Source organism: Trachurus trachurus (assembly GCF_905171665.1).
Source record: "Trachurus trachurus genome assembly, chromosome: 2".
Classification (NCBI taxonomy): Eukaryota; Metazoa; Chordata; class Actinopteri; order Carangiformes; family Carangidae; genus Trachurus; species Trachurus trachurus.
Window position 1 is genome coordinate 3,007,408 of NC_139914.1, and position 134,826 is coordinate 3,142,233.

Sequence of the window (134,826 nt, forward strand, 5' to 3'; positions counted from 1 at the left end):
TTTAGCACCATTAAAGGGATACTCCTCCAGATTTCCCTCCCTCCACAATTGCATTCACATCCACTGATGTCAATTCACTTCTCATTAACTTCATAGCAGGAGATATCACTTTCCAATGCATAACCGAAGCACCTTTTTATTATTATTTTTTGATGTGGATAATGACATTGCTGATTAAACAGCTGATGGGATTCCCAAAAGCTTCTCTGTTCTCTCATTTCAGAATTTATTTCAGGGAGGCATGAATGGCAACCTCATGAATGATTGTCCTTTTTAATGTGCTCGACTGGGTTTCTCAGTCAGGGAGAGAGAGAAAGAGAGAGAAATAGAGAAATGGGGTGGGGGCATATTCTCCTGAGATGTGGCCAGCAAAGCTAAGTGACGGAGAGAGGAGGAGACAGAAGACAGGTGGAGAAGGAGTGAGAAGCACACAGAGAGAAAACTGATTAAGTATTAGACATTAGAGAGGAATCGTAGATCAAATCAGTGGGTGAATTTCATATCTGTTCAAGCTGAGGCCGTGAGAGGTTCTGTGATTTCTCTGCCAACTTCAATCTGACTCACACACACAAAAAAAACACCTTTCAACAAAACAAGAAATGCAGAAATTCTGGCTTCCTCTGCTGTGCGGCCTGTGCCTCTGCCTGGCTTTGCTCTGCAGCGCCGAGGAAGGTCTGGAGTTCCCCAACTTCGACGGGAAGGACAGGGTGCTGGACATGAACGAACGCAACTACAGGAAGGCTCTGAAGAGGTACGACCTGCTGTGTCTCTTCTACCACGAGCCTCTGCCGGCCAACAAAGGTCTGCAGAAGAGGTTCCAGATGACGGAGCTGGTCCTGGAGGTAAGGCAGAGATGGAGAGATGGGACAAGGAGCAAGGATGACATAAAAACTCAACATGTGAAGATCTGTCATGCTTTATTTAAAGGGATAGTTCACCCAAAATTCAAATTTCTCATTATCTACTCACCCTCATGTCAACTAAGGGCTGGGAGAAGTTTCAGAGTCCTCCGTGGCTTCTCTGAGTTACAGGGGGGTCCGCGCAGCAGTATAATGGTTGTGAATGGATACCACTTTTCTTCGTCCAAAAAGACACACCAAAAAACATCCAAATACCTCCATACTGCTCGTCTGTTATGTCCCTCTTGTATTGAAGCCCCGACATGAGAAACTTTTCAGAAAAAAATGAAATAAGTCTATATTTTAAGCTTGTTTGTAGTGGAAGCTCCCAGTGTCTCGGTTCACTGCTCTTCCTGTGTCAGTGCAAATCTTGTGTGATTTGCACTGACCGGCGGAACAATTTCTCATGTCGGGGCTTCAATACAAGAGGGACATTACAGACGAGCAGTATGGAGGTATTTGGATGTTTTTTGGTGTGTCTGTTTGGACGAAGAAAAGTGGTATCCATTCACAACCATTATATGGACAAATACTGCTGCGCGGAGGACTCTGACACTTCTCCCAGCCCTTAGTCGACATGAAGGTGAGTAGATAATGAGTGAAATTTGAATTTTGGGTGAACTATCCCTTTAAAATGACATAAGCAATTAGCCAACAAGAAGTCAAGACAGACGTATAGGGGAGGTGAGAGATGTATCTATTATAACCTACAGTGGGATATCTAATGTCAGCGATAACATGAACATGTCTCAATAAGCTGCAGCTCCAGTCCCCGAGGGTTAGCCTTCACACCTTCACTATAATCCAACCTGTCATAACAAGTCATTCATTTTAGTTCCTCGCATCATAATGTTGAAGGAAAGCAGGTTTCCCAGCTGTCACACTTACTGTCATACGATGATAACCAGTGTTTTCACCTGTGTGCGTCTCTAAAACTGGCAGGTATAGCCTTTAGTGGATTTAATCCCATTATTCACACACTCCTCTGTGGTTCACATGTATCCAGGGATCGTTTTCTAGGTCATTCTGTTAATTATAGCATGCACTCCCAAACCTCTACTATCTGGCTGTGAACCAGAAATAAGTAGATGCTCTGGGTTGGGATGAAATGGGAAAAAATAGAAATGCAAACTGTTATTTTATTTGATTTATTCACTTGTTATCGATTTTGCTTTCCAGAGTTTCAGCCTCTTCAGTGTTTTCCTTCTGCAAGAAAGTCAAGCAGCTTTCTTTCTGACACATTTCAACAGGGGGCACACACAAACACATCTAAGTAATGTATTATCAAAAACCAAAGTCTGATTTGAAGTGATGTTTTCCAGCTCACAGCTCAAGTCCTGGAGAACAAAGACATCGGTTTTGGGATGGTGGACTCCCACAGGGACGTCAAAGTGGCCAAAAAACTGGGTATGTCTCTTTGACCCATTGATCCTGTTGCTGCCACACTGCCAGGCAGCTGCTGCTGAATGAACTTCTTAAAGGGATAGTTCAACATTTTGGCAAATTGGCTCATTGCCATAATCCATATAGTCATAGCAGTAGGTTCGTTACCTTTAATTGTCGGAGCAAGCTATTTTTAGAACGGCGGAGCAGAGCCGTGAGCTGCTCAGAGCTACACTACAGAGGATTTCTTGGTTTCCCTCATCAAACTCATCAAATACACAATCCAACAACTCCACAACGCTCTGGTGGACAAGTTGTGACCTGCACATTCACCACGCTATGAGATAATAACACAACGTTACCACACAGAGTTGTTTTAGAGGGAAATACAGAGACTGCTTGATGAAAAACTGCCCCCGACAGGAACGTGCATCAGTGGTTTTGCATGAATTTCCCTCTAAAACAACTCTGTGTGGTAACGCTGTGTTATTATCTCATAGCGTGGTGAATGTGCAGGCCACAACAACGTTGTGGAGTTGTTGGATTGTGTATTTGACGAGTTTGATGAGGGAAACCAAGAAATCCCATTCACAATCCCATTGCAACTCACGTCTCTGCTCCGCCGTTCTAAAAACAGCTTGCACCGACAATTAAAGGTAACGAACCTACTGCTATGGGATTACGGCAATGACCCAATTTGCCAAACTGTTGAACTATCCCTTTAAAAGTCACAGGAAATGCTTGTATGTGTCTGATCAGGTCTGGAGGAGGTGGGCAGCTTGTACGTTTTCAAGGACGACCGTGTCATCGAGTTTGACGGGGAGCTCTCGGCGGACACGCTGGTGGAGTTCCTGCTGGATGTGAGTGGAGAGAGGACCGATCCCGCTGCTCTTTTCTACAGATGTGTAACCATAATTGTCAGCCAGAAATGAAATCCTCAAGCAATTAGCAGCTGCAGCCTAATTAAAGTGCTTGTAAATGATGTAATTCACAGTAACACAAGTTTCAGCAGGAAAAACGCTCATGTCATTTAACACCAACGGTATTTTGGATATGCTTTTTCACTTTCTTATGTCTCAGTTGTTTTTTTTTAATTTTTATTCCCAAGTATTGTGAATAAGCACATTTTCCAAAATATTAAACCACTGCTTCAAGCTTTGGCTGCTTTGTAGAGTTTCTCAGCTGTTGTGTCTCCTCCAGGTGCTGGAGGACCCAGTGGAGATGATCAACAGCGCCATGGAGCTGCGAGCCTTCGAGAGGATGGAGGAGGACATCCGCCTCATCGGATACTTCAAGGGAGAAGATTCACGTTAGTTCATCGCTGTTTTGTGTCTACAAAGACGAGGCAGGCGGTGTGTAATAATAATGAGACAGTGAACACATGCACATCTGCATTAGCGGCCCTGCCATCATGCCGTTCCCCCGACGACGCTGCTGGGATCTGGAGGCTAATGGAGCCACTTCACCACACAGCCTCGCTGGCTGCTGAAGGGAAACCTGATTCCAGACTGTGGCACTTTCACTCAGTCCCACGAGAGCCTTTAAATAACTTCTAGTTCCCTGTCTAATAGGTCAAACTGCAATTATAGTCCTTCCTAAAAAAAGACAAGAAAAAAGGCAGGAAAAGAGAGATTGTGAAGATGCTGTCTGCTGCGATATGACAGTGGCATGAAGTTTCATTATAGAGCCCATTTCTGTGCAGAGATAGTTTGGTCCTTGGTGGTGACCTTGTAGGGAGCAAAGCCCGGAGCGCGTTACAAGCGTATAAAACTGTATTAAGAGGAGACTTTGTTACAAGGGTGAGGACAGCCGGAGCAGGATGGGAAATTGAATGAAGAGAGTGAGTTTCACCGCTTGCCTCGCCTTCCTGATCACATATTGTTGATCCGACCGGGGAATGCGACCAGAATGTGAAATTTCTGCACTTCAATCTGTTTTGCTTTTCTTTTCTTTTCTTTTTTCTTCCTCAGCTTTTGGTTTCTGTCTGCCCTGGTTGAGTCTCTCATCATTTTCCTGTTTCTGTATCTGTGTCTCCCTTTCAGATTTTAAAGCTTTACAGGAGGCATCAGAGCGTTTTCAACCTTACATCAAATTCTTTGCTACATTTGATAAATCTGTAAGTTTTCAAGTATATTATAAATAAACATTATAAAAAGTAAGTGAAAAAAAAACATATTGAATTACTTTATGTGATTATTTTAACATACAGTCGACTCTTTCATGTTTTAGGTGGCCAAACATCTCTCCCTCAAGATGAACGAGGTGAATTTCTATGAGCCGTTCATGGAGGAGCCGGCCATCCTGCCCGGCAGACCTCTGTCAGAGATGGACATAGTTGAGTTTGTCAACCAACACAGAAGGTTGGTGTGATTTATATCTCTTTAAACGCCAGTATTTAAGCCTGTGGGTGTGTTATATGTATGATGAAAATGTTTTTTTTCTTTGTACAGGGCGACACTGAGGAAGCTCAGGGCAGAGAATATGTTTGAGACATGGGTGAGTAGAGCTGGCTTGCATAGTACTATATATTTTTTATTTTTTTTTTGATTGATTCAGACCTGTTCGGGCTGTTGTATCAGGATGATCCAGCTCTGTACAATTTCCTCTATTTCTAGGAGGACGACATGGATGGAATACATATCGTTGCATTTGCTGAGGAAGAAGATCCAGGTTTGTACAGTAAATCTGAATCAGAGCTTTTTTGCCCTTTGGCTATTATTGCTATTGGTTATTATTTCTCTTTTTATTTCCGTCTGCTCTATAACCTTCCCCAGATGGCTATGAGTTCCTAGAGATCCTGAAAGACGTGGCCAGAGACAACACCAACAACCCAGAGCTCAGCATCGTCTGGATCGATCCGGATGACTTTCCTCTGGTTCTGCTTCACCATTACAACAATATCTTTATCTCACACAGCCAGTCAGTCATACCCTACACTGTCTCTGATGATCCTCTTATAGTGAATGTGGTTTCTCTTGTCTCTCCAGCTGACCACTTACTGGGAAAAAACCTTCAAGTTGGACCTGTTCAGACCTCAAATTGGTGTTGTCAACGTCACAGATGTAAGTGCAAAGACAAACCTGAGTTCAAAGTGAAGCGTTAACTTCTTACCCTCTGCTCTCTGATGCTCTTGGTTCTCCGTCCCAGGCCGACAGCGTGTGGCTGGACATGTCCAACGACGAGGACCTCCCCACCGCGGAGGAGCTGGAGGACTGGATAGAGGACGTCCTGTCAGGAAGGGTGAACACAGAGGACGATGATGAGTCGGCCGACGAGCAGGAAAACACCGACAGCTACATGACAGAGGACGACGAGGGGGGCCGTGACCCGGACGACGAGGACAACGAGGACAGGGATGACTAAGACTGAACTCGACTAGACCACGTCCAGGGCCGGTTACGTTAGAAACAAGATTTTGACTCATTCAGATGTTCTCATTTCAAAGAAAACAAGATGTAGAGATGTAGACTGTGGTTTAAGTAATTAGGCTGATTAAAGGTCACCATGGGAACAATTGTGGCCCAGTTTATATGAAAGTTTGCCTGGAGCAATAAAGTTTCTGTGCTAATTTACAGCTGCAGTTTTGATATTGCACTTTTATTATATTTTGATTTATTGAGCAGCCTGAGCAGCTTGTCTGTTACCGTACGTTAGAGCCTTTTCACTGCAAACTGCTGCTGTGACAGAAAACATTAAAGTTGTCGGCCCTAAAAACAAAACAACGAGCTGAAAGATGCATAAAAAAGCCGAGAGGAACTACAGAGTCTGATGTGATCTTTAATAATATACATAATAATCTGTTCTTAATATGAAAATAGCAGCTTTAGGATTGATATAAATAGTTATAAGGACTTCTATTGGTGTGTGTCTAGCGCTTGAACTGAATCAAAAGAGTCAATCTGTATTAAATAATAATAATCTAACACAAACCTGCATTCAAATAAAGTACATACTTTTTAATGAATGGAGCCTTGGTGCAAATTTTCACTATGTTAAAGCATAAAGTAATAAAAACATATCTACAATGTGCACGTCTTTTACTTTGACTAGTACATCTATTATCTGTTTGTTTTAGAATTAAGGAGGACATCAGTGATGCTCAACACAACAGATTGGTGTTTTTTTTTCTCTCCTCTGGTCAATTAGCGTCTTCACCTTGAATTATTCAAACAGCAGTGAATAATTCAACATTGTTATGCCCTGTAAAGGGAGCAGGGATCTGGACGGTGAGGCTGGGGGGTGAAGGGGCTGCCCACCGGGGGCACGAGGAGCGGACACACTCGTGCTGAACCTGAACCACTGGACATGAATTAATAATACGGAGGCCGTGCAAGAATCATGACTCCCCTGGAGGTGGATGTGCTGCGGTGTGTAAACAGGATGTTTTGTGCGACCGTGTGGGATTTACACATAATCCACGGAGCAGACACAAAGATGAGAACCTTAAACGGCGGCACATCATGCATGCATGTGTTCATCTAACTCTGACCTCGGGCAGCGAGACGACAAGTGTCACAGCTCCTATAGGTTGTATAATCCCATGAATGTCAAGTGTGATGGTGTTTTACATGAACGCAGACTTCAGGCTGGTTTCTCTCCCAGGAGAGGAAACATGACAGCAGCACAGTGTGACGATCTAACAGGTGCAATATTACACAGCAAAGAACAAAGACAAGACATGAGTAAGATGCATTAAAGGTGGAGATTTCTGTTCAAATCTGAAGCCACCAGAAGCTCCAGGCTCCGGCTTTGATCTGCACATAACCAACCCATTACCGGAGAAATAGAGAAGGAAGAATGAAGGCAAGAAAAACTTTCCATTTAGATGCAAATGCTCCTCATTTTCCACTCTATCCATCTCTCCCCTCCTCGTCCTGGTCCTGCATGGATCAGGCCTGGAGTGGGAGGGATGGAAGAGGGGAGGGGGGGGTGGGATTAAACCACGGACAGATGAGTTCCGACAGGCGGCCTCGCGCCACGGGCTCGCAGAAAAAAAAGGATGAGGTTGTTCGTTTTTCAGCAATGGGACGCTGACATTGACATTCATTTACCCACAAGGCCCGGCTGCGCGGCTCCTGACAGGCTGACGGCGAAGGCAATTACCACACAGCTCCATGACAACAAGAAGCCACCAAAACAACCCCCCCCCCATCCACCCCATCCTAAAAAAAAAGGGTGAGATTTGTCTCCGGTGTCAGACGGCAGGAGAAGACGTCTAATGGGCAGAGACAGAGGTGAGAGGTGACGGTCTGCAGTCGGGGCAACACACCGCTGCATGTGGAGAAGCAGGAAGGCACTAAGGTAATAAAAGATAGAGTGCACCTGCAGCCGAGTCATTAAAAATAAAAATCCATTTAAATACACTTCCATTCATAAACAGTTTGGCTGCAGGAGGAATGGAACAAACAAACAAAGAAACAGTGAAAGTGAGAACTTCATTATCCTGAGAGAGTAGGTTCCTTATCTCTAAATAGAAACAAAGCTCCAAACCAACTGACAACTTATTATTATTATTATATACTGTACAATACAGCAGATATACAAATGTTAATAAAAATGTTTATTTTTTATTTTTTTGTACAAATGCTAATGCTGTGAATCTGAAACATCTTTTACATTTCAATGCCATGTGATCGTCATGAAGCTGTCCAATGAGATAAAACCAAACCATGACATAGTGTGTAGTGTTGATGAAGAGGAGGAGGAGGAGGAGGAGGGGGGGCTGGTCATGTGAACTGGAATGGCATACACACATACACACACATACGCACATGCTTGTTTACATAAATAGATACAGTGTAAAAACAGGAGGCACAGTCACATTGGGATCATACAAAGTTCATCTGTCAGTAGGTACAAAACATGAGCAGTGGCAGGTGCTTTAAAAAAAAAGAAAAAAAAAAAGAGAGAGATCTGCTGCTGGAAACAGCCAAAGTGTTGTTGTTTTAAAGTTCTTTCCAGGCAGATAATCAGTTTATTACAAGTTTACAGTGACAGAATGGTTTTATGAACAATATGTTTCCTATGAAAACACGTCGTCTCCCCTCAGGCAGAGAGACGACGTGACAATAATACATCTACCAGCCAGGGGGCAGCAGGCCACAACGCTGCTCACAGCCACACACACAGGACACACACCGACTTCACCACCGGTTGTGTGTTTATTCAGTGTGACTCTCTGTGTGAATACACTGGAGACATGAGGACAGGGACAGCGAGCGCGGTCAAATGTGACAGGATCTTAAAGTGTCGTTTTAGTGCCATTAGCTTCATTTCACTGTGAATTTTTTTTCTCTTTTACAACAAAACAGCCTTTATTCATCCGCCGGAGGAAGAAGTTCCAGTGAAGCGGCTGTCCTCCAGGGATTCAGACAAAAGAGGCATGGGGAAAACCAGCCGGTCCAGTTGGGAAGGAGGTTTACACCCTGCTGCTGCAGCTCGCAACTGTTGACACTAGTGTTTCTAGTAGTGATACATGCACATGGACTCACACTTTAACTGCTGCTCATTCTCTAACAGTGTTGGAGCCAACGTCAGGTCTGGATACATTTTAGTATAATGACCATTTCCCACCAGCAATGTGCAGAAACTCTTCACTCTCGCAGATGTTTTCACATTAAAGGGATAGTTCACCCAAAATTTAAATTTCACTCATTATCTACTCACCCTCAACGGTTGCAAATGGATACCAACTGTCTTCGTAACAAAAAGACACACCAAAAAACATTCAAATACCTCCATGCTGCTCGTATGTAATGTCTGTCTTGTATTGAAGCCCTGAAATGCGAAATTGTCCCGAAAAAAAATTAAATAAGTCTATATTTAAAGCTTGTTTTGTAGCGGAAGCTTCTCGAAGCTCCTCTTCCTGGTTCGTCAAATTTGGACGAACTGGGATTTGGATGTTTTTTGGTGTGTCTTTTTGTTACGAAGACAGTTGGTATCCATTTGCAACCGTTATATGGACATGCACTGCTACGCCGAGACCCCCTGTGACTCAGAGAAGCCACGGAGGACTCTGAAACTTCTCCCAGCCCTTAGTCGACATAAGGGTGAGTAGAAATTAGAAAAAGTGAAATTTCAATTTTGGGTGAACTATCCCTTTAAGAGGAGATCTGCCTGGGGCGAGCCGGTTCCCTAATGGTTTTGATGACACACCAGTGATGTTTGTTGCGTGTTATTGTCTCTCTCTGTTTCTTTCTTTCTACACTGTCGAATAAAAGGCGAAAGATATCTTGCAGCGGGGCTTTTAATTTGAAAAACACCATCACATGATTCTGCTGTTGTGGAAATACAGTCTTACACTAAGTTTACCGTTTACAATGCAGAGAATGTGCAGTATTTATAGTGTAACCCACAGAGGGGGAGTCTGGTCAGTCATCAGTAGTACTTTTTTCTCTTTTCCGACATCGTGGCTCCGTGTCTCCTCCTCGCCGCCTTCCCTTCCCATCACGTCAGGCCGATGCGGCGGAGATGAAAGCCCTGAGAAGGTCACTGAACCGGTGAGGCAGGGCAAATGTTTTTGGGCATGTTTCCATCTCTGTGCATCTCTCATGGTCTGCTTCATCCCTGCGTTTTTTTGGCCTCCCCGGTGTTTTGACACTGCGTGCATGTTGTTGATCCCAGTATTTTAGATTGAGCTCCGTTGCACCTGGAGAGGAATCGTGCGCCAAAACACCCCAAAGCGTCTCGACTTTGGCTGCGAAAATTAGCACTCGAGGGTGCTACCGTGACGGCTCAGGCCGGATATGTTGGGAGTGTGACATCTTAAATGTCCCTGCAGACGTCCTGAAGTAGCGATGAGCGAAAGGAAAAACAGTCCGAGATGCTTTCTGAGCAGGAGGAGATTGTGTATTCCAACCGTTTGAGGCATTTAATGCAAAATCTGTTTGCTTTTTCTTTGTAAAAATCTTTTAAATTTGGTTTTCAGGAGAAAATAAATCCATTTCGTTCTCCACCTGTTGACGTCTGAAAGCGACCGCTGTCAAAGGTCGTAGAAGAGACAGCGGATGAGGTTTGTCATGCGTCTCCACCAGGTTTCAAACGTCAAAATCCGAGTCACGCCATCAGCCGTCCTTAGTGGTTTGTCCGTCCGTCCCGTGGAAATAAAGGAGTGACCGATGTCAGAAACCTTGTGTTGTGTGGAACAAGTGATTGTGACACATGCACACACACACACACACACTCACACATCCTGTATGTGCACGCAAGTCCATGTCTGAGGCGTCCGAGCTCCTGTGAGCATAATCCTGCCATGATTCTTCTTTTCATCCAAATCAAACTAAAAAAAAACCACTATATTCAAACATGTGTGTGATATACAGATTCATATATGACATATAAAAACTCAAAAAAAAAGTAAAAATAAAAAACTGCAAACCCAAAATAAAAACATTTGAGAGCGAAGAAAAAGGGAGTGAGGAGTAAAAAATAAAATAAAAAAGTGCTACACGGAGGTTTCGGACTGTAGCCGCAGGACAAACTTGTGTGACTTGGGGTCGATGTATTCCTCCGACATCTGGATGTAGGGGATCTTCTTCGTCGTCGCCACCAGGCTGAAGTCCGCACACTTGAGCACGAAGACGGTGCCGTCCTTCAGGCCGCTGGTGACCGACGCCTCGCTGACCAGCGTCCACTGGCGGGCCAGCCAGTGGTCCCGGCTGTACTGCAGCGTCGGCCCCGGGCTCAGGTAGCTCTCCAGGAACGCCTGCATAGAAACACAATGTCAAAGTCGTTTTATTGGTCTCCCGTGGGAGGACAAAGGATAGTGGTGCTACACAACAAAGTGCAATATGCCTCAGAGAGTAGAGAGTAGGGCTGGGACAACGCTTTTCTCCCTTCTACGATTTTTTTGGATGCCGATTGGATTTAAATTGCGATATTGGAGATTTTCTCGATTTTTAGTCTGCATTTTTAACACCAGTGAAACAGTTGAATTATTATGATTGTCTACAGACAATCAAACCTACAAACAAGCTTAAAACATATACTTCGACATGAGGGTGAGTAGATAATGAGTGAAATTTGAATCTTGGGTGAACTATCCCTAAGTATTTGAGATTTGGCTTTGACTGTGAGATTACCAAACCAGGATGTAACGCCGTATCTAAGGATGGACTCGATGGCAGCGCAATAGAAGACGTTCATGATGTTAGAGCTAACGCCGAACAAGCGGAGCCGGCTGAGAAAATGGAGGCGCCGACAACCGTCACAACAGAGAACAAACCCGACCGTCGGTGCGATCATCAGAGTGGGAGGAGACTTCACCTTGGGCGTCATGCTGTTGGTGATGCAGAAGGCCAGGTGCTGCTGGATGCTCTCCATGCTGTGGCAGTGCTGCTGCTTGGTGGTGCGCAGGTACTTCTGCAGGGCGCGGGCCATGGAGGGGAAGATGGCCTGCGCCGCCTCCCGGGGGTCCATCACGTCCCCCGGAGACTTCTTCTGCTCCTCCTCCTGCATGCGCTTGATGTGTGTGAACGCCTCCTCTACCGCCACCACCAGGCTGGAGGAGACACGGCAGACCACGCGCAGATTAGCATTTCTGTCACTTTTCCAATACGTTTATCCAGACTGTCTGTCTATCTACAGCATCTATCTATCTATCTATCTATCTATCTATCTATCTATCTATCTATCTATCTATCTATCTATCTATCTATCTATCTATCTATCTATCTATCTATCTTATCTATCTTATCTATCTATCTATCTTATCTATCTATCTATGGTATCTATCTATCTATCTATCTATCTATCTATCTATCTATCTATCTATCTATCTATCTATCTATCTATCTATCTATCTATCTATCTATGGTATCTATCTATGGTATCTATCTATCTATCTATCTATCTATCTATCTATCTATCTATCTATCTATCTATCTATCTATCTATCTATCTATCTATCTATCTATCTATCTATCTATGGCATCAATCTATGGCATCAATCTATCTATGATATCTATGGTATCTATGATATCTATCTATCTATCTATCTATCTATCTATCTATCTATCTATCTATCTATCTATCTATCTATCTATCTATCTATCTATCTATCTATCTATCTATCTATCTATCTATCTATCTATCTATCTATCAAAACAGAAATATTTGGTTGGTGAGAATATGAACCTACAAAAACAGAATATGAGGATAAATGATGCTTTATATGATATATACACTGCTCAAAAAAATAAAGGGAACACTTAAACAACACATCTTAGACCTCAATTAATGAAATATTGCAGTTTAAAATCGTTATTCAATATATAGTAGAGTGTGTTGAGAACAAAATAACATAAAAATGATCAATGTAAATCAAAATTATCATCCCAGGTTGATTTCACACGGGTGTGATGTACTTGGAGTTACAATGTGTTGTTGAAGTGTTCCCTTTATTTTTTTGAGCAGTGTATGTTAGAAAAGACTTTTAATTTCTTTATAATATCAAATATCAGCCCAATAACAAGTCCATAACCTCAGCCAGAACGGCTCCTCACCGTGCTTTGCGTTTGCGGACGCGCCGGTCGTGCTCCGCCTCCTCGTAGTACAGCTCGTTGTGGCTCGAGTCCCGGCGGCGGGCGGCGGCTGCGATCATGGCTCTGGACTGAGAGTGTGCGAGTCCTGCTGCTGCGTTGTTCCCTGGACCTGCAACGACGACAAACACATAAAACAAGACTGGTTACCATCTGTGTGTGTGTGTGTGTCTCACAGGTAAAAACTCAAAGGCACAAAGGAACAAAGAACTCTGTGGTGATGACATAAAGTGCAATGTGAGGGAACAAGCTGCTTTCAGAGTGGAGGGGCGGATCATCGATGCACATAAACCTCAGTCCATTTCCTTTTATCACCGGGATTATTAAAACCCCGGGAACTGACAGGGAAAGCCGCACAAAGTCGTAATTATAAATTGTTACGAGGAGTGCGATAACTCAAACACCCAGCCAGCCCGCGCTCGGCTATTGATATTCAAACATTCCCGTTACTGTGCCATCGGGCGCCTTCAGGAGGAACGAGGTGTCCAATTAAATGAGCTTTTAGGGCGAACTTCAAAAGTTTATAATATTTGGAAGGAGGACAGGAGGCAGCTGATGAACTCTGATGCTAATGCAGGTTAAAAGAAGGCAGAGAGGCTGAATTATTAATGCCGGGGCAGAGATGGTGCATGAAGGGAATAATTCATGGTGGAGAGCGGGGAGCTCGCAGCACTTCCTGCTCCTGGTGTTAGTGAAGGAGAAGAGCGCTGTTAGTGGTGAACGCCAGAGTTCAGCCAACTTGTAGTTTTATACAAATTCAGTTATTTTAACTGCTTGTGTTTGGACAGTGGGAATAAAAATAACCACTGTGGCCCATCCCATATGAGATTACAAGACACATTTAATAACAAATACAAAACAAAGACTAGACAGTCCTTCCTGTTGGTGTTACCTGCCACACAGGTGTGACATAAATAAACTATTTAAGATTAGTACTTTCAGTCCTCAACTATACATCGCTCTTCGTCTCATTGCCCAAGCCTTTTCAAGAAATAAAGAAAATGCAAAAATATTCAAATGAAAAAGAAGTTTTAGCTTCTCAGCATCGTCTAACCACACAAATTCCTTATTTGGATCTACCTTACTAAACAGTTTTTGTCTTATAGAGTCATAGGAAGGACAGTAGAACACAAAATGAATCTCTTGGATGTCACATAAGTTACAAATTCTATCGTCTTCTGCTGTGCCGACATCTCTGCCTGTCTCGATATGAAGACCAAGAATACCAGCTCTCATAGAGCACACAGGGATCTTTTCTTTTTAGACAAATTATACAAAACATAGTTTTCTGGGCCAAATACCTGTTTTATTTCACAGTAGGTACACAGTTTTGGTTTACCCCAAGTATCTAATGCCCATCTATCTTTACTTTGTTGAAAAATAATTTCTTTTAATACATTAATCTCCACTTTCTCTTTGTTATAATAATGGTCTTCATATCCAGCTCTCAGCAAGATGTCATATATTTCCCTATTTCCCCTAATAATAATAATATTCCCTGTCTGTATCTCTCAAATGTGAACATGATGCATGAATCAGAATTAAATGTTTCACTTATTTAAGATAAATAAGGATCTGCCTTTTTTTGGGGGGGGATTTTCATTTCATATTTGGAGACTTGCTATGCAAAAACACATTTTACCTGCTGGGAATCGTTTCCAATCCCCGGCGCCTGCAGCGGAGAAAACAATATAAAAACCAAATGGCTTGTCGAGCATACGTAATGAAATATCAAGTGAGCGCATGTGGATGGAGTGTAGCCGAGCCGCTCAGGGCTCCACCACTCTTTAATTAAGGAACAGATGATTGTCTGTCCCTGAGTTCGACTTATTTTGTTACTTATGAGGACGGCGCGGCTGCAGAGAGGAAGGAGTGGGAGGTAAAAGCTGGAGACAGGAGAGTGTGAGAGAAAGAGAAAGAGAGATGGAGATGGAGATGGAGAGGCCCCTGACCAGCTGCTGCAGGATGAAAACGAAGGAGGATGAGACACGAGAGAGAAATGACAAGACCGGCGGCGTGATAGCTATTGATTTATCAGCCACCGTCTCCCACTAACATCTGAGAGGAGGGAGGAGAAAGAAAGGGAGGGAAGGAAGGAGAGAAATGGCTGCAGAGGGGAAAAAAGGAAAAAGAAAAAAGGAAGAGGGAGTCAAGTTAGTGCAATTAAGTGAAGCTTGAGTACACTTAAGGGAGAGCGATAATTTAATAGAGGGTTTGTGTTACATTCTGCCAGCTGCCGTGAGGACGACTTTCAACTTTTTCATCAACCTGTGGCATGCAGAGGAGAGCTGAGGTGTGTGTGTGTGTGTGTGTGTGTGAAGCAGGCAGAGGCAGAGTGTGTTTGTGTTGAAGTTCAAGGACACGTAACCAGGACAGATTCAGATCCACACTCTGCGTACTCACTGTCCAACAGGTAGGCTGTCAGTTTAGCTCTAAAGGCGTCTTTAAAGGGACGAGCGTGAAGAGACACACAGGGAGAGAGTCAACGTCGTGTACGTATGTATCAGGTCGCCACAACTTGCATTTTTGCACGTTGTAGCCCATTAACTACAAATCACCTGTGTTTCCAGTTACAGTTGACAATTTTCCAATTACGCTGCAGCAGATCCGTTTTCTTCCTTCCAGGCAGCCGTTTGTTTCAGCACATTCCACTACGCTAAGGAAATCTAATCAACTTGCCGACACATGAACTCCAGAGCTTATACGCTCGATCTGTCACAGGGAGCAACTCAGGAATTACTGTTGTGTGATGATGATGGGATTATAAAGCAGTTTAAACAACTGTTTTCTTAATATCAATTAATTAATATTATTTCTTTCCTTTCTTAAACCTCACCTTAAATGACAAAATAGAGTAAAATCAACCAGTTCAATAAACACCACACAGTTTAAAGTCGAAACAGTGAATACAGAAACGCCTGTAGAGGAAAAGTAAGAACAAAAACACACAAAAAAACAACAATGTGAGGTTATATATATAGAAAACAATCCCACTCACCCTCAGCTGGGGCTGCTGGGAACTCACCATCCACGTTGTAGACCTTGAGGCCGGCCAGGTGCTTGGCAGCGCGGGACTTGGAGGCGGAGAGCAGCGCCGGGTTGTGGACTGGGAAGTCGCAGTAGTAGTGCTCTAGGATGGAGAGAGCCGCCCGCTGAATACTACGGAGGAGAAGAAGGATCACAAGGATCAAAACGTCAGTTAATAATAATAATAATGTGAGAGGTTGAGCTTTGTAAATGAAAAATGCTTTTCATTTCTAATAAAAAACACATAGGGAGAGCCCTGCAGCTCCACGACAGAAGAGAGGGAAGCGCAGAAAGAGAAAAGTAACGGCCAGAGGAGCTTTGTCTGAATAATAAACAACCGGATCTGGACACTGAAGAAAACCTGACACACCAACATGAAATAAAAGAGACGATGAGAAACCAGAAGGCAACACCTGAGAAGTAAAAGATCTAAGAGTGGCACTTCAATTCATGCTGCAGTGGGGAGTTCCCGCCATAAATGATACAAAACACTCAAATACACGTGAGGACGCAGCGAGAAGATCAAATATAGTGACGTTCAAAGACGATCAAGTGTGAAGTCCTTTATAAATGTAATTTTAATGCACTTGCACATATGTTACATTAGCCTCCACTTTTAGACAGTGTTTATTATTCTGTATATTTATAGAGGACGTACAGCAAACTAAACCCATTACCTATTGTTTTTTCTTTGTCAACCTGTCTGTTAATTTATCTTATTCTTTATTTTGACTGGTCGCATTATTTCATGTACCTGTTCTGTATGACCTGTAATCAATGTGTTTGTATTATAAAAGACATGGGATATACAGTAAACTAGGTAAACTAGCCTTGTTGGCTAACTCTGGCCCACTTACAGTTGTTCTTTTAACTCTGTTGGTTAGTGGTGCACTGTCCCTATGAAATAAACTAATAATAAGGCAGGAGCAAGGTGAAAGAGAGTGAGAGGCATGAAAAAAAAGGTGTTTTGCGTTGCTGTGGAGCTGCAGCCACAGCTCACTGGGATCCTGGTGGTTGAGGGAGCGTGCCAGGTCTTGTCCTCCACAACACGCCGCTATTAAAACCAATTGTACATAATTGTAGCGGGCGTTCTCGCCCATTGTGCCACATGACGCTTGGCCTCTTTTACAACAGGCGCTGGGACTGAGTGAGTTACAGTAGAGGTTAAATCCAGACCACATTCTTCCTAAAACTCACAAGTGAGTGATACACACTCCCTCCCTCCCTCCTTTGGAAACACTCCGGCGCTCTGCCGCCAGCCTGCTTGTGATGCTAATATGAGCTAATGTTAGCACACTGTAAATAGATACTGTTGTGTATTAATGGGCTGCTACTTTTACGCAATGTTTCAACGCTATCCTGTAACTGACACATGTGGCCACAGTTTAGCAAACAGCGATGAACGTCATTCATGTTCGACTGTCTCATAAAGACTGATTCAGATTGATACGTCACAGATCTGAGGAGCCGAAGCAGCCCAGACCTAATGCTGCCTTCATGTGCTAGGGTACAGATGGTATTTTCCACTTGTGAACTGGTATTTACCAGTGCGTTGTGTTCATGTGCTTTTGTTGTTGTACAGAGAAAATAAAGATGGTGGACACACAGATTCAGACTTGTTACTTGGGTAAAACCATAGATATATACACATGCAGCATCTACGTGTTTGTATCTATGGGGTAAAACAATCTTAAATTGCCTAGTTCATCTCTTACAGCAAGAAGATGAATTATCAAAATTCAAACGGTAAATATTAATATTCATGGAGATTTAGCATTGGCTATTTGGCTAGCTTTTTAAAAGCGTTTTTTTTTTTTTACTGTACATGATGCACGCATACATAAAGTGAATAGCTGCTAACTGTTTTCTAAAGCAGTGGTTCTACACTGGTGGGTCGGGACCCAAAAGTGGGTCGCGGACCCGTTCTGGATGGGTCTGGGACAGCTGGTCAAAAAAGTAAATAATATTTAATGCACATCTGATGATGGACATGTCTTTTATTTTGGAAAAATAACTTATTTTGAAAGGCACGTGTCACATGAACACATGCAGTTGGAATGGTCCTCCTCACTTTCTTATTATTTGCTCTGAATGCAGTGAATCTTGTTTTGTTTTGTGGGTCTTTATTTTGTGCAATTTGATATTTATTTACTTTTGTGAATATGCTCTGAATGCAGAGATGCATTAGAAGTCAAATATATCGTTTTGTTGGTCTCCATTTTGTGCAGTTTGATATTTTTTTATTCACTTCCGTACATGCAGTTGTCATGGTCCTTCTTAATTTCATTCATGTGCCCTGAAATGCACTTTGCTCAATAAAGAGCAAAATAAGTTTTTAAAGGCTTTAAAAAAAAATTCTTGGTTTGAATTCTATAAAAGTGGGTCGCGACTTAATGACCAAGGGAAAATGTGGAGCCCAGAGTGAGACTAGTTGAGAACCCCTGTTCTAAAGGCTTGCCTTGCTTACCATTAACGAATCTTGCGTTGCTCGCGGCCATGTTGAAAAGGTCAAAGGTTATTCCCTGGGCAGCTCGGGCATCAAAAAATTCTACGAGTTGCCCAGTGGAAAATACCACATGAGAGGGTGTTCATGTGCACTTTTCACGTCGTCTTTTGGTATTTACCATAATTACCATAGCACATGAAGGCACCATAAATACACCTGTAACCTTATCAGCACAAAGAGACATAGTAGCCACATACAGGATCTGCTCTCTGGGCTCAGTGGAGACCAAAACACAGCTAATTCAAGAATGTGGTTGAGAATATTGGATTTGTCCTCATCAGGTGAAAAACGAGACGCGACTGCGCGCGCTGGATTTATAAATAAGACACCGTCTACTCACTAATTTCATCAACTCAAATCAAAATAAATAATAAAACCAATCCATGCAGGTTTCAAGCTCACTAGATGTGATGCAGTAGTGTAAACCATGTCACATACAGGGGTTTATAGCAGCTAGACCTATGACTGGACAGCAGCAGGCGCAGCAGATGTTGACAGCTGCTAACAGACAGGCGACTTTACGGCTCAACACGGAATCCTTTTTTTATTCAGTGTGTGGATGTGTGGTTGTGTCCATAAACATGTGAGTCCTCACTGTGTCCGGTCATTCTTCAGGCCACGCGGAGCGCTAACTCAATATGCATGAACAACAGCACAAGCCGGCCCTGCAGCATGCGCTTCACATTATCCCACAGAGGGATCACAGTCGGCCAACGACCTCTGACCTGCCGATGAAAGAAAGCACCTTTAATTTCTATTCCTGCCTCAGAACAAACCATACATAAGTAATGCTCCATTTGCATTAGCGCAGACGGACACAAACAGGCATTAAAGATGTCATTCATTCTGGCTAACACGGCCATCTGGTGACAGTCACATGTGCAAGAGCAGACAGAGGCAAAACAGCCCCAAAACAGATGTTCGCTTTGATTTAGACAGAAGATGTATCATGATTAAAGCAGCAGAGAAACATGGTGCTTTATCTGCCGTTAAATAAATACTCCTGTTTCCTCAATCCTCCAAATCTGTCTCATCTACAGTCACTGTGCAGATTATTCCCCCGATTTTCAACCTAACTGAGATTATTTCAAAAGCAGCGTGTCACACATAAGAGATGACAACAAACAAGCCATTGGATATTAAAGGGATAGTCAACATTTTGGGGGAATTCACCTACTGTAGGTTCATAGGGGTAGCCGCCGCTCCTTAGAAAAATACTAGCGGAAACACTGTTAAGCATTCAAAGCTCCATTGTTGGGTGCTGAGTAAGAGTTCCTGCTGAAACACAACTTGGATCAATTATTAAGCTGTGCAAACATGACACAGAGACGTTCACAGCTTCTTTGGCTGTGTAAACTCTGTTAAAGAAATGAAATGAAGCTTTGTGAATGAGCAGGAAGACCACTGGCTGCTCCAATGCTGCTGCTCAGTCAGGACTGACCAGTCAGGGAATGTAAACTGGGAAGTTCCCAGCAGGGAGTGTGTGTGTGTTTAACCCCCCCCCGACACACACACATACACACTCTGCAACAACACTCCTGCAGGCCAGGAGGAATGCGTTCATATTCGACTTGTCCGGTCTGACGAGGGGGACAAGAAAAGGATTCCTGTGGCCCTCAGATTGGCATCAAAGGCCAGGCGGACAGAGAGCAGCTTTCAGGACCCGAGGGCCCGAGCAGGGTCCTCGTTAGGACGGGGCCGAGGCTGGATGTCTGCAAAACAGGAATGTGTGCAGCAGAGATACATGAGAGATAGCTGCTCTCCTCTCCTCTCACACATTCATTCATGTTCATGGCTTACATGCACCGTTTCGTTTGCATGTGTTCTGTGCAATTACCCATCATGCGCACGCGTGTCCGTGTCTGTGCGGTTGTTGTGAGTCGGGGCTGACCAGATGCTCGGCCGCGGTCTGCAGGGACGGCTAATTAGCCGTGTTTACAGTCACAGACGGACAACAGAGCGAGGCCGGGCCCGCTGCCGGCCGAGCAGGGATGAATGGCACAGCTTACAGAGGACAACACCCCCAAGGCAGCCAGCAAACACAACAACCACACCATTACACACACACACACACACACACACACACACACTCTCACTTGTCTGACCTGTTTCTATGAATGCCAAATCAATATGGAAATCAATGCATTGTACACATTACACATTTTAACCCATTAGCCTCAAGTCAGCAGCACAGCAGTGGGCTCCTGGCTTTATATCACTGAGCTGTGTGTTTCCTGCAGCTGCTCTTCTTATATGATGAAATATTTCTATATGACTTCCCACATACAGACATAAAACAACCTGCATCAGTCAGGAGATAATATAATATAATATCTACGTTCCAGTTCAAAGACCTCCCACTGTTTAGTCGGGGCAAGTCTGTTTCCTGTGCTGTGTAATTTCAGTCAGAGACGCTCACTTCAAGGAACGGCCTATTTATAGCAAGTGATTATACAGTTAAGATTTGCCAGAATAGATTCTGTCCTATGGGGAAAGCTCTCCAAGTGTCTGAGCAGCAACAACAATTCTGCTGGAGAGAAATAATCCTCTCAAAAATAAACACAGGCTCAGAGTCCGACTGTGTGGAGTGGACACACGCTGGACATTTGCTTCTTTTATTTTATGTTTAAAGGGATAGTAGCATTTTTTCAGTCAGTGCACAGCCCCCAGTTTCACATGTACGCTCGCTCGCAGGCATTTAATAAAACCTGATGGATTTATGAAGGATGAACATTTTTGAATGACAGCATGGGAGGAATATCATCCTTCATCTTCTCACACATTAAATCTTGATGCGCTGCAATCAAATTACCAACCAATACCAATACAAATCACAATATATCTGCCCATATAATCACAATAAAACGTTTTTTTTGGCGTATTGTGCAGTCCTAATTACTATTTCTTATTAAAAAAAAACTAAAGATACACCTTAAAGGGATAGTAGCATTTTTTAAAGTGGGGTTGTATGATCTACAAATAGCCCCTAAGTACTTTAATTGCAGTAGAAGACTCTCTGCACTCCTCCCGTTAGCAACGCCAGCCCATAGCCCTGCCCAGAGATTTACAACATACAGTGTTGTGAACAGACCCAAAGGAACGGCCTATTTTCGCGGCCTAAAAGAGGTTTTACCTGAAAAAAAATACACAGTTCCATTGTTCGCTATAATATAATTTTTTCCAGCCCTTCAAAGTGCAGAAAAAACACAGTTTTTATTTGGAGCTAACCAACTGCTGATCGGCGGGCGCTAACCCTGGGTGGAGGGATACGTGAGTTGGTTAGGTCCAAATAAAAACTGTGTTTTTCCTGCACTTTGAAGGGTTTGCTAACGAGAGGAGTGCAGAGAGTCTTCTACTGCAATTAAAGTACTTAGGGGCTATTTGTAGATCATACAACCCCACTTTAAAAAATGCTACTATCCCTTTAAGGTGTTTCTTTAGTTTTTTTTAGATAAAAAATAGTAATTAGGACTGCACAATACGCCAAAAAACGTTTTATTGTGATTATATGGGCAGATATATTGTGATTTGTATTGGTATTGGTTGGTAATTTGATTGCAGTGCAGATGAAGGATGATATTCCTCCCATGCTGTCATTCAAAAATGTTCATCCTTCATAAATCCATCAGGTTTTATTAGATGCCTGCGAGCGAGCGTACATGTGAAACTGGGGGCTGTGCACTGATACCAGGGAGTCTGGCTAAAAATGGGACCTTCCTGTTTTTTCCCCTCAGAGACTGGAAGGTCATAAAAAAAACCTTGTCGGTCGAGTCTGAGCTGTTTCTTTCCAACACACACACACACACACACACACACACACACACACACACACACACACACACACACACACATCCTTTTCTTTTCATTCCCACATACATTTTAGGATTCTTCAACACTACGCTCACATTAAGTATTAATCCCTCCTTCTCCATTCTCTCTCTCCCCCTCCCTCCTGTGGCGCTCTCTCCTTGCCTTGCCTCCGTCTCCTGGGTATTTCCTCTGTACTCCGCCCTCTGTCTGCAGCTCTTTTCTGAGGAGTTTCCTCTCTGAAGTCTTCCCCACCCTCCCCTTTCTTCTTCTGGCACGATTTCCTTCCCCCCTACCAGCCACTTTGTCTGCATGCGTCTCTCTGCGCCTTTTCTCCCATCTCAGGTTAAACATTCGACTTCTCTCTTTTCCTTCCAGCTCATCTATCCCTTGCTTCACTTTTCCTCCTGCATGAAATCCTTCCTCGCATCTCCGAGTACATAACCGCTTTCTTCTGTCTTCCTTTTCCCATGTCTGTCACTTACGGTGTCCCAGTTTCTAACTTTCCCTCTGCATTCATCTCACCCACACCTCCTCAGTTCTCCCCTATCCCCTGATCGCTCACATCAACCTACCGGTGCCTCCTTCCTTCCATCTCTACCTCTCCTGTCTTCGATCTCTCCATGCACGGAGGTTAAAAGCATCCCTTAAGATTTACTGAGGAAGTTTTGCATCTGCATACACACACCTGCATGTCTAACAGCCCTAAATCACCGAGTGCATCAGAGCCACAGCAGCAACCACCAACGTACCCAGCTCGTCCTGCTGATACAAATACATCCTACTAAGGTTTCACACTATTTGCTCACATAAATTCTGGTGTCAGCCGTAGTTTTGAAGCCGTAAATCTTCTCTGTAACAAGTCCCAACAGCAAGTTAACACTGCTGAGAGAAAGTTAGACTCCCACCAGACATCCGAGGATACATTTCATACTGTGCTATATTTGCTCCATCAACAAATCCTGCAAACACAACAAGTATCTGTGTATCTAAAGCCTGATATATATACATGATATATACATCGGAGCTGAAAATAGTCCCCAACAAATGGACTGTTTCTTCCTGTTTGAGTAATGTTTGATAAAAACGACAGAAACCAGCTGTTAGGAAATGATTTAAAGCAGAAGTAAGCGATATTTTTGTGTTAATATAAGTCTTAAATAGTTCTATCTTCTGACAGCAATCACTTACATAGAGTGTTTGGACCGAAACACGAGTCTGTCAGTCACTCTGCTCTGCTCTGAGCCGAGGAGAAAACTTTTCTTGTATCCTACAAGTTTTATCCAATGAGGAGAGAGAACGGCATGAAGGGCTGTGTGTGCAGCCAAGGGATGCGCCTGAATGTGGTGACGTAGGGACGAGGACCAATAGATCCATGACGAGGGCGGGGGCTGCTAACTCCATCGGCTGACAAGACGTTATGATGCGTTCAAGGCAGCCCGTAACTCGTGTTTTTCCGACCTGTGAAGTCGTACCAGTTCGATCTGGTACGAGTTCACGGGTCGGAAGTTACGAGTGGCCGTTATAGTGACTTTCACAGGCAACAGGTCGGAAAAACACGAGTTACGGGTTGCCTGGAACGCTACAAAGTCGTAAGTCGTGACTTGAAGCTGTAATTTACGGTTTCAAAAGCCTGCCTGGAACGCAGCATTAGCCAAAACGACCGGATCACTTACTTCTGCTTTAACCATTAAAACCAATTATTTGTGACACTTTATGTCTCTATAAGAAATAAACAGTCCAAAAGCACTTTGTCTATTTTGGTCTTTTGATGATGTGTTTGCATTAGTTACACTAAATATTATGCATGTGTATAATATTGCAAAACTTTGCTTTTTCAGTATATTTTTCTTACTTTTCTACTTGAGAATGAACAATAATGAGACAAAAAGAAGAAGAAGAAGAGGAAGAAGAAGAATATTTACTACTATATTTAATATCAACTATTTACAATACTTCCTATTGAAATAGTTGTTTTTGTTAAAGAGCAATAACCTTTTTGTCTAACCATAAACAGACTTTATATCAACAAGACAGTAACAAAGGAACTGCGAAAAGCCTGAATCTGGAAAGTCGAAGTGTCGGGCCAAGCAAATACTTGCATGCACATTCCTTCTAGATGGCCTACCCACATGAACACTGTGTTTCTATTGTTTTTCCTAGTAATTGCAATGGAAGACTTCAAATTATTGCCACTTGACAAAACTTTTCCAGAGTTGTAAAATCCTGTCTCTGAGGCGTTTGATCGGCCTCAAACCTCATCACATCAGCACCATGGCAACGCCCACACGCCGGCGCAGCCCCTTTTATTGTTGCCGGGTTGATTTATATCTGAAAACTTAAATGCTGCCTCTCAATGACAGGGTAAACCATTAAAATCAACCACTTATACATAAACAAAGAGGACGTTTAGACGAGTCCGTGCGTGTTTGTCTCACCTGAGCTGTCCCAGGTTGTAGTGCCTCGTCTCGCCGTCCGTGGAGCGCGTGACGCACAGGGAGAAGCACGGCTGCAGCTGCCGCAGCTCCAGCAGGACGATGGCCAGGTAGTGGATGAAGAGGAGGGCGTCCACCAGCGACACGGCGTACTGCACGATTCCCTGGTAGTTCTCGTCCTGCGGGGCACAAACAGTCAAACATACTGTATAATATAAACAGCGGCAGGAATAATATTCTTTGAGCCACATGCAAATATAGTAAATGTGCATTCCAAAAATAAAAAAGTCCTGCAGGGGTTAAAACATGTCAGACAAGATGTAGAGCATATGAATATTTAGATCGATTTCAAAGCACTGCAAGCTCTCTAAACCCCCCTATTTATGTGTGTGTGTGTGTGTGTGTGTGTGTGTGTGTGTGTGTGTGTGTGTGTGTGTGTGTGTGTGTGTGTGTGTGTGTGTGTGTGTGTGTGTGTGTGTGTGTGTGTGTGTGTGTGTGTGTGTGTGTGTGTTTTGCCAGGAGCATGAGGGACCAACTGGGATTTTAAATGATGACTCACAGTAAACATGCCACTGGAGAAGTGTTTGGGTTGTCTGTGGTTTTGTCAAGTTCCTACAGGCATTACAAATTAATGAGATGAAATGTTGAGACCTCTGCCACAGCTAATGGAAATATTTGGTTGTGTGTGAAAAAAAAAAAAAGCACGTTTGTAGACTCGCTCGAATGTCCGTATGAGCGTTTTATTTAACCCTCCTGTTGTTCTATCTGTTCCCTTCCTCCATCCTTCCTTCTTTCCTTCCTTCCTATTTCCCTTCCTTCTCTTCGTCCTTACTTCTTCTTCCTTCTTCTTTTGATCCAATTGACCCGATCTGTTCCCTACCCCTCCACCTTTCTTTCCTTCCCTTTTCCCTTCCTTCTTTCCCTTCTTCCTTCCTTGAACAAATCTGTTCCCTCTCTCCATCTTCCCCTTCCCTCTTTCCACAAACCTTTCCCCCTCCCTTCCTTCCTTCTTTCTTTCTTCCTTATTCTTCCTTCCTTGAATGAATCTGTTCCACAATCTTTCTTTCCTTCCTTTTTCCCTCCCTCCCTTCCTTCCTTCCCTTACTTCTTCCTTCCTTTTTGACCCAATTGACCGAATCTGTTCCTTCTCTCCATCTTTTCCTTCCCTCTTTCCACAAACCTTTCCCCCCTCCCTTCCTTACTTCTTTCTTCCTTATTCTTCCTTCCTTGAATGAATCTGTTCCCTCTCACAATCTTTCTTTCCTTCCTTTTTCCCTTCCTTCTTTCCACAATCCTTTTTCCCTCCCTTCCTCCCTTCCCTTCGTCCTTACTTCTTCCTTCCTTTTTGACCCAATCTGTTCCCTCTCTCCTTCTTTCCTTCCTTTTACCCTTCCTTCTCTCCTCCCATCTTTCCCTTTGTCCTTCCATCCTTCCTTCCTTCCTTTCTTCCTTGACCCAGGAGGACGACAGGAGGATTTTAAACCCTTTAGTTCTCGGCGCTCACCTGCGAGTCGAGTATCCTGACGCCGTAGAACAGCCAGTAGGAGATGACGAAGAGCAGCACCAGCACGGCGAGCAGCGCCCTGAAGACGAAGACGCGCGGCAGGCCGGCGCGCGGCGGCCGGAAGAAGAGCGCCCAGACGGCCAGCAGCAGGATCAGCAGCTTGAAGGCCACGGAGATGAAGAGGCCCTCGCAGGCCGTGCCGCAGCTCTGCAGCCGCTCGGGCCACAGCAGGTGGGGCAGCACCAGGAAGGCCAGCGGCGTCAGGAACACCAGCAGCCCCACGATCACGGCCAAGGTCAGCGTGAAGTAGCGGCGGCAGTCCAGCCCCACGCTGTCCTCCAAGTCCTTGGTGATGCGGACGATGTCCTCCTGGGACAGGCTGTGCTCCGACGTGCCGGTGACGGCCGTGGTCGTCTCGCCCCAGTTGTCATCCTGGAAGCGTGAGAGAGAGGGAGGAGGAGAACAAGAGAAGGATTTAAAGGGATCGGTCGACATTTTGTCAAATTCGCCTTTTTTGCCGTAATCCTTGTATAATAGTTATAGCAGGAGGTTCGTTACCTTTAATTATCTGTGCATGTTGTTTTGAGATCTCAAACTCATCAAATACACAATCCAACAACTCCACAACGCTCTGGGGGACAAGTTGTGACCTGCACAATCACCACGCATTTTCGCTTGCAAAATGAACCAGTTTGTTGTTTTGTTGATAGTTTAAAGGGATAGTTCAACATTTTGGCAAATTGGCCCATTGCCATAATCCCTATAGTCATAGCAGTAGGTTCGTTACCTTTGATTGTCGGTGCAAGATATTTTTAGAACGGTGGAGCAGAGCCGTGAGCTGCTCAGAGCTATGCTACGGAGGCTCATGGGATTTCTTGGTTTCCCTCATCAAACTCATCAAATACACAATCCAACAACTCCACAACGCTCTGGTGGACAAGTTGTGACCTGCACATTCACCACACTATGAGATAATAACACAACGTTACCAGACAGAGTTGTTTTAGAGGTAAATACAGAGACTGCTTGATGAAAAACTGTCCCTGAAGGCATCAGCATCAGGGGTTTTGCATGAATTTCCCTCTTCCCTCTTCCCTCTTTCATTCTACAAAAAATTTAAGTCTTTTCATCACAGATTTTTACTGCAAATGAATATCGGTTATCGGTTTCCTTGATTACTAATATTCGGTATCGGTCCATCTCTATTTTCGATGCTCCTACTTCTACCAGAGGAACATTTCTGATGGATCAATGCTGCAAATAAAAGCAGAGGAAAACAGTAAAATACAGAGATTGGTGCAAAGCGTTGTATGACTGAGCTTCCTCTACTCTACTGTAACGTTTCCCTGTAGTTGACGTCATCCAGCAGGGAGGCTGCGTTGCATTGCAACACACCCTTTACTTGCACCGGAGGCTATTTCCAAGCATGAGAGAGAGAGAAAGAAAGAGAAAGAAAGAAAGGAACAGAAGATGGGAAGTGGAAAAAGCAAACAGAGGGAGCTGCTGACGACTGGGCCTGACTGCATCCGCCGATAATGAAGGTCAGCCGCGTCGCAGCAGAGCCGTTACAACAACACAGATAAGGACTCTTTACACAGTAATCATAACAAGCTGCTGACATGGCCTCCACCACCACCACCACCACCACCACATACTGAACTGCAGCTACAACAGCACATATTACATTACCAAAAGGTACAGTAACTCTCACTGCAGATGAGCGCTGTTCTAAGATGTTAGAGAGGGGGATCAGAGGCGAGTCGCGGCGATGTATTATGACCACTTTAAACCGAGGGGGTGGGGAGGAGGATGGAGAACATCCCAGAGGCCTCAGGGGCGAAGCTGCAGAGATGAAGCAGAACAATGAGGAGGACCCAGGCAGTATGCTGCTGAGGTTGTCTTTGAAGCCAGAAACAAGCTCCTGTGTGCTGCGCTCAAATACTAATAATAGATTTTTTTCACTACTGCACAGATCATCAGTACTTCAGGCACATTGATGTAACAGAGAGGAAGGGAATCGGAAAGGGACAAGAAATAACTGGATATGTCTGTGATATTCAGTCATTTCAAACAAATGGCTAAAACAAATCATCAGTTTCTTTGAGCCTCTAATGCCTCATTTTCCAGCTGCAAATAGACCAGATGCATTAGTTCCTCCATGAAGAGAGGATGTATTTGAGAAGTATTTTCATGCCCCTGGAAACTATATATAGTATACCGTATTTATACTGTACAGTATGTATAAAGTAAATGAGCAGCGGCTGAACAAAACCTTGGTTTATTAGGAGTTTCACAGTCAAAACCTCACTTAAAGGAGAATTCCGGTCATTTTTGACCCCTAAATCGTTGTCCTGATGGTCACCCAGTACCATAGATATTTGATTGTTTTTTGAGTGTTTGTTGTGGTTGAAAGAATTGCCCCCATGAGTTAGCGTTGTTGCTATCCCTAGCGCCGTCTAGACATGGTGTTTTTTGCTCCCCACAACACTGGGTGACCATCAGGACAGCGATTTAGGGGTCAAAAATGACCAGAATTCTCCTTTAATCTGCTTCATCAGATCATGGGTCAGATCATGTTTAATCCAGTTGAGAGTGGTCACAAGTTTTGGAAGTGGAAGGACATAAAAGCCACGTAATTTTTATCCAATTGGCTCTAATTAAAAACATAATCGCAAAAAAACAACCCCAAAATGATGAGCTCTGTAAACTTTAGTTAGTTCACATTTATTCACAGCAGCAACATCATTCTCAGGAGTGGACATGTTAACTGGCGGTGACCTGCTGGTCTCGTCTCTCTGATGAGGTCCAGCAGCGCAGAAAGAAGACTGTCTCACTTTCATCTGACCTTTGACCTGACGAGACAGTCGTAAATACTCATCTTTCCATCTCCATGGGCCGAACGTCACGGCCGAGCCGTCTCATGAGCTGCTGCTGTAAAACCAGACGGTGGAATGCACCACTCGGGTTCAAGAGGTCGGAGAGCGAGTAGCTGCCACAACGGGCCTGTGGGGACGGACACTCCCTGACAACATGACGTCCATCTGACTGCAGAGGGACATTTCTACTCATTTATTCATAAAAGTAATCATGTATTCAGCGTTCCTACACATTTGAAATTTCCAAATTCCATACTTTTTCCAGACCCTAATTTCCAGACTTCAAATAATTTGGGATATTTGAGTAAACAGATGTGCGTAATATATAAAAAAAAGCATGCAATTAATCGTTTCTTTTCATTATTCTGAATGTGTATGCCATGAGATTGTAGCTAGGTACAATAGCACATATACAATAATGAATTAACCCAAATAACTTCAGATAAGACCAAACCCAGATAAGTATTAAGATAAATAGATTGTCCATACTTTCCAGACCTGTAAATGTATAAAATCAAATTCCATACTCGTGTAGGAAGGAACCCTGTGTATTCAACTTAAGAGAGAGCTTGAATCTGGAGAAATCTTGTACCAACAACATGATGCGATGTCCAAACAAATATCAATAATTCATTTTTCTGTCCACTCAATTGAAGTGGAAATTGCTCTTGGAACAGAGCAGGTGAAGCCACTTCATTAATAATGAGCGAAGCTTCCCCTCGGCTTCTCCACAGAGATCAACGCAACAGGGTTTACACTCACACAGAGCCATTATCCCCTGTAGAGTAAGCAAAACATCGTCTCCACAAAAGGAGAAGCCACAAAGCTCCGTGAGAGCCGTTGCCTTATAACACTGTATAACTATAGTTATAAACACATCATAATGCTTTATAACAATAATCATAACACACTATAAAGCATTTTATCTTGACTTATAAGGTCAGGTATTATAACACGTTATAATTGTTAGTAACTCAATGACAATATCCACATCGATAATGCATTATAAATATAGTTATAATGTGTTATAATTGGCTTATAAACGTGTATAATTATCATTATAAACACTCATGAATTATCATAAGGCTTTATAACAATAATCATAATACATTATAGAGCATTATAACTTTATTATAATACTTGAACGTATAAGCCATTATAAAATTAAAAAAATATATATTTATTTATTATTTATGATGTGTTATGCTTATTGTTATAAAGCCTTATGATAATTTATAAGTGTTCATAATGATAGTTATACACGTTTATAAGCCAATTATAACACATTATAACTATATTTATAATGCATTATCGATGTGGTCATTGTCAGTGAGTTACTAACAATTATAACGTATTATAATTCCTGACCTTATAAGTCAAGATAAAATGCTTTATAGTGTGTTATGATTATTGTTATAAAGCATTATGATCATTTATGAGTGTTTATAACTATAGTTATACAGTGCTATAACTGCATTATAACTCATTATAAGTATGGTTATAATGTGTTATAGAGATAGACGTCAAATATTTCAATGTCTCGGAGAGTAAATATAGCACAAGCGTTGAGCTCGGCGCTTCTTTCTTGCCTCACTGATGACAGATTCTCAAGTCTTAATCTTGTCTGACCACAGTCTAGCTGTTGGAGACAAAGATGCTCAGTGTGTGTGTGTGTGTGTGTGTGTGTGTGTGTGCACTGTTGTACCTATCTAAGAGGGGACATCGGCGTCGTTACACATTCACCAACAGGGGACCAAGCAGCCAACAGGGGACTTTTTTTAGGTCCCCTCTTGGACATGCTTTAAATCAACTAAAAATCATGTGAAAAACCTTCTGGTTAATTTTTTTAACTTTAGCCAAGAGGGGACCTGAGTGTGTGTGTGTGTAAAATACCATATTCAGCAGTGCCCCGGCAGGCTGGAGCAGGGTTTTTAACGACTCATTCACACACGTCGTTTCTTACACTCCTCCATAGTGTGAACGACTTGCAGCCCCGGCAGCCTTTCAGACTGTAGAGAGGCTATCAAACAGGCTCCTTAGTGAACAAACCAGTACCTTGAAACATAATTTGTTATTCTTTGTAACAAAATATAAAGGTTCTGTTTTCATGGATGTCTTAAGTTTAAACTCAACACTGTATTAGGTATAATAGACATTTTAAAATATTGAAAAAATGGATCACCGATAACAAAATTTTAAATAAAATGGTAATTTAGATCATTTCTGTTGAATTCTGATTAAACATTAAAAATAATTGACCTTGCTATTGTTGCTTGTCCAGTTTTTTTAAGCACAGGGTTTCAATTTTACAATATACATGTGTTCTCAATCTGTATAGGAATTATTAGTTGACTTACATTGCAGAAAAAGGTCCACACTTGGTTTATATGGAATGACAGGGGTCCACTGTTGGTTGGTGCATAATGACACATGACCCCACTTAGTTAGCACGGACTGACATACACACTCCATCATGTGAGTGTGAAGTGATAGTTTTTAAGAGAAAACTTTCATCAAAACTTAACACAAAAATTTATAATGAGTAGCACCAATAATGTTGTAATTATTTTTAAAATGTAGGATGTACTACTGCAACACACATTTCTACAGTCTATTCATTTTTTAAGAGAGGGTTTTAGGATTTAGGGTAATCTTAATGTACTTGCATCATAAATCTGTATTCATAAGGATGTATTTTATTTACTGTTTTATATTACAGAAAACTCAATGGCAACCTATGATGATATATTATGTAGAAGTAAACCATCAAAGAGTAACTGATATTAAAGTATTGGCATGGCAATTTGTTATCTTTGGGGAAAATACAGAGGGTTTGGGAGATCATCAGTTTGTCAGAGATACAAGGGATAATTCATTGAGAGGATTAATCTCACAAAGTCCCTATGTTAAACTATTGCCAGACACATTTCTACAGTCTATTAATTTTTCACTGTACTGGTGTTTTATACTACTTAACTGCATTATTGTCATGGGAAAACACAGTTTGACATGGCCTGATGGCTCAGAGCCACAAAAAGTTACTTTTTGGCCACGTACATCTCATATAGATAAAGCCCTGTTGGGGGCACCTATTGTCAGACTTTTACTTTTTAAACGCATGTGATTTCAATTAAATTTAATGTATTTGCGTCATAAATCTGTATAGGAATTATTTGTTGATTTACGTTTTAGAAAAAGGTCCACACTTGGTTTATATGGAATGACAGGGGTCCACTGTTGGTTGGTGCATAATGATACAAGTGCCCACTTAAGCCGTTTTCCCACTAAAATTAGCGGGTCGACGCGGGTTTTTTAAACGCGGGTCGACCCGCTAACAATCGGCATTTGGCCCCTTTCCCATTGACCAAAATGAGCCGAGTCTGACCCCCCGCTGGGGGATCAGACAGAGCATAAACCAGTCGCCCCGCTCTCATCCGCGGTGCAAGAGACACACACAGTCATGCCACAGCCGCCCGCCGCGAAGTGTCCGTCCGCCGAGGCAGACTCTCTGGCTGGCTGACCTGGAGCACCAGGACCGCGGAGGACAGAGAGTCTGCTGCGGCCGGATGACGGACGTCCGCGGCACAACACGTCAGTTAAACAGACTGTCGCTTCTTTTCTTTTCTTTTTTTCTATCGTTTTTGGTCAGTGTTCTCTGATGTTTTGATCCCAGTCTCGGATGAGAGCAGAGCGGAGCAGAGCTTTGTTTTGGTACGTGATATGAGACGCGACCGGCGCGATGACGTAGCGTCACGTAACGTTCAGTGTCATCACGTAAATTAGCGGGTTGACGCGGGTCTGGCGTTCCCACTGCAAGCCGTTCGGAGCCGAGCCGATTAAAGGCGGTTTTAACCCGCGTCGCTTGCCGAGTCGTTTGACCCGCGTCAACGCGGGTCGACGCGGCTCGGTGCGCCTTTCCCACTGCCACCAAAAGCCGATTGTTAGCGGGTTTAAACGGGTTTTTTGGCCAGTGGGAAAGGGGTATTAGTTAGCATGGAGTGAAATACACACTCCATCATGTATGAATAAGAAAGAAATAAGCAAAAGTGATCATCCGTAAGATAAATTTTTCATCAAAACTTAACACAAACATTTCTAATAAAGTAGCACCAATAATGTTGTAATTATTTTTAAATGTAGGGTGTACTACTGCAACACACATATCTACAGTCTATTATTTTTTCCCCTACAAGAGTTTTATACTCCTTGACTGCATTGTTGTTATAGGAAAAATATTTGAATTAAAACTCAGGGTTTTAGGTCACATTTAATGTACTTGCATCATGAATCTGTATTTATGAGGATGTATTTTATTTACTGTTTTACATTACAGAAAAAGGTCCACACTTGGTTTATATGGAATGAAAAACATGTATGGGAAAATAAAAGAGGAGCTGGGGGGTCATCAGTTTGTCTGAGATACAAGGGATAATTCTTCTAGAGGATGGATTAACCTCAAAAGCTCAAAACTTTCATCAAAACGTAATACAAACATTTATAATGAAGTAGCAACGGTAATGTCGTGTTTTTTTATGTGGGGTGTACTGTGAAAACTCAATGGCAACCTACGATGATATATTATGTACAAGTAAACCATCAAAGAGGTACTGATATACAACAATTTGATATGGGAAAATACAGAGGGAATGGGGGATTATCAGTTTGTCAGAGATACAAGGGATAATTCATTGAGAGGATCCCTATGTTAAACTATTGCCATACACATTCACACAGTCAAAATGTTTCAGTTCTAGATTGGACTATTGCAATGCACTTTATGTTGGCGTCTCCCAGTCTTCGCTCAGTCGCCTCCAACTTGTCCAAAACGCTGCTGCCCGTCTTTTAACTAACACTAATAGACGTGAGCACATTACTCCTGTTCTTAACTCCCTTCACTGGCTCCCTGTCCCTTACAGAATTGATTTTAAACTTTTAATGTTTGTTTTTAAAGCACTTAACGGCCTGGCCCCACTGTATTTATCTGAGCTACTTTATTAGAAATGTTTGTGTTAAGTTTTGATGAAAAATTTCTCTTAAGGATGATCACTTTTGCTTATTTCTTTCTTATTCATACATGATGGAGTGTGCATTTCACTCCACTTACTTACATTCAAAACAGACTGACTGAAACATGGGTACATGCAATATAGAGTCACAGAGCATTTTTATGAGCTACCATTCTCTGCCAGAAATGTTGTCTGGGAACAACATCTTACTTAACATGGCACAAGAAATTAGGATTCATCAGATTGCCAAAGATACAAGGGATAAGGCATTGTGTGGATGGAATAACCCCAAATAGCTCAATGTTGAACTGCTGCAACACAAATAAAAAAAGTTGACAGTGGTGTGGACCGTGTCTGAGGAATATAGTTCTTGCTGTGTCCTAATTGTCCTTTACAAGGCTTTGTAAGGCTTTGCATGTGTTTTTATATTTATGCGTTCCTTTATTTCCCTTGATTTTCTAAATACCTTTTAATGAGTAGTTTAACAGGGTTTTTTGGGGGGTTATTCCGTCCACACACTGACATATTCCCTGTATCCATGACAATCTGATGAATCCGAATTTCTTATTCCATGTTAATTGTTGTTCTCAGACAGCATTACTACTAGCAGACAATGGTGGCTCATATAAAGGCCCTGTCACAGAATATTATAACAGGTAATTACACACCTTCACAAAACTCATCAAAGAACTGACAATTCTTTAGACAAAATGGAATATTGCTGGTACACCCACTCTTTACAGTTGCCACAGAAGTTGAATCACCAAAGGCCATAGGTGCGTAGTAGCACATGGCCAACCTAAGACCTGGGAATACCTGTGTCTCAGTCGGTCTGATTTGGATATAAGATGTTGGCTGAAAGAAGGTAGAAACTCTGAAGCCCAACCTGAAAATACCTAACGACCATCGTCAGCTACGACAACCCATCCCCCACACTGCCCACACTCGAGGACTGACACAGGTCATCTGGCACTCACTCCACTCTCACTCCATTCACTCACTTCTCAGATCCCAGTTCAACAACTCTACCTTAAAGTTAGGACCTGTGAAATACATGAGTGCTGGTGACTTAACTACTTCAATGTAGAGGAATGTTTTGTGCCCACATCATAGACTGAAACCCCATTAAAAATGTTCAACTCTACTTAGAAAACTGTGTGTAAATGTAATGAAGTCACATTTCTTACTTCAACATGCACAAGGTTATACCTAGATAATAAGGAATATACACACTTGTGTTTAGCTGGGTACTGAAACGAAAGAAAATCATTAGGAAACAACCAAAATAGATAACAAATGAATTACTTAAAATATAAATAAATTAGATAATGTTTTACCATCTTCTGAACACAATTAATTGAATTTGTTTATAATCCACTTCAGATGCTATGAATAAGGTAATATGGGATTGTTGAATGTACAATCCACACATCCTGAAAGCAACCAGACCCATTTCTGCTGAGCACCAGTGTGAACTGAATACAGCTTTTATTGTGTACTTCCCACTTAATATAAACTCTCTGACCCTGTGCCAATCCTGTACCTTTTGACAACTTTAAATTAGGTTTCAATTCATATACCAATTTCATCTATAGATGTGTATGACTATGTGATACAGTGTGTAATATACAGAAGGAAAAAGAACACAAATTTAGTTTTAGTTTTAACTTTTGTTGTGGACCAAAAATATGCAGACAGGTATACATGAACTCCAGTAGAGCTAATAGTTTGGTAAATAAAAATGTGTTGCAGACAGAAAACCGAGGCACTCGTGAGGGTACGACCAATTAAAATGCCTTTATTGGTACATGGCTAATCTATTTAAAAGCGAGTTTAAAAGCGCTTTTAAATAGATTAGCCATGTACCAATAAAGGCATTTTAATTGGTCGTACCCTCACGAGTGCCTCGGTTTTCTGTCTGCAACCCTTTATGGATCTCCCCAACTGAAGAGCACCTGAGGGATACACTTTTCTGCAACACCCAAGAAGCACTCCATGCACTGCGTTCCTGTCTGAAAATAAAAATGTGTGTTGCAGTAGTTCAACAGTGGGTATTTTGGAGTTATTCCATCCACTATAGCTGATTTATCCCCTGTATCTCTGGAAATCTGATAAATCCTAATTTCAGAAACATTTCTACTGGCACACCATGGTTGACCATATAAAGGCTGACAAAATATTATACTGATCACAAGGCATCACACACCTTTACAAAACTCATCAAAGACTTGACAGGGTGGATTATTGCTGGGACACCCACTCTTTACAGTTGCCACAGAAGTCCATAGGTGTGTAGCACATGGCCAACCTAGGACTGGAGAATTCCACTGTCTGTTAGTCTGATTTGGATATAAGATCTTGGCTGAGGGATGCTAGTCTTTTCCAGGTTGCCCTTCAGAGTTGCTAACGACCATCGTCAGCTACAAGAAACCATCCCCCACACTCCCGACAGTCAAGGACTGACACAAGTCGTCTGGCACAGATTTAAAGCCCTCACTCACTTCTCAGCCAGTTCCACATTTAGAGTGGAGAGTGGAGGTAGAGTTAAGCCTACCACACACATAAAGATAATCGGGCTGATTTTGCCCCGATCTTCCCCCTTCCGACCAAAGACAAAAATCGGCCGATTATCCTAAGGTTTTAAGATTATTTTATGAGATTCTCTTGTAGTGTGTGGTGTGTTAAGAGTCAAAATTCTCACAACAATCGCCTCAGAAAACGTTCGGCGCTGAATTGATAATCGTAAATATTAAACATGTTCAATATTTACAAATCAAAAGTCATCTTGCATGTGGAAAGCTGGTGTTGTGCTGAGAAGTGCCAAGCTCTGCATGCTGCTCGCGGCAAGCCACTTCTCGACACAACACCGGTAATCCCACAGAGAGCCACGGTGCAGCCCTGGCATTAAATGAGGTTCACACAGACATTCACGCATACACGGGAGATTTCCTGATAGCCGATAGCAAAGACGGTAGCGATCATAGCCAGCAACAGCCAGCAATAGAGCAGCCATGTTTAAATGATCATGTGACCGCCGCTCACAGCCGCTTTACTGCTCGGCCTCCGAAGCCACAGACACACACAGATGGTATCGTTGTAAAGGCTGAAGTGTCCCGCTTTCATTTAAAAAAATTACATCACTCTCATTGTCCATTCCGGAAATAGACCGAAAGAGTAGCTACAACAATACTGATCTCTTTCTGAGTTTTCTGACCGGAGGGTCACGACTCTGAAAAATCTTAATGTGTGTGGTGTGTTGTGTTTGGAATATCACAGCACACCACACACAATACGATCAAAACTGTTCAATCACAGATTTTTTATCTTCACGTGTGGGGTCTTTCACAGATAAAAAATTGGTTGAAATTTAGAGAATCTTTATGTGTGTACCAGGATTTAGGATCTGTGAAATACATGAGTGTTGATGACTTCACTACTTAAATGTAGAGGAATGCTTTTGTGTCCACATCATAGACTGAAGTCTATGGGTGGGAATTGAGAACCGGTTCCTCTTCAGAACTGGTTCCCACGTGATAATTTCCTTGGGATTATGTGCGTGCATGCTTAATGATTCCGCTAATCTATTTAGCTTTTTTTCCTTTGCAAATGTGCATGTTTCTAACCCAAACAACACATGCCGTGTTCAGGTCAGAACGAAGGCAAACACGGCGTCGAGACAGAAGCGCTCTAAAGTGTCGGGGTAGATGTGATGTGACAAAAAATATTCAGATTTATAAAACACTGCATACACACACTTGCAAGTAAAGTGCCTACAAGGCACATACATAATGTAGATAGTAAGGAATATACACACTTGTTGTTGTGTTTAGCTGGGTACTAAAACATCAAAAATTCATTTGGAAGCAACCCAAATGTGTAACAAATTAATCACTGAATCAGATTGCCATTCTACTATTTGTTTTCAAAATAAATTTGATTAGAATTAGATTTATTGTGTACCTCCCACTTAACTCATTGAGTGCCATTGACGTATACTGTATACGTCAAACACAGTTTTCTGCGGCTGGTAAATGGGGACGCTGTCGCCCACACTGTGAGTAATTTTGGGGTTTCTGGGATGTGTAGAACGAATGAGACTGTAGATCAGAGCAAGAAGTGAAATAGAAGGAGAAGACGAGTGCGATCGCTACACAGAGATACAAAAAAAAGTTGGAAAAAGTTTCTATTTCTAGAGAAAAACGACGGGCAGAGCCTGGAACAAGTGTAACGTGGAGCTGTGATGAAACATTTCTCTTACGGATGATCACTTTTGCTTATTTCTATCTTATTCATACATGATGGAGTGTGTATGTCACTCCATGCTAACTAAGTGGGCACTTGTATCATTATGCACCAACCAAGAGTGGACCCCTGTCATTCCATATAAACCAAGTGTGGACCTTTTTTTTCTGCAATGTAAAACAATAAGTAAAATGCATCCCTATTAATATAGATTTAGAATGCAAGTACATTAAAATTGATTGAAACCATGTGCTGTTAAAAAGTAGAAGAGTGACAATAGGTGGCCACCACAGAGCTTCATCTATATGGGACATTAGGTGACTACAGAATAACACTTTGTGGCTCTGGGCCATCAGACCATGTTGAATCCTGAGTTTAGTTATTTAAAGTAGTTTTCCCATGACAACAATGCAGTCAAGGAGTATGAAACTTCATTAAGTCAAAAACTTGACAGACTGTAGAAAGGTGTGTTGCAGTGGTATATTACTTAGTGAGGTTAATCCATCCTCTAGAAGAATTATCCCTTGTATCTCAGACAAACTGATGACCCCCCAGCGCCTCCTTTATTTTCCCATACATGTTTTATTGTTGAGCCATAAATGTCAATAACTGAAATATTCCCTTAAGTATCTTGATAGGTTGCCATTGAGTTTTCACAGCACACCCCATGTTTTAAAAAAAACTACAATGACAACTTCACCAGTGCTAATTTAGTTTAAATATGTGTGTTTGCATGTGTTTGTGTGTGTGTGTTGTGTGTATTAATAGTTACAAATGTTTGTATTAAATTTAGATTAAAAATGTATCTTAAAACTTAGCAATTTATCTCATTTCTGCTTATCCACCCATGCTGGAGTGTGTGTGTCACTCCGTACCAACCAACAGTGGACCTCTGTCATTCCATATAAACCAAGTGTGGACCTTTTTCTGTAATGTAAAACAGTAAATAAAATACATCCTCATAAATACAGATTCATGATGCAAGTACATTAAAATGACCTAAAACCCTTAGTTTTAATTCAAATATTTTTTCCTATAACAAAAATGCAGTCAAGGAGTATAAAACTCTTGTAGGGGAAAAATTAATAGACTGTAGAAATGTGTGTTGCAGTAGTACACCCTACATTTAAAAATAATGAAAACATTATTGGTGCTACTCTATTAGAAATGTTTGTGTTAAGTTTTGATGAAAAAAATATATCTTAAGAATGATCACTTTTGCTTATTTCTTTCTTATTCATACATGATGGAGTGTGTATGTCACTCCATGCTAACTAAGTGGGAACCTGTGTCATTATGTACCCGCCAACAGTGGACCCCTGTCATTCCATATGAACCAAGTGTGGACCTTTTTTCTGCAATGCAAAACAATAAATAAAATCCATTCCTATTTCCTATTAATTGGTTGAAACCAAATGTCTAGAGCATTTTGACCATTTAAAATTGAGATGATAGTAGATCCCCTCTTGGACTGCTAAGAATGACAGAGGCAACGCATTTATGGATGAGTAAAGACGGACGAGCAAATTATCTTTGTTAAGAAAAAAGAATGAATCTATATTAAAGCCGGTTTAAAGTAAATGTTGTTGCTTATACTGCAGAACTTGATATTAGTGCATGCAGTCATGTTACTTCTGAACTGCATGCAATTCAATAAAAAATATTCACTCTCAAATGTGGCCATGATTATATATTTATATACAATTTGTACTACAGAGACTTTAAAATAAGTAATGATAACTCTAAAGTTATATTATCCATTTTTGAAAGAAACTGAGAAAGTCATTGTTGTGAACAAGGACTCATTAGGTGAATGAATGGGTCGTTAGGTGAATGAATGGGTGCAGACAGCTCCACTGCAGTATGTGGAGGTCCACTCTTTGATAGGTAAATGTCGCTCAGAGATCCAAGTCCCCTCTTGGCAATTTCTTTAAAAATAATTAAAAGTCACATTTTCAGTAATATTATGGTAAGACACCTTAAAAGTAAATTTTATATTCCATGTTTGTTTTTTCAAAATAAGTGTAAACATAAGACCCCTCTTGGCAGCTTGGCCCGACAGGTCCCCTGTTCCCCCTATTGGTATGTATGTGTGTGTGTGTGTGTGTGTGTGTGTGTGTGTGAGAGAGAGAGAGAGAGAAAGCAGATCAATAGGCATTATTTGTAAGGAGGACTATCTCTCTGAGCACAGTCTACCTCGAGAACACTCCAGGGAGACATGAATCACCGCTTCTTCTGCCTTGGAGCGCTCATCACTCATTGGCCTTGTTTCACACACTCCTGAATCACACACACACACACACACACACACCGCTCAGGGACTCTTTAAAGATCTCTATCACCATTTCTTCTTTCTGTTTGCAGCTCTGAACAGAAAAGAGACAACACATAAACTATATAAGCAATGTGACAACTGGGGCTGAAACGGTTAGGTTAGTTAAAAAAAAAATGTATCAAATGTACATGTTGTAAGTCTTTTTTAAATGAATATTTGGGGATTTCATCTGGTTTTAAGATGCATTTCGAGACCTTTGCCAGGCAACAAAGAAAACTATCCAGTTCCCTCATAAAACTACAACTTGTAATGTGACGATAAGCACTTTAAGAAACCAAGAGCTGCTCTCTAATCAGAAAAGACCTGAAAATCCTTTAATATCATGTTCAGTGCGTTTATCCCCAAGGTTTCAATAAACCTTCCTCTCTCTAGTCTGGCTCAGACTGTTAATAAAATTAGGGAAAGTGTTGTGATTGGATCCTCACTAGTACATGTATACAGTACCTGGGCTTCCCCCTTTGCTGACTCTGCCTAAAAATAGACATTAGTGTGTGACCCACATTTCCTCCACGGGATTAACCAATCACCACAGGCCGATCTGGTTCAGCACCAGCAGCCTTGCAGGAGACCCAGTCCCATTTATCACTGGGAAATAGGAACAAAAGGATCAAAAAAAAAGAAAGAAAGAAAGAAAGAGGGAAAACAAGGGCAAGAGCACGGTTTCTGTGTCCGACAACAAGACAGCCAATTAAAGAGAGGAGAGGGATTGATCCAGAGAGGGAGGGGAGGTGAGAGCAGAGACAGGATGACGAGCACGCAGACTCACCAACACGTGAAGCGCTCTGCTCACTCACTCCTCGTCACAGAAACACAACACAACAACACAACACAACTCCACTTAAACAACACCTGTCAGGTCGACTCCAGAGGTTTATTCGAGCCCCACGAGGTTTTAACGAGCAAATCATCTGCGGTGGGAGGAGCCGAGGCGTTCCAGCAGAAACTAAACAGCTGAGTAACGGAAAAACATCCAATGTGACGTGTTCCTCTCACACACCGTTAAAGGGATAGTTCACCCAAAATTCAAATTTCACTCATTATCTACTCACCCTCATGTCGATTAAGGGCTGGGAGAAGTTTCAGAGTCCTCCGTGGCTTCTCTGAGTTACAGCGAGGCTCCGTGCAGCAGTATTTGTCCATATAATGGTTGAGAACGGAGCTCACTTTTCTTCGTCCAAAAAGACACACCAAAAAACATCCAAATACCTCCATAGTGCTCGTCTGTAATGTCCCTCTTGTATCGAAGCCTCAACATGAGAAATTGTTCCGAAAAAAAATAAATAAGTATTTTAAGCTTGTTTGTAGCAGAAGCTCCCAGCACTGCTCTTCCTGGTCCGTACAAATCTCACGTGATTTGCACTGACGCCGGCGCAAATCACTAATTTTTTTCGGAACAATTTCTCATGTTGGGGCTTCAATACAAGAGGGACATTACAGATGAGCACTATGGAGGTATTTGGATGTTTTTCTTGTCTTTTTGGACGAAGAAAAGTGAGCTCCGTTCGCTACCGTCATATGGACATGCAGTGCTGCACAGAGCCCCGCTGTAACTCAGAGAAGGCAGGAAGTCGACATGAGGGTGAGTAGATAATGGGTGAAATTTGAATTTTGGGTGAAGTATCCCTTTAAACAAGACGAGGGGGCAGAAGGGAAGCTAAAAATGAACAAGGCTCTGCTTCTCTGATGGAAAGATTCCTCTCATTTGTTGTTAAAACTGTTTTGATCAACACATAGGAGACAAATCCAGCCTCCGATCCTAATTCCACACAAATGACTTGAAGGCGACGCGGCTGCAGGGATGATGAGGGAGTGCAGCCGGGTCACATGCTCGTCCCTCCGCTGATTGGTGGGTTTTCGTTCGCCGTTCTCTCTGCTCGCAGTTTATTTCATTTACTTAGTGATGGAGAGCGACGGCGGTCCGCGCACGTACTCGGAGAACTGGATTTGCCTCGAGCGGACTGCTTCTCATTACCGACTGGAGACTACCGCTGTGAAAACTGCTGCTGCTGCTCTTTCATTCACCGTGGTAGCGGAGCAGCAACCGACCACGCTGAGCAGGAGCTTTGCAGTGTATATGCAGTAATAGCTTTTTTTTTTTTTTTGAGATGTGACACTGGAAAAGAGGCGATAACAGTTTTTATTCAACTCTCTAAATGTTTTGTTTTTTCACTGCCACCAATCTCATTCAGTATTAAAGGGATAGTTCAACATTTTGGCAAATTGGCCCATTACCATAGGTAAGGTAGGTAGGTTTGTTACCTTAAATTGTCAGTGCAAGCTATTTTTAGAACGGCGGAGCAGAGATGTGAGTTGCAATGGGATTGTGAACGGGATTTCTTGGTTTCCCCTCATCAAACTCATCAAATACACAATCCAACAACTCCACAACGCTCTGGTGGACAAGTTGTGACCTGCACATTCACCACGCTATGAGATAATAACTAGGGCCGGGACTCGATTAAAAAAATTAATCGAATTAATTAGAGGCATTGTAATTAATTAATCGCAATTAATCGCATTTTAATCGCATATAAATATTTGACCTGAGAACAGTGAGAAGCATTTTTTTCCACATGGATTTTAGTATACCATTGAAAGACTGAATACATAAGCTTAAGCATTCAAGGTGGTACTTAACCAAGACCAACAGACTAGGGATGCAAATTATCGATTAATTCATTAATCGATATTTGATACATACAGATTAAATGGTCTTTCCTTCCAATACACTATGATGATTACTGTAGTATTTAACTAGGCTACTTAAATCACAGTAGCATGAACTGATTTGTTGAACTCAGCCTGATGTAAACATTAATAAAAGTCAGTAACCAATCACACAGGCAGCTCCATGTTGTCCCTGTGTGATGTTCAGGGACAGGTCAGGACAGTCTGAAGACAGACAGCTCTGAGGGTGAAGTCCTATCATAATGAGATGAGCTGCACCTGTGACAGTGACAGGTCATAGATATAGCGCTGCAGCTGAGCAATTAGCGCTGTATAGCGCATTTAGCGTGCACCCGTGTCTGTGTATCTATGTGCAGGCAGAGATCAGAGATGGTGTTTTAAATAACCATGCTAGCGTTTCACCAGCTCTCATCTCTGCCAGTCAGCCTCTCAAACTGCCGCCTCTCCCGCGTGCGGGTGCACCGCACGTAGACACACGTGAGAAAAAAAAAAAAATTCAATTTTTTTTAAATAAGTGCGATTAAAATGCGTTAATTTTTTTAACGCGTTAATTTTTGTGTAATTAATTAATCGTAATTAGTGCGTTAAAGTCCCGGCCCTAATAATAACACAACGTTACCAGACAGAGTTGTTTTAGAGGTAAATTCATGCAAAACCACTGATGCGCGTTGCCTTCAGGGACAGTTTTCCATCATCAGTCTCTGTATTTCCCTCTAAAACAACTCTGTCTGGTAACGTTGTGTTATTATCTCATAGCGTGGTGAATGTGCAGGTCACAACTTGTCCACCAGAGCGTTGTGGAGTTGTTGGGTTGTGTATTTAATGAGTTTGATGAGGGAAACCAAGAAATCCCATTAGCCTCCGTAGCGTAGCTCTGAGCAGCTCACGGCTCTGCTCCGCCGTTCTAAAAATAGCTTGCACCGACAATTAAAGGTAACAAACCTACTGCTATGACTATAGGGATTATGGCAACGGGCCAATTTGCCAAAATGTTGAACTATTCCTTTAAAACATACAGAGGAACACGTAAGCAACCCAAGCTGACCCATCAAGTGCCAAGTGCAACACCTCTCTAATATGGAAGCAAGTAAATAACCAAACTGACACATTTCTCCGTAGTGTCGGTTACCGCGCCAGCTGCTGCGCTCGATGCCGTCGTATTTTGGTTTTAGCGCGTCGATTAAAAATACACCACATTCCACAGGCGGCTCCGGCATGTGAGGAAGTCAAAAGTTTGACCGTAACCAGCTGCAGCAGCTTGGGACTCACAGGAGTGGCAGAAGAAGGAAACCGGATAGGCCAGAGGTTCGCTCGATTGCATTCAGACTCACCTGCTCATCCCTGGTGTCTCTGCGGATATTGAGTTTCGCCCTCTTGAATTCTCGGTTCTAAATCTGTTCACAGTTGAATTTATTACTCTGAATTTGAGGGGATGGTTTGGTTGTATATTTTACACTTTCTCTGTGTGCCATTCAAAGTTTTATTCCCCAAGAAGATTTAGTTGTGGTTTTAAGAAGCAAAAACCATCTCGGAGTGGTTTTACAGGTTGGTGAGGTGAACAGGAAAGAGACTCGGGGCTCTATCATCTGCAAAAACTAAATGCATGAAAAATGCATGAAATTTATGTATGTGAGTGAGGAAGGCAAAGAAAAGAAAAGAAAAGAACTGTGTTGAAAAAGAGTGGTAATGTTGCACCGAGGCATCTATAGCAGCAACATGTGCAGCCAACTCACTTCCTTCATCTGTTTCAGCAGCTTTTCAGAACGGTTGAGTGGAAGCAGTGATTTGATAAAAGCACAGAATCTGCATTCAAAGTATTTCTTTGAGGAAATATTTGGCGAGGCTGCGAACAAACTAAGTGCTGCAACGTGATCCAGTAGCTGCTGAGCTTTAAAGACATCCAGCTCCACATCTGAACTGCACACAGGCACTTGTTGGGATGCATCATGTTGCATTACAGGATTGCCTTCAGGGAGTTTCTGATGGTTTTGGCTCTCACTCAAAAGACCTTTTTTTTCATTTTATGATAAATCCCATCACAGCTCCAAGTCTTTCTTTCCAAAGAAAACAAATTCCACAGTTTCAAACAATAGCCAGCTCCGATTCTGGGTGAATTAAGTTCATTTGTGTTGATAAAAATCATAGTGCGCACTGCTACAAGTTCACTATGACAACCTGCGCCTTGTTTCTGTCCACTGAACCACACAAACAGCTGAGAGGTGAAGTCTAATATCAGCAAAAGATGTGTGTTATAGTTATAAATACATACAGCAGGCTGGCTAGTGGCTACACACACTAACATGCCATGTTGTGGACCAACGACGTGCATTCAGAAAGCTTTCAAGGGGGAGTGGAAATAACAGCTATTGTTTCTCACAGTAAATCAAGCGTCCACTAAAAGCCTGTTTTCTGTTGTGGGCTGCAAACAAATAAAGCCCCCCCTCCCTCCTCCCTCTCCGCTCCTCGCTCAGCCAGCGCAGGAACAAAAGCACTCTACTCACTCCTGGGAGGCTAAGTGTGCGTCAAAATATAGCCAAGCATGCATTCCCAAGGACTTCCTCACGGGCGTTTAAAGCCACCTTTGTTCCAGCTGCGGACGGCGTGCCAGGCTGCCAGGAACTTGTCATGGCAAAGGAGGGAGGGAGGGAGGGAGGGAGGGAGTGAGGCACTTGAAAAAGTTTGTTGGACTAATCGTGGGATAGAAGAGTGACTGCGAGACAATGGGAGACTGACAGCCGAGGCGGCGCTTGACAGAGAGAGGTAAATTGCAGTATGGATGGAGTGGATTATGTGCAGGATGTCAGTTAACCATTAAGGGCTGACACAACGGATCATTTAGAGAAACGCAGGAAACGATAGTGGGAATATTCTGAGAGATGGGCATTTATCTGTCAATCATTCATTCAGAGGAGGAAGAGGAAGAGTCGGTCAAAGAGGAGGATTTACCATCCAAACTAAATCTCATCCAGTAAAAAGACGTGCAGCACGTACACAACAGCTCATCACATGCTCAAATCAAATGCAGATACTCATCTTCAACCAGCCTGTTTACTGCTGCAGGTCATGGTTTATTCATCTGGATCAATTATATTTATTTAATTCTTCCATAACACGTCCCAGAAGGGAAGACGCTGCACCGCACCGCACCGCGCTGCGCTGTACATCTACAACTCCTCATCACCATCAGCGTTAACAGACCTCTGGAGCTCAGCCCCACTTTGCTCTGTAATAAATGTAATTGGCAGATTTTACTGTGGAGTCTGTGAGTAGGAGGATTAACCCTTTCAATTTCCCAGCGTTTAAGTGAGGCTTGCACACACACACACACACTCACACACACTGTTTGGTCTGTGTGTCAATCAACACATGGACAGCCCTGAGCTACAGCACCGCTCTCTGCATGTTGTTACATCATTCACTGGTTAAGATGCTTCAGTGCAAAGAAATTGTGGTTTGGTTTGGTTTTAAAAAAAAAAGAAAAAAGAAAGAAAAAAAAGAGAGAAACATGACACACTGTGTCAAACGTCACTTTCAGAGACAGATATTGCACTGGACTAACAGGCAGCTGCCTTCCTTCCACATGTTCCTGCAGTGGCAAACTGCAAAAGAAAGAAAGAAATAAAGAATAACGGCCGAGAATGATACAAGATGTGTGTAACAAGCTGAGAGAGCGGCTCCACCTGACAACCCGGATCAGGAGGAGATGGGCGAACCGAAACCACCTAACAACAACAACACAACACAACACAACACAACACAACACAACACAACACAACACAACACAACACAACACAACACAACAACAACCTCTCTGTGGTGTTTGCTGGAGCTGAACTGAGCTCAGGCTCTGATGAGACAACGTGTCATCAACACATCCATAAAACACAGGATGACGTGAGATTCCAGCAGCTACAACGAGAAACCGAGAATAAAACAACACGATGTGTCGATTAAAAATACAATATTAGTAGAAAGCAGCGGTGGATGACGCAGCACAAACACATGTTGTACTGAGGAGGCCCGCAGCCTTGGAAATAACATCTGTCCCCATGGCAACGATCAATGAGTGTTGATGGGTTTTACCTGGCTTGGTTTAGGAGGGACAGTGTTAGATTTTCCTTCTGTGGCGGTGACAATCAGATCCTGTATCTTCGTCTCCGTCTCTGTCTCCGTCTCGCAAACCTCAAAGACCTGCAGCAGCTCATCCGCCGCCTCCATCGCCGCCGAAAAAAAGACTGCGTGTGGTGGTGGGAGGGGGAGAAAGCCCCCGACCGACCGACCGACCGGCCAAACTTTACCTCCGCTCTGCTCGCACGAGCGTCGTCATCCCTACACGCTGCTGCTTCTCTGTGACCTCCCTGACTTCCAGCCCCCTCCCCTCTCCGTCTTTATATAGAAACCTCTCCCATCATGCCTCAGGAGCTATTGTATGGGACTGTGTGTGCTCACTTGCCACGTAATGTAATGTAATGTAATGTAATGTAGGGGCTTTATGGAGGAAGGCGGGGGAGAGTGTGGGACGTCCTGAGAGAGGGATAATACATTAACAAAGTCCACAGAGTGAACCAATAAAAAACAAATGAGGTGACATCGCCGTATCCATCCAAAGATTTCTTTCTTCCATCCTCCTTCCTTCCTCCTTCCTCCTCCCTCTCTCTCCCTCCATCCCTTTTATCCATCTCTCCCTCCAGGCATCCTCTCTCATTCTCCGCTCGTCTCTTGCCTCAGCGCCACTCTCCGTCCATTGCTTCTGACTCAGTGAGCAGTGTGTGTGTGTGTGTGTGTGTGTGTGTGAAGCGGAGAGGACAAAACCTGACAGTGCGCCGTCTTATGAGATAACTCTGGCGATGTTCTAAATTTGTCAACAAATCCCACGTAAAGACCCAAATCCACTCGTATCGATTGTGTATCGCTGGTTCAGTTTGTTACTGTAGTTTGTTTTGACGGAGCGTCATCGCTGCACCAGATGTGCATTCATCCACAGCAGAAAATAGTCTCTAACAAAAGCACAGTTTTTTTTTCTTATTTGAGTTACAGCTAATAAAAACTAACAAGTTCCAATCTGAGGGTGCAGAGATCGATAAAAATATAGATTTGCGGCCAGTTTTTTTTTGAACATTTAACATTTAGAGAAGTGAATTTTCATCATTTCACTCATTTTTTGACAAAAAAACAAACATAACAGCCCTGAAGGCCCTTTGAAGCCCCCTCCCAGCTGCCACTTCCTGCTGTGATCGGACCTTTAAGCTATTATTTTGAAATTACAGTGATATATGCGGTATAAATACACCTCAGTCCAAAAGGAGACAACTGAAAAAACCGCAGCGATGCCAGAAAGCAGCGGAGAGCTGTTAGATCATACTGACCTGACCACGGGTCTGTAGCCACAAAGTTCATCCACACAGACAGAAAACTTTAAGGGATTAAAGCGTCGTCCAAAAAGCATAACTTCCCCTGTTTGAGCCTGTCCAGCAAATGGAAACCTCTGTTGCATGTCGTTCTCCATCTTTCTCTCCTTTTGCAGCTCCTGTCGACTCACCGACACAACATTTAAAAGAGAAAATCTACCAGGGGAAAGTGTTTCTTGCTCTCTGCTGCTTCGCCACCCCAGCGTTCAACAAGCACACACACACACACACACACACAAAGGATAACCTCTGCGGGATGCTGTCTCCCAGGCAGCCACTCACCACGGGGAAGAAATCCCAAACATGAACGCAAGTGCTCTGCCTCTTCCAGAGAGCCGTCGTCGCCGTGGCGGCCGCCGCCTGCGAGCCCTGTGCGGTCTGGACCGGCCCAGCTACCTGCGCCATGGTTTTAGTTCGCCAAGGAGGAATATGCCGCCGAGGTCCGGCTCTGAAGTTAAGCAAAGCAGCTGGGATCACAAAGCAGCTGCGTTTAATTGGGTTGGATGAACTGAGCTGCAGGGGGGGTGAGAGGAAGGTGAAACAGTGGGCGGTCGAGGGGCGCAGATTTAAGGAGTGGATGGAAGGAGAGGAAGATGCAACTGGCATAAATAACAGCTGTATAATACTCTGGTTGTCTGTAACACGCACCAATGACCCAGTCTGGATGTGATCTTATACCAAACAACTCATTTTCAGCCTCAGAATAAAATAGAAAAATAGAAATCCATTGACGAACGTGTTAAATATTTTCGTACGTGTTCGGTCTTGACTCACGCAGACGGTGACGTTCAGCGACCTGTTCTTCTCCGGCAGGAAACAGGAAGCAGTAAACCGCGTTTATAGTGAGTGTGTGTGGTGGTGCAGGAATGTGAGTTGTTTGGTGTAGAAAGGGGATAACCGGCCGCATGGAAACTCCTTTTCAAAATAAAACAGGAAACCATCAATTAAAAAGTCCTTTTACAGTCATTTTGAGGACAGATGATGAGAATTACAGTGTTGAGCTACCAGCTTTAAAAAACAACAATCATAATGACAGTTCAACTGTTTTTCCTGCAACTTTCCACCAAGGAGCATGATGGGGAATAATCTCAAAACAAATAGTCACCCTACAAGGTCCTTAAAACAGGAAATCATAAATTAAAATAGGGTTGTGCCAAAAAATCTATTCACATAAGAATCACAATTCTCATTTAATACGATTCAGAATCGATATAAAATGTCCCAAAATCGATTTTAAAGAATAAAAAAATGAAACAAATCTGCTGGCTGTCGGCCTCCGTTTCCAGGCAGAATGTTTAACTGCACTATTCTTTTAATAATGAGGCACTTTTAATGTTGTTACTTAAGCAGTATGTGATGTTGCTTTTATGCAACAGTTTCAACAAATCCATCTAAGCATGGATAAATGTTTAAAACTCAATAAATGTGAAAAAGACACTTTAGTCATTCTGTCTTGCAGAGCACACTGGAGTAGATCCGTTGCACACCGATAGACTGAAGCAGAAATCATTAGGAATCAAATCGTTTTCAATCAAAAATCCATTTTGAATCGAATCGTAGCCCCAAAACTCGTGAGACAGTAAAAGATTCTCACCCCTAAATTAAAAGTCCAAATACAGTGATTTTAGGGGCTCATTGTGTCAATTATAGTATTCACTTCCTAATTTTTTTATCATTATTATTATTATGATGATGAGACTGTCAGACTTTAGTCTTTTAAAAGTCTTCTAGTGTGTGGCAAACATTAGAGACACACAACAACACAACATGACCTAGTAGTTGTGAAAGTGAACTGTCCTCAGCGACATGGCAGCCATGCAAAGCAGACAGGTTCAGACGCAAATCCTGTTGCACTGTTTCTCCACCAGGAAGCAGCTGATGTCATATGACAACAAAGCGGCGGCGACACAATGAGCAGAATGCCACACTCTCCTCCTGAAAGCACCTGTGCAGAATAAATCCCCCTCTGCTTCGTGCCCCCCCCCCCTCGTTGGGACGGGGAGATGCCGGTCGTCCAACAATGCCCGGCGGTGTCAAAACATCACATGTTCTCCTGAGCGACGCCTCGTACGGTGCTTCTCTCCACAGCGCGCTCCTAAGCCGCAAAGCTCGGCGTGCTTCATTGACTTGAGCAACTTCCAATCCGCCTCTCGCTATCCAGTTACACACAACAATAACAGCGGGATGAACTGACCTTGTTACTCAGATGATTTAGTGTCACACTCACCTCCATTGTCCTTCACAAACATCCAGCCTGCACAGTAACACAGAGGCAGACTCGCCACAGACATCGACCGACTGGTACCTCTCCTTCCCACCTTTAAGGTCTGGCTGCTGAAAAAGCACTCGAGTGTGTTACTGTTTTCCTACATCCACGCCCTTCCACGCAGCCTGGAGCTTTTTCTTTTTACCTTCCCTGCTGAAATTGGAGCGACTTGACTGAGGTGTTTCTTGTTCAAACATATCAAGTAGTCCCCGAGCAACGCATCAGTTTTTACTCTTTGATTTCCGTGATGTAAAACACATGAATTAGTCAGTTTAAGAAGCGCTGACGAGTGGATTTTAAAGAGCCAGGATAGAAACTGGATATTAAAGGTCCCATCATTTATAAAGGTAGCTATTTGGATTATAAAGCAGGTCTAGGTTCTACATCAGTACTGTAAAACTATCAAATCTACATCTCAAACTCATCATAGGAACAAAGTAAGATATTGGACCGTTCAGTGTTTAAAGGGATAGTCCAACATTTGGCAAATTGGCCCATTGTCATAATCCCTATAGTCATAGCAGTAGGTTTGTTACCTTTAATTGTCGGTGCAAGCTATTTTTAGAACGGCGGAGCAGAGCCGTGAGCTGCTCAGAGCTACGCTACGGAGGCTCATGGGATTTCTTGGTTTCCCTCATCAAACTCATCAAATACACAATCCAACAACTCCACAACGCTCTGGTGGACAAGTTGTGACCTGCACATTCACCGCGCTATGAGATAATAACACAACGTTACCAGACAGAGTTGTTTTAGAGGGAAATGCAGAGACTGATGATGAAAAACTGCTCCGCGCATCAGCGGTTTTGCATGAATTTCCCTCTAAAACAACTCTGTCTAGTAACGTTGTGTTATTATCTCATAGCGTGGTGAATGTAAAGGTACTTTAGGTAAAGGTACTTTATTTGTCACATATACAGCTAGTACAGTGAAATTCTTTCTCTGCATTTAACCCATCCCTGAGGAGCAGTGGGCAGCCGCGGTGCAGCGCCCGGGGACCAACTCCAGATTATGAGCCAGTTCCTTGGGGCACTGACTGGAGGATCACCCTAGCTGGCATTTTTTTGTGGTGGGGGAAACCGGAGCACCCGGAGGAAACCCACGCAGACACGGGGAGAACATGCAAACTCCACACAGAAAGGACCTGGGCGGCCCGGGATTCGAACCCAGGACCTTCTTGCTGTGAGGCAACAGTGCTAACCACTGTGCCACCGTGCCGCCGAATGTGCAGGTCACAACTTGTCCACCAGAGCGTTGTGGAGTTGTTGGATTGTGTATTTGCTGAGTCTGATGAGGGAAACCAACAATTCTAAAAATAGCTTGCACCGACAATTAAAGGTAACAAACCTACTGTTATGACTATAGCGATTATGGCAATGGGCCAATTTTGCCAAAATGTTGAACTATCCCTTTAAGTGCTGAACTACTACTACTACTACAAATGTGGATCACTTCTCTCCTGCATCTTGTGAATATTATTTTCTGCCAAGTGGGAAACGACACACACACGGACACCGTCTCTCGACAGCAGACAAATCCTCACACATACACACACACACACACACACACACACACACACACACACACACACACACACACACACACACGCTGCATGTAAAGCAACCCCTCTCTTCTTTTCTATTTCCTGCGGCGGCGCATCGTCACTCGCGTCCATGAGAAACTTTTGCTGTGGATGGGTGAGGACGTCCCTGCCGGCGGAGACGCGAGGCGAGGCTCTGATTAAGTCCCAGCGGTGGAGTAATGAGCGGCGGCGCTGCACAGTTAGACTCGGAGATGAGCCTGACACACAGCAACAGACGCACAACATTCACAAACAGGAGCATATGTGAGACAGCAGAACCAGATCTACACACACACACATTTGCACAGACGAGGATTTGTGCTGAGCCTCTCTCTCAGTAGTATTGGTGGCCCTGATTACTCAAACTAAAGCCAAACAGTCCCCGCCCTGTCAGCAGCAGCACTGCAGGCCGCAGCATGAATAAGACATGAGCAGCAAAATACTAAGGAAGGCTGTGTGTGCTCTGCTCTCTGGCAAATCCTGTCGTGTGGCAAAATTAGACACAGTACGCTGACATACAAAATAAAAAAAAAGACACAGTCACACGTACGCGGGGCTCTGCTGCTGCTAACGAGTTGTGCCACAAGGCGAAAGTCGGCGCCAACTAGGTCAGTGAGCGAAGGTGAGCGGTAGGATTGCCTGCGTGTTTGTCATCTTTCCCCTTCAAGCGGGTTAAAGCCGAGCACTTGGTGAAGGCCACGGTGCCAGACAGTTGTTTGGCTAAAAGAACAGGTCACTGTGGGGTAAGCCAAGACAAAAAACTAAACAAAACAAAAAAAAACCCGACTTGCTTTCATTAAATACACTTGAGTTGGCTGCTGCTTTCTGAGCGTGATGGAACAAGACGGACGCCGAGGTGGCCGAGTGTATCAGGACTCTGGTGTGAGCTATCAGCTGTTACCGGATGGATGAAAGCTTCTAAATGTCAGAGTCAAATGTTAAAGGGATAGTTCACCCAAAATTCAAATTTCACTCATTATCTACTCACCCTCATGTCGACTAAGGGCTGGGAGAAGTTTCAGAGTCCTCCGTGGCTTCTCTGAGTTACGGGGGGGTCAGCGCAGCACTGCATCTCCATATAATGGTTGTGAATGGGGCTCACTTTTCTTCGTCCAAAAAGACACACCAAAAAACATCCAAATACCTCCATAGTGCTTGTCTGTATTGAAGTCCCGACATGAGAAATTGTTCCGCCAGTCAGTGCAAATCTCGCACTGACACAGGCAGAGCAGTGAACTGAGACACTGGGAGCTTCCGCTACAAACAAGCTTAAAATATAGACTTATTTAATTTTTTTCGGAACAATTTCTCATGTCGGCGCGTCAGTACAAGAGGGACATTACAGACGAGCACTATGGAGGTATTTGGATGTTTTTTGGTGTGTCTTTTTGGACGAAGAAAAGTGAGCTCCGTTCTCAACCGTCATATGGACATGCAGTGCTTAACGGCGCCCCCCGTAACTCAGAGAAGCCACGGAAACTTCTCCCAGCCCTTAGTCAACATGAGGGTGAGTAGAAATTTGAATTTTGGGTGAACTATCCCTTTAATAGTAGGTGTTAGATCTGATCACACAGAACACATTGTTTTAGCAGCGTAAACGCAATGCATGCTGGGCCACAGCTGACATCCTCCACCACGGTCTAATAACGTCGCATCGACGCATCCGAGTTGTTCTGTGTTCAAGCGAAAACATTTTCACTCTTTCAATTTCATCATTATTTAATTGTGAAGCCGTGAGCCGAGCACTGATACGCTGCATGACCCTCCTCCCTCCCCCTCTGTGTGTGTGTGTGTGTGTGTGTGTGTGTGTGTGTGTGTGTGTGTGTGTGTGTCTCTCTCTCACACAAACACACTGACAACAGAGCCATCTGTCATAGTTGGATCAGCTAAAAACAACAACACATCGCGCACGGCTGTTTGCATGTAGAGCGGAGGGATCTGACACACACACACGGGCCTGTAAGTAAATGAGAACAGTCACTTTTACGATACTTATTCTGATGAAGGCCAGAGCTGGTCGTAATAAAAAACATTCATCTGATAAGAAACCTGTAAACGTTGATAAAGAGCTGATAAAGTGTATTACTTTATAGTTTCTAATCTATCAGATGCCAGTGTAGAGGTGCCAACACAAACAGGTAAAGCTGTGTTTATAAATCAGCACCATAAAGCCCACAAGTCACACCTCGCAGCATTACTTAAAGGACAATTCCGGGCAAATTCAACCCGGGGCTGTATTTTCCTAACATTTTAGGTCTAAAAGAAGGAATCTGAAGATTTTCAGTTTAAAGCAGATATCAGTGGAATGTTTTTGTTAATATAAGTCCTAAATAGTCCTATTTTCCGTCAGCAATCACTTACATGAAGTATTTCAGCCTAAACACGAGTCTCTCCGTCACTCTGCTCTGCTGTAACCCGAGGAGAAAATTTTCCTTGTGGGATACAAGTGTTATCCAATGAGGAGAGAGAACGGCATGAAGGGCTGTGTGTGCAGCCAAGGGATGCGCGTGAATGTGGTGACGTAGCACGAGGACCAATTGATGCCTGACAAGGGCGGGGGCTGCTAACTCATGGTGCGTTCAAAGAAACTCGTACTTTGTGTTTTTCCTTCCTGTGAAGTCATACCAGTTCGATCTGGTACGAGTTCACGGGTCGGAAGTTACGAGTGGCCGTTATAGGGAACTTTCACAGACAACAGGATGGTAAAAACACGAGCTACGGGTTACCTGGAACGCTACCAAGTCGTAGTTGTGACTTGAAGCTGTAACTTACGGTTTCAAAAGCCTGCCTTGAACGCAGCATTAGCCGAAACGGCCGTGAAGCTGATATCTGCTTTAATGTCTCCTGTTTTGCGGTAGTTGTGTCTGTCCCCGCATCGCCACAGCAGCGATGAATGGGAGCATATGGAAGTTCTGCTGCTTAGGCTGTTTCCATCCCTCAAAGCCGCAATTTTTTTTAGCTTTCCGACTGCACATGAACACACTGAGCGTCAACTTGGGTCTCGCGCGAGACTCCGGGGGACTTTGAATTAGATCTAGTTTTATAAACATCGGCTTGCTTGAAGTAGACAAACTTCTGGGTGCATGTTTGAGGGATGTAAACAGCCTAAGCAGCGGAACTTCAATCCGCTCCCATTCATCGCTGCCGTGGCGATGCGGGGACAGACACAACTACTGCAAAACAGGAGCAATTAAACTGAAAATCCTTCTTTTAGACCTGAAATGTTAGGAAAATACAGCCCTGAGTTGAATTTGTCCTGAATTGTCCTTTAATGCTCTTTCCAGAGTTAACAGCATCACACACACAGGACATGATGCTGATAAACATTAAACAGGGTTAGAAATTAGGGATTTTAACTGACTGACAGCTGACCCCAGATTAAACCTCTCCGGCTGCGTTCATTCACACACTTCTTCCTCCATGTTCAGCACTTTTTTTATGGATCTAGTTAGTGATACACAATTTCAATCATAATGACTCAGCGAACCTTCGACAAGAAGCGATTACCACTTCGCTGTTCTTGTTACAGATCATAAAATGAATGTTTTGCCTCCATAATACTAATTAGCTGTTGCTCATCTTCTCCCGGTGTTCTTGTTATTGGACCAAGAGCTACGCCGAATTTCAGGTCGCAACATGCCAACTCTCAGCCGACCTGCCCACCACACACAGTGTAATCTGAGCCACCTGTCTTTTAGCTGCTCTGCCTTGTATGACTCCAGGAAACATAATCTGCTATAAGAGAGTAAACATGTCAGTACACTCCATTTGGCATGAACAACATTTATCAAAATAAAACTAAAACACACTGTGGTGGAGCCGCCTGTACATTATCAACATATGAGTTATTTGCACAACACATGCAAACACTAGACAAAATATGACATTGTCCTACCTTATATTTCTCTTTTATCAAATAATCCATCACATAATCCATATTTTCATCATGTACTCGGACATCAAAGTCTGCATGGTTTCTGAGAATCGACTTTGAGTATTGACTGACAGTAAAAAAAAACAAAAAAAACAGCTAAGCTGCAGTTTTAGCTCGGCCTGGTCCATTTCAGCAGGGGCCACTGTCACCACCTCCTCATCTTGCACTGCACCGAATCATCAATTATCTCAATCCCTGCAGTGAAATACAGATGTTCCCTCCGTCAAATGGGATAAAGCCGAGTTGCGCTGACAAGAGAAGCGGCCTGCTGCGTCCGCATCCTGCAGCAGATATTTGTCAGCAATAGATTTCCTGAAAGTGACGGCCCAGACCTCGCCAAAAAGTGGACTGGCCCTGCTGGCTTTTGCCCTGCAATACCAGATGGCCCGTCCCAGCCCGGGCTGATAAACACAATTATCATTCCAACTCATCTTGACTAGTGGTTGATAAATCTCCTGTGCTCCAAATCCTTTACAAATCAGACTAGCAATATTATCTGATCTTATACTGGAGGCATCCATAGAGCAGCTAGTGGGGAAAACTGCTGAGTCACTCTGTGGGTGGTGATGCAGCAGGACTGTGTTTAAATGACAACAAAGTGTGAGTGTTTGTGTTGGGTCGTACCTGGACTTGCTCACCCCGAACGGCCGAGTCGCCCAGCAACGGCTCTGCAGGCGGCGTGTTTATTGTTACAGACTTTTCTGAGCGGCTGTCTTTATTGCGGGACTTGTGTCGGTCCCGGCTTCGCTCCCTGAGGAAGAAACAAAAGAGAAAGAAACAGGAAATGTTAGTGTTGTATCGTATCGATTTTGCCGTAAAGGGGGAGAGACAAGCTTTTAAAAACACTTCAAGGTCCACAAGAGACAAATGTCCTGACTTTGAGTTGTAGAGTTCACTTTATCAACACTAAACCCTACACTTCCCATGATGCACTGCGTTCCATGGAACTCTTTCTGTTGATAAATCCCAGAAAAATCAATCTGCATGTCCTTTACTTTGCAACACATGCTATAATTTGCAGTTTTTTTTTCCACAATATGTTTTATTGAGCATCAACATTACAAAATGTCCAGAGTGGAGACAAGTAAAAGACATAAAACAATGTGCATTTTTTTTGTTTTGTTTGTTGAAATTAAACCATCCCTCCCCAACGTCTCACCTCCTAGCCCTCCAGTTTCTGCTCAGCAAACATAACCTTAAAAAGTTGTTTAAACACAAAGTGTCATACAATGAGAAAAAAAAGGAAAAAGACCAAAGAGAGAGAGAGAGAATATATATATATACACACAGGTAGAATTGGTAGTGAATCTATGGTGGATATAATCTGCAGTTTTTAAAGTCCTATCCAAGGTAACCTAGATGACATCACCGTGATGCGCATTTGTTTTGTCAGGCTGAGCAGCGTTCCTGGGACTCAGCGTTGTTGCGTGTCCCTTCTGTCCGTTTCCTCGCTCTGTTATTCACCTTGTTTATTGGACAACAAGCGAGTCACAGAAGTAAACAAACACGCTGAGAGAAAAACTAGTTGAGAGTGAACACAATGTGAACACAATGTGAACACAATGTGAAGACAATAAGAGAGCAGGCGGCTGCTGTTGGACTCAGATAAGACCAGAGCTGTGAAGTTCAACAAATCGCTGCTTTGTTTCAGCCTCCATCAAATTTCCCACCGCTGAATGAATATACAGTATAAAGGCCGTGTGAACTCTGCCCCACATCGCCTCCTCCCCCCTCTCTCTCTCTCTCTCTGCCTCCTCCCTCCATCTCTTCACTCTCTGTCCCTAACATATGAGCTCCATTAGCCACCCAGACCCCCAGCACTTATGGCCCTAATCCTGTGTTAGGGCATGAACGGTGGGTCTCCACATCCTCCGCCAGCATCGCCATCACCACATGGCAGCGTGCCCGCTCCGCAGCTCCATTACCACAGAGGAGCTCAGCAGCAGCAGCCCCAGTTAATCCCTCATCTGTCTCCTTCCTTCCCCCCTCTGGCTGCTGACATCGTGGACACAGTGGGCTCTACAGTGCGTACAGCGTTTTACAGTTCCACACACACACAACACGGCAAAACGCTGCAAACACAAGAATTTTCAGGTTTTCATGCAACAAACTAGCCTAGAAATCTAGACGCTCCCTAGCAGCAGCAAATATATTTGTCAGTGTAGAAATGAGTCATAGGAAGTTTTTGAGTCTCGAACACCGTTTGTGTTCACCAATCACAGCGCTCTGTCTGTTTAGAGAGTCGTTGGGCGGGCTTAACGCGGTGACGACATACTTGCGACGGTGAAAAACATGACAAGATGGCTTTGGCGGTCTGAGAAGTGAAGCTCACTTCCGCGTTCAAAAAACTGCAATCCCCTCGGCTTCCTCTGGGGACTGGTACCAGAAGGGAGCAACTCTCCATAGACCCCCATGTTAAAATCGCCGACTTTACGTCCTCAATAAACATGATCAAAGCCTGGTACCATTACGTTTTTTGGTCTCAACCGATAGTTTCTACCCCCGCACACACTCTGAGGGGGGTGAATTTTTTTTAAAACTCTACCGTTTTACTGTTATTAGGTTTAAAATTCTGGCCAATTAGGGCGCGGAAACGTTGAGTGACAGGTCCGGAGACCGCTGCTTCGAGGCCAGTGGGCGGGTTCTCGGCCGGCTAACCACCGCACCGCTCCAAATATGGAAAGTAGAATCCAACATGGCGCAGTTCAAACCCCCGTAGTAGCGGCACAAAACAGACTCCCCCAAACCAATGGGTGACGTCACGGGTGCTACGTCCATTCTTTATACAGTCTATGATCGGCGTTGGCATCAACTTTGAAATAATTAAACTTGTCATTTTCTTTAAAAATTGAGCAAGAAACTGCACTGAAGTCATTCAATTCGAAGAAGGATGTATTTGGTGTTTTGCCGACGGGATATGGGAAAAGTTTAATGAGAAAAAAAAAAGTTTAATAAAGTTTAACCAACGTCATCCTGCTCTTTGCTGTGATTGGTCGTAGCGCTACCCTATTGCATGCAGAGGCAGTTTGAAAGACAGCCTTCATCCCGCCCCCTGGATTGAGCCGAGGTCTACCGGTCGTTGCCAGACTATAATACATTTTAATGATTTAGTCTGGCTTGTCAGGTTAGCAACAAACAGCAAAAGGAGTTTAATTAGTGCGAGAGGAGCTGTATTTCCTAGATACTTCATGTGGAGGACACTTAGACTAAATGCGAGGCGGACGACAGACCCCCAGAGCCAGGAACCATCAGATCTCATATAGATAATATAACGTCATGCTGAAAGATGCTGTCAGGAGACAAGTGGACAGACATATTGGACCTCATGTAAATAAAGCGGCGTCCTGTGGTTTCCCGCTCGGCTGCTCGGCTGAAGGGGATTCCTCCCGCGCGCTGTTGTCTCTGTCCTGCCAAATCCTAATTGAGTTTCCCGCTGTCTCCGAGCATATTGTTCAATGGTAATCGCTTCTTTTGTAGCAGCAGAATTACACAGAGGTGTAACAAATCTAATTCCCACCACAACACGGGAGGGTTTGTTTTGTGTTGCTCGAAGACGCACAACAGAAACTCAAGTGTTTAAACCCTAGCTCTGATGTCATCTGGCTCTTTAGACTAATGTTTTCATACAGCACACACTTACACCGCTTCTAATCTGCATAATGTTCTTAATTGTTTGTTTCTCTACATGCACCTTTGTTTTGTGCTTGTTCTTTGGCTCAATTATGTTCACTGCAGTCTGCTGTCATGTTTAATTAAACACTTGTTTAATATTATTTTTATCTGGTTTCTCTGGTTTTTGCATTTTGAAGAATTCATTATGTCGAGGTAATTGTTTTGTTAAAAAAAAGGAGTATTTTTTACACGACACATCTGGTGTTGTTGAGCCTCAACACACATCCTGTCTGTCAAACTCTATTTCAGTCATAAAAAAATACTCTTGCAATAAATAACACCTCCTACACCAGTTATCGTGACACAAATCCTGTGACTTTTTGCAATTCTACCATTCACATTACACATCCACATTTGACTGATTGACAATAAAGGATAGATTAGATCAGCTTTCGCCAGACAAAAGACAGAGTGTCTATGTGAGATCTGATGTCCATAATGACCTATAGATAAGATACATAAAACTCAAGTGACACTTGAATGCTTTTCTCTCTCACAACAATGATCCATAACCATATAATGTACAGGACATCCTGTCCACGGGGGTAATGGAGGCAGAGGTATAATTGACAGCACTGAAACTGTTCCAGGTCCAGCAGAGCTGCACTGCATCCAAGTGTTTTGGTTTAAGGGTGTTAACCAGCCTGTTTTCCGTCTCTATTCTTGTACTTCCTTTAGAACGTGGACAGAATTTCCTACAGAAAATCACAACAGCAACAGCAACTCAGTTTAAACTGCAGCACACAGAGACAGAGAGACTGAGAAGGCAAGCGAGCGCCACATAGCCTGCAGCGACCTGCTCCACTGACAGACTGACTGACACAACGTTATCTAATACATCCAGGAGATTAGGAGCTTTTAAACATATTACAGCTATCATTATTACATTATTAGGTTAAATATTAGTACAGCGATCATCAGCGCTGGGGCGAGGGTTTTTCCTGTGGGAGTGATCATCAGTCACTGATTACTATTATTAATTGGGGAGGAGGGTGGAAGGAGGAGGAGCAGCGAGGTTCGCAAAGCAGCAGAGCAGCGATCCCACTTCAAAGTCATCAGCTGAATAATCTGCAGAGTGAGGGAACTGCAACAGCAAGGAGCTTTCTAACGCCACACTTTCTGGGAAACGTAGGAAATCAGAGTGGTTACACAAAAACGACGATGCCTTGAATGTAATTACAGCATTACATGGGATATACAGCTCTGAAAAAAATTAAGAGACCAGTTCAAAATGATCAGTTTCTCTGGTTTTAGTATTTATAGGTATGTGTTTGAGTAAAATGAACACTTTTGTTTCATTCTATAACAAAATTTCTCCCAAACTGGAAATAAAAATATTGTCATTTAGAGCTTTTATTTTCAGGAAATGGCAACAGGTCAAAATAACAAAAAAATTCTGGTGTTTTCAGACCTTGTATAATGCAAAGAAAACAAGTTCATATTCCTTTTAAAACAACACAACACTACTTTTTAAATTTAGGAAGAGTTTAGAAATCAAAATTGGTGGAATAATCCCAATTTTTAATCGCAGCAGTGTTTTATTTATTTATTTATTCATAATCTTTCTTCCTCATTAAATATGATTTGGTTCAGGTGATCAGCTAAGTAGAGTGAGGTGTGCTTGTGTTGGAGTTCAATAGACACTGGAATCGATGGCTGCCATACATGTAGAGATAAGGCTGATTTATAAAGAGACATTTTGGAGTGGTCTCTTTATTTTTTCCAGAGCTGTATGTGTGAATATAAAACATATACATGTTTAAATCTGTAACACCTGATCACAAATTCTTCCTTTAAAGAGATCACAATCCAAACATATTGGGAAATACTTAGTAACACTGTCTGTCTGTCTGCAAGCAATGTTTGTGTCATGCATGATTCACCGCAGACATCGTGCTGTTGTCAAGAATATAAAAGGTGAGGGAACACCTGGTTCTCACCGAGCTGGCGCGGCTACAAATGTGTGAGAGGGGAATGAAAAAAAAAAAAAAAAAAAAAGGTGCAAAGACGACGTAAGAGTGAACAGCGAAAACGAGCGATTTTTGAAATTGTGGATGCAGACGCAGGAAGCAGAGCGGCGAGCAGACCTGTGGGCTCCAACAGACCGGCCTCTGTCTGCCAGCCCCTCCCCCTCCCCCTCCCCCTCCCTCTACCTCTACCCCCAGACCTGGTTTCTCATCCCCCCACCCTTCAGCAAAGCTTCTGGGGGTGAAACCTCGCCTCCGACGCTCACACACACACACACACACACACACACACACACACACACACACCTTTCCCTCCCCACATCCTCTTCCTGCCTCATTAGCATGCAGACGGCTCGTTGCTATTCCAACGCTGCTGTGCTATGATTTGATTAATGGAATTTGACTTCCAGCGTGGATCCCTGTAACGGTTACGGCTTTTTGGAAGAGGGGGAGAGGAGGGAGAGGACACGGCGCCCGGCGAGGGGCAGAGATGACTGAGAGAGAGAGAGAGAGAGAGAGAGAGAGAGAGGAACAGAAACTGAGGCCCATGTTCTCCTCTCCTGCCCTCTGTACCAAAGTGAGAGAGAGGTGTTCATACAAAAGAGAACTGCAGCAGATCCATCGTATCAGGGGAAAACAGGTGATGATCTGTTGAAAGTATTTCTGGGAGAAGATCCACAATTTACTAAATTAGCTGCACAATATGTAACATTCTGCCACGATACTAGAAAAGTACATGAATGCTGATCAGAATCATTATTGATGTCATTTAATATTGTTGTTGTTTTTATTATCATTTGTTACTATCAGAATCACTATTGATGTCATTTAAAGCAGAAGTAAGTGGAATATTTATGTTAATATAAGTCTTAAATAGTTATATCTTCCGACAGCAATCACTTATATAGAGTGTTTGGTCTGAAACACGGGTCTGTCAGTCACTCTGCTCTGCTGTAAGCCGAGGAGAAAACTTTCCTTGTATCCTACAACCTTTATCCAATGAGGAGAGAGAACGGCATAAAGGGGCGGTCCTCTCTGTGTGTGCAGCCAAGGGATGCGCGTGAATGTGGTGACGTAGGGACGAGGACCAATAGATCCATGACGAGGGCGGGGACTGCTAACTCCATCAGCTCACAAGAAGTTAGCCAAAACGACCGGATCGCTTACTTCTGCTTTAATATTGTTGTTTTTTTTTATTATCATTTGTTACTGTCATCATTTAAGAACAATATGTGTATGTTTTATAACAACTTGCAACAGTCTAATGATGCCCAATCTCTCACTCATTTAGACTGTGTATAAGAGAGAGAGAGAACTTGATCAGCACACGTGCATGCTCACACACGCATAGGGTAAATAATTTTATGTATATACTTTTTATTTATTTGTATATTGTTGTATATATTTGGTTTCATGAGTTGTATTGTGTCACTGATTCCTAATGCTCTGGCAACATAGGTCTTTAACTGTCGTGCCAATAAAGCAAATTTGAATTGAATTGAATTGAGAGAGAGAGGGAGCAGCGCCTCGTTGTAACACCTGAGGATGAGTGCGGCTGTGATCGCTGCTCTCTCTGGGATGGCGGCGGCGGCGGCGGCGGCCAACTAGCGCCGCACGCCAAACTGTCTGCGGACCAATTTGTTCTCTCTCTTCGCCTGGCAGAGCAGCACGCACACCTGTGTGACACCGCTTTGTGTGGATGTGATGTGGGCGTCAGCGCCAAGGCAACAACAGAGGGTGGGTGGGGGTTGGTGGGGCTGCAGCCAAATGGGTTGAGTTATGAAGCCAAATAAAAACTGACCAACCAACCACACAGTGAGCTAGGTCATCTCCATCCCATAATAACCACGTTACGGAGCAGGGGGGGAGCGCGAGCTGCGAGGAGATCAGCTGCTGTGTGTCTAATGGGGCTGTTAAAAAGAAATCTATCTCACACATTACGCCTTAATAAGTCCAACAAAGCTACATTTGTTTTTTTAAAGTGGAGATCATTGTTGCTATAAAGAGACTGACGAGCTGCAGGCTGAGTTGAAGAGGCCCTGGGTGTGATAAGCAGCTCTGTGTCCCAGGATTAGCTCCGTACAGATAACACGGACAGGAAAACTGGTTTCCCACTGCCACCGAGGTCAGGCTCTGTTATGATAGGGACCCGCAGTCTGAAGACTGGAGCTGACACTGCAGCTCACAACAGACTCAGAGTGTGGGCTTTTTCCTGAAGTTTAGGGCTGAGATCCTTGATTTCTCTGCTCATTCTGATCTCATTTGAAAACTTTTTAAAAAATGCCCTTTATGTCATGTTCAGTGTTGCCAATAGCCCAGCACTCAATGATGTTCAGTTAAAGCTCCAGTATGTAGGAATTCCCCCCATCTAGCGGTGCGGTTGCATATCTGAACGTATTCTTGATGTTGCATTCATGTGAAATCAGGCAGACGTCAGACAGACAACAGACGCTGCATGTAACAGGATAAACAAGTGTCTATGTAAACAAGTGGTCCGCCAGCACGAGGCAATATGTTGTCATGGTGATGTCGTTTTACCGTCTTTCTCTGGTGGAGTAAAATGACATCCGGTTGGTTTGCCGACGGCCGTCTGCCTGACTGCACCTGAATGCAACACCAGTGCCTCCGTCCTTCCTCACACTACACAGTGGTGACAGTTTTAACAGGCCGAGCCCACAGCTCCGCTGAGTTTCCGTGGTTACCTACGGTCACGCTGCCACGCAACGTAAAAAATGGCGATGCAACATGGCCGCCTCGGTTCAGTGCACCCCCCCTTGTATATTTGTAACGACTTGTAACAACTCATTCTAAGGTACCAGAAAGCTTTCATTTGTATGCGGCTGTGATTCCACTTCAGTGAAATACGTATTTATGAAAGACATATTTGATTTTTGCTAATAAAAAGCCAAATAAGTTACACACTGGGGCTTTAAATATCACATATAACAAAGGAAATCATAAAATCTCAACATTTGTGCTGAGAAACCATCACTGTCGATTCATTTCCTGTTCATCTGTTAACTTGCCAAAATTTCAAATTTTAGGAGTTATGATAAAAGACTAAGGACAGCGCTTCTTATTCAACTTATTCAGCTACAGGTCACTGCTCTAATCTCATTAATACACCATTCAAAGTCATTACATGTCTATATAAAATGTTTATAAAAGGTCCTCGAAGGAACATCGTCCTGAATGGTGCTACTACTGAATGACTGGTCTTAAATGACTCACTTAGCCCCATGCGTATGCTGGGTGCTGCCTTATAATTGGAGTTATACCAATCAAAAGAACCAATTTTCCACATGAGCAGCTGCTAATATGAAATTTGCAATTAAATAATCATTTTAACAGTCAAAATTGACAAGAGTGAAGGAGGAAGACTCTGAGAAACTTTACAGAACTTTTCAGTAGATCAAAATAAAGAATAAAAGAAAAAAAAATAGCTGCAGAAGAAGAATAAAACTGTTTCTGAGCCGTAGATATAAATAAAGATTATAATTTTAGGCCACATAAACCCTGGAAATGAATCCATTGGAAAAAAGAAACAGTTGAGGCAATTATTCCATCTCCGAAAACATGGCAGCCTCTTTGCTAATTCAAATCCAATGCGTGAAAATGACATCCACGCCCTTCCCCCTCAGTTTTAATGTGCAGCTCTGCAGTCTGGCTCAGTAGAAACTACATGGGCATCGCTGTTAGAGGCAGAAGTACGGAAACGACTGCCCTCATGGGTGTTCCCGTTTTTTTGTGAGAGGAAAATAACAAAGCTCTAAATTCTGATAACAAAAATTGGTGTCAGCAGCATGTTTTGTTTCAGTTTTTTGGCAGGAATTAGGGATTGTCCGCGGACCGAGCAGCCACCGAGGACGCCAAGGAAATGATATGTGTAAGTATCTTGGACACTTAGTTGAAGATGGTTTGACACGGGGAGCCAAAAGACGCGAGGAAACAACTCCAAAAACCCTGCACCCTTCTGTTAATGGAAACCAAAGCCAAACTCATTTCATTCTCCTATTATATTCTGATAACACACACACACACACACCCACATGCCTGCATCTGCTCTCAGCGTCGGTGTAATTAGACAACGGCGATCTGGAGCTGGCTCACGCGCGGTGCACCTCAGGAAGATTAGTGCTTACCTACAGAGGAGGAGAGCCAGTGGGTTTCAAACGCTACAATTTCAATTTCAGGTTTTTCTTTTTTTTCTCTCTCTCTGTCTTTGTACATGAAACAAGCAGCCAGACGGCGGCTTCGGAGCCTGGCAGCGGCGCGGATTTCTCCCGTTCCAACTTGCTGTCACTGGGTTAAAAAGAGGCGGGTAGGACCAAACCACCGACCCCCTCTCCACTCCACTCCTCACCCTGGTTCTTTGACTCCAAAATGAAGGGAAACCACTTTTACTCCATGTAACTTTAAGAGCAGTAGGTTGGTTACCTTTAATTGTCGGTGTAAGCTATTTTTAGAACGGGCGGAGCAGAGCCGCGAGCTGCTCAGAGCTACGCCACGGAGGCTCATGGGATTTCTTGGTTTCCCTCATCAAACTAATCAAATGCACAATCCAACAACTCCACAACGCTCTGGTGGACAAGTTGTGACCTGCACATTCACCACGCTATGAGATAATAACACAACGTTACCAGACAGAGTTGTTTTAGAGGGAAATTCATGCAAAACCTCTGATGCACGTTGCCTTCAGGGGCAGTTTTTCATCAAGCAGTCTCTGCATTTGCCTCTGTCTGGTAACGTTGTGTTATTATCTCAAAGCGTGGTGAATGTGCAGGTCACAACTTGTCCACCAGAGCGTTGTGGAGTTGTTGGATTGTGTATTTGATGAGTTTGACGAGGGAAACCAAGAAATCCCATGAGCCTCCGTAGCGTAGCTCTGAGCAGCTCACGACTCTGCTCCGCCGTTCTAAAAATAGCTTGCACCGACAAATTGCCAAAATGTTGAACTATCCCTTTAAAGCTACAAGGGCACATTCCTGCCCTGGAGAACGCCTGCGCCGACCCGACACAAGGGAGCAAAGAACAAGGAGTGAGGGGGAAAAGGAGAGGAAAAGAGATAAAGAGGACAAGAGGCGAGGAGGATAAAGAGTGAGGGGGCAGAAAGTGCCTGATGACATGAGGGAGGAGACGATGACAAGGCAGCGCTGAGGGCGAGGCCTCGCATGTTTCAAGAGGACGCGGAACGGGAACAGGTGGCAGCAGGAGTGGGAGCGGCGACGGAGACCCTAGGGAGGGGGGGGGGGGGGGGGGGGTATGTGGCAGCAGAAGTGGGGGTCATGGTTGTGGAACAGGAGCCGTCCCTCTCATCTCCTCTCAGGCTCTCAGCGTATCTGTTGAGCCATCAGTCAGCCGGGCCTCTTCAGCACCTGTCTCCCCGCTGCCTTCCTGAGGCCTGTCAGCCGCCGCCATTTCACCGCTGACAGACTAATGCGCCCACACGAGCCGCGAGCCGCCGCCTCCACACACATGGGGGTGGGGGCGGGCAGGATACACGGGAAGTGGGATCATGGAAAGTCGGAAAAAGGAAAAAAAAAACAGAGATAAGAAAAGAAATCATGATAAACCGATAGAAAGCAGCAGAAAATACTGAAAGAGTAAGGAAAATACAACTTTCCCCCTGAAAAGTCCTGTGTTTGAGTATTTCTCATGACAACCTCAAACAATGCGAGTTACTGTTCAGCTCTTTCACTATCTGAATGTTTCCCACACATGACGTGACAGAGACCAGGCCTCAGAAGCAACTTTAGGCCATATTGTAGTTTTTTTTTTACCTCATGTGGTCTGTATTTTTCTCCAGCAGCTATTTCAGGCCTCTCTGCTCCCAGACATAAACATCCTATTCATTTCTCCTACACGCTGCAGCGCTGCAGACAGTTGGACAAACTCTGGCTACCAAACTTTTGTCAGGAAAAAAAGTAGATTAAAAAAAAGTCAGCGGCGAAGGCGTGAAAATTTCAGGGGCGGAATTAACTGCGAATCCCAAGGTGCGTTTCAGAGAGAAGCATCGGATCACTGAGCTTAACGCTGCATGTCATGAGCTGCTAAAGGCACGTGGAGGGTCGCGAGTGTTGTGTTGAAAAAAATACACGCTCCGATCTGCAGCTTAAATCCATTCACTTTTAAAATCTGGGTCAATTTTAGATGAATTCTTTCACTACATCACTACTTTCATTCACTCGCACTCCAATTTGCACCAGACTTCCTCCCCTTAACTGACCCCGACCCTCTCCACAGGGACCGCGGCTGTGCCTCATGGGTAACTATAGCAACCTGAGCCGTTACATCAGAGTCCTGGGTTTCTATACAGAAGATTAAAGAGATGTGAAGAAATGGAAAAAATAAATTGAGGAACAACTCACTTTGCTACTCTATTTCTGAATCAATGAACCGTACCTCTCTCCTGACAATCAACATTTTACAGCTTTGTGACATTTTACATTATCATTCAAATATGAGTCAAAGGGATAGTTCAACATTTTGGCAAACTGGCCCATTGAAATCCCATGAGCCTCCGTAGCGCAGCTCTGAGCAGCTCACGGCTCTGCTCCGCCGTTCTAAAAATAGCTTGCACCGACAATTAAAGGTAGCGAATTTACTTTATGTTGAACTATCCCTTTAAAGAGTGTGAGTCTAAAATAGATATTCACTTGATTAGTTGTATATAAATAGATTTTTGCTCTGCAGTAATTAAAATGTCAGCGTTTCATCAACTAATTAATATCACAACAGATCCTCGTGCAAGAAGGTGGGAACAGATTTTCCCCAAAAAGGGAAAATGTGGTTGAACTTGTCCACTCCTGCAGCGCTGCAGGTGAAAGCAGAGACATGAGAAAACAGAATTATTGACGGAGCAGGACGTACCCGTGCCTGTGTGATCCCCGGGAGCGTCCGGAGTAGTAGGAATAGCCCGAGTAGGTGGACTCCGTGTCCATGGCGATGCGGCGGTCTTTCCCGGGCGGCCGGGCTCAGGGGGGGGGGGGGGGGGGGGCGACGCGGGGGCCCGCTCTGCTCGGCCGCTGGCAGACGCGGCGGTGGAAGCTTCGCTCGCTCGTCTCTCCGAAGCCGGAGGCGATGGATCGACTCGCTCAGGAGGCCGACAGAGCTGGCGAGCTGTCTGCAGTCAGGATGGAAAGCGACCCCGAGGGCGCCCGGCGAGGAAACATCAACCTGGAGGAGAGAAGGGAAAGACAGAGAGAGAGAGACAGACGGGGAATTTGAATTCAAAATGTGAAATGTCTGGGAAATGTGCCCACATTTGACTGTCAGACACAGGAGGAGCCAGAGAGGATGAGGCTGCGTCTGACACGGACCAAAGAGCATTACAGACTCAATCATTCCAGTCACAGGCTTTTTCGTCACATCTATTTTTACCAAAAAAAATATTTGCAAACACTTATGCGCCTGTGTTTATCAGCAGCTGTATCCTCCGGCTACAAACCTGCACAGTGACAACACTCGGGACGCTGCGCTCCAGCTGAGTGCTCCACATATAAAAAAAGAGAAACACAGTCAGCTACCATGAAACAGCAAGTTTGCTCTAATTCCCATATGACTGACAAGACTGAAGTCTCTGACACACTCCAAGACGATGAGTGCAGCGAAGATAAAAAGCTTTGTCTCTAAAAGTGCTGCTGCTGGTTTGGGAGCTGCAGTGGTGAAGTAAAAACAAAAAACAACTGATGCTCTGGTTTTGACTTTAGCAGTTCCACCGGCGTCGAGGTAACATCACCAGGCTGCAATTTCATTACTGTGTTTCCTAGAGGAAGGAATAAACGATGCTGAGAGAATGAATGAATCGCTGGTGGCGAGGACACGCTTCATTTGAAAATAATGAATCTTTTTCAGCGATGATGTCGACACCAACAACAACTCCACACAGCCTCACAACCAATGCACTTAAAAGGCATGGGTAATCAATTCAATAAGAAAATGTTCTGGCTATCAGGGTTCCAGATTTACGCATGATAATATTGATTATAAACATTTTTATCAGTTGATTAGAACTCGCAGTTTAAAGGGATAGTTCACCCAAAATTCAGATTTCATTAATCTCATTATCTACTCACCCTCATGTGGACTAAGGGCTGGGAGAAGTTTCAGAGTCCTCCGTGGCTTCTCTGAGTTACAGTGGGGCTCCGTGCAGCACTGCATGTCCATATGACGGTTGAGAACGGAGCTCACTTTTCTTCCGAAAAAAATTCAGAAAAAAATTAAATAAGTCTATGTTTTAAGCTTGTTTGTAGCGGAAGCTCCCAGCACTGCTCCCAGTTCACGGCTCCGCAAATCACGCGAGATTCCGGCAGAGCAACACTGGGAGCTTCCGCTACAAACAAGCTTAAAATATAGACTTATTTAATTTTTTTCGGAACAATTTCTCATGTCGGGGCTTCAATACAAGAGGGACATTACAGACGAGCACCATGGAGGTATTTGGATGTTTTTTGGTGTGTCTTTTTGGACGAAGAAAAGTAAAGTGAGCTCCGTTCGCTACCGTCATATAGACATGCAGTGCTGCACGGAGCCCCGCTGTAACTCAGAGAAGCCACGGAGGACTCTGAAACTTCTCCCAGCCCTTAGTCGACATGAGGGTGAGTCATAGGGGTGAGTAGATAATTAGTGAAATTTCAATTTTGGGTGAAATATCCCTTTAAGCCATTATGAAGTTAAAAAATCTATTTCTCATTTCTCTTGATTGATTGATGTCATTCTTAACAACATAGTGTTATATACATACAGTAATACATAGTTCTAAGTAAAATGTACAGCAAAGAAAATGTTTTCTGTCTGAGAGAGTTAATTAGATGTAAATGTGCTGTTGCGACATGGGTCACGATTGTAGTGGGAATGGGAATTCTTACATTTCACTTCAACTGAAAAAACAAAACATAAAACTTATGATGACATATTTTTGTCAGGGCTTGTACCAAAGCAGCATGTTTCATCACATCTGGTAGAATTTGATTTATAGGCAGCTTCTCTGGTTTGGATGCTGCATTTGTAGTGCAATTTCGATTAGAATTTCGATTAACTGTCCGGCCTCTGATTATGAGTCGCTGTTTCAGGGGAAACTGGACCTGCATGAATTTCATTTCTCCAAGTTGCATTCTTTCCCAAACATGATCAATGTGGAGTCACGATCACATGAATCAAACTCCCCTGGAGACTGCATTAAGGAGGGAAACGCTGAGCGATAAGAGGCCGTTCGCTGAGCGCATTCGAGCCGGTACGATCAGAGCGAACGGTGTGAGATGTGAGAAAAGGAAAGAGGAGAGGTGTATGAGCCAGATAAATTTGGCTCAGAGTCGTTAAAAGCGCCGCACAAAAGAAGGGAGAGAATGAGAGATGAATGTGAGTCATGGGTGTATAGCTGAAAGGCATGCTGTAAACTGCAAGATGAAAAATGTGTAAAATACACAGGTAGTTAAAGCTTAACTCAAACAGGCCTCAGTCTAATTTTCTGCTCAGATAACACTTCCTCGCATGTACTTGTGCACTTTGAGCCCGTCTGGCTTAAACAAGCAGCAGCCTGACGGAAAGGAGGACAGATCCCGCTGATATTAACCAGAGGACTGTCTCAGATTACATTATGAGACACTTAGGCGGTAGCTGCTATCTGTTGGCATTATTTCTAAATGATGTATGGGCTATTGGGTTTTCATTCGGAATATCTGCATCCATTATTTAGAGTTCCTTGTCTTCCTGTCTCCTGCTTCATACCCTCGATTTGTCCTGACATGGTCTGAAGCTGCGGCCACCTCCCGATCCAAACCGGCCCTGCAGCTCTCAGGCCGACTGATTTATGGCTCCGGACGCCTCGGAGGTTGTGAGAAACCGAGCGAAACCGAGACATCCACAGCACTTTCCTGCATTCACAACTCCAGAGGGGAGAGGAGAGGAAGAAGAAGAGGAAGAAGAGAAAAAAGAAAAACAGCCACTTAGCCAGATTTTGTGCACAAACTACAATCCTTATCTGCCACTTGAAGGAGAAACATAACATCACAGGGTCCAAAAATACACTGTGGCACAAAGCATCTAGTGTGACCCAGTTCTGTGGAGTGTCGGCACATCTGTGAGTGACTGTGTGTGCATGCGTTTGCGTGACTGTCGCAGGCTCCTGCAAACGCTTTGAAGGTTGTGCAACTGCATATTTGGATATGCTCATTCTGCAAATCATTCTAAATGCCTGAATCATCCCCATGTGGTGACAAATCCTCCCTCGACTGGTTCTCCTCAGCCGCGCTGCCAGCCGGCTGCATTAGTGGAAACTTCATGTGAAGCTGAGTTTCCCCAAAAGCTTTTGTTAAACACGAGGATCTTTTTTATCTCCTCTGTAAACATGTCGACAACAGACAGCTTTATTTCATCTTATTTATCTTTGCAATTGGGACGTGGAGATGGAGCCGTCTATTAGTTTAAAGCAGAGGTCTTAAACCCAAATTACCTGGGGTCCACTCCTCATGTTCTCGCTCTCTCCTGGAAAGCCACTTGTAAGAGTAATAGTTGGACAATTTGGGAAAAATGCACTTAAATGCAGCGAGCTAAAAGTGGAGATTTATAGCTGTAGCCCGCAGCCATTTAGTTTCACTTAAAATAAAGACTGAAACAGAGGGAAACAGCTGGCCTAGCTGCACCCAAAGGTGGAACAAAACCTCACAATTTTACTAGCTAAAACATTATTTTATAAAGTTTCCTGAATCCGTACAAGCCAGGTTTCCATTTCCAGTGTTTCAGTTGGTGATTTTTACACTTCCTCTACACAACAAAAAGCCAAATGTTTGTGAGTTTCTTTGACGTGTGGGAAAAGGTCAGTGCAAGAAACTGAATGGGCCCATTCCCCAGAAATGTTTCCTTTAAAAGTGTGAGATAAAAGGAGCTTGGTTAGTGGCCAGGACCACGGCCCTGCTGCGGGAGTTCCCCTGTTGAATAATGACTTGTAAGAAAGCTGGACACCACAGAGGCATTTCCATCACCTGCTTTAATCCTCTTAAAAGAAGGGCACGCGGCTCAATGAGGGATTAATGCTGCGTGGTCCAGGTTCAGTCAGAGTGCAGCCCACGAGGAGAGAGCAAGGAGAGGTTAAAAGCTGATCGATGACTCCCTGCTTCGCTGTTTCTCTTTAAAATCCAGCGCTCAGTGTTACCTTCATACTTTTAAACTCTGACTATTTCAAATAGCTCGACGCTGGGCAACAAGGTCAACATTATATTGAAGTGAAACAGGATAGGTGGGTGTTCCAACATGAGCTTTCTGTCTTCGCCGTGCCGGAGAAAAACTGGTAAGCGGAACCACTTCAACTTTTGCAGGGGAGAGACTCCAAAGCTGAAACAGGAATCCCCGACTCTGAGAGGGGAGGGGGAGGGGGAGGGGGAGGGCTGGCAAGTTCTCCACAGTAATCCAAGACCCCCGCTGAGCCGCCGGCATGTCTGTTTGTCCTGGCAAACAGTGGCAACAAGCAGTGGGAGGAGGAGGAAAGGCAAAATTATATCACGACAATCGAGCATGAAGGGCATCGGCAACACGCGGGGCTGTTTCATGGATTTCTGAGGATTCATATCGACTGCGTTTGAAAACTAGTCCAAATTCCTTGATGTAGCGAAAGCACCTCAGAGATACGTCTTTGATCTGCAGAGCAAAAGAAGAATTACAAGACTCAGACGTCAGAATAAAACACTGTTTCTCCTGAGAAACAAAACTAGGCGGAGAGGGGGGGAAAAAAAAAAGCAATCAGGTGTGGGAAAGAAAACCAAGCGCACACCCAAAGAACAAGAGTAAAATAAACATCCAGAGGCATAAACAGGAAATGTAAGCAAACAGCAGACAGCCTTCTTTCCCTGAGCAGAGAGCTGGAGCCGAGTTACACCGGAGCCACGGGGCATCTGCTGTAAACACGCTCTACCTTTCACATCACAGCCAATAAACGCCGTCAGCGTCGCCGCTCGGCCAGAGTCAATTATCAGCGGCCGACACCAGAGCTTTTGGACAGTTGCTAATGCGACATTTCAAACGCCGTGATTTCATTTCATTTGCACAAAAAACAACCCCAGCAATGTCTTGTGGTTTTAGGTTCTTACACACAGAGAATGTGTAAATATGAGGCCTTTAAGGTGCCGCCAGTTGTTTGTTTCCATAGCTGATCAGAAGTGAACTGAAACTGACCTGTACAACTGTATGCTTACAGCTCCTGGCGTTTGAATACAAACTGGACCAGAAGCAGAAAAAGCAAGAAGCCGCTTTCTGCCAAAGGAGCACAAAGATATTTTTGATCCAGAGCAGCAAAAATATATGAAACTAACCGACCTTTATGCAGTTGTTCAGGGGAACTCCACCGATGCACATGGCTGACCCAGAACCTCCCCGGACTTACTGACCCCACACAACAGATGAAAACACACACAGAAGCGCAGCCCGGTGCCCTCGACACGCTGCGGCCGGTCGCTCAGTCAGAAGTCACCGAACCGCCGAGGCGCTGCCCTGCAGACTGGCCCCGGCCGCTCAACTTCTGAGGGAAGCGTTTACTGCATGAGTGGGAGTCGAGCAGGGAGCACAAAGGCTCCTTCCAGTTTTCCTCTGTAAAACGGGAAATTAAGCGTCTAATGGGCCAGAGAAGATGTTCTCATTTGAAGCCTCCTTTCAGGCGAGCCATTCATCCATTCTTTCTCTTAGCAGAATAGAAGTGAAAAGAACTCCTGCAGCTCATTCACACTCAGCGGAGACTTATCCTGAAATCCCACAGTGTTCGTCTTTGACACCAGCTTCTATTGGAAACAACTACGATCACTTACTCACTCCTTCACTTTTAAAAACAACATAGTAACGTGTGTTTGAGATATTAAATTGAGGGATAATGGTGCAGATGACCGGTGGACAACCTCTCCAGCATCACAGCATGGGCTCACGTGCAAAACGCGGGGATTAACACATGTTTATGTAATTACTTATTCATGCTGTGAGGTTCTGCTCGTCACATCTGCATTTGTCATTCATAAAAAAAAACTGAAACTAGCCTGCTCTGTAGTCGTTTCATCAGCATGCGGCTCACTCTCACTCGTCGCCTGCCTCGCCTCCGTAACCATGACGCCCCCCGTCGTCGTGGGATCGCCTCTATCATCACTGAGATAGCGCTATCCCCTCGACGACCGGTTCATGCAGAAATAATGATTTCACCTCAGAGAGGAGAGGAGAGGAGAGGAGAGGAGAGGAGAGGAGAGGAGAGGAGAGGAGAGGAGAGGAGAGGAGAGGAGAGGAGAGGAGGCATGCCGGGACATGAGGGAGCATAAAACAAGTCAGTGTGGTCACATGCTGGCTGTGGTGCTGCTGCTGTCCACGGCGTAAAGAGTAAATGAGGGCCATTACTTCTGTGGAATTCAATCAACATTCCCGAGTGTCACCGGTTTTAAATGCTGAGACATCCTGTGAGATCTGGGACAAGGGACAAGGAAAGCAGAGACGCAACCGCAGAGCTGAGAGACAGAGACGACGACGGGCCGAGGTTCATTTCATTTAGAGGAAATCACACCCCCCAAAAAAGCAGGCGCCAGACCGCTGTCAGCTTCTATCTGCAGTGAGTATGAGGTATGTCTGACTCACACCGCTGTGTTGGACTCACATTTGGCCTTTACCTGTTGCATTTTTGAGCTGGTGTTACTAGGCAACCACGAGAAGCTGGTCCTCAGCGGTCAGTCAATAAACGAGCCGTTGATGAGTGCATCAGATGGAGTCGCATTGTCTAGTCCTTATGATCCAGGTGACACTCAGAAAAAGCTGAGATAACTACGGCAACAGCTCTGTCAAAATATGAAATAAATGTTAAAGGGATAGTTCAACATTTTGGCAAATTAGCCCCATTGCCATAATCCCTATAGTCTAGATGTGCAGGTCACAACTTGTCTTTGGAGTTGTTGGATTGTGTATTTGATGAGTTTGATGAGGGAAACCAAGAAATCCCATGAGCCTCCGTAGCGTAGCTCTGAGCAGCTCACGGCTCTGCTCCGCCGTTCTAAAAATAGCTTGCACCGACAATTAAAGGTAACAAACCTACTCCCTTTAAAATGTGGTGATACTCAGGGAGGTTCTGAGTCGTGGATTTATGAGAGGCTCATTCACGATGGACAGGAGAGGTTATAGTATCTTTGGGAAGGTTTTAAGTCACATTGAATCCATCTGAATCTAATCTAATCTAAAATGTGTGTATCCGTGTCTGTGTGTTGACGTTTGAGTGAATTATCATTCTGAGAAACGGTGCCAAGTTTGGTGGTAAATTGTGGTTTTGTAAGATTTGTAAGAGACCACAACCCTCAACAGGTTTTTAAACCCTCTCTTACAAACAACAATTACTTGGTTACTACAGTTACCAATCTAATTAGTGGCCAGTATAATGAAGCCCAATTACTGAGTTAGCTGGATATCTTTGAGCTTACATGAGACCAGAGATCAGATGACTGGAGGAATATAGTCTCCATTCTCACTGGATCCTAACATGGAAAATCACATTTATTTGGAATATTCTGATATTATTCCGACTCTTTCTATGATTTCTAATTCTATTCCAGTTGTGCAACTGTGTTCTACATGTTTTATCTTGCCGAGCGTCATTTTTTAGATGCCACAAAGACCTTATTTCCCCCCTGAGTATCACTCTTTCATCTCAATTGCCGGGCAGGAAAAGCACAGAGTGAACAGACAGCAGGAAAAAAAATGAGAGTGAAACATTTGTCTGTTTCCTCTCAAGAGACTAACTTTTCTTTACTTCTTTCATTTTCTACAGGAACACTAACACCAGAGGTCAGAGACGTCCACCAACGACAGACAGAACTTTTCATTAAGTTAATAAAGGTGGGGATGAACGAGTCCTTTCTTCTTTCTTCTAATTCGACAACTTGCGCTACATATCACCTGTTTAACAGTTGAACTGTAGTCAAAAGTCAAAGTGTCAACAGTCACTTGAGGCTATTTACCAACTAACCATGTAAACAGTGCGCATGATGGAGCTCAACCTCCTGTTTATCCAAAATCTCCATGGTAACAAGTGCCGGCGAATGCAGCACAATGCCCCGTGGCTGGAATAACTACGACGTCTAAATAAGGAATAAACTCCGGTTCGATATCAGCCCCCGACCCTGTTAAATAAAATGTGTTTAACGTCCATCAACGTGCATGTTGTGAGCTCTGCAGGCGAGCAACACCCTCGTGTAGTTGTAGGTACCTCGCACACACTCACCCTGCTCAAGCTCGCTGCTCACACATCTGACAGATCTTGACAGGTGTCGTCATCGCTATCGATGTTCTCTCTCTCTCTCTGCAGCTGTCACACACACCACGGCCACTTTTCTGGGACGGGAAGGGAAGAAGAATTCATGTGCGATGTGATGTTAGTCTCAGCCACAGTATTAAAGCCTTTATAATGAGAGACTTGCACAATAAATGTAGACGAAGAGACTGTTCTTGTCACCATGCATTAACTTTTCCTCCTCCGATCAGGTGTGAGTTTACAGGTGACTCACAGATGTAGTTTCATTGAACAAAATAGTTCAATGAAAACATCTGTTTCATACATGTGCCAAGGCAGACTGACTACTCATCTTCAAAGTTTCGGATGATGATGAGCTTACTCATTCATACAGGTTTAATAGGTGTAATGAAGTGTAATAGATCTGGGATTCACACATGTCATGTCAGGAAAAAGAACAAACTGCCTGTATTATGGTCGGGCAATTCAAAGCAGTGGTCTACCTGTAATATTTCAGCAGTGATTAAGATATTCCAAAAGTACTGCAATTATCATAACTGGCGCAAATTACTTATGTCAATCAAAAGTTAGCAGATTAAAGCAGAAGTAAGCGATCCGGTGGTTTTGGCTAACTTCTTGTCAGCCGATGGAGTTAGCAGTCCCCGCCCTCGTCCCTACGTCACCACATTCACGCGCATACCTTGGCTGCGCACACAGAGAGGACCGCCCCTTTATGCCGTTCTCTCTCCTCATTGGATAAAGGTTGTAGGATACAAGGAAAGTTTTCTCCTCGGCTTACAGCAGAGCAGAGTGACTGACAGACCCGTGTTTCAGACCAAACACTCTATATAGCCTAAGTGATTGCCGTCGGAAGATAGAACTATTTAAGACTTATGTTAACACAAACATTCTGCTTACTTCTGCTTTAATAAAGAAAAAATAATAATTAGTTTCTTTACAGTCACCAACACAACATAGATTTGAGTTATAAGACAATTTGAATAAAGTGTTTTTCAAATAAATAAACTAACTCTCCAGAATGATCAGTAAACTGCAGACAGCCAATGACTGTGGAGTACAGCAGCTAAAACAAGCCACAGAGGCACCTGTTCAGTTTACCTTGACCAACTCTACATGGCTGCAACTGGCCATGCATGTTGTCAATAACAGTAAAACATTAGGACGACGAGAACTGACTCCAGTCCACACCTTTTTACTTTACTTTGAAGTGTCTGTGATGCAGCTGCTGCAGCTCCGGAGCAGGTTTTTCCACCCGGCCCCTGCAGCCTACCTGTGACCCGGACCTAGAGGCAGGAAACTCCCTGGTCTCACCGTGGCCTCGACAGCCCCCCCCTCCAGCTCTCCTTCACCAAAAAAAAAAAAAAAAATGATACGACCACTTGAAACTCCCAGATGACTGTTTTCACACCGGTCTCTCCACTGTGTGCTTCCCGGTGAAAAACCACAGCGTATCCGTCCGCGTCAGCTCCGCCGCCGCAGGTTACAGTTCACGGCTGAGCTGCGGTGCACCGGCCGGGGTTATGCGGCTCCAGTCGACCGTATGCAACATAGTTGACTCTCTCTCTCCCCCTCTCCCTCCTCCTCACCCGGTCTCACAGCGGCTCTGTGAGTTTCAGACAGGGGAAGCCGCTATAAAAACGTATAACCGACCATATAATAATAATATTAACTACATAAGCGGATGGGGAGGGAGGGAAAAAAAAACCGAACAAATGTAGTGAAGTTCCCCGGCAGTGCAGGTCCAAGTCTGACCGCAGTTTGAGGACATTCAAATGAAGTTGAAAGCGTTTTTTTTTCTTTCACACAGGTAGGTAGGCGACACACACACTCACACATACACACAGCTAAGGGCGTGTTCCTCAGAAAACACACTTCGCCCAACACTAAGCAACAGTTTTCCCCCCTGTGTGTGTGTATGTGTATGTAAAATAGAGCAGACACAGTAACCTACATTTGTGTAAGCGGTCGGTATATCCAGTAAAGACACAGAGCCTCACTGCTCACATCTGCAGGCAGCACACATATGTCAGACAGACAGAGGCTCCGGCGCTATGAAGAAAAAGAAAGAAAGAAATAAAATAAAAAAACATAACTCACCTTTTATCGGTGATAACATCCCCCCGTGGTTGATAATGTATCCAGAGGCTGTTAAATAGTTTGGCCCACGGCGGCGCACACACGGTCGGCTCCAGGAGGAAGCAGCCCTCGGTAACCGAAGGAATCACCCCGGCCGTCAGGAATTTCACAGGGGGCAGTGCTTCTCAGGAAAAATCGGGGGCTGCAGTACCGGGACATGGCGACAGGGGGCGTGGTGTTCAACACAGGTGGACTCCCCCCTCCTGTGTGAGTCTGAGACAACCTGCAGCATATTAACAGTTAATTACAGTGATGCTTCATTGGTTGTATGTTTATTTTCTGTATCACCCTCCAGCAGGGGAAAAGGGACTCTGCAGGAAAAGAGTGAAAATAAGGAGAAAAAACAAACAAACAAAAAAACAGTAACTACTTGATATTACTTCTTTTTTACTCTTCTTTAGGTTTAATTGTGAGTTGATAGATAGATAGATAGATAGATAGATAGATAGATAGATAGATAGATAGATAGATAGATAGATAGATAGATAAATTCAGGTGTCTCTCGCTCATCCAGACAGTTAAAACACAGACCAGTGCATACACTGTAAATACATACAAACCCAGCCTAGTGTGCAGTGTAAGAGCACGTATAAATGTGGAAGTGGAGCTATAGAATAAAATCACAGTGTAAGTGCATGATAAGAATTGTATAAAAGATAAAAGACTGGATAAAAAACTATAAATCAAATAAATAACAACTAATAAAAAAGATCAATAGAAATTGTTGCACAGGTTCTCGTCAGTAGCAGGAGAACAAGCCATTAGCTGAGGACGTCATTTTATGTCTATTTCTGTCTTTGCTCCCCTGTGTGGAGTATGGGTATGTCCTATAAATTTGTAAAAAAAAAAAAATGTATACAAGATGTAAACTGTTGAGGACATAATGCTGTATGGAATCAATAAAAGAGTTAATGACAAAAAATAATTACAGTGATGTTCAGGAGGGTTATAATACAATACAATAATATAATACAAATACAACAACAATAATAACCTTATGCATAGATTTATGTGTTGTCTTGATGCCTCAGAAACATCAACAGTAGCTGCTATCAGTATCAGTCTCTGTACATAGAATACGGTGAAATATGGAAGTTCTAAGGGCTCAGTTCCACATCAGATTTACCTGATTTTTTCTGTGTGTCATCCTGAGGTCAAGTACTATCAGTCTAAAGTGGAATGGTTGAGTAATAACAGGTAGTTTTTAAGAAATATGAATCCTAATGTACACAGAATATGGTCTTAATAAGGGCTTTTATTCTGAAATTCCACATCAGATTTGCCTGTTTTTTCTGGGTGTCATCCTGAGGTCAAGTAGCCTACTATCAGCCTGAAGTGGAACTGGTACAATTTTTTTTTTAGCTTTATTCTCTTTTATTGTATGTGTTGTATGTCTGTTGTTGTGTTGTACATCTTGCCTATGGACCATGAGTCTGAAATAAATATATATTATATATACACAATAAAGTGCATTGCAAGGATAGGAAAAAAAATATTAATGTATCCAAGACAGATACAATACTGTGACAGTGTACCGCGCTCTTTTATCCTGTTTTTTGTCACAGTTCATGAAGCTGAACAATAAACAGTGATAGAACCATTGACTCTCTCTACATACCAAACACAAACAGAGGCGTGATAGCAATCTGGGCCCGGACACAGTCTGTGAAAGAGACACAATGAAGTCTTAAGCGGCTTCTTTTAAAAGTGAGAATGTAAACAAATAGTCTTCCACATACCTAGCCTACTTCTCCTTCAATAAAAGCAGAGCACAGACATATTTTAGATCCACATTACATGCATACCGTACCATATCGTATTGTAAACGTACTGTATAGGTATTATTGTGGGAAAGGGCCTGGAGCTGCAGCTGTCATACACTCACAGTTTTGGGAATGTGTTTGTGATCTGCGTGCTGATGCCTTTGGAAATGCAAACAGTGTTCAAAGGAGTGGTTACAGACCTGGGGTTGCCACTTCCCCGAGGGGTCAGGAGATAAATGTGAGTAATGGAGAAAGTGTTTACTTAAGTAAAAGTAGCGGCCTATAGGCTACAACAGTGTAAAGGCAGACAGCGTATTATCTCTTGAATACAAACTCACAATGATGCGTTATAATGTCGAGCATACTGAGGCACCTTTGACCTCAGTCAGTTTATGTGGTTAAATAAAGGTTATACAAACCCAAAGCAAACATATTTACACCCCCACCTATACTGTTTTCACATTTCTTTGTTGCTGCTGCCGACCACTCGTCCTCTATTGTGTCACCGGACAAAGGGGGCACGGGCCGGTCCATTCAGACAACGAGCACACATGAAAGTGCAAACAGCACGGCAACAGATGCCTCCAGCAATTACGCAGCTGTATATGAATCAATATTTTCTCCTCCTTTGAAGGGATTTCTCACTCCAACACACACACACACACACACTCGTAGTTGTACCGCATCCCCTCCAGATTACAATGGAGGTCGTGACTGGGACGTGACCCCTGGGCCTCCCCATGGAGAGCCAAATAAACACCAGTGTTGTGTGGAGGATGGGGGAGGGAGGATGGGGAGATAGGTAGCTATTGTACATCTGCAATTGTCCATCTGTATCTGTAAATAAAATCCAATCACATACTGTAGATGTAGTCAGACTGGTTAATTAAACACATTTAAATTGAATTTCTGACATTTGTACTTTAACATTATTATTATAATATTTAAAAACTCAAATTTGATGTTGTTGTTTAGTACTTTGTCAGAATTCAGTACCACTACTGATAAGCATCTGTGGTGGACAGTAACGGAGTACATTTACTTGAGTACTGTACTGTAATGGGAAATTTTGGTGTAACCCATTGTATGCTGTACAAGGGTTGTATAACCATGTTAATTAAGTGAACTTCCTTTCACCTTGTGGAAAGTGGTACTCAGCTAATCCTTTTCTGATACCTGTATGAGACAAATCACTGAATCCACACAGAGCAGGTTAAAGGTCAGACCAGTGCTCTGTGTTAATTTACAAGGGGAGTTGTGTCCTGGCGGTGAAGCCAGGCACAGCTACCAGTGCCATATATTTTGTCTGCTGTTCAAATGTGTTTTGGGAACTATAAAGATAGCGCCCTGAGAACGTCTTCAGCTCACTCACTCACTGACTGTACTCATGTTCGGTTGTGTGTGTGACTCCATTCATGAATGCCTTTTATTAAAACTCAAGAAAGACAGCTGACGTGTCCAATTATCCTTTTTTAAATATTTTATTGAAGGAACAACATTTTTTGCCACCACAGTACTTAAGTACATATCCAGAGGATTTGTACCTCACTTGAGTATTTCTCATAATCCGGAACCAGTCTATTCCCACACCCAGGCATATTTTACAGTACTTATTACTCTTACTTGAATACATTTCCAAGACAAATATTATTACTTTTACTCAAGTTAATTTCTAGGAAGGCTGAAAAGTACTTGTTACTTTCAGGTCTGCTCTTTTTTTTTCTAAAATCCTATTGGACACAAGCTGTGTTTGTCAAAGAAGGAAACCCTAACCCCTAAAAGCAGCACATCAGTGCAGCTGGTTTCAAAGAGTTAATTCTCAGAAACAAGAGTTAAAAGCTCCTTAAATTCATTTAGAAAAAATTATAGTAATTCATTGATGTGAAAAATAAGAAATTTACTCTTACTCTTACTTTTACTTAAAGTAAATTTAAAAGCATGTATTTTTGGATACTTAAGTACCTTTAAAAGCAAGTACTTTTTTACTCTTACTGGAGTAACATGTCGACTGAGCTACTTTTACTTGTAACGGAGTAAATTTTGACCAGTATTATTAGTACTCTTACTCAAGTAAGGGGTCGAGTACTGTGTCCATCTCTGACAGCATCTGTTCATTCTGCTGCATCTGATGCTGTCAAACACCAGAGTTTGAGATCGCTGCGCCACCATGTGGCCGTTCACCGCCATTACGTCACCTGAAAGTTTCCAGACGCGCATCCAAACTCTTCCACGCTGCACACGTGCATGTTCTGTCATTAATGCATTAAAAAAACAATACAATAATACAATTATATGTGCTTGTTATTTCTATAATAATAAAAAAAAATCGTATGTGTTTTTTTTCCTGTAGCCTAAAGCAGGTTGAATTCTATTGGTGATTAGTGCAAACACTTCAGTAATCTATATGTTATCTACAAGATCTGTGAATCAATCAGCTGCAGTGAAATCACATTACACAGCTGAATGGGAGCGCGAGCCACCCCTGGCAGCCACGCGCGTCGTGTGAGACGACGAGCAAGCGAGCACGTGCTGACACCTTTTCACGTTTATTCAAAGCGGGACGCGCGCACAGATGGCCCCCATTGAGAGAGGCGAGGTGGGGGCCCCTGAGATCAATTCAATTTGGTGTCCGGAAGATGGATGGATCCCTCCCCAAAGACACGGCTTTTATGAGTTCGGAGGGTTTTTTTGGTAAATAGAGGAGAAAAATGAAAGCGTGTGTAAAAATGAAGACGAAGTGGGAAGAGATGCAAGTTGATGAGACCACACGCATACATGCAGAGAGGAGAGCAGAGGATTCAGGCCTCGGCAGGATGAATGTGAGTTTCCTGAGTTTGCAGTCAGCCAGATGAGATTCTCTGCTATATGACAAATCAGCTTTAGAGGACCAACAGGCAGCTTTTTCAAAGTAAGAGAGCGTGGTTATGGTTAACAGTGGGCAACGGTGCAGATGGAATGACATAAATAAGATACAGAAATGAAGGATTTTACCAAAAGAAAATAAAAATTCCAGATTTTATTTTTTATTTTAACGTTCACATTTGCCCAATTTTGGATCTAAAACACTGTTCCCAACAGGAAACAGGAAAAAAGTGCCGGATGCAAAGACAAGTTACCATGGAAATATTAAAAACACAACGTAAACAGTGACTCTAAAGCATATTGAGACAAGGGCAGCAACAACAACTAACTGATTCTTTGGTTCCCAACCAAACCAAACAAAACAGGCAACTGCAACTGCCCCCATGGAGGGGCCGCGAGCCCCCGGAGCCCTGAAGGCCTTCAGATGAATGGCGTCTTTGACAAGAAGTTTTTGGGTATTTTGATTAATTGCATATTTGTGTAGTAATATGCACAAGAGAATACAATAGAAACTGAAATCAGAGGGCCCTTAAGGCGGATTTTGCATGTTGGGGCCCACAGCTCACGTCTGTCCCAGGACCCCCACTCTCCCTGGGTGGAAGACTGTGAGCAAGACAAAATGTGAAAAATATTCTTGAAGAAAAACTGAACGCCGAGCTCTGGGAACTGGACCAACATCTCCACACTAATCTTTTCCAACAACAACACTCTCTAATTTCTGCTGTTACACTTATTATTCTGTCTTATCCATAATGATAAAGCGGAGGAGAGTGATAAATGTTTTGGGGGAATTGAGATCAAGACGGGGCAGAGATGAGCAAATGATTCATTTTTAGTGATAATGACGGGATTAAAGCAGAGATAAGTCTTCCCTTAATGTCTTTATGATGCAGTAATTATACATCTAGGACGTCTCTGGCTGTGTGTCTGCTCCCTCTGAGACCGGGAGGACAGGCAGGGACAGCAGGATGTTGAATAAACTCCCCGTGACTCACAGCCGCCGCAACAAAAGCCCAACAATTGGATTTAAAAGATCTTAACCAAATTGAAACCCAATGAATATCACCATTTTTTAACTCGCCAGATTGGGCCTTGTGTATGTGTGTGTATGTGTGTGTATGTGTGTGTGTGGCGGGGCCCTAATGCATGCACACACACCTTATGACAGGCCCCCGTGGTACAGATGGTCCGAGCGTGAGCCTGAATGAGAGGGGGACCATCCGCGGCTGCTGACGCATTGTGGGGGGACGTCGTCTTCAATACAGCACTTAATGAGAACAGACTGACTCCTTTTCTCCCTCCTCCTCCCCTCCCCTTTCTGCATCCTCCGTCCATTCTCTTCCTCCCTCCTCCCTCCCTCCTCCTCCTCCCCCTCCGCTCTCTGATTCTCCACTTCTCCTCTCCTCCTCTGCCCATTTCCATCTGTTTGGAGACAAAGGGCCACGAGCCAGCTCCAGCTCCGGGACCCTGCTGGTGAAGTAGGCAGGGATAATACGGCCCATCCCGGGGGCTGCATTTCAACACATGGACCAGGGCTTTGTACTTCTGCCTGCACGAGCACCCTTCATATACACACTCACTGGGGGCGTGCACGGCGTTTCCGCGCACACCTTCGATGAGGGAGGGGAGAAAAAAAAAGAAAAAAAAGGGGGAGAGAGAGGGAGAGGAAGGGGAGCAGGAGTCGCAATATTGACGGGGGAGCTCTCGCCTTGAACATGAACACTTCCCATAATACCCAACGACGTGGAGAATAAAAGAGAGGGCGAAAAAATGAGGCAGCACAAAAAGCCCCAAATGTTGTTCCTCGTACTGTGAACATATGGCTGTTTGTTGTCATACTCTTTCTCCCTGTCCAATTTACACACAGAGAGTGAGCTCTCAGAATTAAATGGGTGTGTAGTGTGTGTGTGTGTGTGTGCTTTGAGTGTATACCTGAATGATGATGAGGAGAAGGATGTCCAAACGCTGATAATGGCTGCTGTATAATCCCCTGCCGTCTGCACACACCTCCTGACATATGGTCAGTCCTCGGCCCCTCCACCGTTACATAAGCCTACGGTGCAAAAAAAGAGGGGGGGGGGGGGGGGGGGGGGGTTGTGGTGAAACGTGGCACTTTCTCACACACACATACACACGTCACGCACACATACACACAAGCATGCACCGGCCACACTGTCAGCCAGGCTGTTCAGTGCCCTCAGCAGTTTGGGCTGCGCCTGTCACTTCCCTCTCTCCCCTTGCCCCTTCTGGAGGTTTGTAAAGAATAAATTGAAGAGGACTGATGCTACGGAAGCTTTTGGGGATGAGGAGCACAAATGGCCTTGTAGTGCTTCACGGCGACGTACAGATGGACTCCTCCATTCAATAAGCTTGAGCAGAAGTCTGTCTCCACGCCATGCCAGAATCACAGAGCTTGTTTTGTGTTTCTGAAGAAGACAATCTGTTGATGCAACATATTGGTGTTCTTTTCTTTCTTTCTTTTTCTTTCTTTTCTGTATAAAAGCTTCTTTTTAAAAAAAGCCAGTCCCCAATTTTGGATTCATCAGGTTTGAACGGTGTAGAACAAATAGAAATCTAATGATTATTAAACATTTTATTGGTTCAAAGTGATGCAAACTGATGACGGAGCTGGTTTTGTGGCTTGTGTTTGTGATTTATCCGACAGTTTTTATATACTACACATAATCAATGGAAACATTATGTGCTAATCCAAGTGGGAAACACAGGGACTTAATCTAATGTTTGCTGATGTAAGCCTCCACAAGCAACTACTCATACAGGTCCTGTTAAGGCTGTGTGTCAACATTTCATGGACAGCGTGTAATTCCTTCCGTCGAAACTTAAAAATGACTTATCTGAAAGTTTTCCTCAGCCGTGGCTTGTAAAAAAAAGCAGCCTTGTCTCTGAACAAACTTTTCTTGACCCCCGTGGGTGCAGCAGCTGAAGGTAAAACTCGAAGGTCAGGCCGAGGACTGACTGTGACTGACAGATGCCACAAAACACACACACACACAAAAAAAAGAGAAAGCGAGACACAGGAGGAGGAGGCCCTTGAGCTGAAAAGGAAAGAAGATTTTTCTAGCGGCCTTCAGGCTGCACCGCTGAAACCAAACCACATCAAACAAGAAACGTGGCTTCGCTACGACCTCACTGCAGCTGCCACACATGGACACAGCTTTATTTCATTTTTTTATATAGTTTCTAATGATACACATTTTGACATATGGATTCTGTTGCTCAGTTGGAGCATCTTAGGTGAAGGGTTCGATTCCCAACGGGGCCACCAATACTCATGCAAAAAAAAAAAAAACATCTAATCTAATCTAATAATCTAATATGGCTCAGATAAAAGCGTTCACACATCCCCCACATCTCCTGTTCTGTAACTTAACAAGCTCTTTATAGCACAATCGATGGGAATAGGCGTATATATCACAAATGAATATAAATATTTGGATCTTTTTTCTTTTTTTTTGCTCATACCATTTGGCAATATTACATCTCAGCGCTCGCTCTCTCATAAATTTCCATCTCTCCCATCCCTCCTCTCTCCCAGGGTTTCCCACGGGAGGTGCCAGACGGCCAGTAATTTGGTTGTCTTGGCTCGTCTGGAGTAACACCTGCCCCCTCTCTGGGGAGGGAGAGAGCCTTTCAGCCAGGAGCACACATGTAGGCTACCACTGCCTTTAGCTGCTGACCACTGTGTGTGTGTGTGTGTGTGTGTGTCTGTGTGTGTGTCTGTGTGTGTGTGTGTGTGTGTGTGTGTGTGTTACAGAGAGAGAGGAAGAGAGGGAGAGTTTTCTTTATCTGCATGGGTTTCCACTTATTTCATCTTGCAGTTGTGCAGGACTGTGTGTGTTTACAGTAGTGTGTGTGTGTGTGTACAGTAAGGAGACTTTTCATCTGTATGCTAAATGGGGTTTGCACATGTTTCACCTTGTGTGTGTGTGTGTGTGCATGTGTGTGTGTGTGTTTGCACAGTAGACTAAACATGAGGTGTGTCTATGTGTTAAGCCTTCTTCTTATGCGCTCATTTGCTGATTTGCATGTGCATTTACCCCCCCTCTTGCCCCCCCCTCCCCCCTCCAACCAAACACCATTGCACGTGTGCGAGTGCAGGCGCCTGACGTCATCGTGTACCATATCCATCATCGCCATCAGCTGTTTTTGTGTGTGTGGGTGTGTGTGTGTGTGTGTTTGTTTTTCTACATTACAGAATAAAATAACTTATTAAAATATTTCAAAACAGGAAACAGAATCAGTGTTTTTTTTTTTCAAGTATTTCCGTTTTAATTAAAAATAACACCGGAAAATATGAAAAGTTTGTCCATTAGAAACCAGCTGTCACACGATACCTCTACTACAAAAGATCTGCATAAAGCAACAAGTAGCCTACACAACCCTGAAGAGACAAAAAATCTTTGGATAGAGGATATGTCGTTGTTGTTTTGTTTTTTTTCCTTCACTATAAAATTACTTATTGAATTTCGTAATACAAGGCAGAGACAAATAAATAAATAAACCAATCAATCAATCAATCAAAAATAAGAACATCAAAACATTGAAGATAATAAATTCAAACTATTTTTCGAAATTGTTATTAGTAGTAATTATCTTTTTTTTTTTTTTGGTCACAGCAAAAAAAAAGAGAGAGAGAGAAAAAAAAGAGGTTTAAGAAACAGTTTGATTCTTTACGTGATTACATAGAGAAGCATGTTTCTCTTTTTAATTGAATTGAAATTGAATTATTAAGTATTAATATCATCATCCATTGAGCAGCCCGATTCTTATTTTTATTCTTCTTCCTGCAAAAACCTCTTAACGCAACAATTTAGGGAGATAATAATAAACATTTATGGGGCCATCGAGCCCCATGTTGAAGTGCTTATCGTTGCTATTGATAGACAACAGACGTGACATTAAAAAAACAAAAAAACAAAAAACAAAGATAATGACGTTACATGAAACCAATAAGTTATGCTATGGATTAACAGAAAGTGCCATTTTCAGTAGAATAGAACACACCAGCATCACTTTCAAAGGTCAAGTTCACAGCCTAAAATATAGAAGCAACAAACAATATACATTTATACAGAGAGACGCCGGCCTATGGAATCAACGGAAATAAATTAGCATTAAATATTCAAACACAATTAAATAATAAATAATCCCATACACATTATAAAAAAAATGATTAAGGTCACAATTTTATATGTCATAAGTGGCACTTAACGCAGTGAATCTTTTTTTTTTTTTCCTTTTCGGGAAAAAACGTCATCTAAACTAGATCTAAAGCAGCTATTTGTTTACATCCGTTCACCACCCCAGTGTTGGTGTTTTTTTTTAATGATCAACATCGTTATTATTATTATCATTATCATCATTATTATTAGTAGTATCATTATTATTATTATTATTCCACCTCCTGGGCTGGAAAAGGTATTTTTAAATTATTATTAGCCGTTTTTTTTTATTATTACTTAGTTGTCGCCAACTTTGCACCAGGACTCCCAGCTGTTAGGTATGGCAAAGAGAAGAAGATGTTTGTTGGTTTGTTTTGTCTGTATTTTTTCCAGATTTGCAGATTTTGGAATAAAAAAAAAAAAGCCTAAATAAAACTGAAAAAAAAAAAAAAAAATCGCAGAGATGCAGCGAGTCCCTGAATCTCACACAGGTATCAGACTGTCACTTTGTGGATTGACCACACACGAAAAGAAAAGAAAAAAAGGCAAGGGAAGGGATTAAATATATTTTCCATTGATTGAAATGCACCTTTATGTTATTGTTTTTGCATCTCATTAGATGTTTAGAATTTAAAAGCTAGAAACACCTTGCCATACCCAGCTGACGCCCAGGATGCGTTTGAGTCCAATCTACCAACCAAAGTAGTGGGGTGATGCATGGGGGGTCACTTTTACACATCCAACACGTGATTCAGATAGGAGATGTAGCATATAGCCAGTCTGAGGATCTCGATCTTGGACAGTTTCTTGTCGGGGGGTAAGGTGGGGAGTAATTTCCTCAGCTCCGCGAAGGCCACGTTGAACGCCTCCACGCGGATCCTCTCTCTGGTGGCGTGGGCCGAGCGGTACTTGGCCGTGGCCCTCCGCCTCCTCCGCTTCTCCTCCCTGGTCAGGGGCTGATCGGATTTGCACTTATTGGCCCTGTTGTCCTCTCCCTCCGCCGGATCATCCGACACGCAGCCGGCCGACTTGAGGCCGCTCAGGATGCTCTCCGGGTCGGACTGAGTCCAGGAGAGGTCCGCCTCCGCCTGGTCCGGACTCAGCATCATTTTGGCTCCTCGGTGTTTGACAGTCGCTCCTCCAGAAGAAACCTGCAGATTGCACCACAACAACAACAACCATTAGATACTGGTGCATGCTCCTTTATGCCCTCACAAATAGCCCATCACCTCCACTTGTTATTGACCGAAAAGCACAAAGAAACTGAAAGAAAAATAAATAAATAAATCTGTGCATGACATGTAATTGTTTTGAGTGTTTTCTGACACCCTGAGGCCCTCAGTATGAGAAACCCCACAGCAGGAGCTTGTGTGGGTGCCAGGGCCCCCCATAAATACAGTCTACCACCATTGCATAATAACATTAAACTCCATCAATAATAAATGGCTGGAAATACAAGGGATGGATCATCTATTAAAGCCTCAGGCCTCAAACACATGCAGCTCTCTTTAGAGTTTTCTTCCAATTTATCTTTTCTTGTTATCATTTGATTTGATTTTTCATTTGAACAAATTAAAAAAATAAATTAAAAAAAAGCTAAGTTGTGATGATTTGTGAGGGAGAAACTCCCTCTTTTTTTCTTTTTTTTTTAGTGAATTAACATATTCAGAGTTGGCCATCTGTCACAGTGTGATGAACACATCTGCTTGGCTGAGGCCACAGCGACTTGACAGCATGGAGGCACAAGAGTGAAAAAATAATGTTGACATCTGCTGGACATAAATTTACTAGCTGTTGTTTATCTTTATATATATATAGATTATATACATATATAAGAGAAAGTTCAATATAACAGTGAAAAGCTCACCTTGACAAAGAGTTGGGAGGTGAAAATCTCTTGAAGGGAACTTGAAGACGCTCTTGAGCGGAGCCTCAACTCCACATTAACTCATATTCCACCGACTGGACAACCATCAAGTCTCGCAGAGAGCAGCCTCCGGTGGCAAATAGATTTTTTTTTTTATTACAATAAATAAACGAAAATTATTCTTTTACTTTTTTCCAGCCAGGAGCTTGCAACATTGGAGGTGTTTTCAGGCAAATTGTCCTTTTTCTTTTTTTTTTTTTTTTAGAAAAAGGCTCCAAAAGTCTTAAGAGGGGATTTGAAGAAAAAAAAGAGAAAGAAAAGAGAAAAGTGCTGATAATGATGTGAGCATGGAGCAGTCAACAGCCCCCCCGCCCCTCTATCTGTCTCTCTGTCCCTCTCTCTGAGTGTGTGATCCCGGCGATGGAGAGACAATAGACGGGAGATGAGATGGGCAGATAGTGGAGAAAAGTGCAGCAGCAGCAGCAGCCAGGGCTACTCGTCCATCCGAGCCTGGAGGAAGATGTGTGGATGGAGGGGGGGCAAATAAAGAAATAAAATAAAAAAAGAAAAGGGGGCGAGATGAAGCGGAGGCTCTTCCCCGTGTCAGGAATCAGCGGATCGGGAAGGCAGAGCACTGGTAATCCCCCTGTTCTTTCCTCCTCCGGTCCTTTCTTCCACCGAGTGTCATATGCGAGATAAGATCCAAACGATCCCGACTAATAAAGGCTCACTTCAGGGACGGAGGGAACCGAATATATTTGAGGAATGGTATTGTCTAACGCCGCCCCCTCCCTCTCTCTCTCTCTCACACACACACACACACACACCTCCCTCTCTCTCCTCACGCCCCTCAGCCCTCGAGCGCTCTCCCCTCCCGTGGGAGTAGTGTAGTGGGCAAAGGGAAAGCAGCAGCAGAGATGTGGAGCCTGATAAAGGGATGGAGAACGAGACAATATAGAAATAAATACCTTTTTTTTGTTGTAATTGTTAAGAAAAAGAAGAAAAAAAAACTAATGATGTGTTTTCAAAGTGCATAAAAGAGAGAGAGAGAAAGAGAGGATTTTCAACTTCCTGCATGAGCTGCTTTCAAGTCAGAGGTCCATTGGAAAACGTCTCAGTGATTTTTTTTCTATTTCTTTTTTGAAAATTCAAAAACACTTCAGGTAGATGAAAAAAAAGCTTGTTTGAAGAATAAAAGTGCATTTTTTTCATATAAAAGTTCTGCAAAATTCAATATTCTTATATAGTTCTGCTGTAAATGATTCTGTGTGTGTAAAACTTAAATTTTTCTAACTGAGATTTGTTTGTGTGTGTGTGTGTGTGTGTTTGTGTGTGTGTGTGTCTGTACCTACACCTGTGGGAGGAACTGACACACACCTGAGTCTGCCTGATTCCAGCTGAAGCCAATTTTGGAAACAGCAACAGTTCAGCGGCGGAGGTGGAGGTGGATGGTAGAAACATTTCTTTACTTCATTTACTTTTAGTCTCTGCTGTTGTCAACTTCTGTCATTTTACTGTTGTGATGACAGAACAGAAGCAGAATGCTCTGAATGAGACATTTGTGTTGTTTTAACTCACGGAAGAGAATAAAAAGTGTTAAATCCTTCAACAAGATGTTTGTTTCTGCTGATTCATGTTATCTGGCTGCTTCAGTCTAAACAGTGACTCATCATATATTTGCTGTATAAAGCTCTGCTGTCCTTTGCTGGACGTTATACTTTTTTCTGTTTTAAGCAAACTTGATGGATGCACAGAAGTTTCTCCTCCTCCTTCTCCTCCTCCTCTTCCTCCTCCCATCATGCATCTCTGTGCCCGGTGGCACCACCAGTGACGGGTCGGGGGGGGGGGGGGGGGGGCACAGTTCCAGAGGAGGGGCAGTGGCCAGTAAGTGTGGGGACTAGCTGCGCCTAACGAGGTGATTAAAACGATAAGGGGAAGCACGGATGACTTGCCGTGGCCTGCAGCCACCGCCGCCGCCATGGCTATTGCCACCACACACACACACACACACACACACACACACACACACACACACACACACACACACAATGAGAGAGCGAGAAGTACTACCACAGTGCCAGAAGCTCCATAATCAGTGAAAACTCAGCATGTGTGTGAGAGAGAGGGACAGAGAGAGAGAGGGAATGTGTGTGTCTGTACATGTGTGTGTGTGTGTGTGTGAGATGACGGACAGCTCGCCCTGGGCTCCGGTCGGGTCCGTGCAGTGTGTGTGTGTGACACAGAGAGACTCACAGCAGGGTGTATCAGAGACATGTCAGGACCAGGAGACAGAGGCCTCCTGACAGCTGGAGCCCACGGACACACACACACACACACACACACACACACACACACACACACACACACACACACACACACACACACACACACACACACACACACACACACACACACACAGTACACACAGTACACACACACAGCCTAATTGCTCCACAGACGGAGAAGTGGAGATGCTCTGCGTGGCCCAGACCCCTCCTCAGCCCTGCGAGGCCCTCGGCCAAACACATGAAGGACCCCTCCAAGGCTGTTTAGTTTGTGCCTGCTGCAGCTACATCCCCCAGCTGATGTGATGTGGCCACTCTGGAGACGGCGAGGCCGACTGCAGGGCGGCTCCGCTCGGGAAGGATGATGACGTCCGCTTTAGTCATGACGCTGCCGAGAAACGATTTGTGGAGAAAATGACTCGCTGGATAGAAGCTATGTATGTATATACAGTAAGCACCTGACCCCTCATGTTCCAGAGAAAACAAATAAAGAGTGGCCAGAAACAGACAGAAAACTAAATAAAAGAACCTCTTTTTTATTTTAGCAATAACCAAAACAATCCAACTCCAAAATTAGGGGACAGAAAGAAACGTTTTGTTTCATTTTAGGAGCCAAAAACGTTAGATGGAGTTGTTTTAGAGGTAAATACAGAGACTGCTCGCCGAAAAACTGCCCTCAACAGGAACGAACGCACATCAGCAGTTTTGCATGAATTTCCCTCTAAAACAACTCTGTCTGGTAACGTTGTGTTATTATCTCATAGCGTGGTGAATGTGCAGGTCACAACTTGTCCACCAGAGCGTTTTGGAGTTGTTGGATTGTGTATTTGATGAGTTTGATGAGGGAAACCAAGAAATCCCATGAGCCTCCGTAGCGTAGCTCTGAGCAGCTCACGGCTCTGCTCCACCGTTCTAAAAATAGCTTGCACCGACAATTAAAGGTAACGAACCTACTGCTAAGACTATAGGGATTATCGCATTGGGCCAATTTGCCAAAATGTTTAACTATCCCTTTAACCATTTTCCTCCATAAACAACTCAAGTTCCCTCTGTGCTTCAAACCACCAACCTACAACTGCACATTGAGCCCCACTGAGAGCGATGTCTGACCTTTATGCTGCATATATTCATGATTATAAAAAAAAAAAAACAGGTGTACAATTTCACTCCATGATTATTACAGCCAAGAATTTGCAATAACAACTATATGATATAATACAACATGATACTTTTTTTTCTCCAACTACATAAATAGAAAGTCATGGGTTTCTGGGAGCACAAAGTTTTGTGTGTATTAAGTTAGAGACAGCGTAGTTGTGTATTAAAAAGCAGATGAGACTGCTTGGCACTGGCAAACTTTGAAGAAGCAGGTACGATGGGCAGGGGTGAGTCTAAAAAGAGGAGGCATTGCTTAAGAAAAACATTGACGAACAGAGGAAGAAAAATCCTCTAAAATATTCCACTGATTGAAGCTGCAGCCTCACGGCCACCTGCTCCGCCTCGTCCTCCCTCCCACAGCAGCATCACCTAACTGGAAGCTACCACCTGCTCAGGTAAGACAAACAAACTGATAAAATGTTAAAAAATAATAATAAAACAGGACATAACGATGCAAACCCTGTTTCCACCCGACTGAGCAGCTGATCAGAATAAAAATAAAGAGATCAATGGATCAAAAACCTGTGAAACATGAAACATCAGCAGCAAAACAAACCTGCTGCACAGAAACACTGAAGGGAAACCGACCTTTGACCCCCGGGATGTAAAACATAATCAGTTAAGCAGGTTTAGCCGACCATTGGCCTTTGACCTTTGACCACCACATTCAGCTCTGAGTCCACGTGAGCCAAATTCCCAAAATGATATTGAGACGTCATATTCAAGAGGCTAAAACCGGGGCTTTATGAGGTCACAGTGACCTTGACCTTTGACCTCTGACCACCAAAATGATGTGAATCCAAGATTATATATTTTTTTATCAAACAAGAAATTCCATTAAAACATGACAGCACTCTGACGTTGAAAACATCCTAACGCACGGTGAGCAGCGGTTCAATAACAGAGCGTTTCTGAGATACAAACACACACACACATATACACACACACTGGCAGAACCAGTCTCGTGCATTCATGCAAACACATTAAAGAAACATTTTCAACCTCCCTGAGCGTTTTGAACGCCAACCTGAGCCCTGGCGGTTTGAAACCAGTTCAGATAAACAGATCCGACTGTTGGTTGATGTATCCCTTTAAAGGGATAGTTCACCCAAAATCCAAATTTCACTCATTATCTACTCGCCCTCATGTTGACTAAGGGCTGGGAGAAGTTTCAGAGTCCTCCGTGGCTTCTCTGAGTTATGGGGGGGCTCCGCGCAGCAGTATTTGTCCATATAATGGTTGTGAACGGAGCTCACTTTTCTTCGTCTAAAAAGACACACCAAAAAACATCCAAATACCTCCATACTGCTCGTCTGTAATGTCCCTCTTGTATTGAAGCCTCAACATGAGAAATTGTTCCGAAAAATGTAAATAAGTCTATATTTTAAGCTTGTTTGTAGCGGAAGCTCCCAGTGTCTCGGTTCACTGCTCTTCCTGTGTCAGTGCAAATGACCGGCGGAACAATTTCTCATGTCGGAGCTTCAATACAAGAGGGACATTACAGACGAGCACTATGGAGGTATTTGGATGTTTTTTGGTGTCTTTTTGGACGAAGAAAAGTGAGCCCCATTCACAACCATTATATGGAAAAATACTGCTGCACGGAGCCCCGCTGTAACTCCGAGAAGGCACGGAGGACCCTGAAATTTGAATTTTGGGTGAACTATCCCTTTAAAATAAAAATAAAAAACAGACCACCTTAGGAGTGTGAGTGTAGTCTGGGTGGAAACGTCCTCTTACTGTGCTTCCTGTAATGACTCAGAAGTAGCAGACACACAGGAAAGGAGCAGATCGCTGATTTATGGTTATGATTATTCTTTGCAGGGCTTATATCACCGATCCAGCTGAGGCCTAATACTGCAGCGTTTCACAGGAAATAAGATGCAAATTTGAAACCTTTTTTTTTTTCTTTTGGGAGACAGGTTCAGACTGTATTCTAGACTACAGATCTTTATTTTCTTCTTTCTTTCTTTGAGTAGGTGGACGTCATTTTAAAGAAGCTGTCATCAAGAAGTCGGCAGGTGAGACGTCTGTGATGGAGTTGTTTCTCTAATCAGTCAGAGCTCAGTAGACCCCGCAGCTGTCTGACTGGCTTGTTGCAACAAAAAGAAAAAGAGAGAAAAAAAAAAAACACCTTGAACTCATGTGACATATTCCCACCTGTCACCTATCACACACACACACACACACAGAGTTTGAACATTCCCAGAGAGCAGTGGGATGGAGCTGTGAAATGGGAAGGATTAGTCACTTTGTCAGGAGATGTATGAGGCTTCTCTCAGGTGGACGGCGAGCCACAGGGGGCGTGTGTGTCTGTGTGTGTGAGAGAGAGAGAGACAGAGAGAGAGAGAAGGAAGAAATTAGAGAAGAACAGACGAGTGGAGGTGTGCAGAAATGAAGACAAAGAGGGAGAAGACGCAGTTTGGAAGACTGGGGGTCCGCTGTACCTTTGATTACAGCCTTGAAGAGGCCTTTCTAACCAAAGTGTTAAAATATCAGCAGCTGAAGCAGACCACCTCTCAGCTATAGGTTACAAATGTAAATTGTGCACAAGTTGGTTGTGAGGGTCGAAAGAGGAGTGGATTGCAATTGTGAAAGAAATAATATGACATGGAAAAACTGACTTTCTCCTTGAACTTGTACATGGATAAATTCACTACATACTGGAGGAAATGGACAACTCATCTGGAATAAGAGGCCCCTCATCACAACAGGACACAGTTAGCATTTACTAATGTGATTGATTGTGTTTTGTTTTGTTTGAGTACATGTGGTACTTTATGCTTTATGATATGAAGGAAAGACTGTGGGTAAATAGGACTAAAAGAACTGAAATGTCTTTAAAACCTGGACCTAGCCCTATCTCTTAAAATGTACACGTCATATTGATTCATTTTCCCCCTGTGTATTTTATTTTCTCCATCTGTGCCCTTTTTTTCATATTGTAAAACTTCTTAAAAATAAATAAAAGTGTGTGTGAACCCCAACTTGCCCATGTGTTGTGTTGTGTCTTTTCTTCCAGGGGTAGTGAAAATATATTAGGCAGTGGCCTGGACCCTGGGTGGAGGGGGAGGAAGGGAGAGGGAGGGGGGAGGGGGGTTGTTGGTTCAGGCCTGAACAGGAGGTGTGGGATCCAGAAAGCTGGGGGTCCCATGTGAGAATGTGGCCATCGTCAGCGCTGCCGTGGCAGGCCTCGGCGCCATCTGTGCTCCCAGCAGGACGCCCAGCGCGCTCACCGCCACCCAGACACATATGGACACACAAAGGTGCTCCCTACTTTCCCTCTCATGGACAACACACAGCCACGCACACACACACACACACACTGGGGAGCGAACAGCGCGACGGGAGGAAGGATGACGAGTTTGTTGATTGCGCAGCGAACAGGATGATAGCGTCTTGTTGATGATGCTGACATAAGTGCGATGACTTGGGAGAGCGAGAGGAGGCCTCGTTACTCAGCAAACAACCCAGCTGTGCTCTGAAAATCACACACACACACACACACACACAGCGCTATGTCTCATTACAGTAAAAACATTGCATTGTATATTGTTTGCCGTAACTAGGAATTACAAGCTGTTCGGGAGGAGAAACACAAATTCAATTTAAATTTTAAATGAAAAATGCAGCTACTTGTAGCAGAGATATAAAGCCAGTGTCTGACTCTAACCAATGGGAGTGAGCTCACGGTCTGGAGCTGTGATTCATTACCAAGTGAGAAAGTCTCATCTAACGCCAGGCAGAAAAGATAATAAGCTGTTTTTCTAAACCGTTTGTTGTTGCAGTTTCTACAGCAGTGGTTCCCAACCTTTTTTGGCTCTTGACCTCATTTTGACATCACAAATTCATGATCGCCGTCAGTTCAGATATTTTTATATGCTGCATTTTGTTTGAACTCAATTTATATTCAAGAAAGTGAAAGTATAGTTGTTTAAGATTGTGTGTGGTGTTTTTAATCAGAATTTTAAAAAGAATAATAATTAGTTAAAAGAATATTTTTATCAGTCATTTTTTAAAAATAATTTCAGGCGACCCCATTTGAATTCCAGGCGACCCCACATGGGGTCCCAACCCCAAGGTTGAAAAACACTGCACTACAGTAAATAGTTTGTCCCCTTTTCCTACACTATCCACCTTTTTCCGACCGTCAAAAACGTAAGCCGGTTTTGCTGGTTTTGCTCTTCCGGTGGAATTTTATGTTTACGTTTCCATGGTTTCGATAGTCGCGGTAAATGCATGGATTTTATTTTATTTTTTTCCCAATGAAAATCTGTAAAACGCATGGATCATCACACCAGCTTTTAACAGTGGATATCACACAAATTGACATCCGTGTTAAAAGCCAGCGTTAATAGATCCATGCGTTTACCGCAACTATGACAACGACTGAAAACCATGGAAACGTAAAACGTACAATTCCACCAAACCGGCAAAACCGGCTTCCGGTTTTGACCATAGATGACGTTTAGAAACTTGTGGATAGAGAATCAAAGATGGCCGTGGCCTCGGTGATGTCACCTCTTCACTCTGAGCTCATCCAAAACCAAAACTGATCAGCCGAGCAAAAACTCCAGCAACTTTCTCCCTCCTGCTGGACTTTTTCTCAACTTCCTCATCCAAATGAATCCCATCCTGACCCCCCCCCCCCTCTCTCTCTCTCCTTCCCTTCCTGTTCAGCACAGACCTACATTTTCCGTCCCGTTCCTCCTCCTCTTGCCCGCTGACCCTCCCATCTTGGCCCCTCTGAAGCTGCACCTGCCTCGCTGCCTTTATTGGTGAGCTATCTTCAGCTGCCCCCCCCTCCATCTCTCTGCACCTATAACACACCGGGCCCGCTGCCTCTCTGTCTCTCTCTCTCCCCCAGCGGCCCGTGTCCCTGCACCAGGGCCTCCAGCTGGCTGATGAGTTCATTAGGCCCAGAGCTTTGCCAAGGAGCGTGGCGCTGCTCGGGCCAAGCCGGGAGGGCATCAGGGGGCCCCTGGTGGCCGTTGGGCACAGGCCATGGTCATTGGAGGCGGGACAGCAAAGTCCCAGAATGTCCCACATGTCCATATCCGGGCTCGGTGTCCGTTCTTGGAGCCGGAGACTTGTTATTTGGTACATTAGCAATCTGGTTTGGGACTCGTCTCTCCCTGAAACTTCAGCGGGAAGAGTGCGAGGCGCTGCGGTTTGAAGGGATCCGCGGAAACAATGAGGGAAACAGATTTCTAATAATCCCCACAGGTCGCAGTGACATCTGGCCCCACACTTGAGCGTTGGCTCAATTAATTCGGAAAACACAAAACAAAAAGCGCCGGGGGCAAAGATCTGGGGGACTTAACAAGCCGCTTTGTATGTGTGTCTATCACTGTGTGTGTGTGTGTATTGATTGTGGCATTTGATCAAGTCAACAGCAGCGCGTTTGTGTGTGGATTTTATTCAAATTAACAGAGGTAGGTAGGTATAGTTAGTTGTCCTCTCCCTCCTGTGGTAGTCTACCTGCAGCTTCCTTCTTTCCCTCCACTCTCACCCTTTTCCCTCCTCAGTCCTCCGCTCTCCTTCCTCACCGCGGCCGGGGTCACCTGGGGTCGGGGCCTCCGTGGCTGGGCTCAGGTGGAGCCTCAGCTGGGCAGGAGGGGGGGGGGGGGAGGAGGGAGAGGAGGGGAGAGACAGAGAGAGAGATAGCAGAGGAGTAGGAGAGGAAACGACGAGGGCTCTGTCCCACAAGTGAAGCGAATGAGAGTCCGTCAAAAATAAATGAAAAAAATAAATAAAAAAGGAAACAAACTCGTGCATTCATGCAAGTTAAAAAAAAAAAAAAAAAAAGACAACAGCTTTGTCCCTCACTCCTCTTTTCTACACCTCCCCCATCTCCTCTCCTCCCCTCTTTCTCTCTCTCTCACCCCTTCTCTCCTGGGAGAGGCCTGGCCGGGCTTGGCCTGAACGCCATCTGCTGCATAATGTAACGGGATGGAACTCCAAATCCTTCATTTCCACTCACTGCCTGTCATCTGTGTGTGTGTATGTGTGTGTGTGTGTGCGCGTGTGTGTGTGTGTCCACTCATACAGTTGCATATGCACACATAAGAGTGAAAGGGTGTGAATGTTTGAGCGCGTGTGAGATCTCATTTTACGGATGTTGTGACATTAGCTCGTCCAGCGATGATGTTGAGTGATGGGTTTGATGAAATAAAAGGTGATGCCAGATGCATGTGTGTGTGTGTGTGTGTGAGAGAGAGAGAGAGAGAGAGAGAGAGAGAGAGAGAGAGAGAGAGTGTGTGTGTGTGTTTTTTTTCTTTTTAAAGGATTATTCCACTGTTTCAAACACGGTGTTGCAGAGTTGTCGCTGTTGTCTCCTCAGACGTAACAGAAACATCCAGATGAAACGTGAACTCTGCCGCCCGGCCGGGTGTCGATAAACACTGCTTTTTGTTTACAAGTTAACAAACAAGAAATACACACACACACACACACACACACACACACACACACACACACACACACACACACACACACACACACACAGAGTTGTGTTTAAGCAGCCCACCCCTCTCTGCAGCGCTGGTAACCCGGAGGTGCAAAGAGTTGGCCCTCCAGGTCCCCGTGGGGCCACTGTGAATTGGGGGGCCATCTGTTTTCCGGTAATAAGCTTTCTCTTCATTCATTCATCCTTCGCCCTCTCTTCCCCTTTCTCTCTCTCCACCTCTTCCTCTTCTTCCTCCTCCTCTCCTTCTCTTGTCTTATGTGCTACTCTGCTTTTACACTGGATTGTTTGCAAACGTTTGCGTGGAAGAAAAAGACACACACACACAAAAAAAAAGAAGATGCGGATAGACGGACAGATAGAGACGGAGAGCTGAGTCCACTCTGCTTCTGGAAACAGGGGGACTGGACTGGAGACATGGTGAAATATCACAGTGTGAACCCTGATCCCAGACCAGCTATCCATGGCCGTTGACATAGAGTTAACATGACACATCCCTCCTCACATAAACCCAAACACCCTCCAGCTGCTGGGCACGCACTCAACTCTGCTTTACATTGGATTTCCTTTGTTGCTATCTATCTACGTATCTATCTCTATCCATCCATCCATCTATCTATCTATCTATCCATCCATCCATCCATCCATCCATCCATCCATCCATCCATCCATCTATCTATCTATCTATCTATCTATCTATCTATCTATCTATCTATCTATCTATCTATCTATCTATCTATCTATCCATCCATCCATCCATCCATCCATCCATCCATCCATCCATCCATCCATCCATCCATCCATCCATCCATCCATCCATCCATCCATCCATCCACCTACCTCTATCTATCTATGTATCTATGGTATCTATGTATCTATATCTATCTATCTATCTATCTACCTACCTCTATCTATCTATCTATCTATCTATCTATCTATCTATCTATCTATCTATCTATCTATCTATCTATCTATCTATCTATCTATCTATCTATCTATCTATCTATCTATCTATCCATCCATCCATCCATCCATCCATCCATCCATCCATCCATCCATCCATCCATCCATCCATCCATCCATCCATCCATCCATCCACCTCTATCTATCTATGTATCTATGGTATCTATGTATCTATATACCTACCTCTATCTATCTATCTATCTATCTATCTATCTATCTATCTATCTATCTATCTATCTATCTATCTATCTATCTTATCTATCTATGGTATCTATCTATCTATGGTATCTATCTATGGTATCTATCTATCTATCTATCTATCTATCTATCTATCTATCTATCTATCTATCTATCTATCTATCTATCTATCTCTATCCATCCATCCATCTACCTCTATGTATCTATCTATGTATCTATGTATCTATGTATCTATCTACATATCTATCTATCTATCTATCTATCTATCTATCTATCTATCTATCTATCTGGGTCAGAAAGCAGAAGTAAAACTCCCATCATCCTCCTCTGCTGAGGCCGTTAAAGCTGCTGCTGATGACTGACTGATTGTTTAAGTTGTTTTTTTTTGGGAAGAAACATTTGATATTAGGTGGCGCTGGATCGATTAGAATAGTTGCCATGGCTACGGCGGGATGTGATGGGGAGAGGGAGCGGCTCTTGAGTCTGAATGGAGCGCCGTCCAAGGTTCCTGGCGTAAAAAAAAAAAAAAAAAAAAAGTGCGCGTCTCTCTTGCTCTCTTTCATAAGTTAAATGCATGTGTGTGTGTTTCTCTAACACCACTACGACACACAGTTATGTTTCATTACAGGTCGTGCATGACAACATCGATATGTCATCTGATATTGTTCATTATCCCGGCCGTTGCATTATCCGATTTATGCCTTTCTGTGGCGGGTTTCAATACAGCCCAGTGTTATATCATGATTATGGGCTGTATGGGCGCTGAGATGCTGTCTGCATCTCATTGAGGCAGAATGAAGTGGATCAATATACCAGAGGGGGCTGAATCAGGGGGCTCTGCATGTGTAAGAGACAGTGTATGTGTGTGTGTGTAGCCAGACAGCCTTGAGAGATCAGAGTGCACAACTGCTTGCGGCTTTTCTTTCTGTCTCTCCAATGCACAGCTGTTTTGTGTTTTTTTTTTTGTGGTTATTGTGCAGGTGGAGTCACTTTTGTCCGTAGCAACGTTTAGCTGCAGAAACAATATAATCACAGACTACACCGGCCCGTGACTGCATGCTTCCCCTCTCTCTCTCTCCTTTGCGTCGGTGCCAAAACTTCACGGAGCCATATCTCTTCGGTGACGCAGCAGGCGGGCAGACAGGCAGGAGTCGGGGGCTCTCGCTTGCTCTCATTTAAGTGCAGATTTACAAGCTGTTTGCAACAGGAGCTTAGGTGCCTTTTCGGGCTGCGTTGTGCCTAGTTGGGAGGGAAGCTGCCATGTGAATACATCTGTTGTTTCATCCGTCGAGCAGCAAACAAGCTGTCAGGATTCCTGTGTTATGAAATTGAAAAATCGGAGCTCTCTAATAGCTCAGGTGCTTTGTTGGTTTGTTCTGAGAGGAGGATTCGTTCTTGTTGGAAGGATATTCTTATTACCTTTCTACACACACACACACACACACACACACACACACACACACACACACACACACACACACACACACACACACACACACACACACACACACACACACACACACACACACGCACTGCTGTTCCCTCACAGTTACACTAATTTAATGCACCATTCCCCTCTATTAATCTCAAATTCTGTCCACATTTTTATTCTCGCCTTAAATGACGGGGCCGCCACATGCCTCACTCCAAACAAAAGGGAGGTTAGATTTATTCCTCATTTGGGGCAGTGTGGGTGGGTGGGTGGGTGCTGTTGGAGGAGCGCTGGGTGCAGAGGAGGGGTGGGGTGGGGTGGGGGGAGATGGGGGGTTCATGCATGGGCATAACCCGGCCCCTAAAGGAAGGCCCCCGCTGCCAGCTGCCAGCTATAATTAAGCAGCCCTGCCGTGTCTATCACTGATTATGTTTGACCTGGCTAATAAGGCGAGTGTGTGCCACCTACGTGTGGCAGGGGAGCGCGGCGGCCTCCGTCACCGTCCCCATTGTCCTCTCTTTCAGACCAGATTATTAATTTGATGTATTGCTGATGACAAAAACACGCGTTGTGTGTTGCTCAAACGCCACTGTGTTGATTTTGCAAGGCTCGGTTTAGGGACGGCAGAAAATATAAACATTGCTCGTGTTTATGTTTCGGGACTCAAGCCAAGCTCTGATGGTAACCATAGTTACTGGGTGTGCGTTAGGTGAGTGTGGTGAATGTGCAGGTCACAACATGTCCACCAGAGCGTTTTGGAGTTGTTGGATTGTGTATTTGATGAGTTTTGAGGGACAGTGGACCTGTACCATTCACTTCCATTGTGTTCACTGAGCAGCTCACGTCTCTGCCCCGCCGATCTCAAAACAACATGCACCGATAATTAAAGGTAATGAACCTACTGCTATGACTATACGGATTATGGCGATAAGCCAATTTGCCAAAATGTTGAACTATCCCTTTAAGGGGTGGCTTCACCATTCACAGTTATGTAGGTTAGCAAGTGCACAACCAAAGTCACAACCATTTCTATGTCTGAGCTTGTCACAACAACAGCCACAGCAGCAGCCAGTTAGCATCTGTAAACTGTCTTAACATTGACCGCAAACATACACTTGCATTGGATTTACAATCATCGTACTCATCTAACAGAGTGGCTAACAGAGAATCTAACATTAGTCACAGCCAGTAACACATGGCCGTAGTCAGTGCTTCCAGTCAGGGCTCAGTGCGGCTGCTTTTCAGGCACTAATTAAGTAAAAGAGCCTCTAATCATGTTAAAAGCTCAAATAATTACTGAATTAATGACTCACCCAATCAAGAGGATAAATAAATCGTAATTTCGTAATCTAAAATGCCAAAACCTCGCTGCTTCAAGCTTCTACAATATGGAAATTAGACATTTACCTTTTGACTTTCTTTGCCTATGTTTTGGGATTGTTTGCATCTCCAGCCACTCAATGGGATTAGCCAATCTACTGCAGTTATTTGCAACAGTGAAAATGATCATACTAAAAAACATGGTTTATTCCTACACGTGAAAAGATCACTATCTTCCCAAATGGCAATCCCAGAGAGGGATATCCTTTAGTAAGTGTCTTCGTCTGCTTGTATGGCAACATTGCAGCAATCAGTGTAAATTAATAATAAGTGAATCAAAGTGCTTAATTTAATGGAGGCTATGAAAGATTAATACCTGACATTATCCAGACTGCTGCGCTACGAAGGGGGAACCACCCATGCCTGAGGTAAACCAATCACATTTCTATGAATATGACATTAGACACATTGATGTGATGTGTTACATCAATGTCAGCCTGAGTCTTCACTACAGCAAGTGTGGATAGAAAGTCTACTGAGTGTGACTGGTCTATTTCTGTCTCTTTTTTTTCCTCCCCTCCATCCCTCCATCCCTCCCTCCTCGCTGGTTCTAGAGGCGAGAGATCAGTTCAGGGTGGAGAAGAGCTGGTGTTTGGCCTGAGGGGCCCTTGGACACAGATTCTGTCATTGTTCCACAGCTGCCACTCCACCCCTCCCTCCTCCCCTCCCTCCTTTCCTCTCACCCCACCACTCCCCCTCCACTCTGTGGCCATCCTCACCTTAAGGGCGTCCCCTGCTACCCCGCCTCCCTAATGAAGAGTGACACGCGTCCGGAGGATCTGATCTAGTCTGAAACCCGGGCCCTTGCCTCCTCTGTTTTGTCTCCTATTATTGACTGCGGTGGCTCACACTGAGTCGCCGTGATGATGAGAGCGCCATATACCCAAGAGGCATTGCTCCCAAATCGGAGGGGGGGCTCAAAGGGCAGATGCAATTGTATGGAATTGTGAGGACCTAATTGTCTTTATTCATGAGCTGTGTGATTGATATTAGAGGAAAATGAGATACTCTAATTGTCCTCTTATATGAGGAATTTCTTGCAGGCTTAGACTCTGGATGCTGTGCGTGTTAGTGTGTATTCACAGATGTGTGTGTGTGTGTGTGTGTGTGTGTGTGTGTGTGTGTGTGTGTGTGTGTGTGTGTGTGTGCACTATTGGGTGAGATATCAAACTGACAACTCCTAAAGGGCATCTATGCAGCGGTCTCCCGACATATCACTTGAAATAATTCATGTTGTCCTGTTGTCCTTTCTGACAGTTTCTTGCCTTTGTGGCGTCCAGAGGATCCAGACTCAAACGAGTCAGGAGGACACGGATCCACGACCGCTGAGATCAAAACAAGCACGCGCTCCCCGCTTCCCTCGAGGCTTGTGTGTGTTTGCTCAGTTGGCACGTCGTGGAAAAGGACTTAATTACCTCAGTAATTATTGTAACGCTGATTCAACTTCAAAGTTAAACACCATTTTCATGAAGTCCACTATTATTCCTTTGAGCCATGATGCTCCATTGTTCAAAACCTATTGAAACACATCAATAAGCCACACGGGAAGACATGGTCCTTAATTACCATAAACACACATTGTACTTTATTTTGACTTGTTCCCATTTAAAACTGTTGGAAATACTCACATGTGGATTAATCCGCCCCTGAAAAATAATCCCCTCTAAATGCACCATTTCCTCCTGATACAAACTTAAAGGAGACATATTATGCCCATTTTCCACAAATTAAAATAGTTCCCAGTCGTCTTAAAGACATGTCTGTGACATGCTTTGGTTAAAAAAGCCAAACAATCAAACATCACAGCTCTTTTCATCCACTCCGAGTAGCTGGTTTCAGTGCCTGTCCCTTTAAATGCCTGCCCCGCCCCTTCTACCAGTACAGGTACTCACAGGTAGGGCTGGTATTATGCAAATTCAAAAACTAATGACATCATTGTCAGACAACCAAGGGAACAGCTCGTAAAACCACATGGATTTCAACCTATAGGGAGCCTGCACGTTGCGGATTTTGTAAATTCTCACATATTGGCGGCCGGAATGCAACACAAACACCTAAATATATGTTAAAGAGCCTTCAAAAAGTGATATTTCCATAAAATATTCCCTTTCAATGAAAACAACTGCTTTTATAGATTTACATCCTGAGTAGGAACCAATTGGCTGTTGGCCGAGGGGCACATCCAGGGTGGAGGAAAGGGTTCATCTGGGTGCGTGTTACGTAAGCTTTGTCATCTGGTTACGCCCGAGCTGACCCGTCCAAAACTGTGACCACGTGCACACTGTACATGTGCTGCAAAAGCAACACTGATATCCCATCAACCGTCTTTCCCTTTTCTGCTTTTTCTTATATATTCGTATCCGACTAAATGCAACGACTGAAAGCAGCTGTCCTTGTTGTTGTTGTGATGAGGTCATCCTCTTGTGCCCTAGTGTGCGTATGTGGAACGCACCTGTGCATGCACACCTCTGTGGAAAAAACAGCCTTCACGCCTCCCCCCCTCCTTTGTTGTGCACGTGTTTGTGATGTGCAGGGATGCACGACACGTCAAGTTCAGATTTGCTCAACTTTAACCAGAGCTGGACACGGCTCGTCTCTGATGACCACTGTTTAGAAATGAAACTACTTATATATTGACAGTGGTGTTGCAGTAACAGGCCCGGGGTGAGTCAGTCTCTCCGTCGATAACAACTCTACCTACATGGACCTTCCTGACGATCAGAGGCATCCTGCTGATGTCTAATTGAAATCCATTAGGGAAAACACCTTGAGTGGCTCAGGTAAGCGTAAATTAATGTGTGCGCGTGTGTGTGTTTATTTGGGCCAACGCGTAAGCACGCACGCACACACACTGCCTGCCGCAAATGAAGATAAAAGCAGGGTGTGTACGACGTTCATGCACGCAGTCGTGTGTGTGTGTGTGTGTGTGCGCAACCACCAGTGTAATGTGATAAGCTCCAGCAAAGCACATACCTGATGCCATTAAATGCAATTTCCCCTGTGTGTCAGCTGAGCCATTTGTCAGCTGCTAACACTGCACGCTTTATTAAAAACCTCATCCGCTTCAATTAACTGCGGCCGCAAAGCAGTTTAACTCCACTCTAATCCTGTCAAGATGTTTAAACAGCCCTTACGTACAGTAGGTACATCATTTCAAACGATTGTCAGTGAGTTGTTATGATTTTTTTTTCTTAAGCTGCTTTACTCATCACTTAAAACTGGGGTTCACCTCAGGAGGGAGTGGGTTTAATGTGAGTGTGCAGATTTTTACCGCAGTTGGCCGCGGTTCGGCCTCCGCAGTGGACTAAGCTGTGATGAGGCCTCATCCTGGAGCCGTAACCATCTCCACTCTGTGTCACATCTCACATGTCGGAGTATTACGACACGAGGCGTTAAAGAAAGTGAAATTTAAGCCCGTAACTGTAAAAATCAAGCTGTTTGTGCAGCTGTGTCTCTCTATGCTTTGTCTCGCTGCTTAATGAGGTTGTGACTGACAGCAGCAGGCGCGGTCGTGACCAAAGTTTACGGGGACGAGAGAGAGCGTTTGTGCGGTTTAAGATTTCAATTTGCATAAATGAAGCTCTTTTATTTGTATGTGGAGGGGGATGTAGCGCCCTGAAACCAACAGCCCAACAGTTGATGGCCACTTTTCCTGCCACTGGCAAGGTGAGCCTGGATGCCTGCAGGCGTTTACAGCAGGTGAATAGGAAATATACGTAATCCTACCCTGTCGATTCTTAACAGTTAAAGCAGAAGTAAGCGGAATATTTGTGTTAATATAAGTCTTAAATAGTTCTATCTTCCGACAGCAATCACTTATATAGAGTGTTTGGTCTGAAACACGGGTCTGTCAGTCACTCTGCTCTGCTGTAAGCCGAGGAGAAATCTTTCCTTGTATCCTACAACCTTTATCCAATGAGGAGAGAGAACGGCAAAAAGGGGCGGTCCTCTCTGTGAGTGCAGCCAAGGGATGCGCGTGAATGTGGTGACGTAGGGACGAGGGCGGGGACTGCTAACTCCATCGGCTGACAGGAAGTTAGCCAAAACCACCGGATCGCTTACTTCTGCTTTAAAGGGGAACTATGCAAGTCCGGTCGCTTTTCCGCCGTTTCGCTAACCCTCCTCTCGGCCATGTGCATTTGTTTTCAGCAAAGCCTATGGAGCAGTGGATAACGTTATATATATCATATACGATGTTACGATGTGTATATTTTTGTAGTCTTATCTGTCATAAACAAGAGATTACGGGTTACATGTGTTGTGTGTTGCAGAGACGAGAGCTGGGACATCGGGTCGGAGGCTCTGATCTTGCAAGGTTGTTTTTCGGCCAAGAGACATTAGGTGGAAGGCAAATAGCCTCCATTCTCATTTATTTATCCATCACATTTACTTTGAAACTATTTAATTAGGTAAAAATGTAGCATAGTTAAGGTAAAAATCTTGCATAGTTCCTCTTTAATAAGAGAAACACTGTGTGGTTGTAGTTCTTATCCTGCAAACTGCTGTCACTCCTTCTTTTCTATCATGTCCCTCTTCTAACTCTGAATATTTCCCTGCCCTTGTTGCTCTTTCTTGCCATCACTCCCTCTTACTAGTTCTGTGATGTGAAAAAGTTCAAGACTACTGCTCTGAGGTATTGAAACTCCTACCTGCAAACAGACCATGAGGTTCAACAATATAAGGACCCATGGCTGGGTGCTGCTGCTGGATCTAAAGTTACTGCTATCCCTTATTAAAAACATTAACCCACAACAAATAACAAAGAGGTTTTTATTCTACGTATGTTAGTGTCTTGAAGAGGTAAAGATGACAGAGACATGGCCTCACCCTGCAGAGAATGTAGTCTGAAGGTCTGCTGCTGCTTCCCACAAGGATACCACACACGCTCCTCCGCTTTCTCACTCTGTTTTGCACACACGCACACACACACACCCTCTCTATAGCACACATACACACACACACGGTCATGCCAGCAGGGAGGTGACGGTTAGCATGGTGCTGTCACCGGGGGGATCCTGGGTGGGGTTTGCGAGAAAGGGAGAGGTGTAAATTGGGTGAACGCTGGGTGCAAAGCCCTGTGAGTGAAGGCTCGGTGCTCTCCCTCTTGATGCTTTGTCACTCACTCACACCTAAAGAGATACAGGTGGTGGCTTGGCTCAGTTGTCTGTTGTGTATCTGTGTTTGTATTGCGCTCTGTATTTTTGCCGTTATTCGATTTTTACCTCCGAGAGAGAGAGACGGAAGGTGTCCAGGAGAAAGACAGGACTTGAGATTGTGGCGGTGTTGACCACGCGCGTAAACAGGTTTACACCATAATTTCATATCTATCAACTTGACGTTGATGAAATTTGAAAGTGTAATCAGTGAAACGAAAGCTAAAGGCGAGCAGGTGTGACTTGCCTTTGATCATAACGGAGACCAATTGCAATTAGACCCAAAATGGCTTGACGGCGGTATCAGGGGGCCACTTGCAGATTATGTATTTTTAATCAGAGTTGTTAGCATCTGTGATGGATGCCCATTTCGCTCATACCAGCCTCTGATGGCATACGTCATGTTTGCTGGCCGCGAATTATCATCGCATGTATGCTGTCCATTAACTGCATGAGGAAATGCACACAAACACACACCCCCACCCCCCACCCTGTGTCGCACACTGACTCTTACATCTGGTGTATATGTTGAGCTTCTGGGAAACCACAAAAAACCTTAAGATATTAACAACAAAGAGTTAATGCAGCACCACGGCAGATGACTAAACTTTTTTTTTTTTTTTCCTATACTGCTTCTACCTTTCGCCAAGGTTGTATATCTACCTCAACCACTTTGTATTCCTGCTCAGATCCTGCATAATTCTCCATTTCTATTCTCTGCTTTTTCATTTTTATTATTAAAGTCGTGCACATGTCCACATAAACCAATAAATGTCAACTGGAAATGCTCCCGACTGCCATGCTAGCATTTCACATACATACAAACACAGCCGATGTCCCCATGCTCCCATGCTACAGGTGGTGTAAATACTGATGAAACGTCTAAGATAAGTCTTGGAGGAATTTAATATCTACTCAAACAATAGAGCTGGATGACAACACAATGATCTGATGCTAATCCGTGGTCCCGCAGACACAGCAGCACGTTCATACAGTAGCTACACGCTCACAATGCCCAGGAGTTGTTGAGATATTCCAGTGTGGCGGGCCGAGTGTCGACCTCAGAGCTGTGCTGCTAACGTGTCAGAAATCATTCACACCATTTACAGACTGTAGAGAACTCAGCTGGCAGTCTTCCCTGCACCATTCCTGTTATTCTTCTCTATGCCGGCTCCTATTGTGCTTTATGATTGATTTTAAGTTCTTTTATTTGATTACCTTTAAAGTCATCATGGCTATTTTTTTCTTCACACACCAGATTTCCTACATTTGTTGCAAGGTTGAGCTTGGTGATCTTTTAGATTGGACAAGTTATGGGATGACCTAGCCCGGCGACTGCTGCTGAATGTGACATTATCGTTTAAAGAGACCCAGAGGAGTTTGCTTTTGGTTATAAAAGAGTCTCATATTAATGTGGATGAATCTATCGGATCGCTAGTTGGCATCATTTATGGTTGGAGCTACCTCTTCGAACCTCTGACTTTCGTTCTTGATTAATAAAAACATTCTTGGCAAATGCTTTTGCTTTCGTCCGTCTTGTGCCAGTCCAAGTCATGGGAAATGTAGTGTGAAAACACTTCTTCGCTTTCCGAAACTCCTCGTAGTCCCTTTAAAATGATAAAAAATTTAAATTATTTTTTATCATTTGCCAGTGGTGCCATACATTTTCAGTCTGGTATAAAACATGGTCCATGTTGGGATGGACAAAAAATGAGAGAGAAGTGTTGTTGCTGTTAAGGAGCAGATTAATGTCTCCACGCTGAGAACTAAAAGATGCTAAAGTGCTTTGTAAGGCTGATGGGCGACTCCAGAGTCAGGTGGATTTGATCCATTATGAATATAAAAAATATAAAGACTTCACTTGCAGCTTTAAATATTAGAGGAATGATAGTGGTGGCTTCACTCTGCAATTTAGCTTTTTGACCAACCACCCCGAGAAATATATTCTCATTAAAACACAACTTATTACAGTTTACGCAGCATAAATGTCCCATATTTACAAAGACTGTGTTTGCCAGTGTGCGCCTGTATGTGTTTGTGTGTGTGGCCCCTAACTCGACCATGTGCTAACCCCACACAGCTGCAGAGTCCCCTTGAGGGTTTGTCGCACAGGCAACAGAGGAAGGGCGGAGGAGGAGGAGGAGGGGGAGGGGGGGTGGGCATGGACTGAACACTCTCATTTCCATGCCGCACTGTTCTGGCAAAGACATTGTACACTGCTGTGGATGTGCGTCTCTAGTGCTATTGCTCAATCTTTTTAGGCCTGTCAGTTAGTGTTTTCATCAGACTATTCTCTGGGCGCGGAGGTTGGAAAGCTGATTGTGTACTTCACTGTTCACTGTGTGTGCGTTAATACACATGCTCAGGAGAGAGGAGAGACTTTGCTTGTTGTTTTTCCTTTAATCAACGTTTGAAATATGGATTTTAAGTCTCTTTTCATATGACTCAGGTGAACGACAGGGTTTATTACAATGGGATGTGGCATTTAATAGCTTCATAAAACTCGGCGCCTCTGGTTTCCGCCTATGTCCTGCCTACATAAAGCAGTGCAGGGTCCAGCCTGGAAAACAGTAATGGAGAAACCAAGGAGTCTCAGGTTCCTCAAATATCCCTGTCAATCAAACGCCGTTTCCTCTGAGTGCGTTTTCTATCTGTCAAGGGTCATAGAGAGTGAGGATGAGACCCATTCCCTCCCTCCCTCCCTCCTTTCCTCGCTCCCTCACCCTGGTCCTCCATCTCCTCCTCCTCCTCCTCCTCCCTTCCCCTCCTCCATCCCTCCCTCCCCACTCCTTAGAGGTGTATCTCTACCTTGTGCATCACGTCTGGGCATGACCTGTTGCTAGGTAACCCTGGGTCACAGCTGCACACTATGGCAGACCCTTTTTTTTATTTATCAGTGAGTTATGTGGGAGATGGGGGCTGTAATTTATTAGTTTGATATTGGGCAGGCAGCGCAAGTTTGGGATTGTAAAAAAGAAGAGATGGCCTATAGCTCATCAAAATGCTTATTCTGATCCCGGGCCTCGGTCCGCCGAGGAGATTCACAACAGAGGGGATACAACATTATAAATTCATCTGCTTTTTTACTAAGAAAATCAAGCATCTCCAACAACAAAGCCAATGGTAATGCACTTTCCATGCTGGTAATTGAACAGATGTGGTCAGAGCTTAGAGGACCGAGAAAAAGGAATTCATCTCGGTACAGTATGTGACTGATTCATGTCCAAGGATGAAGTGGGCACAGACAAACGCTTTGTAGTCATGACATGACTGAGTAAGTCAACGTGTGTCATGAGAGATTAAAAAGAAAAAAAACAATACACTCTAAATGAACAGATAAATGCACTGGTTAGCCTAGCCTAGCCTAGCTTAGCATTAAACTAGTAACAGCACGAACGGCTAAAGCTCACAAACATGTTTAAATGACGTTGTGTTGGTTTAAAAATTTGAAAATTAAATAAGTGAGTTGTGAAGCATTAGCCTAATTGCTGGTGTTCGTTTACATTCACACACATACGCCATTAACGCCCCCTGCTGACCGGAGCTGGCTTTGCCTTTTACTTAGACAAATCGTAGAAGATGTTCGTCGACATGTCGGCGTGAAACCCAAACAAACTGGTCACAAATGCATGACAAATGCAACACAAACACAAAAATCCAACTAGTAACATTTTTCATCATCTACTACAAATAAATATCGAGCATGTATGTAATTTCCGCTTACATTAGGAGGTAAGAAGTTGATTCTTTTGTTTTATATATATTATAACTACATGAAATTATTGTTTCTACAGTATCTTAATTGTGTTGTGTGAAATCTGTAAAAAGAAGAATGTGAGAGATTGAAATTGTAGATTGTTAAACAGATATTTATTTTTGTTGACTTTTAGAAATATACAAATGTAGCTAAAAATTTTAAAAAAATATCTTAATCTTCTACGCTTTCTTAAAATATCCAGGCTGGCAGTCATCAGGAAGTTTTCTTTCAAAAGTGCTATACTTCATCACCAAACCCTAAAATTAGGATTTTAAGACAGACTGCTGCCATCTGAAAGTTTAACAGTTTTCGCAACACTTGAGTGTGATATTAATTTGTGATGCATCTGCTGCTGTTGACTCAGCCACACATCTCCCTCTGCCCTGATGAAAGCTCACCATTGCATCCCAGGTCTCACCCACGATGCCTTTGTTAAATTCCTCTCCCTAATGTGTGTGTGATGAATATTTTTCAGATGCTTCCTCTAGGCCATATCTGATCAAAACAAATGCACCTGCACTTTTTTTTTTTTTTTTTTTCCCTTCTTGCAACTGCAACTCCCCCAGGACGGGTAAAAATTGACTCCCTGGCTTCCTCCACCAGGCAATTACGTGCCATCTGTTCCCATCTTGGTTGTTCCAGCTCGTTTTGTTTCTGCGATTGTTCGTCTAATATCATAGGCCTGAAAGTGTTAGAGAGGATGGAAGTGGGGGGGGTGAGAGTGAGAGAGGAGGGGGACACAAAAATGAGGAGTGGCATGAAGAGGAATTAATCGAATCTAACAGCAGAACCAGATCTTCCCCTCTGAAAGGAGATAGTCCCACTAGAATGAGGACCATTACCATATTCATCACCTAATATTGCCTGCTGTATGCAAAGTGGGAGAGAAGAGTGCAATATGACTTTCTTGACCGCCTTTCTAATTCCATCTGTGAAAGCCTGCACACTTCTTTAATTGTTTGTTTGCAACAAGTCCACTTTGTACCTGCTCTGCTGTGATGCTGCCATTTGTTTGGGAGTGGTAATAATAACCCATTAACTTCCTTGTCATCTATCCCACTGATATATATATATATATAAATATATATATATATATATATCTGTGTCTTATGCTGCCATGCTGAATCACATTATTGTTTTGTTACAGTAACTATTGGGCCCATTACTCTCTGCCACACACACAGGCTGGGAGCAGCGTGCAGATTTAATTGCAGTGATGTTGCAGGCGAGGCGAGCAGCTGGATCGGAGAGTTTTAACAGTGATATCAATAACGGAGCGCCACCTTAGGCCGATATAATTTTCCATCTCTCCTGACAGAGCGGAAGATAGAAATAATCAGTCACAACACCAGCCAGGCAGCCTGTAGGACCTCGTGTGACATCCAGCAACACTGACGGCTCAGGACCCATCTGTGTCCAGGGGGCAGCGCTCCGTGTGTGTGTGTGTGAGTGTGTGAGGATAATTGGGGAGGAGATGTTGGATCCTACAAGAAGAGGAAATCTACTAGACTGCTCAAAGGCTTTTTAAAGAAGACATAAGTGATGAGTGGATATGAGGCCTTTCATACTAAAGGTTACATTCTGCACAAACTTCACTGTCTTGCTTTGTTTTGTTTTTTTTGGATAGAGGTGTAGATCCTCAAGAGGCCAGAAACAGCTTTACAATACGGGATTAAAAAAAAATCACAGGCTCTGCAAAAATCCCAACATGTTATTCTTCTTTTCAAAAGGCCAGAAGCAAAATGTTCTTTCCCTCTGTGCTTCATATAGCGGGGGCAAATAGCCAAGGTTTCTACATAATAGAGGCACATTTTAGTTAATGATTTTCAACATGCACTCTGTAACTTTCCTCCTCTGTAATTATTTTTAAGTGTACTCAAACCCTCACCCACACAAACAGAGAGATTTGGTATTCAGTATTAAGTCAGTGACACACAATGGGCTGGAATACACAACAGACTTTTTTATATACTATAGATAGATAGATAGATAGATAGATAGATAGATAGATAGATAGATAGATAGATAGATAGATAGATAGATAGATAGATAGATAGATAGACAGATAGAGCTACCCCATCTGATTTCTTCCATTTTTGTCAAAGCTTCCACCCTGCACAGGTTTTGAAATTAGCCGAATTACACACCAAAAGCAAACATGTGAAGATAAGTATGTGTGATTCTCTAATTGCAACTGAACCTTGAAAAAAAATCTGTTGCGTGTCCTGTGCGGACCTGCAACAGACTGCACACTCCACCGAAACTACAGCTGAGTGAGCACCACCTGCAGAGAAATCAACCATCTGCAGAAAAAAAGTTATGCTAAGGGAAATCAAGCAGATTATTTACATTTAAAAAGAAAAGCATCTCCCTTCTGGAAAAAAAAGGAGCAGTAGATGTCTCCACACATTGTAGCCCACAACATCTCCAGCTCTCACAGCTGACTCCAGACTTTATATAAAGAGAAAAAAAGGAATAAAATAGGCCTCCTGCGTATTTGTCTTGTTGCTTTGTCTGTACTTTCATTTGTTCTATAAAATGTATCAGTTACATTGATTGCACTGTGATGTGTTTTCTTATTTTAGGAGCATTTAGTTTGAAAGGAAGCTCTAAACATAAACTGCACTGGTTTTCCTCCTGTGGCTGCTTTGTATTTGCTGACATCTAGCGGTTAAACGTGGAGATGCCTAAAAAAAACTGGTTTATTATTTCAACTCAATAAAACGGACCAGGGGGAACAACAAGTGTCTGTTTTCTGCAGTAACTTGTGATTATAACAGCGACATTCACGGCGCATTTGCTGATGTGATTATTGGCACCGATCAGGCGCACTTACACACTTACACATGAATGCACACAACTTGAACTTACTTTGAACGGAGCTTTCTCGTCCCAGTCCGCATCCTTATTTGCTTCACAAGTCTCGTGTTTCCAGTCCATGAAGCTCCAAATGGAAGAAAGTTGCATGTGATGGGAAGCAAAACGAAGCTTTTCCTTTTCCCGCATATTCCCAAGTAGGAAGTCATCCTGTCTTCTTGTAGCAGCTAGCGGAGAATGACCGGTTTTTAGCACCAAAAAACATTTTTAATTGTATATTTGTTCAACTTCAGCACAAACTTACTTTGTCCGTCTTCAGTATTACTGGGTTTCGGTGAAATATCCGATGTGGAAGTGAAGTTAATCCAACGAACGTCCTTTTGTTTTTGTTTTTAGCCAACAGCTAAACAGGCTAATGGTTAGCATCTCTGTTCTTCCGGTTTCACATTCCAGTTGCCTGGCAACGCAGGTTGACCTTATAAACTCAACAAGGCCGTGATTGGCTTTCGCAGCTCAAAAAAACTACGTCACACATTTTTATTACAAAGTATCCAAAGTTCGTACTTTCTGAAGTAAAATACTATAAATGAATAATAAATATATTTTAAAATTTCAAACAATATATAGGTCAGTCCCTTAAGCCCCGCCCACATTTGTATTTGTTTTTTCTAGACTTTTAATTAAAGCAGATATCACTGGCACGGCCGTTTCGGCTAATGCTGCGTTCAAGGCAGGCTTTTGAAACCGTAAGTTACAGCTTCAAGTCACAACTACGACTTTGTAGCGTTCCAGGTAACCCGTAGCTCGTGTTTTTACCATCCTGTTGTCTGTGAAAGTTCCCTATAACGGCCACTCGTAACTTCCGACCCGTGAACTCGTACCAGATCGAACTGGTATGACTTCACAGGAAGGAAAAACACAAAGTACGAGTTTCCTTGAACGCACCATGAGTTAGCAGCCCCCGCCCTTGTCAGGCATCAATTGGTCCTCGTGCTACGTCACCACATTCACGCGCATCCATTGGCTGCACACACAGCCCTTCATGCCGTTCTCTCTTCTCATTGGATAACACTTGTATCCCACAAGGAAAATTTTCCCCTCGGGTTACAGCAGAGCAGAGTGACGGAGAGACTCGTGTTTAGGCTGAAATACTTCATGTAAGTGATTGCTGACGGAAAATAGGACTATTTAGGACTTATATTAACAAAAACATTCCACTGATATCTGCTTTAAGCCAGTTAGATTTTTTTCAAAGATATTACAAACTATTGAGATCATTAAAATAAAAGTTTCATCACAAGGACTTGAAGATCTTTTTTCCTTTTTAGACAACATCATAAGATAATACACTTTCAATCACTTCCAATGTTAATGTGCGTTTCCAAAACACTAGCCTATTAATAAATGATGGCACCATTAAGAGTTTGTTTACATCCGCAGCTTTAATTCAATCAATGCACAGAGGAATTTGAACATTTGCACACATGCAAAGTGTGTACCCATGTTAGACTCTGACAACAATGTGAGGTGAAAGAAAGAGGGAGGGAAGAGGGGTGAGGCGGGGGAGTGACAGAGAGAGGTGGTGGGAGGAAGAACTGGAGGCTGAGACACAGAAGAGAGAGAGCAGCGGTGGAGCAAACACACACTTGAATTCAGGTAGGACATCTCTAACTTTTTATCAACAAACATACTCTGCTAAAAAATTTCATATGTTATTGTAAAATTGAACATTTTGAAGGAAAATTAGTTCTGCATAATCAATAGCCTATATGTATTTCAGTGCTGCTGCAGTTTGCAGATTTCTTTGTTTTAAGTGCCTGAGGTCATTTTATCTAACGTTTCAAAGCGGTGTCTACCTGCGAGGTTTCTGCTCTGTGACTCAAGGTGAATGGCTCCATTGTTTGGTTTTGATACGCTGGAATGCTCCTGGACATCCTGCGTAATCCTCTCAATTATGAATGGTATCATTTATTCTATAGTCTCAGCACCTCAGCAAAGGCCATCCGGTAGCTTAGCAACAAGTGCCTCTCATTCAACATTAACGCCAGGTAACATTAGAAGACGCAGTGGCCTCACTCCAGGAGCGTGACAAGGATTTGTTTCTGACACCGTTTATATTTTCCCTCCTTCTCACAAACAGGTTGATGTTAATTTACCAGTTCACCCATCAGTGCAGAAAATTATGTTTTGACATTGAGATGAAACTTCATGATTTTTTCTCATCCTCTCCTCCTAATTTCTCCCTTTCAAGTGAAAACTCACCTGTCCTGAAAACATCCCCCACCCCCCAGATAATATCTTTAACATCTTTGCAAACATGGGAAACAGATTTTATCCTTTGACATGTGAGGTCACATGTTTCCAGAGGGACTTTATTATGAACACGCAGAGGTAAACCGACACCTCACTCTTTCATCCATGCAAAAGCCTTTTTGTTTTGCTCTGGGGGGGGCGTGTAGACCTCTAACTAGGTCTACACCATTAACATACAATATATACACTGGTGCCCACAATTGCCGACACATCATACGATCCATTTTAAAGACTGAGTGGAGAGAAAAAAAAGCAAGCTTTTCCCCTGGCAGCCTCTCACATACCTTGGTTTGGTGGTGAAAGGCCGAGCTCAGTTTCAATGCCCTGGGCAGATAAGCGCCGGTCTCTGAAGCAAAGTGACAATGGGGGTCTGTGCTGCATTCGGAAGCAACTCTCTGATCTCTTGGGATTTATGATGAGTGACACTGATGCGTTAACACTCGATCTGGCAATCAGTGACCACTCAGTGACTATATATACTGTCAATAAACCACTACCAAATGAAAAAGAAATTTAAATTAAACATACAGTGTGGCTCTGGTAACTCAAAGCGAATGTGTTCACAATAGAAAATACCATTAGAAACGCTTCAGCAACCTGTTGATTAACATCCAAGTCCAGTGATGAGCGGCTGCCAAGAGCGTTAGAGACTGAATGCAGCGCTGACCTCAGGGGAACAGGACAGTGGTTATCTGAGAACACTTTAGAGTCTCGTGAGAAACTGAATATTGGGGGTGTGGGGTGGGTGGGGGGTGTATAAAGTTGCAATGAAAGGGAGCCTGTGTCCCAGTTTTTAAACAGCAAAGAGAAATGTACACGTGTGACACACCTGAGTCGACAGGTAGGTCAAATAGTTTCTTGACGGATTGAAGAGTTGGTTTACAAAACATTACAGGGTGATTGTTGAAAGCATGTAAGTAGATGTTGAACTGCTTTTAATTGTTTTGTTAGTCATATATCAGATTTGTTTTTAAAGGGATAGTTCACCCAAAATTGAAATTTCACTCATTATCTACTCACCCTCATGTGGACTAAGGGCTGGGAGAAGTTTCAGAGTCCTCCGTGGCTTCTCTGAGTTACAGGGGGTCTCGGCGTAGCAGTGCATGCTGGTTGCAAATGGATACCAACTGTCTTCATAACAAAAAGACACACCAAAAAACATCCAAATACCTCCATGCCGCTCGTATGTAATGTCCGTCTTGTATTGAAGCCCCGAAATGCGAAATTGTCCAAAAAAAATTAAATAAGTCTATATTCCAAGCTTGTTTTGTAGCGGCTCGTCAAATTTGGACGAACCAGGGTCTGTCCTCTTCCCAGTTCGTCCAAATTAGACGAACCGGGAAGAGGAGCTTCGAGAAGCTTCCACCGAGACCCCCTGTAACTTAGAGAATCCACGAATAACTCTGAAACTTCTCCCAGCCCTTAGTCGACATGAGGGTGAGTAGATAATGAGTGAAATTTCAATTTTGGGTGAACTATCCCTTTAACGCTATGGTGACAGGGTTTTGCTGATAACATTCGTTTTTTTGTATTTTTCTCTGCAGAAAAATCCTGAAAAAGGCCCATTTCACAAGAGGAGCGTTCAAATCTATGAACCACAATGTTACTCAGGTCTCATTCAGAGAGACGAGCCCTCCTGGGGTTCTCAGCTCTACTGACGCACACTATCCCTAAACAGAGAGATGAGACTTCCCCGCCACCTCCCCTGTCGTTCTCCCCCCTGCAGTCTGTCTTTACACCCGTATCTCCGACTTCAATGCCCCCCTGGGTCGCTCAGGCGCTCTCCAACCTGGAGCAGGGAGAGCGAGAGCTGCAGAGCCTCAGGGAGCGACAGCAGGCCGAGGTGGAGGAGGTGAACCGCGAGCTGGACGACGCCGTGTTCGAAGCTCAGAGGGAGGAGCGACGCCTTCTGGAGAGGATCGAGCAGGACCACAGAGAAGCGCAGCAGCACCTCTGTCAGGTGAAGAGGGAAAACGCCGCGGCGGTGCGGGTCGTGCAGTCGCTCGTCGACCAGCAACTGCGAAAAATGGGACAGCTGAAGGAGCAGGTACAGAGATGGGGCAGCACAGCGGGTGGAGCCAATAAAAACCAGCTGCAGAGAGGCGTGGCAGAGGTCACACAACCATGGGAAATCTCTCTGTCCATGAAAAGAGTCAGTTTCTTACCGAGCCCTGCGTCCAAGACCTTCAGCTTAGGGGAGGTGGATGTTCGTGAGCAAGGCATGACCTATCCCATCGGCGTCTGTGGCGTTGAAGGACAGAAGTGCGCCTTGCACTCAGGAGACACAACCTTCTCAAACATCACCCCTCTTGAAATACGCAAAGAACCGCAATCCAACAGAGCCGGACAAAGGTGCAGTCCGGATGAGACCAACAGCAGGACAAACATGCGTGTCGTCCGTAAACTACGCCTGTCAACCTCTACGGAGAATGAGGATGAGCTCAAGTCACCCACCGTTAAGTCCCCCGTGCTCAGACACCGCGGCGTGTCCGAGTCATCTCAAGACGAAGAGGTGGAATCTGTGTGTTCGGACACGCATGGACAAGACCTTTTCCTCGCCATCCCACCAGTCTCCAGTCAAGGAGAATCTGAAGGTGATGAATCTGACGGTAGACAACGCGGGAAACAGAGGCGCTCCACGCTGAAGGGGAAGAAGAGGCAAAAGGCTCTTGTCTTGGTCTCATGTGAAGAACCATCCTGTCCCCCTGATGATGCTGCAAAGAGCGGGCCCAAAGGTTCGCTCACCAGCCGCAGTATTGTAGATCTGTCGTCTGGTCATCGTCCAAAGAAAAATAACTCAATAACAAGCAGTGGGAGCCCGCCATCACCGGTGGACAGTGAAGATTCCTGCTACACCTACACTGTGAATACACCTGTTAATGGATCTCTTAAGCAAGAGCGCTGCCGCTCCATGTCCACGGCCGATCTCTCTGATAAGCTGCAGCCTCTGATCAATGGTGACAAGGCTGACCGCAGAGGAACCAGGAAGGTGAACAAAATGCGACTCGCCTCTGAACCTTCAGCTTCTGAACAAGGCCAAGCACGCAGCAGAGAGCCTGACGGGAACGCCGTGGGCTCTGATGAGCGGCAATCCAGATCCCAGACTCGTACAACACAGGGTTCGGGTTTAAATCGTGTGAGCAGATCCATGTCAATGTCGGCCATCGAAGGCGACCAGTTGCATCAAGTTAAGGAATCGCAGCCATACAACAAAGACAAAGAGAGAGTTGTGCCAACGTTGAGGGAGCTGGAGGAAGAAGGTGGTTCAACTGTGCTTGACTCAGCTTACCTGGTGAAACAGTTTGGAAAACAAGGATCAGGCCGCACCGACTTCAACCTGCCGAGCGGCGTCCATGCAACAGCCAGAGGGCAGCTGTTCGTGGTGGACTGCGGCAACGCTCGCATTCAGGTGACCGACCTCCAGAAGAACGTGGTGCAGCAGGTGTCTCCTTCAGGATCGGAGAGATCTTCTCGCATCTGCAACTACTTTGACGTGGCCGTGAACTCGAAGGGCCTCATCGCGCTGACCTGCGCCGCCGAACGCGCCCTGCTGGTGTTCAGCCGCCACGGACGCCTGCTGCAGACGTTCGGAGGCGCGACGATCGGCTCCACCAACGAAGAGCTGGATGCTCCCAGAGGGGTGACCGTCACCCGTCAGGACGAGTTCTTGGTCGCCGACATAAAGCGAGGAACTTTAACTGCTCTGAAACTAGACCCCAAAACCGGGGCTCGGTTGGAGCGCACGGTGGTGAGCGGCTACCACCGGCCCTACCTGGTGGCGGCCTGTCTCGCCACCGGGCTCATGGCGGTATCAGAGCGAGGCAACGAGACCGGACGCGTCCCGTGCATCCGGGTCCTGGAGCCCGGTTGGAACACTATCCGGATCCTGGGGGTTTGCTCCGGCCTGGGTCCGGTCCTGACCTGCCCCTGGGGCCTCTGTGTCGACAGCGAGGGCGACGTCCTGGTGGCGGACTGGGGCAAGCAGCACCACCGCGTCCTGTTCTACCCGTCCAAGGGCGTCGGCTGGCCTCTGGTGGCCGATCACCTGAGCAGCCCCCGGGGCCTGGCGCTGCTCCCCGACGGCCACGTGGTGGTGTCAGACAGTATGAATCACTGCGTCAAGATCTACCGCTACAAGTGAACAACATATGGAAACAGTTCTGTGATAAAATAAGGAGTTATATTTGTAATAGTGAGTTTCTTTGACTATACTTTAATTTACAGCCTCTACCTCTCACATGTTATAAATTGTTAAAGGGACAACGAGGAGTTTTGGAAAGCAAAGTGTTTTCATACTACATTTACCATGAGCCTCCGCGCGCACGGTGAAATTCTTGGACCGGCGCAAGACCGACGTCTTGCCCAGAATGTTTTCATTCATCAAGAATGAAAGTCAGAGTTTCGAAGACGATCAGATACTGTCGTAGTTCCAAACATAAACGGCGATTCGGCGGCATTATTATCATGACCCGCCGGAAACCCGCCGGAAACCGAAACTAAGGAAACACTGGTCGGCTCGCCCAGCATTTCCACCATTAATTAAAATAACAAAATAACGATAGAGACAAAACGATATATTGATCGAAAATGGAGCCATTAACAAGTGTGGGTAGCCTAGATTCATCCACATTAATGTGATACTTTTTTATAACCAAATAGAAACTCCTCGTTGTCCCTTTAAGATTGTTTGATGAAAATGGTGATAATGAGTTTTCCTCATAATAAGTGTAGAAGATTACTGTAGCAACAGTTATAATCATTACATCTACAAAGCAAAGTATTTTTAGTTCTGTGGCATGCTTTCTGCTATCTGATTCATATTTTTCCAATAATGCCCATATGGCAAAAAGACTGAATTAATCAATAATCAAGACAAATTTAAGTCTAAGTTAAATTAGTTTTAATCTGAAGGGTTTTGTACTGCCAGTTTCTCTTTAAAAAGAATTAAACTTTGATTTGAAACCAGTTTTGCATGATTTTGTTCCCTGGGCTGTTGCCTAAACACACATTACCACACAATCACAAAGGCTGTGCACTGGCTTTTGGGTATTTGGAACCATTTGTGCAAAAAAAACAACTGTATTTCCATCAAAATGTGTCATGAATCAATATAAAGTGATTTATACACGCAATTATTGATCTGTTTTAAGCAAACAGAATCAATAATTTCATTTGGAATCCACATCAAAAGGCGAAGTGAAGGCTTCGATTTCCTCAAGCATTACAACAGCTTTATCAAAGAGACGTTTGGTGTGAAGATTGTGCTGCACGTAATATTCACATTTTTAGAAAACAAAGGTATTACCAAACAGGTAAAGTGCAATACATGATCCGTATCATTATGAGAGAGCCTCATTTTGCAAGACCCAAATTTCCAATATACTCCCCTCTATGCAAACAGAGACATACACAGTGTTCCCTTACGTGTCCACCCACACACACACACATTTCAGTATAAAAGCACAGGTTCAGCCCCTGGAAAGCTCTACTTTACAGCTCTGCTCCACAGGAAGACTCCACATCCGAGAGCATGATGGACCTGGTCACCAAAACTCTGTTCCTGTGCTTAGCACTCGGCCTCGCTAATGGAGCACCGTAAGTAGCCTATTTGTACAAATTATTACCCAAAAATATACAGTATGTAGGTCATTCGGACTGAGAGGCTTAGTCCAAATATTCTAGTCCCAAGATCCTCCAATGGCAACATGTGTTCATTATTTACTCCCAACAAGATTCCTGTTCTGCAATATAACAATATATGAGCATATTCATCAACAGAAGACAGGAACAATGGAAATATGATGAAAACCATAGATGTAGAGGGGATGCATAGTAAATTGTGTTGATGGTTTTGTTGTAATAAACTGCATTCAAACCTAAGATGTTCTTATTACAGTAATTTGTCCACCCCCTCCTCTGTAACTGGTGGGCGTCAAAGCTATTACTCTGTATTTACTCTACTCTGTCTAAGTTTAAGGGGGCGAGCCACTGTCCAGGCTTTTCATAACTCTATTTACTTGCACCCAAAGTTCACCGGTTGCATCGAAAGAACAAACATGACAGTGCAGAGTCATCGTGTGTCCTTGGTGACTGATTGACCTCCTGTTTTCTGACTAAGGGATTTTTTCAAATGAGATATAAATGTGAGTTTTTTTCTCTCCACAGGCATCCACCACCATCAGATGCACAAGGTCAGTTTAGTAATACAATGATACACATTATATGTATGTATTTCAGTTACATTAAAAGTTGTTTTATCTCTGTATGTCTATCTCTAACACAAAAGGAGAAGTGCCAGACCGGTGTGAAGGTATTGAGTTTGATGCCATCACTCCTGATGAGAATGGGGTAACTTTCTTTTTCAAAGGCAAGTCTCTTTTTAAATTATTGTTCTTTTTAAGTCTCATTTCATATAGAGCTGCAACAATTCATCGATGAATCGAACAATAATCGATTACTAAATTAATCGTCAACTATTTTGATAATCGAATAATGTTTGAGTAGTTTTTTTTTTACGAAAAAAAAGTCCAAATTCTCTGATTTCAGCTTCTTCAATGTGAATATTTCTGGTTTCTTTGTGCCTTACGACAACAAACTGAGTATCTCTTTGGTTTGTGGACAAAACAAGACATTTAAGGATGTTATCTTGTGGTTTAGGAAACACTGATTTACATTTTTCAACATGTTTTAACATTTTATTGACCAAACAACTAATCGATTAATCGTTTAAATAATCAACAGATAAATCGATAATGAAAATAATCGTTAGTTGCAGCCCTAATTTCATATATGTAACTTTACTGAATTACTTTAGTGTATGATAATGTAGTTGTCTGGTGTTCTCTCAGGTGCCCACATGTGGAGGGGTTACCGCGGCCCAGCTCGGCTCTCCAACGAGTCCTTCAAGGAGCTGGATGACCTCCATCACATCGGCCATGTTGACGCTGCCTTCCGCATGCACAGCACAGACAGCCCAGACTCCCACGACCACATCTACTTCTTCCTGGTATGAAACGATCCTGAGATATTTTTGTGATATGTCTCTGAAAACAAGGTAAAAAAAAAAGAAAAGAAAATCATATCAGAGTCTGACTGTTTCTTTTACAATCTCCAGGACGACAAGGTGTTCAGGTATTACAACCACAGTCTGGAGGACGGATACCCAAAGGAGGTCCAGGAGGAATTCCCAGGAGTTCCCACTCATCTGGATGCTGCCATGGAGTGCCCTGGTGGAGAGTGCACGACAGACTCTGTTCTGTTCTTTAAGGGTATATTATTACCACTCAAAAATATATATAAAAAAACTATAATAAATTTAAAAAAGGACCATAAAGAAAAACACTTAAATAAATGTAGGAAATAACAGAATGAGACAAAGAGAAATTGATTTTTATAACACATCTAATGCCTCCCCCTAGTGGAGGAAATGAGCTGCTACAGGAATGACTTTTTAACCCGCCTGTTGTCCTTCTGGGTCCTTCTTTCCACAATCCTTTTTTCCTTCATTCCTTCCTTCCTTCCTTCCTTCCTTCCTTCCTTCCTTCCTTCCTTCCTTCCTTCCTTCCTTCCTTCCTTCCTTCCTTCCTTCCTTCCTTCCTTCCTTCCTTCCTTCCTTCCTTCCTTCCTTACTCCTTCTTCCTCTTTTGATCCAATTGACCTGATCTGTTCCCTATATACCTCCATCTTTCTTTCCTTCCCTTTTCCCTTCCTTCTTACCTCCCTTCTTCCTTCCTTCTTATTCCTTTTTCCCTTCCTTCCTTCCTTCCTTCCTTCCTTCATTCATTCCCTTTGTCCTTACTTCTTCCTTCCTTTTTGACTCAATTGACCCAATCTGTTCCCTCCCTCCTTCTAGCTTTCCTTCCTTCCTTCTTTCCCTTCGTCCTTCCTTCCTTCCTTCCTTTCTTCTTTGACCCAGGAGGACAACAGGAGGGTTAAGACAGTCTGAAGACAATTGATAAACCTTTTCTCTAACTTTTCTCTTACTTATTTCCCCTCCACAGGACATGACGTCTATGTTTATGACATCGCCACCAAGACGGTGAAGACCAAGACGTGGCCCCACCTCCCCGTCTGCACCTCCGCTCTGCGCTGGCTCGAGGGCCACTACTGTTTCAACGGACACAACTTCACCAAGTTCAACCCAGTCACTGGAGAGGTGAGCGGAAATTACCCCAAAGACGCCCGCCACTACTTCATGAAGTGCGCTGACTTTGGTAAGTTGGTTAATAAGGAAAGAAAGAGCAAAAAAAAAAATTAAAAAATCAAATATTCCAATAACATCATGCTGGGACGAGACAAACAAGTGTTTTGTGTTTTGTCTCCTGCAGGTCATGGAGGTCGTGGAGGCGGCCACAGATCCAACAAATGCTCGGACGTCAAACTAGACGCTATGACCACTGATGATACAGGCAAAACATATCTCTTTGCAGGTAAAGTGGCACATATACTGCGATATAGTTCAGCATCTCAGGGCAATATGATGATGATGATGATGCCAGTTTGCCAAAAGTAGAATCAGTACAGATGTCTGTTAAACAGAGATGGACAGAGTATCCACCCCAGTACTTGAGTAAGAGTACAAATATACTACTGGTCAAAATTTACTCCGTTACAAGTAAAAGTAGCTCAGTCGACATGTTACTCCAGTAAGAGTAAAAAAGTACTTGCTTTTAAATTTATTTAAAGTAAAAGTAAGAATAAGAGTACATTTCTTCTTTTTCACATCAATGAATTACTATAATTTTTTCTAAATGAATGTAAGGAGCTTTTAACTCTTGTTAGTGAGAATGAACTCTTTGAAACCACCTGCATTGATGTGCTGCTTTTAGGGGTTAGGGTTTCCTTCTTTGACAAACACAGCTTGTGTTCAATAGGATTTTAGAAAAAAGAAAGAAAAAAAAAGAGCAGAGCTGAAAGTAACGAGTACTTTTCAGCCTTCCTAGAAATGAACGAGTAAAAGTAAAAATATTTGTCTTGGAAATGTATTCAAGTAAGAGTAATAAGTACCAAAGAAATCTAATACTCAAGTAAAGTACACATCCTCTGGATATGTACTTAAGTACAGTACTCCAGTAAATGTACTCCATTACTGTCCACCACTGCTGTTAAATCTGAAGCTCTCCTCTCTCTGCTCAGGTCCTATCTACATGCGTCTGGACAGCAACCGTGACGGCTTCCACCCCTTCATGATCACCAGGGCGTGGGAGGAGGTGACCAACGGAGTGGACGCTGTCTTCTCCTACAGCGACAGAATCTACTTGATTAAGGTAGACTCCTCTTCCTCTTCTTCTTCCTCCTCTTCTTCTTCTTCTTCTTCTTCTTCTTCTTCTTCTTCTTCTTCTTCTTCTTCTTCTTCTTCTTCTTCTTCTTCTTCTTCTTCTTCTGTGTTGAAATCTGAACTAAAAACGACTTCATGTTCTTCCAAACTCCTGCAGGACGATCAGGTTTACATCTACAAATCCGGCGTTCCCTACACGCTGGTCCAAGGCTACCCCAAGAGCCTGAAGGAGGAGCTCGGCGTTGAAGGACAGGTGGACGCAGCTTTCGTTTGTCCAGATGAGCACACGCTTCATATCATCCAAGGTGAACACACTGAGCTCAAAAACGTCAGATCAGATGAGCTTCATGTTTTGTTTTGTTTTTTGCTTGAATGTGATTAAGGCGAGACACTAACAGGCAAAAACACTGTTCATGCACTGATCAATTTTGAGATTTTGGGCTATTTTTCTTCCTTAACATGTATTCTTTCAGAAAAGTCAAAAGAAATAGTAGAAAATCCACATTAAGGTGGTTATTTTACTTCATTTTGTCTCTTTTGTCGGGGGATTTCTCCTAAATTCGCCAAAAGTTAACATGCTACTGTGACAGACTGTGCTGTGCCATGTCGTTGTAAAGCTCTCTCTCTCCTGAACAATGATGTAGGCTCCATAGATGGTCATTTCCTTTGTATCCGCAACCAATCGTAAAAGTAGGATTTAAATTAACAATCTATGGAATTTTACAGTACAAGCCGTTTTTTCAAAAAGAGTTTTTCCTCAGACTCTGGGCCCAAAATCTCCACTTCAGCAGCACTTACAGACACCAAACCTTCCAGTTTTATTCCTGTCTATATTCTGAAGGTTTTTACAGAGGGGATTGTTGATATGTCATTCACAGCCTCATTTATACAACATTTTATTCCTAAAAACAGGGCGAAATTGGATTTTTTTTAGGGCTGGTGACAGTATTTTCTCATTTACAGAGTGATAAAAAGAGATATCCAAAATCCCCTCTGTACAAACTTCTGACTCTAATATGTCAACAAAATAAAACAAGAATTTTTAAAGTAGCTTTATCCATTTTTCAGATTTTGGTTCTGGAAATATATGCAGATTAGCGCATATTTCATTAGATATTGCCTCATTTACATATTTAAACATAACATTTGACAAAACTTGTAATACAAAAAATATTTGTCTTAGTGTGAGTGATAAACTTGGGAAGTTTCATGGTGATATCTGTTAGTTTAAATTTTTACCCTATTCACCTGCAGTGTCTGCCCTTAACAAACATCTTTGTGTATTTCTTTCACAAGGGAAAAAGATGCACGACGTGGACCTGACGGCCACGCCCCGGGCGGTGACCAGGAGTCTGCCTCTGCCCCTGTCCGACATCGACGCTGCTCACTGTGATTCACAGGGAATCAATGTTTTCAAGGGAGCGCAGTATTACCACTACGAGAGCCCCATGCTGCTGGCTATGGCCAGAATCGCTCCAGTGCCTCAGAACATCGACTCGGCGATGATGGGATGTGAGGATTAGGACTAGGACTAGGAGTCAGGGAGGAGAGGATGCTTCTCCAGTGAAAACCACCTCACTTCTTAAATGCAAAGCAAATAACTGAATGTGCCGAGAGAAATCCTCCTCCCATGGAAGGTGGAGTTTGAGTTGTTTGGTGAATAAAACTTTGAAAAAAGAAAACTGCTCTCTCTCTCATATTATGAATGGTTTTATTCTTTGGAGTTTGTAGCTTTGAAACTGGATCGTATAGAGAAACCTACTAAGCAATGTCAGAATTTGGCCACTAGAGGACCTACTGTTCAAATGAATGTGCTACACTGGAAATAATGTGAGAATCGGATTAACCAACACCAGTTGCCGTGGCAGGGTGTGAATATTTACTGGTGTTTATGCATCTAGATAATAAGAGGAAATAAATGTTCATGCTGAATGCTTTCTGTAGATACTGTATTCACAGATGGACAGAGAAGAGCTAGCAGCACAACAACAAAGAAACAAGGGAAAACATTAAAGCCATTAAAAAGAAAAAGAAAACCATATATTAGGCAGTGCTCTGTGCCAGACATCCAGTTTGATTCAATACAATTTAATTTACAACATGACCACAAACATGGAGTATACAGATCCCCAGTCTGTGTTTTGGCTGAATTGACCTATTGACCTATGGCAGACAATCTCAGTCTATCTGACCCTCAGGACACGTCTCAAACCGATCACACTTCTTTATATTTGAGAAATGAATGTTGTTAATGTTTTTTCCTACTCACCGAACAGCTGCTGGTGTCTCTGTCTCTGGTGACTGCAGGTGTGTGTGTGGAGTCGGGCTCGCTAAGAGCTCCTCATACAGGTGTGGAGCTCCGCACAGCGCTGGCCTTCATTCAGAGAAATTGTCGGTGGCCAGAATTTTTATTTCCTGCAAGACAGAGAGAGGCCAGAACACTTGTCCAGCTGAGCTACATTTGCTGCCAGTGAAAACAGAAACTAATATCCAACCCTCTATCTATGTCACAGGGTTAGGGTTCAGTTCACTTCCTCAATTTCATGCTCATTTTCCGATTTCAAACCAATCAAGCATCCATCCAAGGATGAACTTCACATGGTATTCACACTAAACTCCATTGTCAGATTGTGAGCAGTTTTTTTTTTTAAATAATCGTTTAATTCATGGCCAAGCTTTGTTTGTATTTCCAGCCTCCAAACATGTGCTTATTTTATTGATGAGTCCTGGTGTCTCATTATGACATTATACAGTAGTTTGACAAAGTGTCCCTGCTCATATTGGACCATATAGACACGTACGCAGCAGCCTGCAAGAGTCCAGAGGTCGGGACGGCATTAACAGGCATTCAAGGCCTTTTCATTCCCTGGAGAGGTTTTTGTTCTGCCAAAATCCCTGGGACTTTCAGCACACATAAAGGAAGTGCTGCCCTCAGCACAGCTTAATGGGCGAGGCCATGAGGACACACACACACACACACACACACACACACACACACACACACACATACACACACACACTGGAGCACACATGCACGTTCACATAGAAACACTAATGCTAATACACACATGCATAGCAGACAGTATGGACTGTTGTCATCGGACACAGAGCCACCGGCTATCGAGCGCAATCGATAAGTGGATCTGACATCATTTGTTTGTTTGCGTTATTTTAATCTATTTTTAATGTCATTTTTTATTTTTCTCTTTTATTTGTTCATTCTGACTAAATATAGGAACAGTTTACTCTCTCACAACAAATACATGTACATTAAACTGCAATTATTTAATTATAGTCGGTCCCGTTCTAATCAATTATACTGATTCAGTATAATTTGATAGTGTACAATAACACTGTGAAAAAAATAGAAAGAAAGGAAGGATCCATCCTCTATTACAAGTGGAGTATTAGATTTTTATATATTTTTGGTTTAATTGGCCTGGTATTGGGACTAGAGGATATAATATAATACTATAATATTGGATGAACTGACAAGTTTAGGCCCTGTTTTGTATTTTTGCTCATCTGTAAGAGAGAGAAACAAGAAAATATGAAAGTTTTTTTTATGTTTCTGACTGCCTTGTATGAATATATATATATATATATATATGTTGATGACTACGGTATGATTTTAGCTTTGTGTGCTAAGAGTTAACATTTGCATGAGTTAATCCACCATGAAACTGTGACAGAGTTTGTGGTTGACTGCTATAGTTAGTTAGTCTAGATGATTTCTAATACAGCTGTACAGTGCGCCCAGGTAGGAAAGGAAAGGAAAACGCTAACCATGACAGAATACCAGTATGGTACAAAAAGTTTATTCAGTAACAGTTCTGTAAACATCTGAGGTAAATGAACATTTACATCAACATGTTCTTTAACAAAAGGTTTCAGACGCAAGGCACTTCTCTTCAAAGACAGTCATTGTACAACGGGAGTAATAGCAGGGGGTTGTTCTTCGTTTTTTTAACACGTGGGGAGACGGTGTCCCTGCTCGTGGGGGGGGCGCCGTGAAAAATCCCATCCCACAATCTCTGTTTTCCATTGTGGGAGTTTTTGATCCAAGGCACATCCATGGTGTAAAAGCCGTGTTGCCAAAAGTCTCCCAATCCATATTCAGGACAGAAAAAGAACAATCACTTTAGATTCATTTCTTCTCCATTCCAAGTCTAATTTTGATGGTATTATTGCCATAAATAAACAAAAATATGTTAATATCCCTCCTTCTAGGACACCCTTTGTTATTTCTCTTTTCTATTTATATCTTCATATCCTCATAACAGCGGTCTAGCTATCTAACTGTGCAAATCTTTATCTACATATTAAAGGTACTAAACAGCTTGGAACAACAAGGTTATGAAAAAACATTTCAGCAATAAAAATGAAATAAACCTTGTTTATTAAACGTCTTTTTTTTTTAGAGACAAAGTTTAACATAATGTCTTTTAAGTGGAATTGTCTTTTCCTAGATTCATAAAGGGTTTTAAAGCTGATCTTGTGGTTGGAGACATGATTGTTAAAGGGGTTAAAGGGGCAAAGTTCCCAAAGCGGAGTCTGGTAGAAGTCTGTTAGGCATTGTGGTCTCTTTGGTAAATATATCTGGTTGTATTCGACACATCACAGTTAATACAGATTAAGTGCTTCAGCTGCCATGTTGGACTGAAGTTGAAGTTCAATCAGAGGCATGTAAACATTTGACACGGTCAGCGTATATATATATATTCTCTGGTTCGCCCTGTCCTGTCCTCAACAAAATGAATAGTTCTCTGTGTAAATGGAGCTCAATGAAGCGCCCTTCACCGCGTCTTGCTTCTGTCACCTCGTGCTCTGTGGCTGCATTCATGACAAGATGAAAATCATTAACTTCAAAACTCAGACTTTTGAAAATACTGAATTAAAGTTAGGGGGTTATTATTAAAGTCAAATAAATCTATTTCTTTCTAACATAAAGCTTCATGTTCCTGGTCGAATCGTAGCGTAGTGTGTGTCGTCGGGTTTCCAACAGTCAGACCACATGGTGGTCAAATGTAACTGACCTCTACCTTTACAAACATTACGTCTAGTCATACTAGGAAAACCACATGTGAAACAAATAATATTAACAATGACTCGGTTCCATTTAGGCTTGTTATAAGCTATGACAGCAGGCTGCATGATGTAATGTATGTCCATGGAGCTGCTAGGCCTGGTTATTGCTACATAATACTGGAAGTCTGTAACTTTTTGATTAAAATGAAAGCAGAAACAGAAATCCATACCAGTCTCACATCTGCCAAATACATCTTCAGCTAGAAGAGGTTTAACTGGAAGTTAGCAGTTAGCCTTTCCCCCTTTGCTTCCAGTTGCTAACTACCTCACATATGGGCCCATGTATTTCACTGGTCGTGGTATTCTCATCAAAGCTGTTTGCAAAAATTAACACCTTTGATAATGTGCAAAAACGTATACAGTATACAGATAACACTGTAGCAGTTTAGACGTTAGCCTCTCGGAGCTAACTTTGTTCTCTTTGGCTATAGGACTCCTGCTACCAAAGAGTCTGAAGGCTGAGTGAGTGTGATGGTTTATGAACAACTTCCAGGTTGCCATGAATGCATGTGGGTGAACGTTTTCCTCTGAATTTATTCTCACAGTATATGATCGTTAATCAAGGCACTCGAATTTGACAGCTAAAAGTGATCAAATCTGTCAGCGTCTTCACCATGACGATGTGTCAGTGTCAAAACAAAGTCATGGGTTGTTTTAAAAACTACAATAACCAAATGAAGACCGTGCAAGAGAGCTCAGTAAAAAGATAGCGTTTGGACAAAAAAAAAAAAAAAAAAAAAAGAAACATTTTGTTGTTATCGAAATGTAAACATACATTCATTTAGTTATTTTTTGGTTATGCTGCTCAAATGCGAATTCACAAGTAGTAAATCATTCTACTATTTTTCAAGTATGTTAAGAATAATCTATAATATTCTGCCCAGAAAAAAAACACAACGTTGTACAAACCCAAAACACAATTTGCCCCAAACCACTCCCCCCTTTGGTACAAGGGTTTTAGTTTTTATTCCTGGATGTGATTGATAATTTGCCTCGATGAATTAAAGCTGTTGGGAAGTTGCTGCCAGGCAAAACAGCTGAATTTCTATGTGTTTTTGTTTTTTTGTTTTGTTTTCTCTTCTTTTGGCAGGATTTGTTAAGAAGAACAGGAAAAATGAACATTCCTATGTGGGATGTCTGTTAAGAAATAACAGAGAAATAAAGATTTTTTTTTTTAGATCATATTGCTCTCTTTTTTCAAAAAAAAAAAAAAAAATCTACAAGCTACTGTATAATCTACAGCTAGTCTAGAAAATTAACTTAGAGTCCTCCTATACAGAACAGCTACAGGGGAACTCCACAGTTCTGTAACACACTGCAAACACAAGCATCAGAAAGAAGGTGTACTGGTTTTTTATTCCCTGTTCAAGCTGCAAAGCTTCAAATCGCTTGATAAT

The 134,826-nt window shown here is 43.4% G+C and overlaps 4 protein-coding genes across 5 annotated transcripts; 2 read left to right on the plus strand and 2 right to left on the minus strand.

Moving 5' to 3' along the window:
- Positions 1 to 599: 599 nt before the first annotated feature.
- LOC310997859 (calsequestrin-2-like) lies at positions 600 to 5,645 on the plus strand (the record flags this gene model as incomplete). Its single annotated transcript, XM_083987680.1, has 11 exons — positions 600 to 842; positions 2,222 to 2,306; positions 3,042 to 3,142; positions 3,483 to 3,591; positions 4,325 to 4,398; positions 4,512 to 4,642; positions 4,733 to 4,778; positions 4,898 to 4,952; positions 5,057 to 5,157; positions 5,270 to 5,344; positions 5,430 to 5,645. 11 exons carry the CDS (start codon positions 600 to 602, stop codon positions 5,643 to 5,645), a joined length of 1,236 nt encoding a protein of 411 aa, XP_083843806.1.
- Positions 5,646 to 7,855: 2,210 nt separating this feature from the next.
- On the minus strand, positions 7,856 to 79,544 carry LOC310999667 (vang-like protein 1). Of its 2 annotated transcripts, none has more exons than XM_083990203.1 (9): positions 79,429 to 79,544; positions 68,946 to 69,251; positions 57,061 to 57,187; positions 26,100 to 26,531; positions 24,599 to 24,774; positions 15,819 to 15,979; positions 12,785 to 12,932; positions 11,547 to 11,781; positions 7,856 to 10,986 (listed from the first exon to the last, which is right to left on the minus strand). In XM_083990203.1, exons 2-9 carry the CDS (start codon positions 69,014 to 69,016, stop codon positions 10,726 to 10,728), a joined length of 1,611 nt encoding a protein of 536 aa, XP_083846329.1. In that variant the 5' UTR covers positions 69,017 to 69,251; positions 79,429 to 79,544; the 3' UTR covers positions 7,856 to 10,725. The 2 variants fall into 2 exon arrangements, with proteins under 2 accessions (XP_083846329.1, XP_083846330.1); XM_083990204.1 differs by lacking the exon at positions 79,429 to 79,544 and adding an exon at positions 77,302 to 77,369.
- Positions 79,545 to 89,942: 10,398 nt separating this feature from the next.
- LOC310997098 (helix-loop-helix protein 2-like) lies at positions 89,943 to 90,384 on the minus strand (the record flags this gene model as incomplete). Its single annotated transcript, XM_083986697.1, has 1 exon — positions 89,943 to 90,384. The coding sequence occupies one exon, from the start codon at positions 90,382 to 90,384 to the stop codon at positions 90,007 to 90,009; it is 378 nt and encodes a 125-aa protein (XP_083842823.1). The 3' UTR covers positions 89,943 to 90,006.
- Positions 90,385 to 124,527: 34,143 nt separating this feature from the next.
- On the plus strand, positions 124,528 to 130,023 carry hpxb (hemopexin b). Its single transcript, XM_083985656.1, has 10 exons — positions 124,528 to 124,659; positions 125,230 to 125,255; positions 125,351 to 125,431; positions 125,913 to 126,070; positions 126,179 to 126,332; positions 127,065 to 127,277; positions 127,392 to 127,493; positions 128,200 to 128,330; positions 128,499 to 128,646; positions 129,638 to 130,023. The coding sequence occupies exons 1-10, from the start codon at positions 124,595 to 124,597 to the stop codon at positions 129,862 to 129,864; spliced, it is 1,305 nt and encodes a 434-aa protein (XP_083841782.1). The 5' UTR covers positions 124,528 to 124,594; the 3' UTR covers positions 129,865 to 130,023.
- The last annotated feature ends 4,803 nt before the right edge of the window (positions 130,024 to 134,826 follow it).

Excerpts from the sequence above, each read along its gene's own strand:
- LOC310999667 (XM_083990203.1), bottom strand. The coding sequence starts at position 69,016 with ATGGACACGGAGTCCACCTACTCGGGCTATTCCTACTACTCCGGACGC. Across the intron at positions 26,532-57,060 it reads TTCGGGGTGAGCAAGTCCAG|GATGACAACTGGGGCGAGAC; the intron begins GTACGACCCAAC and ends TCACGCTTCCAG. Across the intron at positions 15,980-24,598 it reads TACAACCTGGGACAGCTCAG|TATTCAGCGGGCGGCTCTCT; the intron begins GTGAGACAAACA and ends TCTCCTCCGTAG.
- hpxb (XM_083985656.1), top strand. The coding sequence starts at position 124,595 with ATGATGGACCTGGTCACCAAAACTCTGTTCCTGTGCTTAGCACTCGGC. Across the intron at positions 124,660-125,229 it reads GGCCTCGCTAATGGAGCACC|GCATCCACCACCATCAGATG; the intron begins GTAAGTAGCCTA and ends TTCTCTCCACAG. Across the intron at positions 128,647-129,637 it reads CACGCTTCATATCATCCAAG|GGAAAAAGATGCACGACGTG; the intron begins GTGAACACACTG and ends TTCTTTCACAAG.